At 38.5% G+C, this 104695-nt stretch overlaps 7 protein-coding genes across 12 annotated transcripts; 4 read left to right on the top strand and 3 right to left on the bottom strand.

Moving 5' to 3' along the window:
• The first annotated feature begins 827 nt into the window (after window positions 1-827).
• Window positions 828-21783, top strand: paqr7a (progestin and adipoQ receptor family member VII, a). 2 transcript variants are annotated; one of them, XM_057827769.1, is made up of 2 exons: window positions 828-945; window positions 10561-21783. In XM_057827769.1, the coding sequence occupies exon 2, from the start codon at window positions 10575-10577 to the stop codon at window positions 11625-11627; it is 1053 nt and encodes a 350-aa protein (XP_057683752.1). In that variant the 5' UTR covers window positions 828-945; window positions 10561-10574; the 3' UTR covers window positions 11628-21783. The 2 variants fall into 2 exon arrangements, with proteins under 2 accessions (XP_057683752.1, XP_057683751.1); XM_057827768.1 differs by having other exon boundaries at window positions 831-945; window positions 10564-21783.
• Window positions 21784-24686: 2903 nt separating this feature from the next.
• On the top strand, window positions 24687-31455 carry sh3bgrl3 (SH3 domain binding glutamate-rich protein like 3). The gene is made up of 3 exons (XM_057827771.1): window positions 24687-24850; window positions 30150-30317; window positions 30445-31455. Exons 1-3 carry the CDS (start codon window positions 24806-24808, stop codon window positions 30508-30510), a joined length of 279 nt encoding a protein of 92 aa, XP_057683754.1. The 5' UTR covers window positions 24687-24805; the 3' UTR covers window positions 30511-31455.
• A 216-nt stretch (window positions 31456-31671) lies between these two features.
• LOC130910443 (probable histone deacetylase 1-B) lies at window positions 31672-44630 on the top strand. Its single transcript, XM_057827767.1, has 12 exons — window positions 31672-31834; window positions 32222-32334; window positions 36248-36365; window positions 36441-36515; window positions 36586-36724; window positions 36789-36930; window positions 37003-37095; window positions 39197-39305; window positions 43596-43976; window positions 44040-44195; window positions 44253-44298; window positions 44373-44630. Exons 1-12 carry the CDS (start codon window positions 31786-31788, stop codon window positions 44398-44400), a joined length of 1449 nt encoding a protein of 482 aa, XP_057683750.1. The 5' UTR covers window positions 31672-31785; the 3' UTR covers window positions 44401-44630.
• A 346-nt stretch (window positions 44631-44976) lies between these two features.
• Window positions 44977-52843, bottom strand: eif3i (eukaryotic translation initiation factor 3, subunit I). Its single transcript, XM_057827770.1, has 11 exons — window positions 52700-52843; window positions 52366-52458; window positions 51509-51596; window positions 51361-51426; window positions 51145-51294; window positions 49628-49755; window positions 49431-49541; window positions 49153-49242; window positions 45423-45496; window positions 45269-45361; window positions 44977-45193 (listed from the first exon to the last, which is right to left on the bottom strand). Exons 1-11 carry the CDS (start codon window positions 52700-52702, stop codon window positions 45112-45114), a joined length of 978 nt encoding a protein of 325 aa, XP_057683753.1. The 5' UTR covers window positions 52703-52843; the 3' UTR covers window positions 44977-45111.
• Window positions 52844-54145: 1302 nt separating this feature from the next.
• On the top strand, window positions 54146-72959 carry ptpn2b (protein tyrosine phosphatase non-receptor type 2b). 2 transcript variants are annotated; one of them, XM_057827988.1, is made up of 10 exons: window positions 54313-54375; window positions 54927-55017; window positions 55088-55188; window positions 55280-55378; window positions 58467-58604; window positions 58702-58911; window positions 58985-59146; window positions 59217-59380; window positions 62665-62739; window positions 71431-72958. In XM_057827988.1, the coding sequence occupies exons 1-10, from the start codon at window positions 54319-54321 to the stop codon at window positions 71450-71452; spliced, it is 1119 nt and encodes a 372-aa protein (XP_057683971.1). In that variant the 5' UTR covers window positions 54313-54318; the 3' UTR covers window positions 71453-72958. The 2 variants fall into 2 exon arrangements, with proteins under 2 accessions (XP_057683970.1, XP_057683971.1); XM_057827987.1 differs by lacking the exon at window positions 62665-62739 and having other exon boundaries at window positions 54146-54375; window positions 71431-72959.
• A 2417-nt stretch (window positions 72960-75376) lies between these two features.
• Window positions 75377-89183, bottom strand: psmg2 (proteasome (prosome, macropain) assembly chaperone 2). Its single transcript, XM_057827989.1, has 7 exons — window positions 89002-89183; window positions 88200-88371; window positions 85909-85967; window positions 85712-85830; window positions 79577-79759; window positions 79388-79508; window positions 75377-76325 (listed from the first exon to the last, which is right to left on the bottom strand). Exons 1-7 carry the CDS (start codon window positions 89056-89058, stop codon window positions 76248-76250), a joined length of 789 nt encoding a protein of 262 aa, XP_057683972.1. The 5' UTR covers window positions 89059-89183; the 3' UTR covers window positions 75377-76247.
• A 2014-nt stretch (window positions 89184-91197) lies between these two features.
• Window positions 91198-104427, bottom strand: zgc:136493 (uncharacterized protein LOC692276 homolog). Of its 4 annotated transcripts, none has more exons than XM_057828095.1 (6): window positions 98608-98651; window positions 95461-95839; window positions 92883-93054; window positions 92643-92821; window positions 92465-92561; window positions 91198-92389 (listed from the first exon to the last, which is right to left on the bottom strand). In XM_057828095.1, the coding sequence occupies exons 1-6, from the start codon at window positions 98614-98616 to the stop codon at window positions 92236-92238; spliced, it is 990 nt and encodes a 329-aa protein (XP_057684078.1). In that variant the 5' UTR covers window positions 98617-98651; the 3' UTR covers window positions 91198-92235. The 4 variants fall into 4 exon arrangements, with proteins under 4 accessions (XP_057684078.1, XP_057684077.1, XP_057684080.1 ...); XM_057828094.1 differs by lacking the exon at window positions 98608-98651 and adding an exon at window positions 102930-104427 and having other exon boundaries at window positions 91199-92389; XM_057828097.1 differs by having other exon boundaries at window positions 91199-92389; window positions 98633-98651.
• Between the last annotated feature and the right edge of the window lie 268 nt (window positions 104428-104695).

Below are 104695 nucleotides of genomic sequence, written 5' to 3'. Positions count from 1 at the left end.
ATTTTTTTGAAGCAATTTATTTTTTGATTGAATAATAACGAGAAAAGTGTCCTAGCTAAAATGTGGCCCAAACACAAATAAAAATTACTTCAATCAAAAAGTTACTTCAATTAAAAAAAAAAAAAAAAAAAGATTAATCATAGAAAAATAGCTTTTACATGCATTTTTGGAGTTTTTGGAGTTTCAAATTTATTTTTGCATTCAAACACATTTTTTTAATTAAAGCGACTTTTGTAGTATATATATTTTGATTGAAGCAACTTTTTTTTTTATTGAAGCAACTTTTTTGATTGAATAATAAAGACGCAAATCTACCTCCATATGGCTCTGCCCAGGGGATACAATTTTTGACTGGGGTAACTACATTGGCACGCCACTGGCGGGCGTACCAAATTCAATGGATGACGATCTTGGTGAAAAGTATGGCCTAAACGGCGTAACCTGGTTTAGAATTCCCCTCACGAATGATGGGAAACAAAAAACGCTTATTGTCAACTTATTATTATAAATATTCTTGTAAGTTAATTTTATTGCTGACGCTGCGTTTTGGGGTCATCAACCTGTTGTACCCACCCTACCCCAAAAGTCAAACGCAATAGTTTTAAAAACAGACAAGTCAATATAGTGTCCTTTTCAAAAGTGATATCCCTCCTTTCAAAGTAAAAGCTCCAACAATAAAACCTAATTGTCCTCTTTCTTTGCATATGTGAATTGAATAGAAAATTAATGAATGATTTCCGGCCGTCCACGTGAGTTGTTCTGTTTTGTAAACATTGTGAAACTACTTTTATTTCTTCCGGGACCTTTTCCGCTTGATTTTCCGGTTCCCTTCTGTCGGATAATTTGACGCCACCCTCTTCATTCCGTTCTGTTGACTTGAGTTTTGTCATCTGGTCGAGGAAGACGACGGACCGCCGTCTTGTGGCGTAAAAGGCGGCCGACACGGTGAGAAAAAGCTTTTCAACGTTAAATAAACTCCGATGCAAAGCGTATTAAATCCCTCTGATAACAAAACAGGCGAAGAGAAACAACTTTTCTCAACTTTTTCGCCACTCGTGTAGGATTCACGGCGTCAGATAAGATAAGTACGGTTTTGTACTTTTTCATCGGAAAATTTAAAGTACAACTCGTCACGTTATTTCAACTTTCCTTTGAGTTAACACAATAAATTATGCAAAATGAAAGGCTATAGTTTGAATGAAGACTCAATTAAACTTGTCTTGAGGTTAGAGGGTGGAGTCAGGTTGGCGTCATATACCTGTAAATTCTCAAAGTTTATATTTTACAAATGACCAGAAACACTCTTTATGATCACTGATTGTCGTTATCAATTTCAAATTTATAACAAAGTAGAACAAATGAACTAGTAAAACTCAATTGTTCCTCTAGTTTTAACAAGCGATTTCCAAAGTGTGGTATCAGTACCACCTTTTGTACGTGAAAAATCGACTGTCACGGTCAGTGGTCACTACAATAGACATCTATTCAAATGGTGTCTTAAGCTTTAATCCATACCTGTCAACCCGAGGCCGTTGGCAATCTTACAAATAGTGACGTATGCCCTTACAAATTGGTGAGTAATCTTACAACTAGGGTTGTTCCGCTCATGTTTTTTTGCTCCCGATCCAATTCCGATCGTTTTAGTTTGAGTATCTGACGATCCCGATATTTCCCGATCCGATTGCTTTTTTTTGCTCCCGATTCAATTCCAATCATTCCCGATAATTTTTCCTGATCATATACGTTTTGGCAATGCATTAAGAAAAAAATGAATAAAACTCGGACGAATATATACATTCAACATACAGTACATAAGTACTGTATTTGTTTATTATGACAATAAATCCTCAAGATGGCATTTACATTATCAACATTCTTTCTGTGAGAGGGATCCACGGGATCCACAGATAGAAAGACTTGTAATTCTTAAAGGATGAATGTGACCTTGTATATTGTGACTAAATATTGCCATCTAGTGTATTTGTTGAGCTTTCAGTAAATGATACTGTAGCCATTTAACTTCTGCCCAAATGCATGATGGGAAGTGCAACCATGACTGTGCGTAGTGGTACCAATTGATATATCTTCTCTGCGTTGGGAAATAAAATACGGTGTTAAGAAAAAGATCAACTACTACCTTTCTTCCCCAGATTGCTTCCCACGATAATTCTAATTTATTCGAGAGAGGGATTGTAAGGCTTTAGCCAATTAAAGAAAAGCTTCAAAGGCTGCTAAAATTCTCTCTACTCATTTAACGTTGCCTTTTAACTCTATGTATACGTAAAACGGTGCCATTATAGATTGAACGCGACAATGCATGACTGGGTAATGCAGCGCATGCATTAATTGCGTTAAATATTTTAAAGTTGTTACCGCCGTTAACGCCATAAATTTGATAGCCCTAGTTTAAGCCAAAACTAAAGACTCTGGATGAGTGTAAGACATTTTGTCTGTAACGTTAAATACAATTAGAAAACGATTTAATTAAAAAATATACAGTATATATATTAAAAACAGACATGTCCGATATTTTTTTGCCGAGTCCGATATTTTGAAAATGACGCGATCGGACCCGATCGGGATCGATCGGGACATCTCTACTTACAACGTTTTATGTAGCGTGCAATATGAAACAAAAATAAAACTCAATTTTTAAAATAATATGAATTTATTGGTAATATTTTCACATATAACCTGGTGCAATCAATATCTTCAGCTACATCATGATTACTAAAATTTAACTGTGACTTTTGTTAAAATTGTATGTAGCACTTTTGGCAATTTCTATCATGTGTTTTGATGGCTGCACTTCATGGCACTTCAGCTCGCAATTCAGTTTGACTTGAAGGTAGTTCGTGAGTATGTCCAATTAAAAATTAAAAAGGTCAATCCATAAAATTCACTTACCGATGCAATCTTTGAGTCAGGGAACATTTCTTTTGCTAATTCTGAGAAGTGATCAGCAATAGTTGCAGGCAAATTGTGTTTGGCAACAAAATGGCAGAACAAAATCTCAGCTTTCGTCACAGCATCTGATGAGTTCGTGGTTTTGTTTTGTGGTAAAAAATGTTCATAAATAGGCTTGTAGCTTTTCATTCAGCAGACTGCATCTTTACGACCTTTTGGCTAGGTTCATACTACAGGTCTTAATGCACAAATCCGATTTTTTGTCATATCTGTTTTTTTTGCGTGCCCGTTCAGACTGCCTTTGTCCATTGAGACCATTCAAGTATTACGCATGCGCACTAATTCGCAGTTCGACACGCGCTGAGCAAGACATGCGCAGAAACATCAAAACAAATGACCAAACATGCTAGCTGTCATCCGTCATTCCAGGGATATCATATTTTGCTTTTTAAAAAGAGGACACAGATAACAGACATAAATAATCCCAGTTTAGGTTTAAATTCAAAGTATATGGATCGATAGCATGCACGCACTGTCCGTGCATGTCACACGCACATACGGGCTGTTTGCCCCGACTCTCGGCCGTGTAAGCAATGTTGAAATATCGCTTATATGGAGCAGACATAAAACCGATCATTCTCAGGCTTATCCTCAACCCATTTTTATTTTTTTATGACTGTTGTCAGGCTTATCCTCAACCCATTTTAATTTTGTTTATGACTGTTGTCAAGTCCGACCCTTCCTAAAAAGCCGTGTTCAAGGCAAGCTAGGCGCTAATGACGCACAGCTGCACCGCTGCCGTAGCGTCTCTCTCGCTTTTTGATGACGTAATTGCTGCATGAATTCCGATTTGAGAGACTGGACAGTACAGACCGCCGCAACAGTCTGGAAAAATGTGGCCCAGATCGGATTTGAACCACATACGAAAGTGACCCAGATCGGATTTGAAATGGTCCACTTCTATGCGACTTGTCACATTCAGACCGTCAAGTTAATGCGTCACTCGAGTCGGAAAAACACGAAAAAATCAGATTCGTGCATTAAAACCTGCAGTATGAACGTAGCCTTTGTCTCGATGTGCTTTCTGAGATCGTAGATTCCTGATGCCGAAACTTTATTGTTCAATCCACACGGCACGCAAAATGAATACTGTGGTCCTTTCAAAGATGCTTTAATCCATCCGGTCATATTCACCAGTTTTGTCTCTCTCATTCTGATAGATGGCGTCCATGGGCAACAGTTTTTCTTTTCTTAAGAGCTGGTTCATCCATATTTTTATCACGTTTAGTCACGAAATGATGGCGAAAGTGCATGTGCAGTCACGCGATCGGAAGAGGCAGACGCTAATATCAGCGTGCAATTCTCGCGAGCACACGGCTACAGATTCGGTGCGTTGTCTCGTTGCCGAAACGGTGACAAAATCTGAACGGAAAAAAAACAATGTAATGCACGAAAAACGTACAGATTGTGAATGTACAGCGTACACATTTAAAAATCAGTTCTCACTCTTACAAATTACGCCGAAACCGTACAACTTGACAGGTATGGGTATAATAAACTTAAGCCACAATATCACGGTATTGCAATTACAGCTCTAAAATGTGTTACTCTCAGATATCTGGGTTAAAAAAAAATTTTTTTTTAAACTTTTTCCTATTGAACAGGATTTTTATTTTTCAAAATATATTAGCAAATTGGAACATAAGTATAAAGTTAAGTTAAAATAATATATAGTTCCCTCCATAATTATTGGCACCCCTGAAAAAGATGTGTTTTTTAGCTTCTAATAATTTTTTTATTAATTCAAATAATATGGGACCTTAATGGAAAAAAAGGAGAAAAATCCAACCTTCAATACAAGTGCATTTATTCAGTGGGGAAAAATCCCACATAAAGAAATAATTATTTGACATCAAATAATGTGTGTCACAATTATTAGCACCCCTGGTGTTAATACTTTGTACAACCCCCTTGTGCCAACAAAACAAGGTCTGGGGACTGAGGTGTCCATGGGAGGAGCTTGAGTTTGTGTCTGGTGAACCATTTCTGTGTAGATTTGGCCATATGTTTAGGGTCATTGTCTTGCTGAAAGACCCATCTTCAGCTTTCGGGCAGAGGGCAACAGATTTTGATTTAAAATGTCCTGGTATTTCAAAGCATTCATGATGCCCTGCTCCCTAACAAGGTTCCCAGGGCCTTTGGAAGCAAAACAACCCCAAAGCATCACTGACCCACCCCCATACTTCACAGTGGGTATGAGGTGCTGTCTACACACCAACAAGCTGTTTGGGAGGCATGCACGGAGAAAATGTTTCCTCACTCACAATCATAAATGCAAACGTCTGGAGCCAAGCAGTATTGGGGATTCAACTGGGACCGTGTGCTTTGGTCAGATGAGACCAAGATTGAGCTTTTCGGCAACAAACACTCTAAGTGGATCTGGCGTGCCACGAAAGATGCACATGCTGAAAAGCACCTCATACCCACTGTGAAGTATGGGGGTGGGTCAGTGATGCTGTGGGGCTGTTTCGCTTCCAAAGGCCCTGGGAACCTTGTTAGGGTGCATGGCATCATGATTGCTTTGAAATACCAGGACATTTTAAATCAAAATCTGTTGCCCTCTGCCCGAAAGCCGAAGATGGGTCGTCACTGGGTCTTTCAGCAAGACAATGACCCTAAACATATGGCCAAATCTACACAGAAATCGTTCACCAGACACAAAATCAAGCTTCTCCCATGGCCATCTCAGTCCCCAGACCTTGTTTTGTTGGCAAAAGGGGGTTGATAAAGTATTAACACCAGGGGTGCTAATAATTGTGACACACATTATTTGATGTCAAATACTCATTTCTTTGTGTGGGATTTTTTCCCCCACTGAATAAATGCACTTGTATTGAAGGTTGGATTTTTCTCTTTTTTTTCCATTAAGGTCCCATATTATTTGAATAAATAAAAAAAATTAGAAGCTAAAAAACACATCTTAACCAGGGGTGCCAATAATTATGGAGGGCACTGTATATATTCTTAATAATATAAAGGTGAGCCTAAACCCACAGCCACAGCTCAACATTATTACCATCAGAACAAAAATAGTGGAATTATTTTTAGAGATGCACGATAATATCGGTCACCAATAATTATCGGCCGATAATGGCAATTATGACGTCACACAGATAATCCAGATAAAACGAAATTCAACGGATAAGGCAATCCGATAATTATATACTTGATTTAGCCTCCAAATGTGTGCAATCAACAGTTTTGTCAAATTCTGCTAGTTTTAAGGTGTTTTTGCAGTGTAGTAATGTGATATATGTTAGGAATGGCTTACTTTTAAAGGCATTTTTGTGCAACTTGGGTGTTTACTCTCTAAGTAATTGTTGCCAAAAGCTTACCATTACACAACGTCATTGCCATTGTTTAGTTGTTGTAATTTATTACTTGTTCACATATGATGTGGGGAAAATGGCACTAAATTACATTTTTGCACAGTAACATTTGATCTTTGTATACTTTAAAATTTTACATACATATTTGAATAGAATTATCGGCGTGACATTATCGGGTGGACGGGGCAGGAAATTATCGGTTATCGATATCGGTTGAAAAATGTATTATCGTGCATCACTAATTATTTTCCATAAAAAGCACGTGTGTATGACTCGTATCATGTTTACATTATACACACTCTCTTTCTCAACACACAGTTGCCAGAGAGAAAAAAACTCGTTTTACCACCACCACTAGACACACTAAACACGCTGGAGTTAACTCTCGTAGCTGGTGGGAAGTGTTCATGATGGTGTTTACTAACCTTTTATCTTGTATAAAAGCAAAATCATATTGGAGGTACTGCCTCCTCGGAAGCCACCCTCCGCAAACATGTTTTACACGTCGGTTGGCCCTCCCCCTCGTTCCAAGCGAATGTCAATAGCAAAGATGGCTGATCGCGACAAGTTGTTTATTTTGGTTATCAAAAGACATTTTGACTTCCAGCAAACCTGCCTTCTCGTCACCGATCAAGTTGTGGAAGCGTTCCAATGGTATTTTTTCCGATGGGAGGTTGTAAACTCTGACTTTCCAACTTCCTCAAATGTGGCATCAGTCATCGATCAAAATTTTAATCGTTTGACAGCCCTAATTTTTAATCGATTTAATCACAGCTTAAAAATTAATTAATCGTAATAATCTCTAAAACATGCCATATTTTTCTGTAAATTATTGTTGGAATGGAAAGATACGACACAAGACGGACATAAACATTCAACATACTGTACATAAGAACTGTATTTGTTTATTTGAACAATAAATCCACCAGATGGCATTAACATTATTTCTTTCTGTTAAAGGGATCCACGGATAGAAAGACTTGTAGTTCTTAAAAGATAAATTTGAGTACAAGTTATAGTAATTTATATTATTAATTTTATATTCTTGATAAGCTTTCTTCGGGTTAATCATATCACATCTAGTAGGGCTGGGCGATATGGCCTTAAACATGTATCACGATAAATTGAGCAGATTTATCTCGATAACGATAAATGACGATAAATTCGCCCAAGCGGACTGTTATATAATTTGAAAATCTGAATCAATGCATGAAATACAGATTAACTATTTCTTGTTGATTTATTTACCAGCATTCAATTTGATATACTGTATTTAACAATTGTACATGCAGTCTAAACATTAAGTTTATAAAAATGTATTGTAAGCAATAAGAATTCAAGTATGAACATTTATAACAGCGTGTATGACTTGAACAATGTACATTGTCAAAATCAATATGCCTGTGCAAACATGTAATTGTAACACAAATGACTTGCAGCTTGAACAGTACACTTCAAAAAGACAACTTATTGTTAATGGCTGCTGTGACATAATTATTAAATACAAGTGTTTACTTTATGGTTTAAGGGTTTTTTTCCCCCCAGTGCATTTTTTAATAAATGCACGTACAATAAAAATAGCTGTGGCCATTAAACGGCTATATTATAGATTTCACTGTTGGATTGTACTTTATGCTGAATGCTTTACCATCACAAAAGCTATCAGAGGAATCACACACAGGCAGATACAAAATAACGCCACATAGTAATTGCTAGATGCAGTCCGTGCCCAATCCACTCATTAAGTTCAGCCGTTTCGACAAGGTTAGAGCCGCTATCCGACTCCATAACGTTCATTTGTAGCGTTAGCCGCTAGCTAGCGTTAGCCTGGCTACCAGTAGAAAGCACTGAAAGCACCATCTCCGGAAATCGTGAGAACAAAGGAGGACAGCGGGTGAAAGCCCGTCTGGATGCCACCAAGAGTCTACTAAATGTCGGTTGAAAGTTTGGTGAACCTCCCTTAAGCCACACTCCATCACGTTTTGCTTGTAGCGTTAGCTGCTAGCGTTAGCTTACCGGACTTTTGTTTGATTGGCTTGCTGATGATCACGTGACTCTCTACGTAAGCACATTCACTGCTTTCTTAAAGGGGAATGCACATAGACGAACAACACAGAATCAAAGCGGGATGAAAATACTATATTTTCTTGTTTTATTAATTTACCGAATTTACCGACATGGTCAAAATTACGTCGGTCATCGTTAAGAATTTCGGTGACGGTAAATTTTCGGTTTACCGCCCTGCTCTAACATCTAGTAACTGTCAATGATATCGATGATGATGACAATAAATAAATGAGTTAAAACCCCTCTTATTTCGTTTCAATGAAACTTGTAAAATTTTCAATCAAAAAACTAATAGCTCGCCATTGTTGACGTCGCCGAACGTGACGACACATGGGCTCTCTACCGTTCTTCCACAGTGTCTTTAACTACGTATGCTAGTGATTGAAATACACCACAAGGTGTCAATGGCGAGTTTTAAATTAATTAGAGATCTAGCCAAGGCAAAGTCTAAGTTTTATGTGTATTTTGCATAGCTATTTTGATTTGGAATGCCAGTTCTCTTTGCATTGAGCGCTTTTCTTTTTGTGAACATAATTTTTTTGAGAGATAGGAATATTATTTTTGTTGCGCTTTCACTAAATGATACTGTAGCAACTTAACTGTTCCACCCAAATGTATGATGGGAAGTCAGGCAACCATGACTGTCAGTGGTGGCTGCAAATGGTATACAGTATGATCTGCGTCGTGTTCAATTAAGCTTGTTAAGAAAAAAATTGTTTCCTGTCATTCTTCCCCACGTCGTTCGCCACAATACTTGTTGTGAAAGAGTTGCCAAGGCAATGAACGCCTGTGTCCACTCGCAGTTCTCTGCCTTTTCGCTCTCAATGTGCTAAAACGGCGTCATTGTAAACTGTTTGAGGCAACGTATGAACAGGTCTTTCCGTGCATGCGTTACTTGCGTCAAATATTTTAACGTGATTAAAGAAATTGATTACCGCCCGTTAACGTGATAAATTTGACAGCACTAATATATATATATATATATATATATATTTTCTTTCACTTATATACTGTATTTTATAGAATTATTTATACTTATTAGTTGGGTTGTTCCGATCATGTTTTTTTGCTCCCGTTCCGATCGTTTTAGTTTGAGTATTTGCCGATCCCGATATTTCACGATCCGATTGCTTTTTTTTTGCTCCCGATTCAATTCCAATCATTCCCGATAATTTTTCCCGATCATATACATTTTGGCAATGCATTAAGAAAAAAATGAAAAAAAAAAAAACTCGGACGAATATATACATTTAATATACAGTACATAAGAACTGTATTTGTTTATTATGACAATAAATCCTCAAGATGGCATTTACATTGTTAACATTCTTTCTGTGAGAGGGATCCACGGATAGAAAGACTTGTAATTCTTAAAGGATAAATGTGACTTTGTATATTGTGACTAAACATTGCCATCTAGTGTATTTGTTGAGCTTTCAGTAAATGATACTGTAGCCATTTAACTGTTCTGCCCAAATGCGTGATGGGAAGTGCAACCATGACTGTGCGTAGTGACACCAATTGATATATCTTCTCTACCTTTCTTCCCCACATTGCTTCCCACGATATTATTAATTGTTGAAAGGGGGATTTTAAGGCTTTAGCCAATTAAATAAAGGCTCCAAAGACTACCTAAATTCACTCTACTCATTTTACACTGCCTTTTAGCTCTATATATAGGTAAAACGGAGCCTTTATAAATTGAACGCGACAATGCGTGAGTGGGTTGTGCAGCGCATGCGTTAATTGTATTAAATATTTTAACGTGATTAATTTTTTAAAAATTAATTACCGCAGTTAACGCGATAAATTTGACAGATGAGTGTAAGACATTTTGTCTGTAACGTGAAATACAATTAGAAAACGATTTAATTAAAATGTATGTATATATATATATATATGTTTAAAAAATGCATGTCCGATATTTTTTGGCCGATTCCGATACTTATAAAATGACGTGATCGGACCCGATCGATCGGCACCGATCGGGACGTCTTTACTTATTAGTATATATTTTTTTGAACAAACATTCATTTGCCTTCTCAGTCAAAAGAGATTGGACGTCTAGCACCGTCAGTGGCAGCCATTTTGGCCCTAATAGTGGTACCATTATATGCGAATGACGTTTTGACGTGGACTCCAAACAAGTGTCAAAAAGTACTGAAGATGTTTGACAAGAATATGGCTTACTTGTCAGCAGTTCCTGCCGCCATGACGACCATCGTGATGGAGCGAATCGGTCGCCTCTTCATCAGCTTGCAGCACATCAAGCAGGTCCTCCGTCTGCTGACCTCGGAGGCGTCTCCGTCCATGCCCGCCACCGTGCGCGACACCGAAGTGCCCCACTTCTTCCGCGAACGCTACGTCCGAGCCGGATACCGGCCGCTCCATCAGCGCTGGAGCTACTACTTCCTGTCTGCCTTCCGCCGCCACAACGAGACTGTCAACATCTGGACGCACTTGCTGGCGTTCTTGGTTCTGCTGGCCAAGATGAGTCACGTGGCGGAGACGGTGGATTTGATACGGGACCGGCACGCGTGGCCGCTACTCCTCCTCATGCTGTCGGCGCTCAACTACACGGCGTGGAGCGTGGTGGCTCACCTCCTGGGCAGCAAGTCGGAGATGACCCACTACACTTTGTTCTTCATGGACTACGTGGGCGTGGCGCAGTACCAGTACAGCAGCGCGTTGGTGCACTACTACTACTCGGCCGAGGAAGGCTTCTTCCGGCGCGTCGGCGCTGTTTTCATGCCCGTGGTGGCGTTGCTCAGCTGGCTTTCGTGTCTGGGCTGCTGCTACGGAAAGTACCGGAACCACACCTTACCGCCTTGGGTGCGCAAGGTAAGCCAGGTGACTCCATCCACCGTGGCCTACTTGTGGGACATTAGTCCCGTGGCCCACAGACTCCTATTCGGTGACCCCGACCCGGCCGCGGTGTACCACCTGGGCCATGTGGCCTTCTTCCTGGGCTGCGCCGTCTTCTTCGCCTTCCCCGTGCTGGAGCGCTGCTGGCCAGGAGGATGCGACTTCCTGGGTCAGGGCCACCAGCTGTTCCACGTTCTGCTCTCCTGCTGCACCATATGTCAGATCAACGCCTCGCTCCTGGACTACGGCGGGCGACGGCAGGTGTACGCGCGGCTCTACGACGGAGACGACGCGGCGCTCTTCGTCGCACTCTACGGGCTGACGCTGCTGATGTGCGTGCTCATCGCTGCCTTCATGCTGAGGAAGGCCAAAGAACTATTGGATCGCCAGTCCAAGTGAACTAACTAATCACATGCACCGACAGGCTTCTACTTCAAAATATTAGGTGCACCTTACGCTATCCAAAACGAGAGCTGTCAACACTGGTTACCATTGACGGCGCTTGGCGTCCAATCCATGTTGACTGGTAGGGGGCGACATAGATTGGGCATTTGACGTTAAGCACCGTCAACGTCGCCGAAATATGAACATTCACAACTAGTCCTCACAGTTAAAGGAAATTGGACATCTATTGTTAGCAATGGAAGCCAAATACTTAATTTCGGGTTTCTTTTATGTAATTTTAGGGTACTTACAGGTCACTTCCTGTACATTTTGAGGCATTCCAGATTCACTTGTATATTTTGGATCATTCTGTGTTGATTTTCAGGTAACTGCCAATTGAATTCGGGTCACTTCTGGTTGGTTTGGGGCATTTTTGGATCAATTCCTTGCTTACACATTGACTTCCATTGACGGTGCTAGGTGTTCAAGCTGTTTTGACTGGGAGAGGACGAATGAACGAATGTGACTGTGGACACAAACGTGAACCAAGTGCAGTAGTGTACGCATTTCATCACTGAAATCATAGTTTTTACAGCACCAGTCTCAAAATTCTGTAATGAGCGACAACGTGCCGGTCAGGGAAAACAACCCTGCGAGCCTAATTGGGCCCCCTGCGTTATGTTGAACACCACTGGTTCTTGTCGAAGAAAAACGATTTTTCCTGGACTCTGGTTTACAGAGTACACCTTTCCAGACGAACTCCCAAGTTGCCTCACAATTTGGTATTAGATGTAACTTGCACAAATGCGTACTGAAAGAAAATATTCGTTTGACTGGAGTAGAATTCAACCAAAAAATGCACAATGAAGTGGCACTGGAATTGTTGCATTTTTGGGATGAATCTCAATTAGCAAAAACCAAGAATAAACAATACAGTAATGACAAGAAAACTGAGAACAGGTTAGCGGTTAGCTAGGCTAGCAAGCGAACATCTCCATAATAATTTATTCACAACTTGTTTACTCAAATGTTTTATATCGGTCTAAATCACTTTTAAACTCTGCTAATTTTAGAAGTAGACGGCATGTCTCAAATGCCATTCTTATGCAATATTGTCAGTGTGAAAAAGCCCCAGATGCTCCACCTGAGTATAACTTGAACGCCTGAACTCTGATTTAACACTTGTGTGCATCTCTTGCATTGGATCTTAACAGGCGTAACAAATGTTGTGTTATGGTATTTCATAAACCTAAGTTCTCACAGGCAAAATTATTGCTAGAAAATAACACACAATCTACTTCACTAGAGCGACGGCTACATTGTGAATGAGCCGATTACGTGTACTCGTACAATAATAAGCACTTGAAGGAGATGATTAGCACGGGTGTGTTAATATTTTATGTGCGTGTCATGCGTTGAGATGAGGGAAGTTTTAATAGCACATATTTTAATATTTGAATACTTTTTTTTCATTTTTAAAGAAGGGATTTCACACGAGCCGTGTCTTATTGATGAATGGACTGTTCATGAATGTTAAGTCTTGTTTTTAGCTGTAAAACAGTGGTGAATGGACCCAAAAAGGTTGCGGCGATACTGTACTGATACATTTTTTGTTGTTGTTTTTTTTTAAAATAAAAATTTAGTTTCACCCCCCCATTTAACATAAAATTACTCCATACTCATTTGCCTGTTACCGTAATTTTCGGACTATGAGGCGCTACTTTTTTCCTTTTTTTAAAATTTTTTTATTTTTTAAAATTTATTTATTTTATTTCCCCTTCAGGCATGACAAATCCAAACAAACATACAGCATTTATATGTGTTTACAATTAATTCAACCCAAAAAGAAAAGGGCTAACGGGAGAAGCCGAAGCTTATTGAAACCTGTCCCCAGTATACCATAAAGGACGCAGAAAATATCAAATATCAATTTTTGTCATTCAGATTTCGTAATGATTACAAGTTTTTTTTTTTATTATAATAACCATCCTTCATTTTCCCAATGGTCCATAGTCGATCGAGGCAATGTACTTGCCTGATAACTTTCATTTTCTGGTCTTGTGTTTTGACGAAAATTCTGCAATCTGAGGTCCATGTACTCTCAATCTTTCCCGCTTTCTTCAGTTGACGTGCCTTTCTTGCTATTTCAGTGTTGCAGCGGGTTAGATTCTCATTGAAAAAGATGTTGGATCCTTTCAGGAGACGACCTTGTCTGAGAAGAGATATCTTATTCTTTCGATCAGTAAGCTTCATGAGTATTATTGGCGGTTTATTCCCTCGTGAAGCTAGCGGAAAGCATTGTTGAATGAATTGCTGTTCCACTCTTATCCCCAATTCTTGTATCAGTCACCTGCTTTTCCACCGTTGCGTAGTTTGGTTCATGGTCACCCTGAACAACTTGCGAGTATGCACGTGTTCTCAATTTGATGCCGGTGATCCAGTTTGATCCAGATCCTCTGCCAAAGCTTCCAGTTTTTTGATACGATCATCTCTCTCTTTCATCGTCTTCTTCAGTTTCTCGTTTTCAGCCCGCAGCAATTGGAATTCCTTCAAGACGTCTTGATTCTGCTTCAAGAGGTCCCGATTTTGGACCAAGAATTCAGCTATAATTTGCTCTAATTTATGCATAGAAGATTTTAAATCTTCCATGCCTTCAGTCTTGTTAGTCTTTTCTCCTCTTTTCGATGCATTAGGCATGCTGGCGCCTGAGTTATCAGAGACCGATAACGGAGCTCAGGAAAATGCGTCCTTCGCCTTCAAGTGTCTGTGGCTTCATTTTGAACCCCGCGGTTTATACTCCAGTGCGGCTTATTTGCTGATTTATTTGGGTTAATAGGTAACACTTTATTTGACAGCGGCGTTATAAGACTGTCATAATTATAACACTATTATGGGCATTACTGAATGTTTATGTCATTAAGTGTCATCTGGCAAATTATGTCACTAACCAAACCGGTAAGTCATTGTTATTTGAAATAACATCTGCCAAAGCAGTTCCTGGTGTGGGTCCGGGCCTGACCATTTTCAGTCACGAGAATGTTGTGTAACAGCCCAAACTATTTTCCATGAAACTCCTCCAGCTCTGTGTTTTTGACTTCACACCATCTAGAAAATACAGTGGAAAGCCTTCAAGGGTGGAGACAAGTTTTGTTGTTTTTCTTGAACTATGATAATGTCCGATTCCGGGCCCAATTGGACATGTTCCCCGTGTTTTTGCGTGCACTCGCAGCCAATAACGAGGCGCTCTGATCATGTCATTTTACGACAGGACAGCGAATGCACCACAAAATAAGCATTCTTTTAGCCTCTTTTATCGGCCGTTCTTAAGTTATACTTCACATGCGGCACACGGAGCCGATCGGGCAGCCTCTTGTTCCGTCTCCATGGCAGCCTTTTAAAGCCCGCGTTGCACCCAGCGTGGCCTCAGCGTGACATTTGCATGTTGATGCGAATGATGGGAATACGCACATCGTGTCCATGGGGCCTTTTGGAAAAGAAACTGTGTGGCATTGATTTTTAAGATGATAAAAACACAACTTTCTGACCAATTTATTGTCTTTTAATGCTAAAATCATCAGTTCAGATGTCATGATAGATTGAACACCCTTAACTCTTTATAGGGCAAGTTACTGTTTTTGGTCATCAAAAAAAAAAAATAACTTAAGACCTGGTGTCCAACACAGTATCTAGACATCACATTTGGGGTCATGTATTAGTGTTATTTTCGTCCACGATGACGATATTTCGTCAATGAACACGTTTTTCAATCGTTCGAATAATCGAGTAATTGGATTCAGAACATTTAATGTGTTGAATAAATTTTGGGAGATGTAAAACAAAGGCATTCTAAGATTGCACTTTCAAAAGAGCATTAAATGGGAAAACATGTTTTTTCAAACGAGATGCAGCACTTTCATTTCACAAGAGCAATAAATGCATTTAAAATGAATATGAAATGAATGAAAGTATAACAAAAGAACAATTGGCTAACTTGCATAGCAGATGTCTGATAGCTTAAATTCCGTAAAATACTTTTTTTTCAAAGTTCTTAAACTGTTCGAACATATTCCCACAAAAAACTGTAAAATATACTGTACTTAATTACGAATGCATAAACAATAGGGGTGTAACGGTACACAAAAATCTCGGTTCGGTAAGTACCTTGGTTTTGAGGTCACTGTTCGGTTCATTTTCGGTACAGTAAGAAAACAAAATGCAAAATATAAATGCTGGTTCTTTATTACACACCTTTGTGCTTTCAACAATAGGAACATTAGCCTATACAAAGCTAGAATTCTGCTCAAACAGTAGCGGGTAATTAAAGATAATCCAACAGCAGTTTGCCTTTCAGACCCCGCGTATTGATCAGCTTTCTTTCTGATAGAAAGAAGAAAAAAGAAGTCATGTGCTAAAGAGAAAAGCAAACCCAATGACAAAGATTTTAACATGTATTTTACAAATGAAATGCCTCAATGAATCATTTTTTTCCCCTTATGAACGGTTTTCAAAAGCTTTATTGGTGGATTTTCTCAAGTTAAAGCGCCACACAGAAATTAATAAATTTAGATGTGTAAGCAGAATCTGTAATATTATTTAATTACAGGTGTTTTAGCTCATTTCAATTTATTTAAATGGGCTAGATTTATTTTGTTATGTGTTTATATTTTACAAATGTGATGTAGTACTCATTTATATTGTATATTTTATGTTGTATAACTTTAGTTGTTATGTGAATATTAATTCCTACTTGTTTTGTTGTGGTAGGAGGGTTTTGTATTACACACGGGGCTGTGTTGATTATTATTATAGCAGAGAAGAAAGCAGTAAATCAACAAAGAAAAGTCAACTGTGCCCTGATCTGCCACTCAAGAGATTTGATGGACTCAAAAAGTGAGTTATGATTGCATATTAGTTTGAAAATCGACCTGATCCACCGTATTTTTACACGAGTGACCTCCGGTCTGCCCAATCCTAGCTAGCAGTATTGACGCAGGAGGGCCACGTTTTGCGTCAAATAATAAACTCTGCCGTTCTTTTCGCGTGCGTCAAGTTGAGCCGCTTCTGGGACGCGTCTAACACGCAGCCGCACTGCAACTGGTGTGCATTGGCTGATTGACTTTAACGTCCGCGTTTCACGGCGTTCTCGCGGCGGCCACGTTGTCGCGCCGTTGACATTTCTGGGTTATACTGTCCTTCCGTGTTGGTCCTCACTATAGTAGAGAAAACGGAGTAAATATAATCTACACTAAGAAACAGTAACCCGATCGACTCACAGCCTCGAAAAGTAAGGTTTACATTACGTCAGAAACTAGTTCGGTACGCCTCCGTTCCGAACCGAGCACCACGTACTGAAACTGTTCAATACCAATACATGTACCGTTACACCCTTAATAAACAATCATATTAGCTCAAACAAAAACTTCTGTTGGTCTTAACGGGGAGCAGGTGGGTCCAGCCATGTTTCATGAGTTATGTCATACTCACTGTTGCCAATAGAGGGCAGTGTATCCACCCAAATGAATAAAACAAAATGCAAACACTTTCAAAACAATCCATTACAACGCCATTCTAAACGAATCCTCGAAGCAGCAAAATTTGATCCGAAGCTTTCTTCCAATCGAATTACTCGAATTATTCGATTAATCGTTGGAGCACTATAGAGTAACTTATTCAATGAAGTTAACATTGTGAACTTGATTAAATGAATTGCTCAAGTTTTGGGGTCATTTAACTCACTGGCTGCGATTGATGGCAGTAGTGCCACTCGAACATGAGCATTGTTATTTGGATTATGATGTAAAAGTGTGTCTAATTTGCGTGATAATCTTAACCCATGACTAGGCAGGTAAATTTGTACAGGGTAAAATGTACCTCATTTCAATGTGACGGGACCACTCCCTCAAAACAGGCTCAAATGACGGTAGTCTCATCTTTATTTTAATTTTGTTTAAATTTATTTTAACAAAGGATTTCACAAAGACATCTGAGAATGGCTCCTTTTTTCAATTTATCAAATGACGTGGCCGCTTTGGACTCTCACCAAGCAACATTGCTAGCGTGTGAGTCACAAGGGACGAATGCTAGGAGACCCTCCCTGCCTGTCCTCGGAAATACGTCACCCCCAATTAAACTGGGAACTTAATGGCGCTGAACACATTGCGAAGCATTCAGCACGGCACATTGCGCATCTGACCCCAAACGACTGGACCGGACTAATTTGATATTAGCTTTCATAATAATGTGCCCACAAAGCTGCTTGTTATTATGACTGTATTATGGAATATTTGTGCAGATTGATTGTCTTGAAAAATGTAATTTATTCATTGTATGAATTCAAACATTATTCCATTTTTTAACTTTTTCAAACATCAGAAACTCTATGCCACCGGTGTCAAACTGGCGGTGAGGGGGCCAGGTAAGGCCATAGGCGGAGTTTGACTTTTGAGGAAGGGGGGCACAACATGTTGATGAACCCAAAATGCAGTGTTAGCAATAAAATTAACTTACAAGAAAATTTATAATAATAAGTTGACAATGAGCGTTTTTTCTTTTCCATCATTCTTGAGGGGAATTCTAAATCAGGCTGCTTAGGCAATACTTTTCGCCAAGATCGTCATCCACGCCGGTGTCGTGCCAATGTAGTTACCCCGGTCAAAAATTGTATCCCCTGGGCGGAGCCATATGGAGGTAGATTTGTGTCTTTATTATCCAGTCCCAAAAAAAGTTGCTTCAATAAAAATATATATTTTAATTTAAAAAATGTCGCTTCAATCAAAAGAAATGTGTTTGAATGCAAAAATAAATTTGAAACTAAGAAAAACGCATGTGAAAGCTATTTTTCTTTGATTTTTTTTTTTTTTTTTTTTGATTGAAGCAACTTTTTTGATTGAAGTAATGTTGATTTGTGTCTGGGAAACATTTTGGCTAGGATGTTTTTGTCTTTTTTATTAATTCAAAAGATAAGTTGTTTAAAAAAATATACATTTTTAAAAGGAAACATCCATCCAAAAAAATTCAATCATGGAAAACGTTTTTGAATGCAAAAAAATATTTGTGATTGAAAAAATTGCATTTGAACGCTTAATTTTGTGTGAAAAAGTTTTCTTTAATTGAAGAAATCCCTTTTGTGTTTGGGCCATTTTATGGGTAGGACATTTGTGTCTAAATCATTCAATCCCCAAAAAAGTTGCTTCAATCAGAAAAAAAAAAGTGTTTTCAATCCAAAAAAAAATATCATTTGAAAAATAAAATTGCCCTCCCCTATTTTTTTATTGTTTTGTTTGAAAATTATATGCAGGGCAAATGACTGTCTAAGGTGCTAGTCACATGATCTGTTCGAAAAATAATTTTGACCCATTATAAAAAAAAATATTTTTTTTCCATTTCATTTTTGTTGCAGTTTTATTGCTTTACAACTTTTATTTATATATGAAAGTCAATTTCATGCAATGACACTTTTTGGCCACGAGGGGGCGCCAGGCCCCCCTCCCCCCCTTAAAATCCGCTTATGGGTACGGCCTGTCAAATCATTTTGTGTTTCCCGGGGAAGTAAACAATGATCATTGCAGTGTTGTTTTTGGCAGTCTTAGTCTTTTGGACGAAAATACTTATTAGTCTTTCATATTTTAGTCATTTCAAAATGTGTTTGTCTTCGTTTAGCTTCAGTTTTTTTGTCTAGTTTTGTCGACAGTTACCCAAAATATTTTCATCTGTAAAATTCAACATTTTAGTCCAAGAATAAATAAAGGTTTCCAACGATTTCGAATGAACAGACGAATAGACAGACGAGCACATACTGTAGCATCTACAGGGAAGACAACGATAATACACACTAAGCAGGAAAATCAGTACTTTACTTTCATTTAAACTCATCTAGAAGCCACGAACTGTTTGTAAAAAAAAAAAAAAGTTGTCCGAGGACTTAAGAGAATGCTAACCATGTTTAAGTCAATGCTAATGCTAACGCGACAAGTTACATTTAGTGTGTGATAGGGTGTCCAAACGTCCTCTTTTGCCCGGACATATCCACTTTTTACATCCTGTCAGGGGCGTCCAGCAGGGTTTTTATAAATTCATGAAAATATCCGGTTATTTTTTTTCATGGGACCAATTAGCGTGTGTTGAAATTGACTGACATTTTGCACAGAATACTACGGTACTGTGCTGCTTGTGTGACGTGTTCCCAGAGATCCTGCCCAGTTGTTAAGACGTTTATTATGATCAATACGCATATAATCAAATGCTCATGTACTCAAAAGAGTAATTAAGTCGAAAATACATTTATTCTACTTTGGATACAAATGTGATCTGTAAAATCCTGTTTGGTGTCGCATCATTGTGCTGATGAAGATTGTAAACTGAAGGAATCTGACCCTCCAGCCAGACCGCCGGCATGCGCTGGGGCAGCCCCAACAACCCAGGCCGGCGGGATCACGATCTGGCCAGAAGGCCAAACTCTGTGCGTTCACCTTAGTCTTAACCCTTTGTACTGACTCCATTTTGAAAGGTTTAAAGAAGGCTCACCGAAAACATGTTGACAACTTATTCAGGTCGACAGCGATCAAAACGGCAAGGTGAAACCGAAACACTGGGGTGGGGAGGCAAGGTCACCCTATCACACGTCAACAAAAGGTTCCCAAGAAAAATGACCCCGATCAATTAAACATTCAGTCTTTTTAAGGCTCTCGCTGGGCAGGCGTAGGCAGGAAGAAGGGTGTGTTTGGCCGTTGTTTAAGATTATTGTCTGTTTGTGGATTGGACAGGAGGATTCGGGATTTACTGTTGTCAGGGCAACGAGGGTTGTGGATTTTGCCACCTTAGCGTCAAAGGGGCTTTTGGACTCGTTTGCAGTTGTGTTATCAGTCGGATATCGGGCGTTGGTTTTCCTTGTGTTGGGACGGGGCGTCCCGCCATTTGTTCTGGACTGTCCGAGAGAACTGATTGCAAGTCAATTGCATGACACACACATTGGGCTTCCTTGAAAAGAAGGCGTTGTATGTGTGTATCTTTTATGCCCTGTATTCTGCTTGTTTTCCCTAAACTATGATATAAATGCTATTTATTTTATATTGGGTGTGTTAGAGTAATGCAAGCAGTCAATCGGTAAATACGAGAAAAGATACTATTCCCTGATTGATTATATTAAGTGTGTTAGAATAATGCAAACAGACGGTGCCTACGAGAAAATGTACTATCTCCTTCAAAACTTTCATAAAGCAATGTTTGGTTTTTGCCTCGGCTACAAGTGCTCGCTAATAGTGTACCTTTCCGTAAGCTAAGCCACACTAGGCATTATGGGAATTGGATTTTTGAGCTGCTGGGTTTGGAAACATGCTGGTTGAATTGTTTGTCAATTTATTTCGGTTATTTTTATCTGGAACATTGAATGAAGATAATAATTGAGTGGGAATAACTATTTGTCAACGACAATTGTATTGATAATTTATAAAAATGTTTAATTGGCATATAGCCTACTGTGTGTGCGTGTGTTTGTATTGCCTGGACTACACTTCCATGGGTCTGCATTAATAGTGTTTTCTTCATTATTTTTGCTCTTTTATGTTAAAAAAAAAAAAAAAACAGAATAAAGGTGGAAATATTTCAATATTATCATATATATATATGGCGGAAAACACAGACAAGGCTGAAAAGGCAGTTTCTGCTCTTGCACCCCTCTTTAAGGTAAACTGTATTTTAAGCCAAAAGAACGGTTGTGTTTGATAGAACAATGTGTCTATATGCTGCCATAGCAGATTCATGGCGTAATAAGCCCCCGAACTATTTTTAATTTGTCCGTTTTACCCTGGAAACCCCCATTTACAGACGTCGCGTAACTGCTTTTGTTTCAACCCAGCCATAAAAAGAAGGTAAGTAATCGTAATTATTATTTGAAATGAATGTCATTTTTAGTTTAGAATCATTAATTGATGTCAAATATTTAGCTTAAAAAAATAAATACATAAAAAAACGACTTTAAAAATTATTCACTCGCATATTTTAAACTTTTTAACAAATTACATCACAATGAAAAAATTGGCGTCTGTAAAAAAGTCATGGATATCTACCTCATAACTATCGCTTGATTTTATTTTTTTCGTTACTGCTGCATTTTCCCCAATATTTTAGATGATAATCGATCCAAACAAAGAAAAATGGGGAATAAAAAAACGTTTAAAAGGGTACTGTAAATATATGAAAATGAAGATCTCCACCACTCCTTGATGTCTGCGATTTCTGCATCGCGACCAGGGGTGAAAGTGGGCAGGAACGGTCAGGAACGCAGTTCCGGTATAAGATTCAGCCCTGGAACGCTGTTCCGGTATACAGTGCTTTGATTCCGAAAATATGATGGCAACTGTCAAAACGCTATGTAAAAAGAAAAAAAAAATACAAAGCTGCCACACATGCATTTCATCTCCAAGAAGAAACCAATCTACCAACATCAGATTTACATACACAAGTGCTAACAACAAGCATAGTAAAGTGCTTGTGTAGCATAATCCGTTTCCACGTATTATGTATTTTATTCCACGGACGGCATGGAGCTTTCCCCAGCTGCTGTAGGTATCTGAGTCTGACGATGACAAGTCACGTCAATGTGCGAATGCAGGCAGCAAAGCAAATTGCCAGGACTCATTAATCCGTTCAGTTGGCTGACATACTGACATGTGATCACCAGAGATAGTTAGCTCTGATTGGTTCAAATGTGCATGTTTTCTGAAACAAAAAAAAAAAAAAAAAGGGCAATGCAACACAAAATGGATCAAATCTTAGCAAGGAAAGAGTTAAGGTGGCTTATTTATCATATTTAGTTTTATTTGCTCTGATGGATAGGTTCAGAGCATCTTAGCTGTCAATGTGCACTTTGGACTTATATTTTTTCAATTATATTAGGCTACTTATTCATTTCCTTATGATTTAAAAAAGTCAATGTTTGCCCGATCTTCAAAATATATTCCATTTCACTCTGCATAATATAAGTCATTTGTACTTATTTTTCTGAATGTATGTTACTTATATCTTTACTATTAAAAAACACAACTAAAAGTAAATTTTGACATTATCTTCAATTAAAAAAAAAAAATAAATGAAAAAAATTTCTGGCTCCGTGGCGACCTTCACGTCGGGGAGTTCAGGCAAGAAATTCTAACCACTTTCACCCCTGATCGCGACCCTTGTTATATGACCATGTTTCACCCTTAAAATTCCCCAAAAATCCGGCTGTGGCCATTCACAGCTGTGTCTTGACACTCGGTGATACATGCTACATGGAGTTTTGGATCAAAAGAGCGATAATATCTCGTACAAATCGTGGGGTCTTTAATTGTGCTCTCGCGTGCTCTCGCCTCCAGTTAGGGTTTTGCTGTTTAAAAAATGTTTTTTTTTCAAAATGCCCTCCTGTTCAAAATGTTTCTTCCCCCAGAAAATTGAGATTTTAAGCTTTCCAATGATGTATCACACATGCATATAGGAGAATTATGAAAATTGGCCAAATTGGGGTCTGAGAATGGAACTTCAAGTCACCCGAGTGTTTTCTGCTATATATATTTGTCATTCAAATTTTTTAATTTAAAAAAAAAAAAAAAAATTCTCCGATTTCTGGAGTCCTTGGTCTTTCTTTGAGAATTACAGTAACTTTATATGAATTATATTTTAGTGAGAACCATGAAATCAATGCTCCAGTATTGTTTTTCTTAACAATGACGATAATGAAAATATTTCATATATAACGTAATATTTTTCAGGACGACGACGTGACGAGCTAAGAACGTATGGAATCACATGAGTGCCAAAAAAAAAAAAAAAACGTGAGTAAATAAATAAAAGAGGAATAAATGAACAAATAAATGCAAATACAAAAGTATATTTTTTCATTGACACAAACAGAAATGAAACGGGGAAAAAAAGTCAGTCAATGACAACAACTGTCAATGCTTTTTCCGTTTGGGATTTTAAATGACAAAAAGCAAAAGTCAAGGACAAAATATGCTTTTATAGTTTCATTTATTTATTCATTCATTTTTTAAATTTGGGAACTCCTGTGATTCCATAAAACGTGGCTTAGGAAACTACAACGTCACAAGATAACGAGACGAAAACGCAACATAGTTTCTTTGACATGTTCACAATATGTGACATTTTCATATTGTACATGAAGTACGTCAGTAGCAGTGTTTGGGTCGTGTCACTAATGTGAGATTTGCAGTGCGTCTCCCTTCTCATCATGGTTTAGGATATGGTTCAAGCTATGCTGCTCTCCATCCTGCTTGTTTGGAAACACATGGTAAGAAATATTTTTCTATCTTGGAGAGAGAGAATATGCAATGTTGCTTTAGCTTTTAAAAGTCTGTGCTGAGTGATCACACACACTAGGGTGACCATAACTTTATTTCCCAAAAAGTGGACACTCGGCCCGGCCTATAGATAAATTCAACTTGAAGTTTACTCAAAGACGCCTTATCACTTTAATATATCTAAAAGTGTCCCTCCTCCATTTGAATAGGAAAATTCAGTTTTAGTTTTTCATTCAAACTCTTTTCTTTGATTGAAATTAGTTTTTTGATTGAACAATAAAGACACAAATCTACCTCCATATAATCATAATCTGCAACGTCGTCATTATGTGATCATTCCACAGAAGTTGTTCAAAAACTAATAGCTAAATATTTCATTAAGCGAGGAGGAGTTGGACTTTAAACACTTAATCGTGATTCGTCTGTGAAAATAGTTGATCGATTTGACATCGAATAATGGTGGCCGCCTTTGTTTCACTGCCATTTACGGCCTAAACTTCCAATCCATTTTGACTGGGAGGCCCTCAGCGATCAGCCACCCTCAGTCAAAATGGATTGGATGTCTAGCACCTTCAATAACAGCCAAATGGGTTCAATATTTACATGGATTGGCCCGCATAGTTATGGATATGGAGGATCAGGAGTGCAAAAATTAAATAAATAAACCCACAACTCAATTTACTAAACGAACTTAATTGGCATCCTAATTGCTATATTTCAAAATAAAAATGAACTCCATGAAAATGCTATCAAGTTGCTTTATTTTGAAAGTCAAACACGACGGATGCACTGGACTTTCTTCCGCATTTGGCTTGACGTGATCACGTGAGGGCACTGCAAGGCGAGCAGAATCGCACCAGGGAGCGGAAGAAAGAGGACAATTTAAAAAACCGAAAGAAAATGGGGATTAAAATCTACTACACCACCGTGACTGCATCTCGGACGGTGAGTGGCTTTGCAGAGCGTCGATAAAGCTAGGTTTTGTGTTTTTTCCCCTAGTATGCTAACTGCACCGAGCCTCTCCAGACACACCCAGCTTCCTCGCTAGCTTCCTGGCGGGCCCGCGGACGACAGTGTAGCAACAGTAGTTTTTGTTTGTTTCATTAACAATTAAACTTACTTATTGGTCATGGATAAAGACGAACTGTGTAACTGTAGTTTAGGTTTAAGCGCCAAAGTTTGTAATTGGTTGAGAAAACCTTTGAAAATTGTTTAGAGGCGGTCGTTCGTCACTTGAGTGACGGGCGTTGTTAAAGAGTGGAGGACAGGGTGAAATAACCACCGACCCAGCCAATCATTTCGTGCCTTATAACTCATTCACTACTTTCGACGGATATAGACGTCCAATCCATTTGACAGCTACGAGTGGCAAATTAACTTTGAATCAGCACATAATCGTTAATGGCTCTCAAAGAGATAATTAAACAGAATGTACAAATATAAATATAACAAACTATATCATTCAAAAATCGCATTTGCATGCTTACAGTAATTTTCGGACTATAAGCCGCCACCAACCAAATTTGGCACGAAAACAGCATTTGTTCATACGTAAGCCGCAGCTGTCCTCACGGTATCATGAGACATTTACACCAAAAGATATTCACCGGTAATGCTTTATTTGACAGAGGCATCATAAGACGGTCAGAAGACCAAATGAACCCCATGAAGTTTTGAACCAATTGGCTGCAAAGCTTCATTGCTTCAAGAAGCTTCATTTGGCCATCACTGCTTCCTTGGGGAAGACAGTCATCCTCTGCTGCCACCTGCTGTAAACACTGTTGTTGTCCAACATGCCTCTTAGCATGCATTGCGGTGCTACAGATGTAAATTACAATTGAAATTTATGTCTGGGCTAATTATTTCTTCAGTTACTCTTCTAGTTGTTTCATGAATTGCTAGGTATGGTATTTGGGAACACTTTATTTGACAGTGACGCCATAAAACTGTCATAAGATCATCATAATGATGACATAACACTGCCATGAGCATTAATGAATGCTTCTGACAGATGTCATTTTGTGTCATCCGGTTAATTATCTCACTTTTAAATGGATGTAAAAGATCCCAAACGGGAATAAATGAAGTTAGTGACATAATTTGCCGGATGACACTGAATGACATCTGTCATAAGGATTCAGTAATGCCCATGATAGTGTCATGTCCTAATTATGATGGTCTTATGACAGTCTTATGAAGCCATTGTCAAATAAAGTAGGGGTTTTTTGAAACCGATATCGATAACATCCTGCTCCTCAGGGCCGATACTGATACGATAACCCATAATATTTTAAAATGTATATGCACCCGAGTTTTAAAGCTCCTGTAAATCAAAAATACTCGTGGTGGATTCAGCATAGATTTCCCTTTGACCTAACCAGAATTTTCATGAGGACATAAACATTATTATGATGAACTAAAACAACAGTTTTGACTTCAAATAAAGTGCCCATACTTATTTTTTCAAATATAATATACAGTGATACCTCAGCTCACGAACATAATTGGTTCCCAGAAAGTGTGTGTGAGGCGAAAAGTTCGTCTTCCGAACATTTATTTCCCATAAGAAACCATTAAAATGAGAATAATCCGTTCCCAGGTCCCCATAAAACATAATTTTCTACTAAATAAGCCTTAAAACTACACAAAAATATACCTTATTTTATGTATAATAAATGTGCTATTGTATTATAATTAAAGAAATAAACTGCACTGTATAATAAAGTCGTTTTATTTACCTTTGTGATGGTAGTTGATGGCTTGATGGAATGGAGTGGGAGGAGGAGGGAGGGAGGGAGTTACTGTTTGGAAGGAGAGTGTTACCGGCAAAGTGCGCAGTTAGCGTAGACTCCACTGCTGTGCCCCCCACATGCTTTTGGTTGTTAATAAAAGTGCCCACAAAAAGCCATCCGACGCCTCTGGGTGTTTGTATGCACGCCGCCACCTTTCTGGAGAGGAAATCGGGCGTACCGAAGACAACCGACGACAACGAGCCAACGTGACTCGCCGAAAACAGGTGTTCGGCCATTCCTTACTACGCGGCGAAACGTCCTACACCATGCTCAGGGCGCTTGCGCATGCATTCACACGCATGCGCACATCGGTTAGAGGCGGCGATTACTCACTATTTCTGTTTTTATTTAGTTATTTAGAACCTTTTCACAGCCTCAAAGATACTTTTGGCATGTATTACCCTCTCATACTTTTAACCATTGTGTTTTTTTGTGTTAGCTTTGAAGCAGTTGACCACATTAGTCACGTAGCGTGTTTAAACCGTCCTTATTTGATATAACTACATTTAAGTATTTTCTGCAGGCATTTTTTTAGTACCTTATTCCTGTATGCATCTAAACAAAACAAGTTTAGAGCGCACGGTAGTACTTTAGGTGTCAAATTCGACTAATGTAGGACGTTTCGCCGATGTAGGATATTTTGGCAGAACACCGGTCCACTTCTCACGACGGTGGGAAGCTGAAAGCACCGCCAATTACCAGTCGAGGGCGAATTGGTAACATGAGTCACCTTTCATAAGGACTGTAGCTAACTCTTTTTCGGTCCCATAATAGCAAAAGTACACTCAATATGGTCCAAAATGTTTATAAAACACAAACCACGTCCGCTCTCAACGAAAGGGAGGGGACGAACTGGGACGCCGTGGGCGTGCGTCAGCTTCTCGTGGCGCTGTTCGACCGCGTGGTTTCGTTCGTCCGCCGAAAACTAGTTCGTCAGCAGAGACTATATGCTCGCGAATTTAATGTTCTTGAGGCGAAAAGTTCGTGAGCTTAAGCGTTCGTGAGCTGAGGTATCACTGTATATATATATAATATATCACAATCAGTCAATGTCATTGACTATGTGTTCCCGTGAATAATGAGCACTGAACTAAAACAAACATAAATCCAGCAGGCAATGATGTAGTTTTGGGTTATTTAAGGTCATTTTCCTGTTGATTTTCAGTTACTTCCTGTTGATTTTGGGGTATTTTACAGGTCACTTCCTGTTTATTTTGAGTTACAGAACAGGAAGTGACCTGGGAATCACCCAAATGAATAGGCAGGGACTCAAACTCCACAGGAATGACCTGTAAATGCCCTGAAAATCGGACAGAATGACTGTGAATGCTCTGGTTTCGAATGAACGAACGTTCCCAGTCTAAATGGATTCGGCGTTGTGCACCGTCAATGCAGCCTTAGAGTTAACTGAGACACTATTATGGTGGAAGATTTTGGTAGCAACTTGTTGGTTCCTTTTTAATTTATTTTTTTTTAGACATTGACACATTTTTAAAACGACATCTCGATTCTTGGCAGGAGCACATCGATAACCTTTTGTGATACAAAGTATCACGATATATTACCATTTCGATATTTTGTCACACCCCTACTAAACACGCTGGAGTTAACTCTCGTTGCTGGTGGGAAACATTCATGACAGTGTTTACTGACCTTTAATTTTGTATAAAGGCACAATCCACCGCAAACATGTTTTACATGTCTGTTGGCCCTCCTTCTCTAAGCAACTTGTAACTATTCTGTAGCCGAAGTATTCCCATTCCAGCGATTTCGTTTTCTCCGATGGGGGAAAAATTGATACGTTTCACCTCCAGCCATCGTGTAGCACAGCTGACCTGCAATTTTAGGACATAAAAAAATAGCTAATACCTTAGGGACGGTATTAGGGCTGCAGCTATCGGATATTTTAGTAATCAAGTAATCGACTGAAAATTCTATCGAGTAATCGGATAAAACAAATATATTTTTAGGTGAAGAGCAATTATAAATATACCTACATGAGGAGACAAGACATTTCATCTAATCTTGAACCATTTTCAGTCAATCAATGTCTTTATTTTTGGTGTATATTGTTGAAAACAGCCAACAATTGCATCTCAAATGTAACTAGAATAAAAAAAAAGACTAATTCACTGCTTTCACTCAAATTTTTTAAAAAACTTATTAAAAAAAAAAAAAATCTTACCTAAAAAATTGCCGTTACGCTTGATAACACACATCACTTAAAAGTTAGGATTTTTTCCCAAATGTTTCAATTGAATTTCTATTTGTGTCAAGCCATTTTTAAGTTCTAGTTAAATTTTAAGTTAGTCTAAACTGTAAGTCCTGATAGGATTTTGAGTTTTTGCAGTGTTCAAAATAAGTGTATGATACAGGCTGTATTGGAGCACATTAGGGACCAGTGCTACTTGGTGTTTTATCCAGCAATGACTACTGAGCTAAAATTGATAGTTAGCATTATTGAGTTTTTATTTTACACCCTCATCACTCCACAACGCTATGTTATGTTAAAGCCTGTATGTAAGACCCGTTAGCCACGCATCGAAAGTGGTCATAATGAATAGAAACCTAGCCCTCGCAGGGCTAACGTTACTTGAGCTAGTGACAGTAACGTTAATCTTATTTATTAGTGCTTAGCGCTCTTTATTAGCGCTTAGCGCTCTACTGCTTTAAGATGGCGGCTGTTTACTAACGCTGCCCAGACGCGGCCGAGTCTGTCATTTCGCATCTAGTTCAACATACATGTTATCTCTATGAGACTCACCAGACGCTACCTGCTACCAACGTAGCATCGTGCGGGCTAGTATTTAGCAACGTCGGAGTCGTTTGTAGCGGCTGTCTGCTGCAATAAGTTTTTTTTTTTTTTTTCTGCTTCTTCCTCTACGCACGTGACATCAGCGCGTTGTCCCGCATTAAAAGTAGTCCGAGCAAAACGTGATGCTTAGAGCTGTCAAAATAAACGATTACTCAAGGTGAATAAAATTACTCGGATCAGTTTTTAAACTCGAGTTACTCGAGTTGCTCGAGTATTCGTTTCAGCTCTAGACGGTATGACAGGAAATTTTTGCGGTTTGGAAACAGTGACATTTCCATACCACGGTATACCTTGAAACCAGTAATCAGCACGTCTAGTTGTAAGTTTATCAAAATGATGCTCTTATGAGGATATTAAAATGCACTTAGAGGTTAATTTTGAAAAATACCTAAATATTTAAACATGCATTTTTAACAATTGAACATAAATTTGAGAGGCACTACAAGGAGTTTGACACTTTTTTACTGGCGACTGCCACCTCCAATCTAAAGCGTAACTGCAGCCCCTGCGTTAAGCTCGTGCGTGGCATGCATGCTTGTATGAATAGTACTTGACATAAAATACACACCTGACATAAAATAATAACATAAAAAATGCATTGCTCATCATGTGGTCAACTTCCTGTTTTTTTGGGTAGATAAAGTCCCAACAGGCGGAAGTCATGCGCATCCTGGACAGCAAAAGCATCACGTACGAGCTGGTGGACATCTCGGTGGGAGGTGAGATGCGCGACGAGATGCGCAAAAAAGCGGGCAACCCGACAGCCGTCCCGCCGCAGCTCTTTAATGAGGACCAATACTGCGGGGTGAGAAAATCCAAAATCCGATCACAAAAGAAATTTCGTTTTAGACGAAGACTCAAATGTGATCGTGACATTCCTACATAATGCATTCAGTGTAGCATGGTTTTCCTCTAATTTCTCGTGTCTGCAGGATTACGAAATGTTCTCCGAGGCGGTGGAGGCGGACACGGTGGACCAGTTCCTGAAACTTGCGTGAATCATACGCCTCCACCACACTGAAGCCCCCCTCTGACACCGACTCTCATCAAATGCCATATTGAAGAATGCCAAATATCCTCATTATTTGTTTTTGTTTCAGCATAGGTGTCAACCAAACATGTCTTAAAATGAACCCACAAATTACCATCATCATTCAGATGTGGTCTTGGTCTTGAAGCCTTCATATCTGTACATTCCCACCTTGCACTTAATACAAATATGTTAATGATCCATGAGAGAAAAAATGTGAATAGGATAATTGGCAACCATTTTAGGTTCCATTACCACTTTGACTGAATTTGAGGATGCGTCCCCAATATTTCAAGCATCCTTGCTGTTCGTTTGTCTGTTAGACAGGCCAAAAATGTGAAGAAAAAAAAACGTTGTTACAGTTCTGAATGTCACAAGAAGTGTGTTAAATCCCATCTTATTTCCACTTTGTTGTATCGTCGATCGAAAAGGACCAAAAAGAGACCACTTGTAGTGTTTGACTATGTAGCTGGTCCTCAATGACCATTGTAGGATCTCATGCACTGAAACGGTAACACAGTATACTAGGCTGGTGTGTTTCAATGGACCTGTCATCGCATGGGGAAATACGAGGGCCTCATTCTTTTTTGCTCGCTTGTGCGTATTGACTTTCTGATGATAGGTAGATATACATTTCAACATGATTCTAAGTCGCACGATTTGGGATATGGCGCAAGGACGAGTCAATTGTTCACAATGTTTGTGCACTTGTTTTGTATCTACGTACGGTTGTTTGCGGACGTGCGTGCTATGTTCCGATCACATTCCATGTCTGAGTTCTTTGCTTTGTGTTTGGACCAATTCCCCTTGGCCAAAATGAGAACAAGTAGAAGAAAATAGGGAATACAATGCTGTTATCTTCCAAGAAGATTGTGATGTATGGGCTGCAAAAATAAAAATGAAGTTGAATCAAGTTCTTTTGATGTGTTTTTTTTTTCCCCTAGTTTTGCAATCTTTTTATGACCTTAAAGTCGTTGGAAGGAATTTAGTTTCCTTAGTTTGACTGTTATTGGTGTTATTTCTAAAGTTATGATATGGTCACTGTAAAAACAATTCGTTTTTAAAGAAACTGGGTCGTCAATGCTAGCCAATGAGTTCAATTGCTTCCGTTGTTGTGTTCACTGGCGCCTCCCAACCGGGCGGTGCTAGCAATCTCCGCCTTTGGCTCGGGACCACCCACACCAGCAAGCACGGGAACCGGTGCGAGCCCAAATAAAGAAGAAGTGGCTTAATTAAGTGGAAAATGGCGCTGACACAAGGAACAAAGAAGAAAGTTTGCTATTATTACGACGGTAAATACCAAAACTCCTGCATCTTCGCGTTTGTAAATGCCTTTCACGGAGGTTTTGGCGGGCTGTGGACGCTTGCAAACGTACGCGTTTACCTCCTCAAAGTGCGACGCCGGTCGGTCAAGCTAGCCGGCTTCGCAACCTGCGGCTAACTAGCGTGTGCTAAAATAGCATAGCTTCTCGTATGAATGCACATATTTTACGGCAAATTATAAACAGGAATTATAACTCATTAGAAGCGGTTGTTTGATATGTTCGAGGTGAATAATGTGAGTTTGACGAAAGTCCCACTTAAATCAATTGCTGCTTAAGCTCCTTGCTAATCAAGATTTTATTTGTGACTGTCCAAGTGCAAAAGTGGTCATTTTGGGGTCTATTTTTTGGTTTTAGGTGACGTTGGGAACTACTACTATGGCCAAGGCCACCCGATGAAGCCCCATAGAATCCGCATGACTCATAACCTGCTCCTCAACTATGGCCTATACAGAAAGATGGAGATTTACGTGAGTAACCTGAAATAATTAATGTCGTTGGAGTTTGTTTGGATCTTTGACATTTTTTTAAAAGTCCATTTTTATTTGAAAATTATAAATCTAAAAAAAAAAACATTTCTGAAGTTGTGTTCATATGAAACTGATTTTGAAAAAATATTTCTTCGGTTGAATACAAAATGAGATTGTCAAAATTAACTGGTTTGTTGAGGTAAAAGTTTCAAGTAAAAACAAAAACATTATCAAACTACAATAGATAATTTGATTAATGATTAAAATGGAACATTATATGTAAAATACCACAAGGGTTTTACCCCATTGGAGTTTTGTATCAGTTTATTGATTAATCCAATGTTGATTCAAATGTTCAAAATATATATATATATATATATATAGAAATGTGATTACCGTAATTTTCGGACGATAAGCTGCTACTTTTTTCCCCTCAATTTGAATCCTGCGACTTATAGACCAGGTATAGGTAACACTTTATTTGAAAAAGGTGTCATAAGACTGTCATAAGACCGTCATAGTTATGACATGACACTGTAATGGTTATGGGCATGAATGAATGCTTATGACAGATGTCCTTAAGTGTCATCCGGCAAATTTTGTCACAAACACCATTAAAGTCCAGGTTGGATCTTTTACATCCATTCAAAAGTGAGATCATTTGCTCGATGACACTAAATGACATCTATCATAAGCATTCGTTAATGCTCATGACAGTGTCATGTCATAATTATGATATAATTGCATCAAATATTTTAACATGATTAATTAAAAAAAATAATTACCGCCCGTTAACGCGATAATTTTGACGACCCTATTAATAAAGTTAACGATGATTGACAGACTTTAAGACTGATCTTGCCAGAGATGCGTAGAAGCTGAATTTTCAAAGTGCCGCATGCGTCAGTCATCGTTTAGCTTGTTAAACAGGTAATGTGCCAACTCATTGTGTGTAAGTGAGCAGCTTGAGCGGATTTGAGTGGACTCACTCAATGAAGCATTTTATAAAGACAAGCATTTTTCTACTCTATTGTTTAAAAGTAATTCGGTGGGACAGTAACATGTTTCAAATTTATCATAATTATTACATTTGAGGTGATTAAAAAACATTTATTAAAATATATACTGTATAAACAAATGTTTTTGTTTTTTTAATTATACTTAGGGAAAAAAAACATGTCTTATATGTATCTATTTCCAATGCTAAATCTGAATGAATGTATAAACCCTTAGATGCATAAGTGGGTCATAAATGACCCGGTGAGGTTGTTTTCTTTAAATATCTTCGGAGTGAAAAATTGTTATCAATTCAAATTCCAGGTATTCCTCAAAAAACAATTTTTTGATATAACGCCATTCAAATTTTTGATGAACTTTTTATACATTTGAAGAAATTGTCATTTTTGTATTACTACCCTAAGCTTCCACAAGTGGGTCAAAAATGACCCACATGCATTTTCTATGGAATCCAATGGGAATCTTTCATTATGAACTTTGGCTGTCAGGAATAGATTTACCGTGGACCACACAGATTAGGTATGTTAAAAGTAACATCCCTTAAGAAAATTATTTTACACAGCAAGAGCTGATACGTGTACTGTAAGTATTATGTCCATATAGTATTTTGTGTGTGTGTCTTTCATGACTCTTTATTATTATTTATCAACAAATTAAACTGCTTCATAACTAGCTAGCTAACTAAGGCTAGGTTCATACCGCAGGTCCTAATGCACAATTCCGATTTTTTGTCTTTTCCTTTTTTTTTTTTTTTTTTTTTGGCATACCCGTTCAGACTGCCTTTGTCCATGAGCCTGTTCAAGTATCACACATGCGCTCTAATTCGCAGTCCGAGATACGCTAAGCAAAGTCGCCCGCATGCGCAGGAGCATTGGAGCAGAGAGAAAACCGAGCATTGTCAGGCTTATTCTCAACCCATTTAATTTTTTTTATGACTGTTGTCAAGCCCGCTCCTTCCCCAAAAGCCGCGTTCAAGCTTGGCGCTAACGTTAATGCACAGCTGCACCGCTACTGTAGCACCCTGTCTCTCTCGCTCTTTGCTGATGTTAATTGCTGCATGAATTCCAATTTGGACAACTTGACAGTTCGGACTGCATCCACATTCTGGAAAATTTGGCCCAGATGGGATTGTAACCACATACGAAAGTGACCTGGATCGAATTTGAAAATGGTCCAGTTTTATGCAACTTTTCCCATTCATCGAGTCTGAAAAACACGAAAAAATCGGATTTGTGCTAAATTTACAGCTTAAATGGTCCTACAGATGTTGGATGATGGAGAGGCAGTGATGGGGTTGGACTCAAGTGTCCCAAATTTCTGATGATGAGGACCCAGACTATTGTCCAGGTGGCAGTGGCAGTTGTCCACCTGGAAATCCAACTGAACAGGATCAATTTGACTCAGAAGATTCCACTTATGTGTCCTCTGAAGAAGAAAGTGTCCAAATCATGGCCAACAGAATGAGTTGGTAGGGCTCTTACTAGAGAGAAATACCTCCCACCCAGGCAGAACACAGAGCCAAAATATCCTCAGAAATCGGTCAGTGACTCCACGAGGGCATACCACCGCTGTCTCACCAAAAAGATGCACGGGAGCTCTTCATCATTGATGATAAAATACAAGGAAGGATGAAGTCTGTTGCTATTCTGCTTTTTTTTCCCCCCAAAAAATGTTAATTGAACCATAAAGATATTTCAAGCATGAAATCAATCGGGGCATGTGGCCCTAAATATCATACTAATTAAAATACAAGTGCTTATTCTTCACCAAATTGGGATAGAAAAACATTGGTTCTAATATGGGTCATTTTTGACCCACTTATGGAAGAGTGAAGGGTCCTCTAACCTGTGCATCTAAGGGTTAAACACACTCATACACAAAAAAATGGGGGGCGGGGCACACTACTTTGCAGTTTTTAACTTATCGTGGCGGGTTCTGGTCCCCATTAACCGCGAAAAACGAGGGATCACTGTATTTTATTTTGTATTTTAACAGTATGCTACTTTTAAATTAAATATGTAAAATGTTAGGACATTTTATCTTAGGTGATGTTTATTGAAGTATGCATTTTTGAATGTATTTTCTTAGCATTTCACGGTAAAGATATCAAAATGGCACATATTTGTGTCATATTGTGTTAGCCCTTTTAATTTAATTCATTTAAGTTGTCTGAGAGTTTAACACAGATAAGTTTTTTTTGTGGCTATACTTAGTCTTCCCAGAGCAATTAGCCTCCAATAGGCAACTATAAAGAGCATCTAATAAACATTCTAAAGCTAATGCTAGGAGTTACATTTGTCGTCTGATGAGCACTCAGCACAGACCTTTTAAAGGCTAAAGCAGCCTTGCATATTCTTTCTTTCTGTGTTTCAAAACAAGCAAGATGGAGAGCAGCCTAGCTGAAGAGCTAGGTGAGGAGGGAGAGGGGCAGCACATCTCACGACACTAGTGACACTACCCCAAACACTGCTCCGATGCAAGCTGACGTACTCCATGTATAATATGAAAATGTCACGCGTTGTGAACATATGACTGAAACGATGTTGCATTTTTGTCTCGTTGTCGTCTCGTCAGACAAAAACTGGCATTCGTCTCGTTATGTTCCAGTCTTTGAAGCCACGTTTTTAGCTCATCATTGTCACGAAAAAAATTGTTCGTCGGCAAAATATTTTTGTTTTCGTCATTGTTGACGAAAACCACACTGGCGCTAATTAATTTGAAATTAAAATATCTTACATGTCTTTTAAAATAGAAATATTTGGCTAAATTTGGATCAATGATTTCTAAAATGTTAACAAATTAAATTTTCAAACAAATCTTAATTTTCGCACAAATTAATTTTGAAAAGTAGATTTGATTGAGCTCATACATATAACGTGACCTTTTATGTCTTCAGAGACCACACAAAGCCAGTGGCGAAGAGATGACCAAGTACCACAGTGACGACTACATCAAGTTCCTCAGGTCCATCCGACCGGACAACATGTCAGAATACAGCAAACAGATGCAAAGATGTCAGATTTTTATTTAATTTGATTCGATTAAATCCTATGTGCACATTAGAAATCACTTGCATTGTTCTTAAACAGTCAACGTGGGAGAAGACTGTCCCGTTTTTGACGGCCTTTTCGAGTTCTGCCAGCTGTCCACCGGCGGTTCAGTGGGTACGTTTATCCAACATCCCTTAATGAGCTTTTCGAGACTCTTTTTAATCTTGAAAAAAAATGGTTTTAGCTGGCGCCGTGAAGCTCAACAAGCAGCAGACCGACATCGCCGTCAACTGGGCGGGAGGACTCCACCATGCCAAAAAGTCGGAGGCGTCCGGTTTCTGCTATGTCAACGACATCGTTCTCGCCATCCTAGAGCTGCTCAAGTAAGCCTAGCTTATTACTACAATGCTTTTCTATGTCTGCTATCTCATTGCATTGCGGGTCCAGGTACCACCAGCGCGTGCTGTACATCGACATCGACATCCACCACGGCGACGGCGTGGAGGAGGCCTTCTACACCACCGACCGCGTCATGACCGTGTCCTTCCACAAGTATGGAGAGTACTTTCCCGGTACTGGAGATCTGAGAGTGAGTTCATTTGCAAATCTTGTCCTCTCTCTGCGACATTTCCCAAAACGGTAACGATGTTTTCATTTGTAGGACATCGGCGCAGGGAAAGGAAAGTACTATGCCGTCAACTATCCGCTGAGAGACGGGATCGATGATGAGTCTTATGAAGCCATCTTTAAACCTGTGAGTGCTTCTATTAAGACTTGTAAAAAATGTCCTATTTATTTAAAATGGGAAGACTGGCTGTGAATGCTCATGTTTGAGTGTCATTGATGACGCTTGACGTCCAATCTATTTTGACTGGGAGAAGGCCCCCTTTCAGAATGGATTGGACGTCTAGCGCCGTCAATGGCAGCCAGCGAGTAAAATGGCCTGCAAACGTAATCAATTTATTTACCGTAATCAAGTTAAAGTTAGAAATACTTAAAATAATAAGTTGCCTTATCCTTTCATACACGAATTATGATTTTTTTTTCATAATATTTCTATTACATTCATATAGGACAGTGGTGTCAAACTTGTTGCCCACGGGACAAAACTTTCTGGCCCCCATTTGGCATCCAGTTGTAGTATTTGTGTTGTCTGCATGTATTTTGTGATGAGCAATAAAAAAAAGTTCTGTATTATCTGCACTATAAGGCACACCTTCAATGAATGGCCTATTTCAAAACTGTTTTCCTATATAGGGAACCTTACTGCATTATAAGGTGCAGTAGTAATAGTCGTGGTTGGGGTTGTGTTATACATACACTAGATGGTGCTGCGTTAAAGGGACTGTCATGCCATGATTAATCAATATTGATCCATATTTAAGACTCATTGGATAAGGTGCACCATCTGCTTTTGAAAAAATTGAAGGCTTTTAGGTGCGACTTATAGTGTGGAGAATACTGTATATAATTATCAATAAATGCATTTAGTAAAATTAATTTAGTAAAATGAATAAATCAATGGCGTACCGCAAGTAACACGTCACTTTTGCTTATTAATATTCATGACGTTAGCAATTGTGGCTAGGCGGGCCAACCTCCTGTTTGTCCCCAATAGTAAATGAATGTAAATAGTGTACGAACAAGATGTTTACTGAGCTAACCCTACCAATTCTGTCCCAAAATGATGTCCCTGGTGCCAAATTCACTGGTAAAGATGTGGAAGAACGTACAAATGTTCAGTTAAAGAGAACACTTTTAATTTTTTTAACAATAACTAATCTAAATTCTATAATTTATTTACACTTTCACCTTACTAAAGTTTTTTTTACAACAGAAAAGGTAACAGTGGCAGCCAGTTACCATTTTCATTTTTTTTTTTCCAGGTCATTCATTGTCAGACTGAAGCAGCACGGCAAAACACCTCGCTAAAAAATAAAGTAAAAATATCAAAATGGCTTACTTCTTCGTCCTCTAAAGGACCATGGCCCCCAATAAAATGTTTACTGCATATTAAATGTGAATGGCTTCACCTTGCTGGCGTTAAACTGGTCTTTTGGAAGTCAACGCAAGTTGATCCATTTTTCACATTTTTTCCTCCGAGTTTTTGGTTTCGGGAAACATGTGAATAACACATCCTTCGTATGTCGTAATGTCTGGAGTCATTTCTACACATTCCATAGCAGCAGTGTTTGATAGGCTTGGTCTTTTTTGAAAGATTACCGGAGGAAACGAGCAGAAATAACATGGTTTGTATGCGAGGGCATGTCGATAATGTCCCACTTCAGTGTTACGATGGCGACATCACGGTCTAAAAATAGCATTCGTGCGTTACTCTATTGAAGGATCCATTTTACTAAAGTAATGAATAGTACTTTAAAAAATACCACAAATTAAAAAAAACCCCACTACGATAAAAAAATAAATAAAATGTAATAAAAGTAAAACTAATTATAATAAATAAAAAGGATGAAGAAATACATTTTATTTGTTTTATGCTTTTAATGTCTTGTGACCTCATTTAACTCCTGGCTGCCATTGGCAGCAATAGACATCCAATTCATTTTAACTGGGATGGACTGATCGCTTCCAGCCCCTCCCGGTTGAAATACATTGACATCTATTTCCGCCCTTAGGTGTTTTCAATATTAATATCCCTCTTTTACTAGCTACGACAAGACATACTCTGTGACCTGGGCTGTCAGTGAATGAGTTAGGCTCATGACTGTAGTGACCACTCACTCTGAAAGAGTTAAGGACTACTTCAAATCCTTAGTTACCAAGACTAATAAGTTTTATGTAACAGTATGTATAATATATGTGATGTAAAGAATTGCTTATTGTGTCTTCGTCAGATCATGGCCAAAGTCATGGAGATGTACCAGCCGAGTGCAGTGGTTCTGCAGTGTGGTGCCGATTCGCTGTCGGGAGACCGACTGGGCTGCTTCAACCTCACCATTAAAGGTACAAAGAAGCAAGAACTAGAAACCTTGTTATATTTTTGAGTTATGCTCTGAAAAATACAGTACTAAAAGTTTCTCCAGTCAACAAAATGGATCAAGTTACCCCTCACTTATTGCTTTTAATGGGGACCAGAAACGACTGTGTGAAGTGAAAAAAACCAAAGTAGTGTCACTCCCCCCCTATTTTAACACATTTATTTATATGGCGGAAAACACAGACTAGACTGAAAAAGCAGTTTCTGTCCTTGCACTCCTCTTTAAAAGCAACTTCTGTAATTTAAGCCAAAGGAACTGTTGTGTTTGATAGAACAATGTCTATATGCTGCCATAGCAGATTCATGGCGCATTAAGCCCCCAAACTATTTTTAATTTGTCCGTTTTACCCTGGAAACCCCCGTTTACAGACGACGTGCAACCGCTTTTGTTTCAACCCAGCCATAAAACGAAGGTAATTAATTATATTTATTATGAAAATGACTGTCATTTTTAGCGTAGAATCATTAATTGATGTCTAATATTTCGTTTAAAAAAAAAAAAACAAAAAAACTATTCACTGGCATATTTTAAACTTTTAAACAAATTACGTCACAATGACAAAAATGGTGTCTGTAAAAAAGTCATGGATATCTACCTCATAACTATCGCTTAATTGTATTTTTTTTCTTACTGTCGCATTTTCTCCGATATGTTAGATGATAATCGATCCAAACAAAGAAAAATTGAAAGAAAAAAAAAGTTTAAAAGGGTAAATATATGAAAAAGAAAATCTCGACCATTCCTTGATGTCTGCGATTTCTGCATCGCGACCCTTGTTACATTACCATGTTTCACCCATAAAATCCCCCCAAACTCCAGCTGTGGCCATTCACAGCTGTGTCTTGACACTCAGTGGTACATGCTACATGGAGTTTCTGGATCAAAACAAGTAAGTTCTCGATATCTCGCTAAAGTCATGGCATCTTTAATTCTGCTTTTTCATGCTCTCATCTCCAGATAGGGTTTTGCTGTTTACATTTTTTAAATGCCATCCTGTTCAAAATGTTTCTTCCCCCAGAAAATTTAGATTTTAAGCTTTTCCAATGATATATCACACATGCATATCGGATAACTTTGAAAGTTGACCGAATTGGGGGTCTCAGAGCGGAACTTGTCACCTGAGTGTTTTCCGCCGTATAAATGTATAATAAGTGTATATAAAACTTTATACATTAGGGGTGGGAACCTCTTGGTATCTGATAATAACGATCTCACGATATGGCGATACGATTATTGATACGTTGGTCATTCTACAAAACAACTACCCTAATTTTCGCACTATAAGGCGCACCTGACTATAAGCCGCAGCCCACCAAATTTGGCACAAAAACGGCATTTGTTCGTAGACAAGCCGCACTGGAATATAAGCCGCAGCTGTCCTCACTGTATCATGGGATATTTACGCCAAAAGATATTAACCGATACAACCTTATTTGACAGCGGCATCATACGACTGACTGTCATAAGACCAAATGAACCATCATTCAAATTTGAACCAATTAGTGCAAAGCTTTATTGCTTCAAGAAGCTTCATTTGACCATCACTGCTCCCCTGGGGGAGACAGTCAACTTCTGCTGCCACCTGCTGTTGACTGTTGTCATCCAACATGCCTCTTAGCATGCATTGCAGCGCTACAGATGTAAATAACAATCAAAAATGTTCTGTGCTAAATATTTCTTCAGTTACTGTTCCAATTGTTTCATCAATTGCTCGTTATGGTATTGGCTAACACTTTATTTGACAGTGGTGCCATAAGACTGTCATTACACAATCATAATTATGACATGTCTCTGTCCTGAGCATTCATGAATGCTTATAACAGATGTCATGAAGTATTATCCGGCAAATGATCTCACTTTTGAATGGATGCAAAAGATCCAAGATGGACAAAATTGAGTTAGTGACATAATTTGCCAAATGACACTTAATGACATAAGCATTCAGTAACGTCCATGATAGTGTCATGTCATAATTTTGATGATCTTATGACTGTCTTATGACACTGCTGCCAAATAAAGTGTTACCTAAAAAAAAAAACAAATAAGCCGCACTGGACTATAAGCCACAGTTATCAAAATGAAGGAAAAAAGTAGTGGCTTATAGTCCGAAAATTACGGTAATAAAGAGAAAAACAAGCTATCTTCATCCTTCTGCTGTCAGTTTATCACTAGTAGACGTCCAATCCAATTTAGTTGGGAGGGTGGCAGCGTATGAACCCCTCCCACTTCAAACCGGCCCCTCCCACTTTTCAGTCATTACCTGCGTTAAGTCACAGAACAGGAATTGACCCTGGAATGAATAAGCAGTGACTCAAACACAACAGGAAGCGACCTTTAAATGCCCTGAAAATCGGAAAGAGTGACTGCATATGCTTTGGTTTCGAACGAACCAACGAATGTTAATTCACTCTTCCTGGTCTTAATGGATTAAGCGTCGTGCGCCGTCAATGGCAGCCATAGCGTTAAAGAGCATATGACACGAGAAAAAAAGTCTTAAATGGCATTATTATGTGAATTAGAATCATATTTTGAGACGATTCGACTATATACAACAATTTAGCTAAGCACAGATGACGAGAAATTAGCCTTTTAATCTGCCGGTTAGCCACCCCTACCATTATAGGGTTTTAGCGTCCCCAACAGGTGGATGACGTCAGCGGTAGACTGGGCTCATCGGTTTTACTGTTCAGCCCATTGAGGGAGAATTATTCAGAACGAGGAAAACGCGACGAAGAGAGCCGCAAAATGTCATTATTTCAGTCTCTCTATTCCAATATTTTTACAGGATATTCTTTTTATCCAAGTATTTTCCCCCAATAGCTATATAAATGGCTTGAGAAGGACCAGTCAGCCCGTCGAGGGGGAACTATTCACAACGAGGAAAACGCGACAAAGAGAGCGGCAAAATGTCATTGTTTCTGTCTCTTCAATATTTTTACAGGATATTCTTTTTATCCAAGTATTTTCCCCAATTGCTAAATAAATGGCATGGTCATGACAAATAACAGTCTTGTGCTGAATCGAATATGAAATAATAAAAATGCACTTATTCAGGACGACATGGCAAAATTACTCCATAATGGTCAAAACTGTCGACTTCACCTTTACTGTCGCACCTCCCGAACGATATTTTATGAAACCTAAAATCGGACATATGTCCTTTCCCTTCCCCGGCTTCAGAGAATGTAAACAAACCGAAGGCGTGACAGCTAGCCGACATGCTAACCCGAACCGAGTAATGTTTCAAAGTCTTCGAAGCGGAAAATCACACATAACTATCCTGGATTATTTGACATGACGACCCGGTTGTCGATTGTCTTCGCGGATCGGCAAACCGCCCGGTGGAGAGCAATTTACAGTTCGTTCCCCGGAGGAGGGTGGCTGGAGTTGTTGTGCAGCTAACGTGCTGCTGCTAATGAGCATTAGGAGAGCTTTTTACATGCCTATCAATGATCAAACGTAAGTAGTCCTTCATTTAAAGGAAGTTTGTAGTGTTTACTTTGTAATCGCTGTATTTGTATTTGACATAATACAAAACAAGATGTTTACTCACTTCCTCGTAAGTCCAATGGTCCAACAGTAAATATCCATGGTGAATGGGAACCTTTTGAAACTCCAAAAAGGCGCATACGCCTCTCCCTCATCGAGAATGATTTTTCTGCAGCCGTTTGGCTGGCGTGATGCGAAAAATAAACGTATTAATCCGCAAAATCAGCTGAATCCTTCGTCCTCATACACAATACACTGTAGCGTGAAGAGGACGTCTTCTACCGTACACGTCACAGCGCCCTCCTCCTCAATGCAAGACCGAAGCCGGAAGTCACTCATTTTCATGGCGCGGGATTCAAAAAACTAAATAAAAATAGCGATCGCTTCCACACACATCCAAGCGGCCCATATCATTCAGGGGCATAAAATACCGCGTGTATTATGAAATAAACATGCTTTTTCGTGTCACAGGCACTTTAACTGAAACACTATTATGGTGGAAGATTTGAAACCTTTTTAAAACGATATTTCAATTCTTGGCATAAGCAAATCAATAACCTCTTGGGGTGCAACGAATCACCATTTGGATATTTTGACACAACCCTACTATAAATGTTTTTAGAAAGTCATAGTTTGAAATGTAAATGAGGGCTAAATGGGCATCTAGTAACATAAAATAGTATTTATTCACTTGTTTACCATATTCTTGCTCTGACTCATGTTGTACTGTGAAGATTTACAAAAAAATTTCTTTCATCATTCGAAGGTCACGCTAAGTGCGTAGAGTACATGAAGAGCTTCAACCTGCCGCTGCTGATGCTCGGTGGCGGCGGCTACACCATCCGCAACGTGGCGCGCTGCTGGACCTTCGAGACGGCGGTGGCGCTGGACTGCTCCATCCCCAACGAGCTGCCCTACAACGACTACTTCGAGTACTTCGGTCCGGACTTCAAGCTGCACATCAGCCCGTCCAACATGACCAACCAGAACACTGACGAGTACCTGGAGAAGATCAAGCAGCGCCTATTCGAGAACCTGCGGATGCTGCCGCACGCGCCCGGCGTTCAGATGCAAGCCATTCCAGAAGACGCGCCGCACCCGGACAGCGGCGATGAAGACGACGAGGACCCTAACAAGCGCATTTCCAGTGAGTGTGATGCTTTCTAACGTATTTTTTAGTGGAAATATGTCATTTTTGTTTGCGCTTCAGTCCGCGCGCACGACAAGAGGATAGCATGCGACGAGGAGTTCTCCGACTCGGAGGACGAAGCCGAAGGACAGGGTGGCGGTCGGCGGAACGCGGCCAATCACAAGAAGGCCAAGAGGGTGAAGAAGGAGGAAGAGCGTGACGGGGATGAAAAGAAAGGTTGGTCCTTTTTTTTTTGTTTTTATGGAAGAAATTATTTTTTCCCCTGTTTTGCAGACGTGAAAGATGAAGAAAAGGAAGAGGAAAAAATGGATACTTCAGTGTAAGAATTTGACTCACAAAAAAAGTTATATTGACGTAGCGACATTTAACCTAGTTTTTGTTTTGACTTTTTAGAGCAAAAGAAGAGGTGAAGACTACTTGAATCCAGTCATCATGCTTTATCCAAGGTGAAGAAACATCGACCCTGATCAGTATTGACTTTTTGATGTTAGGCGTCCAATCCCATTCATCCTGCTGTGAATCTAAATGTTTTATCCTTGGTAGTCCAAGGTGAAGAAACATCGACCCTGATCAGTATTGACTTTTTGATGTTAGGCGTCCAATCCCATTCATCCTGCTGTGAATCTAAATGTTTTATCCTTGGTAGACGTCCGATCTATTTGATCTGGGAGGGTTGGCAGCGAATGAACGAGTAATGTTCATTCGCTGCCAACCCTTCCAGTTCCAGTTCGTTTATAGCGTCCTACCTGCAATAATGTCCAGACTGAATGCACGCCGTATTTCCTAAGTTATTTTTTTTAAGCATCCTATATTTGTTTCATTGTGCTCAAGTATGAAGCCCTTTTTTTTTATATATATATAAGAGGCACGTTGGCTTATTTTGTGGTTGTGTACAAAGGTGATGTGATATTGCTTCCAGAACTTTTTGACTTTGTAATTAAACCCCTCCAGAAAAACCACATTGGGTTCATTTTGAACAAATCACACATGCGCAAAATGAAGATGAAGCTGTTTAGTTGCGTGTGGTCAAAACGTTGCCGAACACGGCAGAAATGTTTTTAAAAACAATCCGAGAGCACCTTCGCTGGGAGATTTGGATGAGTCTCAAAATGGCCGCCGGTGTGCTTGCTTTTTACACCTCCAGCTCAAAGTCAAAGTACTGTGGGTCAAAGTAGTGAATTCTCACGTAGCCGTCCTCTCCTCCGCTGCTGTAACTAGAACACGCAAAGAAAAACGCACAAATGAGTACAAACCGTGCACTAAATAGTCCTTGTGAATGGTTTCTTTACCTCTTGCCGTCCGGGTGGAACGACACGCAGTTGATAGGTCCGAAATGTCCCTTGACTCTGCCAAACTCCTCTTCGTAAGCAGCGTGGAAGAATCTAAGAAGCAAGTGCGTTCAGTTAAAAATAAAAACAGTAAGCAATGATTTTGTCATCTCACCTGGCCTCGAACTTTCCGATCCTGGTGGATGTTGTGGTCACCTCCATGGCTTCTTGACCGCCGCCCATTACCACCTGTCATGATTAAATCTTACTGTGAGTGAGACATGCATTTATTTTGATAAAGTAATCGCTGAGTTTTATGTTTAATTACAGGAAACGGAATATTTACAGTATATACTGTATACATAGCGGAAAACACAGGCAAGGCTGAAAAAGCAGTTTTTGCTCTTGCACTCCTCTTTAAAATAAACTGCTGTATTTTAAGCCAAAAGAACTTTTGTGTTTGATAGAATATGTCTATATGCTGCCATAGCAGTTTCATGCCGCATAAGCCCCTGAACTATTTTAAATTTACCCTGGAGACCCCTGTTTACAGACACCGCGCAACCACTTTTCTTTCAACCCAGCCATACAAACAAGGTAATTGATGATCATTTTTAGCTTAGAATCATTAATTGATGTCTAATATTTAGTTAAAAAAAGTGTGAGGCTAAGCTCAGGTACTTTTTTTTGTGTTTCTTATCCTATTACTCGATTATTCAAACTAAATAGTTCAGTGTTTTTCAACCGGTGTGCCATGAGAGGTCGTCAGGTGTGCCGCGAGAAGTTCTCCAATATCGCGTTTGTTGTTGTTTTTTTTACGTCATTGGGCGGAGTTTGTCACAGTCAATCCTTAAATGGTGTTCCTCCCGACATCCACCACGCGGTGGTGCTGCTTTATTTACATTGAATATGTTGTTCTTCTGTTGCTGCTTACTTTTATGTTGGAGTTCTGCGAACACCTGTGTGCGAACCGCTGAGCTCCCGGGTGACGAGTGTTCAAGATGGATTTATTATTATATTTTTGAGAATAAATGTGCATAAGTGGAAGCTTCTCCCCTTTTTGTTACTTTTATGCACGCATCCTACTTACCACGCGTTACAAGTTGCAGTAGGAAAGGAGTAGGTAGAAGCTTGCGGTCGTGTGCAAATGAGCAATGCATTTCTCGTGTCGCATTCAAGAACTGCTCAGATTTTAGCCATCAGCTACCTTGCTCTCCGCAAAAATGTGGACCCCAGCACGTCTACTGTACAGCATTTGATTAGAGTCGTCAAGTGTCAATATACACGGAAGTGTCCTTTCCATTTCATCCATATTTGAGAGTCAATCCTCCCCCTGTGTTTTATTCCAACACATTGTTGATGACAGCAACGTAGCTGATGGCTAAAAATCCGAACAGTTCTTGAACGTGATACGAGCAGTTGCATTTGCTCTCGTTTCAAACCAAGTCGATTGACTATTTTGTTTGCCTCCATGAAAACACAGAGAAAAAAAGGCACCTTTTTTGAGAAACACTACAAAGGTAAATGAGAAAGCCCTCAAAGCCAGTTACCTTGATGCTAAACCTGTTGCTGAATCCAAAAAGAAGCAATACTACCTGCCTGCAAAACCATTGTCAGTGAGATGCTTGCGACTAGACATTTCTAAGGCCCCCGTCTGACAATTCTGAGCTTTTCAAGCTTAACTGCTACAAAAAATAAAAACAGAGACTAAGAGCTGTTGACGAAGATTCCTGCAAGGATATCGGCTTTGTGTTCATCCATACAGGCTCAAGTTTCACACTGAGAAAGTATAAATGTATACTTACTCAATATTTATATTGAGAAATTATTTCATAATTAAATATACTGTACAGAAAGTAATTTTGGAACATTTTTGGTTTGTGGTGTGCCGCGAGATTTTTTCAAATGTAAAAACGTGCCGCGACACAGAAAAGGTTGAAAAACACTGAACTAGTTCATCGATTATCGACTACTAAAATAATCTATAACTGCAGCCCTAGTTTGTTTAAAAAGTTTGTGAGAGCAGGAAAAGAAGTTTGTTTCTTTGTGTAGTTATTACTTAGTATTTGGGGCTGAAAGCACAAATAGGGGGAAAGGAGGAGTGAGTAAAAAATAAATTTTGCACTCAACTTCCAGGTTAGTAATAGTGGTTAGTTTTGTTCAACTTATATATTTAAATGTTTTTTTATTATTCATTTCATTTCAGGGAGTTGCATTCATTTTTACAAGTTCATCAGCTTTCAACTGTTTACAAGTAACAAAACAAAAATGCCTGGAAGGGAGTGGGACAAAAAAAACCTATTAAATCGCTACCCCGAATTCGCATTTATATTGTACATAAAAAGATATTTTCCTTCAACCTATATTTGCTCTAAGTACCCTTGTTACATGGTAAACTCCCCCCCCCCCCCCCAACAAAAGTAAAGGAACAATACCAGCAATAGTAAAACGTCAGGCACAGGGTCATTTTTTCTCTGTGGCGGAAAAGACAGACAAGGCTGAAAAAGCAGTTTCTGCTCTTACGCCCCTCTTTAAAATAAACTGCTGTATTTTAAGCCAAAAGAACTGTTGTGTTTTGATAGAACAATATATCTGTATGCTGCCATAGCAGTTTCATGCCGCATTAAACCCCTGAACTATTTTTAATTTGTCCGTTTTACCCTGGAGACCCACGTTTACAGACACTGCAACCGCTTTTGTTTCAACCCAGCCATAAAAAAATTATAGTATCTAAAATGTATCATTTTTAGCTTAGAATTGAGATAGAAATAAAAAAATAGAATTGATGTCTAATATTTAGTTAAAAAAAAAAAAACGACTTCATAAATTTATTTAAACGCAAATTTTAAACTTTACGTCACAATGAAAATAATAGTGTCTGTAAATAGGTCACGGATATCTACCTCATAACTCGCTTAATTGTATTTTTTTTTTTTTGTTACTGTCATTTTCCCCAATATTTTAGATAATAATTCAGCCATCCAAACAAAGAAAAATTGGAAAAAAACTACGTTTCAAAGGGGAAATATTTGAAAAAGAAAATCTCAACCACTCCTTCATGTCTGCGATTTCTGCATTGCGACCCATGTTATATTACCGTGTTTCACCCATAAAATCCCCAAAAAGTCCGGCTGTGGACGTTCACAGCTGTGTTTTGACACTTGGTGAGACATGCTACATGGAGTTTTTGGATCAAAACAAGTATGTGACAATATCTCGTTAAAATCATGGTGTCTTTAATTATGCTCTCTCATGCCCTCACCTTAAGTTAGGGTTTAGGGGTTAATTTATTTCCCTCCTGTTCAAAATTTTTCTTCCCCCAGAAAAAAAAAAAAATCAATTCAGACTCTAAACATTCTTTAAAATATATTTTTAGTTGACTAATTGGTTCATATATAAAATTTTAAAAAATTTCTGGGTATATTACAGGATACGTATCGTATTTTCGTTTTATTAATAGAAATTCAAAAATTAAAAGAATTTACAGGTTATACATATTGCTTTATATACATGTTGTTAGTGAACTGTGAAAAAAAAAAACATGGGTTTCCTGGTTTTGTTAAACATAGCTAAAAAGGAGATAATTTTTGTCTTTTTTTAAAACCTAAAATATATGCTAAATCTGTTAAAAAATTTGATAGTAATGGACATCCAATTAAGTTAATTATTACTCAATTTATTTACTCCCTGAAGGGAAAAGCCGAAAGGAAAAGACTGTTTAATTTACTTAAAATAAATTCAGAATAGAAAACCTTTGTCATTGTACAAAGTATGAGATTAAAAAAAAGATATTTACGTTTGTGTCAATGTTGCGATGTCTAAACTAAATTGACGATCAAAATAGTTGATACTTGATAATCTGTAACTTCTCGATTCGTCGCGGCAGCCCTACAAGGCACACTCACATGGTCCATAATCGGCGAAATAGAGGCTGAATTGACAGGTCGCTCTGTCCTGAAGGTCTTGATGTGGTCCAAGGAAGACGAGTCAAAGAGCTGAGGAGCATCAAAAGTGACAAATGTCAAAATACACAAACAACGTTAAGCATTGCTCTTATTGCAATGCTACCAAAAGTAGGCAAAATCATGTTTAATGGTAGTCATAGCTCAAAAGACCTTAATGTCGGGACACTCATAAGTCAAGGCACCACTGTCTAAGTGTACGTACGATGACAGTTGGTTACCTTGGCAGTGTTGTCTTTGGATGCAGTGATGACCATGGTCAGGTCCACCGACGTCTGAATGTCATTGATCTGCTTGTTGTGCTCCTTAATAGTTTTCAGGACATCCCCCGACTTGAAGATGACAAAGAAACCCTTATTTCTGCGCGCGTGCTAATAACTTATGGCACGTGTCAAAGTTAACATAGATAGCCACCCACCTTGGCGCCGAACTGGTTGATCTCGCCGTTCTCGTGGCCGGCGATGACAAACTCGCCCAGCGGCCCCCACACAGCACTGGTGATCTTGTGGTCGTTGCACGGTATGGTCAGGTATGGCTGGTTGTCATCTAATCAAAATAAGCGCAAAATCTAAAATTAGGCAATAATAAGAGTGTTTTTACCCATTGGGAAAATGTTCCCCTACAATGGTGCATAGACATCATCACTACTGACGTGTCACTTTGTCATTCTTTGCGCGATGCCTTATCAGAGGGGGCCGAGCTTCATTTAGTAATAGCCGGAAACTGCACACGCTCATGTCGGATTTAAGCTTGGATTTACTTACGATTGGATTTAACTACGAAAGTTGTACAGGAAGGATGTTCTCAGGAGTGATTTGTTCGAATATTCCATTTTAACCAAGAATCGAGACTGTGTTACCTCCATATCTATAAAGAATTCAGGTATTTAAGCATTTATTCACAATAATTTTCGCCACAAAAGCTCTGTTTTCGCCACAAAAGCGCCACTAGCCTCATTCGCTAACATAATAGCATTTTACAATTTTCAATATACGTAAAATAAACGCTAACTGCACGGTTTCTTTGCTTTTAACTAAGAATCAAAACTGTTTTACGTCCATAGCTATGAAGAATTCGGGGATTTAAGCATTTATTCACAAGAATGTTCGCCAGAAAAGCTCCTTTTATGACAGGTGGCTGCTAGCCTCATTCGCTAACATAATAGCATTGTACTTCGTCAATATACGTTAAATAAATGCTAAACTCACGGTTTCTTTGCTTTTAACCAAGACTCGAGACTGTTTTACGTCCATATCTAAGAAGAATTTGTGGATTTAAGCATTTAATCACAACAATTTTCGCCAGAAAAGCTCTGTTTACATATGCCGGCCGCTAGCCTCATTCGCTAACAATGTATAGTGGTATAATGATAATAAAGGGATCTTCTATTCTATAATAAATTGTGATTGTATAAAGAATTTATTTATTTATTTACATATTATTTATAATTGATTCTGCATGTTTTCCTCAAGTATTAAGTTTATAATGTTAAATTGATTTATTAGCTGTTGAAAACTTGCAGTAAAAAAAAAAAAAAAAAAATTAAGTTGCTATTATCGTCCAAAACTTATGTTAAATATTGCTATTGATCATGAAAATATAGGTGATTATCTCTGCATTTGGTGATTTTTGTGCATCTAGTATAAAATCTGAAACTTTTATAGCCATTTTAAGTTGTGTTATACTTATTTAGAAACAATCGGGATTTTATAAGGGAACAACTTTGACTTTTTTTATGCCGCTGCTCACGGAGATTCATATATGGCTAAGGTAGGTGCTTGTTTTGGTTTTAGGTCGGTAGCAGCTTTGGTTTTGTAAATATTTGAATTTGAAGTTTTTGAAAATAAGCCCCCTACGAATCGGCCCCATTTCCCGTGTCATGTCAATAGGTTATGAAGTCTATGAATGGCGGTTAAAATGTAACTAGTTAATTACCAATTTGCTGTGGATCCCGTAGGTCAAAGAAGTTGAGGAAGCACTGGTAGCCCATCTGTTTGTCGGTGGAGAACATAATGATATTGCCGCTGAAGTCGAAGCCGCACGTCCTGACCGCCGAGTTTGTGTTGACCAGGGCCAGCTGTTTACCTGTGAATCACATTCACGTCAACCCTCTTCAGAGCAAGTGACGTTTCAGTACGATACAAAACTTACCTGTCTCGCAGTCCCACAGCCTACAGCTGTTGTCTGCCGAACCGGTCAATACGTTCTTGGTGTCCCCTGAGGAATGGTGCGTGAAGGAAGCTTCTACCAGGGAGTGAATTATTTTCAAAGAACAGTATATTTGGAATTTCAAGGATACAGTCGCAGTCGACACACCACACTGCTCCTGTGTGTCCATTGTAGGTGCCCAGACGCTCGCCGTTGACGGAGTACCACACATTTGCAACCTAAAGAAAAGAATACATTTAAGCAAACAAATGGGCATGATACAAGTATCAGCGCTAGTAATGTAAAAATGGTTAATAGGTCTTTTTTTTTTTTTTTTAAAGGGGCGACATGTTTATGGAGCTAATGAGTGACACTGTGGAAGTACATCAACGCTGCCCAGTGACGTCACCACATTACGTCGTCAACAACAATGACGACCTACTAGTTAAACTTATTTTTCAAATTTTATGAAAACAAAAATATTAAGAGGGGTTTGAGTATCAAATTATTATAACTCATACTACATACTATACAAACCATTCTGTTCGTGGTTCCTTTTAAAGGGACATCAACACAACTAAACAGACAAACTGGGACGAACAGAAAACTTTTTTTTTTTTTTAAATATATTTAAATTTAAGAACAATACATGATTAAAGATAGTTTTCCAGGACAATTAAATCAAAAAATATTTTGTAATCTTTTTTCTACTTATATTAGTTATTTTGTAGACTGAATTTGTATTAAACACATTAGAGACCTCAAAATTACATGACAACCTATTACCAGAAGTAAATTAAACTTTAAGAATAGAATTTAGGAGTCTGTACCTTTGAATTTATCATAGACGACAATACACACAAAAATAAGTATTTGTCCAACTTGAGTGTAAACACAGCTTAATTTAAACTGGGGACACAAATAGCACCCTATAAAAAATAACTAATATGAAAGAACGGATGGGAATTTTGACAGATTATTAATGTGTTTTATGGTTGGGAAACTCACTGTGTCCTTAGCCACGGAGAAGATGAGGTCTCCTTCTCTGTTGTACTTGAGCTGAGTGATGGACCTTTCGTGGCCCTGAAGTAGAATAGGTTTCTGTAGAGGAAAAAAAACACACGTTCCAGTGTTCATAAACATTGATAAAATCGATTTTAGCGTGATATTTTCCGACTTCGGGTCTTTGTTGATTCTTCTTCTATTGCTTACTAACGAGCCATTATCATACCAGCTGCCGCGAAACTGGAGCTAAAGTTAGCCGCGCTCAAGATTGCAGTCAAGCTAAGCCTTTCAGGATAGACCTGAGTTTAATATCGTCAAGCAAATAACATTTACTAACCATATTTGCCAACCGAGTGTTAAAACTCGGTTTACGACAGGAAAAAAGATCAAATAAAAAGCCGGAAAATTGAGACTCGTGTTTCTGTCGGCGAAGCCGTGGCGGAAAAGGAAGTGACGTATATACGGCGTATGGAGAAATACGGGAGTGCGCCCTCTACCTTATTGGAGTATAATGGAATCTCATATAAAATATATTATTTTTCTTGACCGTGTAGATTTAAAAACTCATTTAAATTTTTCAAAGGTGGAAATTAGCCATTGGCTATAATCTTGCATATTTATATGTATATGTTCATTAATATGTGATGTCCCTATCTTCCAAATAAATAAACTTAAACTCAAAATGTTTAAAAAAAAAAAAAGAAAGATTGACTTAAAAAAAAAATCATTTAAACAGACATTGTACATTGTATGGTGTACATTATTTTTTTCTAATTACTTACAATACTTATGATAGAAATTACAAATTTTGATTATTTATTAGCAAGATAAAATAGGCCTCTAAATCTATTTTATATCATTTATAATGATGATATATAAAATCAATATCAGGACCTTAAAAAAATAAACTCAAAACTCAAAATGTTTAATAAAAATGTGAAAGATGGAATAAAACTAAAAAATCCACACAAACATAGATTTGAAAAACACATATAAAAATATAATATCAAGAATAATATAATATATGTATAATATACTATTATAATGTAATAAAATGTAATATACAATATATATATATATATATATATATATATATATATATATATATATATATATATATATATATATATATATATATAAATTTTAACATTAAATCTTTAATTGGAAGTCATTATATAACATTATTCTAAAACATAACATTTATAATAAATATACGGATGACTTCGGCGTCTCGCGTTCCTATTTAACATTTATATGATATAAATATTTATCTTGGTAAAATGAGTTTTCATAAATTTGATTGAACTAAATACAGGATTAAAATGTTTAGTGTAATCACATACTATAATACATGGTGAAACATTGATAATTTGGAGAGTTGCACAACAGCATAATAATGATTACACAATTCATTTTCATCAAACTGTTGCCAAATATATTTTTACAATACCCCCCCCCCCCCCCCCCCCAAAAAAAAAAAACGCAGTGCAGTTAATGTGATTGACATGATTTTACCTTTCAAACACGTCACTTAATTTTCTCTTTGACCGGAAATGGACGGATTAGTTCCTTGAAAGATGCTAATTTAATTTAATTTAATTTCATATTTTTTTAAAATTAGTATTATCAATATTTTAATATGTAATTGTAGTATTTTTGAAAGGTCATTATTACTGCATTATATGACTGTTATTATGGAAATTTCGCCTGAATTTGAAGATCTGTCAAATTTGACAGGCGCCGGAGGACCCCTTGGTCTGCGCATGCGCACATTCTCGAACGTCATCAAGCAAAAAGTGACGACGAATAAAGAAAGCTTACCAGTGGGGAAGTCGTAATTCCCTCCCGCACACAAACAAAAGCTCTTTGTTTCTTTTTGAAAACACCGCCCGGCAGTCTGAAGTCATGAGTTAGATACTCCAAACAGATACTTACGCTGGCATTGCCTCGTTGAAAATGGAGCGGGAGTTTGAGGACATTGAATCGGAGGGCCGGTGGCACAAATTGTACATGGTAAGTGTAGTTAGCCGAATTAGCATCTTGCTAACGTCAGAGAGTTCAGTCGATTGTTTTTAAACGTCAAGGCGAAACGTTCTATTTAAAGCATTTTGTTTGTAATCAATCCAAATGACAACAAAGATAATAAAATTCATGAAGCCTGTTAGTTTTGCTGCTTGACATAATTTATGATTCATAGTTTGAGAATGCACTTAAATTCAAACCGGGCAAAAGGTAGGTAGAACTTTTTGAACTGAAGTATATCAAGGCAGGAAAGGAGTAAGGACACAAGAATAGTAATATGTAGAAATGGAAACAAGGATGGAGGATTGGAAGGCAGATGTTATGATATAAAGGATGAAGAAACAGCCGCTGTTTAAATCCCCGACACAGCTACAAACCCTACATTCTATAGTAAAACTTTCTTTGTAAGCCAACACTTGCACTAGAATCTAACCTGAACTTTTTTGCAATTACCATCATCTCATTGTTTTCTATACTGACACAACCTTCATGTTATGCAATGTTTTGTGATTACACCCACAATTTTTACTGTCATTCTCCAGGAAATCCGAAGTCAGTCCCATGAGCACTCATATAAAGTGGCTAAGTATCCTGAAAACCGTTGCCGCAACAGATACAGAGACGTCAGCCCGTGTAGGTGTACTCGCTTGCCTCAAAACCAAAGAGATTTCTGACATTAACTCGCTCTCTTCGTCTCCCACAGATGACCACAGTCGGGTGAAGCTCAAAAACGCTGACAACGACTACATCAACGCCAGCCTGGTGGTGATGGAAGAAGCGCAGAGACGTTACATATTGACTCAGGCGTGTTCAACAGGAGCTATTATGTAATTTGGGAACTTTTAGTTCCTAAGACACTTAAGTAACTAACATATTTGTGTTTGGGTGTCCGCAGGGTCCCCTCAGGAACACATGCGGCCACTTCTGGCTTATGATCTGGGAGCAAAAGACCAAAGCCATTGTCATGCTCAACAGAGTCATTGAGAAGGGCTCGGTAAGCCTTTCATTTTAACAAGTACTGTAATTTTCGGACTATAAACAGCTACTTTGTTCCCTCATTTTGAATCGTGCGGTTTATAGTCCAGTGCAGCTTATTTGTTGATTTATTTGGGTTAACTCATTCACTCCCAGCCATTTTCACCGGAGTAAGGCCCTTCGCTCCCGGCCGTTTTACTGGATTTTGACTGATTTTGCAAGGCCCACAGAAAATTCTGTGCTATTGCTATATAAACATGGAACCCACCAAAAGAAAGATTAGACTCTCTTCTTTCAGCAGAAAAAAAGTTCATATCTTTTTCCATTCTTTAGAAATCAGCATTAGAAAATAGCTTAGTTTGAGCAATTTTCCAGTTTCTGATTAAAAAACGGAGAAATTGAGCGTTTTGTGAAAGCATACATTTCAAACATAACTTTAACACAGCTATTTTTTGCTTTAGTTACATCCCAAACATCTGAATGTTTTCCTTTTACAAAATAAGATGAAGACAAATCGAGCTTTTGATGGCAAAGTAACAATTTATTTACACATAACTAACTGAAAGATGACGCTGTTCTGGCTGCGACAGCCGGTTAAACTTTTCCCTCATCGCCGTCTGTCTCATAAAGATGAATTTTTTTTAGTCTCTGCGGGCTCTGCTCGCGAGCAGCACGGACTCAAAGGCATCGTCCGCTGCACTAGTGGTCCCGGTCGTTCTGCTCAGTCGTCCAGCGCCTGGCATCCCGGGCGTCCTACCGGTTGTTCTGCTCGGTCGTCCGCCGCCTGGCATCCATTCGGTCGTCTTCCGCTGGCGCCCGGCCGTGCGGCTCGGCCATTTGTTGCCGTTGAATTGGGTTGCGGTTCATACCAAATACGCTACTGCCCTCCGGTGGCCAGTTTTTATTGGTTTAAAATGGATTTTCAGCTTTGTGCTTTGGAGCTAAATTGAATCACGACCCAGAAATGTATTTTTTGAAGAAAAAAAAAAAAACGTAAAAGACGTGTCTTTGGGACACTGAAACAAAAATAGAACGTAGTTATACGTTTTTGGGAGAAAATGAGTTAATAGGTAACACTTTATTTGACAGCGGCATCATAAAACCGTCATAATTATGACTATCATGTGCATTACTGAATACTTATGACAGATGTCATTTAGTGTCATCCGGAATGATGTCACTAACTTCCTTAATGTCCAGCTCCGATTTTTTACATCCATTCAGAGGTGAGATAATTTGCAGGAATACTCTAAAAGACATGTTATATGCAATGCTCGTGACAGTGTCATGTCTAATTATGATTGTCTTATGACACTCTTAGTGGCATTGAAACCAGAGCATTCACTGCCAGTCTTTTGTGGGCATTTAGGGTCCGTGTGCCTTTTGGCCATTTGTTTTTCCTTCTAATTCACGTGTGGAGTCCCTCAAGGGTCAATTCTTGGACCACTCTTATTTAACATCTATATGCTTCCGTTAGCTCAGATAATGGAACAGTATGACATCTCCTATCACGCCTATGCAGATGACACACAACTGTACATTTCTGTGTCCCCACATGATTATAGTCCCTTAGTCTCCCTGAGTAAATGCATTAATCAAATCAATGAATGGATGCGCCAGAATTTTCTCCAGTTAAATGTGGAGAAGACAGAGGTGATCAGTTTTGGGCCAAAAAAGGAAAGGTCAAAGATAAGCAGCCAACTTAGCACAATGTCACTTACAGCTACAAATCAAGTCAGAAACCTTGGCGTAATTATTGACTCAGACCTAAAATTTGATAGCCATCTAAAGTCCGTCACTAAATCCGCTTATTACCACCTAAAAAATATAACCAGAACTAAGGGGCTTCTGACTCAACAAGACATGGAAAAACTTACGCATGCATTCATTTTCAGCAGATTGGACTACTGCAACGGTATATTTACAGGTCTTGATAAAAAATCAGTCAGGAAGCTGCAGCTAGTACAGAATGCTGCAGCCAGAGTCCTCACAAATACAAGGAAGCTGGACCACATTACACCGGTTTTGAAATCGCTACACTGGCTTCCAGTGAGTCAAAGGATAGACTATAAAATACTACTGCTCGTCTACAAAACACTTAATGGCCTTGGACCAAAATACATGCTTGACTTGTTAGATTCCTATGAGACATCTAGACCCCTAAGGTCGTCTGGAACGGGTCTTCTGCATGTTCCAAGAACAAGAACCAAGCAGGGTGAGGCAGCATTTAGTTATTATGCTCCTCACCTCTGGAACAAGTTACCTGAACGTCTGAAGTATGCTCAAACTGTTAGCTCCTTTAAATCAGGGCTAAAAACGCTTTTGTTTAGCACTGCTTATCCATAACTGTCTATATATTTCAATCTACCTGCCTTCTATTCCTCTTGTGCTTATCTCCATTGCTGATTTCAATGATTATTATTAGTAGTAGTTTTTGCTTTATTTTTATTTTTGTTTTATTTTTATTTATTTATTTTTATTCTGTGAGTAAATGCGATCTTTTGTCTTGGTTTTTACGTTGTGTTGATTTAAATGTGATTTTTATGGTTTTCATGTGATGTAAAGCACTTTGAATTGCCTTGTGTTGAATTGTGCTATATAAATAAATTTGCCTTGCCTTGCCTTGCCTAATTTTGGAAAACAAAAAACTGAAAATGAGCCCAGTTCTGTTAATTGTTTTTATGTGTGTTAACAAAAAACAAGAAATGACTCATCTCCCAGTTCACGATTAAAAACTGGTAATTCAATAACGGAAAACGAGCCTTAATCCGTTTTTCCAATGTCAGTTTATTGAGCTGAAGTTAAAAAACAAAATACTGCAGAAAGATGAAAATAGCTCGTTTTTCCTGTTTATTAGTTGTTTTGTAGAATGATTCATACCCAGAGTTTGTACTAACCTATGCAGGATTTTCACCACTGCTTTATAAGCCTGGCGGGCCACCAGGCTTTTCTTGATAAACCAAAAAGCTGGCTCGTCGGGTTCTCAGAAAAAGATATCAATAATTTCAACACAACTGCTGCCTTAGTATGGTCCACAAAAAAAACATTCAACCTCTACTTTCTGAGATGATCGTACGTTAGTTTCTAATCATCTTGTTCTCCTTCAGGAAAAGTGTGCTCAGTACTGGCCAATGGCAGAGGAGCGTGAAATGACGTTTAAAGACACGCGCTTCCTAGTCACGCTGCTGTCAGAAGACGTCAAGTCTTACTACACCACCAGAGTGCTGGAGCTGCTGAACATTAGTGTCAGTGTTAATCATGAAGGATACAGCTGATCTTAATATTTATGACCCCTTTAATAGAAAGTAACTTCAAATGCCATTTTAAAATGTGGTTTCACAGACAGGGGAGAAGAGGGAAATCCACCACTTTCACTACACGTCATGGCCAGATTTTGGCGTGCCAGAATCGCCGGCGTCCTTCCTCAACTTCCTGTTGAAGGTTCGCGAGTCGGGGGCCCTGGGCGCCGATCACGGGCCCACCGTGGTGCATTGCAGTGCCGGTATAGGCCGCTCGGGGACCTTCTCGCTGGTGGACACTTGTCTAGTGTTGGTGAGAGATTTTATCTGCTGACTGTAGATAGCTTCCCATGGAATGACATCCTTTGTTTTTTTATGTCTGGCAGATGGACAGACAAAAAGAAGCATTACCGTTGGACATTCGCGGGATCCTGCTGGACATGCGTAAGTTCCGCATGGGTCTCATCCAGACGCCTGACCAACTACGCTTCTCCTTCATGGCTGTCCTCGAGGGAGCCAAGTGCATCATGGGAGACTCATCTGTGCAGGTAATGAGCATGTAATGTCTATTATTGGAAGCGCAAACGACAGAAGTGATGTGTACTTCCCGACTCGTAGAATCATTGGCGGGAATTGTCCGGGGAGGACAAGACCCCGACCGATAATTCGCCAGAAAGATGTAACGGCGGTCAACGGGCGGAACCGCCCGGCGACGTAGGCGACTGCAGACGTGACGTCGAGAGGCCGAGTCAGTCGCCGGAACAAGAAAACAACACCACACAGTCAGTATTCATCACCAGACGTTGTATGTTTATTTTTAGGACATCTATCATCGCGATTAAACAAAAAACAATAGATTTTTTGTTGGTGGCAGTTTTAAAACAGCTGACAAGTTAGAGAGGAGCTATTTATAAAGAACGTCATGACATGAAGACGTGTCCGACCCCTCGAGCACTTTTATTTTAAACTACTGACTAATTCCTTCTAAGAAATATACAACATGAGCGGAATGTTTTCTTTGTATTCCACAGCGTTGTTTAATCACAGCATTTTGAGATAGACACACTTATTTTCGGCCGTTTCCAGCTCAAGAAAAGCCTGAGACCATGGAAATGTATTATGTGAGCCTTTCACTAATTGGGTTCAAGTTGAATGGGTTTACAGTAGGCATGTGCCGGTATGAGATTTTGACAGTATAATAACCTTAAGCAAAAATACCGCGCTTTCACGGTATTGCAATTATAGCTTTAAAATGTGTTATTTTGAGATGTACGGGTTTTAAAAAATCCATAGAAAATTCACATTTTTGCAAATTGGAACATCGACATGAACATAATTTTGAATAAATAATATAACAAAAAATAACTGAAATATTCTAAATAAAATTGAAATAAATAGAACTTATAGACTAAACCCACAGCCACAGCTCAAGTTGCTAAACAATAGAACAGAAATATTTTCTATGAAAAAGTAATAACACTTTTAAATAAAATATATGTATATCAGGCACTTCACTGACTTAATTACCTGCGACATCATAAAAAAAATCTTAAATAGCATTATTATGTGAATTAGAATCATATTTTGAGACGATTCGACTATATACAACAATTTGGCAAAGCGCAGATGAAGAGAAATTAGTCTTTTAATGTGCCGTTTAGCCCTGCCTGTCATTATAGCGCCCCAGCGTCCCTAGCTGGGAGATGATGTTGGCAGGGTCACGATTTCATTTGATTTAGAATTCAGCCCATTGAGGGGGATTTATTCAGAACGAGGAAAATGCGACGAAGAGAGCAGGAAAATGTCATTGTTTCAATCCCTCCAATATTTTTACAGGATATAGAAGTATTTTTCCCCAATTGCTAAATATATGGTATAGTCATGACAAATAACAATCTTGTGCTAAATGGAATAAGAAATATTCAAAATGCATTTATTCAGTACGACATGGCAAAGTTATTCCATAATGGTCAAAACTATCGACTTCTTGCACCTCCCGAATGATATTTTATGCCACCAGAGTTAGTCCAGCTTTTGTCATTTCCCTGCCCCGGCTTCAGAGAGCGTAAGCAAACCAGGAAGCGCGACAGCTAGGTGACATGCTAACCCAAACCAAGCAGTGTTTCTAAGTCTTATTCTCGCCTTTCTAAGTAAAAAATTATACAAAACTACCCCGGATTATGTCACACGGCGGCAGGGTTGTCGATTGTCTTCACTGATCAGCAATTCTGCCGGCAGTGAGCAAGTTAAAGCTCGTCGTTCCACTGCTGCGGGCAGGAGAGCTCGTTTGCTGGGGAAGCAGCTGGAGAATGACCGGCGGACAAACTGGCCGACGTCGGAGGAGCACGTACCTGCTAGAGCCCAACCCGAGGATAGTGGTCTATTGCCGGGCACACAAAGAGGGCAAAGGGGGGTGGAAGTCTGGACGATATGGAGTACCGCACGAGCAAAAGTGGGGTGTGCGACAAGCCGCTGGTCGTCGGCTGAGTGGCATTCTTGGTGGACAAGGAGCATTGTCAGCCACAAAATGCAAGCCAGCTCTGTATTAAAACGTGTGCCATGATCTCAGTATTTGGCATAATACAAAACACGATGTTGACTCACTTCCTCGTAAGTCCAATGGTCCCACAGTTGTCGGACCTGTTTTGGCCAATCTCGTGGTGGGGGTATTTGAAACCCAAAAAGGCTTGCACGCCTCTCCCTGGTGCAGCAACAAAACCCTGCAGCACATTTGGCTGACGTGATGCGAAAAATAAACGAATTAATCCGCAAAATCAGCTAAATCCACAGTCCATCTGCATGCTATAAAGCAATCCTGTATTGTGAGATGCTGACCAGGGTGATTTCACATTCGCATTCCTCGTCAAAACAGGAAGTTATAAATTTTCATGGCGGGGATTCCAAAAAATTGGATAAATAACACGATCGCTTCCACACACATCCAAGCAGTCCATTTCATCCGGAAGCATAAAATACTGCGTGAAATAAGAAATAAACATGCTTTTTGCTGTCATAGGCACTTTAAAGCTCTGTCTCAACATTTTTAGAGACTTGGTCATTGTCTACAAATTTCTCTCATAGTCCAAGTTATGATGCAGGAATGTATGTTCACGTTTTCTGGGTTAATATACCACTACTACTATTCGTATTAAATAGTTTAATAATAATGGAGAGCGAGTGTGTCGTCAGAGAGAAAATAAACCACAGGCTGTATCATTAAACTGTTGTTTTGAGCAGATGTTTACAATGGCGAAAGAATTAAAAGTTGCCAACATTCCTGGATTGTGAGGGACAACCCGCAATATTGGAAGTTCCCGATTGGTTCGCTCGGCAGTGCCAATACCAATCGGAACTTATTATGGGTTGTCCCGCACAACCCGGGACTGTTGGCAAGTACCCTAGCTCGGAAGACTTCAGAAAAGTTGGCTAATGGTACAGAGGAACCTGGTTAGCTTTATAGGCATGCTAAATAGCCACATTATTTGCCTTGTTAACAAGCTAGTTACTTGACGTCATAGTATTTGTTTTACTGTCACTAAACATGCTGGAGAGAGGTCTCGTGCTGGTGGGAAATGTAAATGGCAGCGTTTACTTACCTTAAATTTTGTATAAAGAGACTGATGATGGTCACGTAAATGTGAAATCAAGTTTGAGGTGTTGCCCACCCTTGCAGCCGCAGCTGTCTGCTTCTTTTCGGTAACCAAAATAATCCCACACAAGTGATTTTGATTTTTTGACGGGAAAAAGGTCACCACCTTCAGCCATTGTGTCAACTCTAGTCTATAGCACAGAGTAGCGTCACTGACGGACATAGCAACAACCAGAGGGGCAGGGGTGAGCGCTCCCGCTCCGTTTCTCGCTGTATTTTTGAGACAAAAAAAATAGCTAATACCGTACTACGGTATGATTGAAAATTTTAGTGGGTAAACCTTGAAACCGGTAACCGGCACATGCCTAGTTTACAGTAAGTTTTTTAAATTTCATTTTTGCTATTCTTTTGATTTTGTATTTGATTTTTTTTTTTACTTATCCACCTCTGATTTCTATATTATTTCTTCTTGTTTAGCAAACGACGCAGGGACAACAGTTTCTCCATTTCCCAAAGCCAAAAGGCCAACGACGCAGACAGGAAGCGGAAAAGGTGACCAATTCACACTGGAGCACAAATGCAGAATCTTTTTTTGTGTTTTTAGCTTAAGCCACAGGTCTGAAACTCACGGCCCAGGGGCCACATCATGCGTGCCCCACTTAAATGAATCGTGCGTCAGCTTAGTTTCAAAATTCAAATCAGAAAATATTGACAGTTTCCCCCCATTAATTAAAGGGTAAGTTCAGAATTTTTTTTAATGATGTTTAATCTTCAAGTTAGTGGGGGTTTAATTAGTCGGTGGAGTTGAATTCAACAAATTCTGTGCAGTTTGTTAGTTATTTGTTGGTTTCAGGGCTCCAGAGTGGCTAAGCTAATGGTGCCTGCTTAGCATATCAATAAAAAACAACATATGCACGCATGAAAATCACCGATGACCCATGCAATCAATAGTGTTGGCTATGTTTTCAGGATAAAGTTATTAAAACTTAACATTGCATGTCAATACTAAAATGTGTTACTTTGAGATATCTGGGTAAAAAAATATATCAATTGAACAGGATTTTTTATTTTTCAAAACATTAGCAAATTGGAACATGAGTATAACGTTAAGTTTAAATAAATTTAAAAAAAAAAAAATATATATATATATATATATATATATATATATATATATATATATATGTATATTCTAAGTAAAATTAAAATAAATGCCTTAAATAAATAAACCTTTAGGTGAGCCTAAACCAGGGGTGTGCAAACTATTCCACAAAGGGCTGCAGTTGGTGCGGGTTTTTGTTGCAACCCATTAAGAGGACACCTTTTCACCAATCTGCTGTTTTACAAGTGCAATCAGTCGATTGCATTCAGGTGCTTCGGATTTCTGCTGAAACCGCATTGGTTAAACTATCTGTGCTGGGTCAGTTGGAACAAAGACCAGGACCCACTACGGCCCTCGAGGACCGGTTTGCTCACCCCTGGCCTAAACCCACAGCCACGTCTCAACATTATTACCATCAGAGCAAAAACAATTTGAATCATTTTCCATAAAAAAGCAAGGGTGTATGACTCGTATCATGTTTACATTATACACACACTTTCTTTCTCAACACAGACAGTTGCCAGAGAGAATACCACACGTTTTACCACTGCTAGACACACTAAACATGCTGGAGTTAACTCTCGTAGCTGGTAGTAAGCATTCATGACAGTGTTTACTAACCTTAAATTTTGTATAAATGCGAAATCATATTGGAGGTATTGCCTCCTGGGCAGCCACCCTACGCAAACATGATTTAGATGTCGGTTGGCCCTCCTCCTCTAAGCCGCGGCCATCCGTAACTTTTTTGTAGCAGAAGTATACCCATACCAGCGATTTCGTTTTCTTCGATGAAGGGAAAAAAGTTCAGGAGTTTCACCTCCTCCAGCCATCGTGTAGCACAGCTGACTCACTGACACTGAGCAACAACCAGTGGGGGAGGGTTGAGTCTTGCAGCTGCAAGCGAAGGCTTTCTCCATGCATTTTGGAACATTAATTTGAAACCGGTAGTCGGCACATGTCTAAGTATGAACAGCTACATTTGAGTAGTATAACATCGGTTTTGTCACGGAAGGCTGAGCACTCTCTTTTGTGGTTTGCATTATGCATCTGAAAAAATAGTCCTGCTTTAGAATGAAATGAATCACGGCAGTTTGGTGTGACATTGTTTGGACGCATGGGTATTTCGGACAATGATTTGCATTTTGAATTTATTTGACAATGTTAGATCTGGTAATATCATTTTTTATTGAGTATGCTAAGCAGGCACTACTGACTCGCGCTAGCTTAGCCACTCCGGAGCCCTGAAACTAACAAAGAATTTACAAACAGCACGGAATTTCTTAAAATGAACTCCACTGACGAATTAAACCCCCGCTAACTCAAAGATTAAGCCTGAACTTCCCCTTTAACATTCAAAATAAGAAAACTTAGTTTGAAAAGAATATTTACAGTTTTTTTCCCCTGTATTTTTTCTTGGATAAATTAATAAGGAAAACATTTTCGGACCATAAGCCGCTACTTTTTCCCCTCATTTTGAATTCTGCATGTCCGGTGCAGCTTATTTGCTGATTTATTCAGATTAATAGGAATCACTTTATTTGACAGCAGCGTCATAAGACTGTCAAAACACTGTCAAAAGTATGACATGACATTGTCATAGGCATTAATGAATGCGTATGACAGATGTAATTGAGTGTCATCCAGCAAATTTTGTCACCACCATTTATGTCCAACTCGGATCTTTTACATCCATTCAAGAGTGAGATAATTTGCCAGATGACACCAAGGCTAGGTTCATACCGCAGGTCTTTATGCAAAAATCTGAATTTTTTGTGTTTTTCTGAGTCTGGCATTAAATTGACGGTCTGAACGGGACTTGTCGCATAAAAGTGGACCATTTCAAATCCGATCTAGGTCACTTTCAGATGTGGTTAAAATCCGATTTGGGCCATTTTTTTCCAGAATCTGACTGCGGTCTGAAATATCAAGTCCCCCAAATCGGAATTCATTAAGCAATTCGGTCAGCAAAGAGCGAGAGAGACAGAGCGCTACGTTTGCGATGGAGCTGTGCTTTAGTGTTAGCGCCTAGCTTGCACGCATCTTTTAGGGAAGAGGCGAGCTTGACAACAGTCATCAAAAAATAAAACGGGAGGGGGAGGGGTAAGCCTGAGAATGCTCGGTTTTCTTTCTGTGCTTCAAATGAGCAATAGGCCGTGTGAGGCTCAGCTCAGATATTTTATTTTTTTATGTTCCTTATCCGATTACTCGATTATTCGAACTACATAGTTCATCGATTAATCGACTACTAAAATAATCGACAGCTTCAGCCCTATTTCGAACGAACGAATGTTCCCAGTCTAAATGGATTGGGCGTCGAGCACAGTCAATGCAGCCTTAGAGTTACACTATTATGGTGGAAGATTTTGGTAGCAACTTGTTGTTTTGTTTTGTTTTTTTAACATTAACACCTTTTTAAAACGATATCTCGATTCTTGGCAGGAGCATATTGATAACCTTTTGGGATACAAAGTATCACGATATATCACCATTTCGATATTTTGTCACACCCCCTATTCAATAACGCTCATGACAGTGTGTCACATATCTTTTGGTGTATCCAATAATACACTGAGGACAGCTGCGGCTTACAGTCTGGTGCGGTTTATCTATGAACAAATGTCGTTTTCGTGTCAAATTTGGTCGGTGGCGGCTTGTAGTCAGGTGAGCCTTATCGTCCAAAAATTACGGTAAATACAGTCAATTCTAAATTTATGAAACTATTTTCGATTAAGATGATTGAAAAAGAGGATTTGCGCAATTTCAAAGTCTCAAAAATCAGGGGTGCCCAAGTCCGGTCCTCGAGAGCCCCTATCCAGCTTGTTTAACATGTCCCCCTCCTCCAACACACCTGAATCAGATAATCAGGATCGTTATCAGGCTCCTGCAGAGCTCGCTGATGATTTGATTCAAGTGTGTCAAAGGAGGGAGACATGGAAAACAAGCTGGATAGGGGCTGTCGAAGATCGGACTTGGTCCACATTGCTTTAAACCAGGGGTCCTACACTACTGCCCGCGGGCCGGACACAGCCCGCAGCCACATTTGGTCCGGCCCCCTGAATTAAAAAAAATAATAATAATTTTTTTTTTAAAGTTATCGCGTTAACGGGCAGTAATTAATTTTTTTCATTAATCACGTTAAAATATTTGACGCAATTAACGCACATGCCCCGCTCAAACAGATTAAAATGACAGCAGAGTGTCATGTCCACTTGTTACTTGTGTTTTTGTCTCCCTCTGCTGGCGCTTGGGTGCGACTGATTTTTTTGATTGAAAATTTTACAAATTTTATTAAAACGAAAACATTAAGAGGGGTTTTAATATAAAATTTCTATAACTTGTTCAAAAATTTATCTTTTAAGAAATACAAGTCTTTCTATCCATGGATCGCTTTAACAGAATGTTAATGCTATCTTGTTGATTTATTTTTATAATAAACAAATACAGTACTTATGTACAGTATGTTGAATGTATATATCCATCTTGTGTCTTATCTTTCCATTCCAACAATAATTTACAGAAAAATAAGGCATATTTTAGAGATGTTTGAATTGCGATTAATTACGATTATTTTCAAGCTGTGATTAACTCGATTAAAAATTTTAATCGTTTGACAGCCCTAATTATATTATATTATATTATATTATATTATTTTTATTTTATTTACTTTGGTTCCGTGAAGAGTCCAGAAAGGGTTGTTTGATTGTGGCTTTCTGAAAAACAATACATTTTTACATTTAGGCACTCCTGCAATCGTCACACTTTTTCTGTTACAAACTGACCCCGGCCCCTCATCAGAAAAGGGAAGGTTATGTGGCCCTCACAGGAAAAAGTTTGGGGACCCCTGCTTCAAACGATTCGTGACTATAAAAATAGTTGTCGATTCATTTGCTAGTTTAGTCCATTGGCAAACAAACATAAATATGTTTTGGCCCCTAACAAAGATGAGTTTGTCCCTTGTCTTAAGCTATTTGAGCATTTATTCAACATCTTTGATATCCATCTTAAGTTGCAAACACTGATGATCTTTGTCCTTACGAGACTCTTGAGGTGGATATTAAGGATAATGAATAAATTCTCCAAAGGGCTTACAGTGACACACGTTCGCCCCCCCCCCCCCCCCCCCCCCCAAATGTTCTCTTTTCGACCAGTTTGGGCTGCATTTGCTGCTCGTGACCCGACGCCGACAGTTATGACACGTTTACAAATAGCTCCTGATATCGTACGTCCCCTGCCTGTGTTGTGTGTTTCTTGTTTCCCTTCCTTCTGCTCTGCTTTTGTTTTGATGAGTTGCCATGCAAGTGTTTGGAGTGGTTTTGAATGCGTAAATGTCTGTTTTGCACGTTGGCAGCAGGTGTTGTTTTTGAAAGCTTTAGTCTTTCGGACAAAATACTTTGTCGTATATTAGTCATTTTGGAATGTGTTAGTCGATGAATATTCAAAGTTTAATTGATTTAGTAACTCAGTTACCTCAATGTAAGAGTAATTAGTTACTTGGAAAAGTAACAAGCGTTACTTTTTTAATGTTTTACACATTATTATTTGATCCTTTCTATAACGTCTTTCACAACCGTTAAAGTTGTTAAAATTGCTCCCATTATTCAATTGGTTCCCTTCCGTCTACTTTCGACATGTGAAAGCTTTAAAACTGTATCATAATTTTTAGATAGATTCAAGTCAAGATTTTGTTGATATTGGAGTATTTTAGATAAAAAGTTACTTAGGTTTGCTCTGCAATTCTGTCAGATAATGCTCAATTTCTCCCAAAAAATGATTGCAATTACAAATGCTTTGTTAGTAATATCTTCATTTATTTTGCTTGCAATGAAAAAACACAAAAGGGAATGGATTAAAAAAAAAAAAAAAAAATCATTATCATTTTACACATAACTCCAAAAAATGGGCCAGACAAAAGTATTGGCACCATTTGAAAAATCACGTGATGCTTCTCTAGTTTGGGTAATTAACAGCACCTGTTACTTACCTGTGGCACATAACAGATGGTGGCATAACTAAATCACACTTGCAGCCAGTTAAAATGGATTAATGTTGACGCAACCTCTGTCCCGTGTCCTTGTGTGTGCCACATTGAGCATGGAGAAAAGAAAGAACTGTCTGAGGACTTGAGAAGCAAAATTGTGAGGAAGCATGGGCAATCTCAATCTTGCTACAAGTCCTTCTCCACAGACCTGTATGTTCCTGTGTCTACCGTGCGCAGTGTCATCAATAAGCCCATGGCAATGTGGTTAACCTCCCTAGATGTGGACGGAAAAGAAAATTAAACAAAAGATTTCAATGAAAGATTGTGCGGATGGTGGATAAAGAACCTCGACGAACATCGAATCAAGTTCAAGCTGTCCTGCAGTCTGAGGGTACCACAGTGTAAACCCGTACTATCCGTCGGCATCTGGAAAAAAAGGGACTCTATGGTACGATACCCAGGAAGACCCCACTTCCGACCCAGAGACATAATAAAGCCAGGCTGGAGTTTGCCAAAATTTACCCGAGAAAGCCAAAAATGTTTTTGGGAGAATGTTCTCTGGTCAGATGAGACAAAAGTAGACATTTTTGGGAAAAGACATCAACATAGTTTACAGGGAAAAAAAACGAGGCTTTCACAGAATAGAACACAGTCCCCACCGTCAAACATGGCGGAGGTTCCCTGATGTTTTGGGGTTGCTTTGCTGCCTCTGGCACTGGACTTGCTTGACTGTGTGCATGGCATTATGAAGTCTGAAGACTACCAACAAATTTTGCAGCATAATGTAGGGCCCAGTGTGAGAAAGCTGTGTATCCTTCAGAGGTCATGGGTCTTCCATCAGGACAATGACCCAAAACACACTTCAAAAACACTAGAAAATGGTTTTAGAGAAAGCACTGGAGACTTCTAAAGTGGCCAGCAATGAGTCCAGGAAGCCCATAGAACACCTGTGGTGAGATCTGAAAATGGCAGTTTGGAGAAGGCACCCTTGAAATCTCAGAGACTTGGAGCAGTTGGCAAAAGAAGAATGGTCTAAAATTCCAGCAGAGCATTGTAAGAAACTCATTACTGGATACAGGAAGCGGTTGTTCGCAGTTATTTTGTCTAAAGGTTGTCCTACCAAGTATTAGGCTGAGGGTGAAAATACTTTTGTCCGGCCCATTTTTGGAGTTTATGTAAAATGATAATGATTTAATTTTATTTTTATTCTCTTTTGTGTTTTTTCATTGCAAGCAAAATAAATGAAAATATTACGACCAAAGCATTTGTAATTGCAATCATTTTCTGGGAGAAATTGAGCATTATCTAACAGAATTGCAGGGGTCCGAATACTTTTGGCCAGCAGTGTACTGCTTCAAGATGGCGGCTGTTTACTAACGCCGGTGAGTCACTCATTTCGCATCTAGTTCTCTATACATGTGCTAACGCAGCTGAGTCTATCATTTTTCATGTAGTTCTATATACAGTGCTGCTCAAAAGTTTGTGAACCCCCTCAACATTTTGGAATTTTCTATTATTTCAACCTGATTTCCTAATCAATCAATTCAGTAGTTTTTTTTTTTGTTTTTTTAACAGTTGTGTTGTCGAGACTAAATTAAAAAGAGTTTTCATCAACTGATGTAGGTGCAAAATTGAACTGTTTGGTCACAACCAAAACCGCCATGTCTGGCGAAAAGTCAACACTGCATACCACCAAAAGAACCTTCTCCCAACAGTGAAGCATGGAGGTGGGAATGTCAAGATCTGGGCTTGCTTTTCATCCTCAGGACCTGGACAACTCCACATAGTCCAGGGAATCATGAATTCTGAGGAATATTGTCAAATCCTAGAACATAACCTGACGCCATCTGTTTTGAAGTTAAAGCTTGGCAGAAGGTGGATCATGCAACATGATAATGATCCAAAGCATTCCAGCAATACAACCAAGGAATGGCTGAAAAAGAAGAAGATTCGTGTTCTGGACTGGCCCAGTCAAAGTCCTGACCTAAATCCCATTGAAATGCTGTGGCGGGACCTGAAGCGAGCAGTTCATGCCAGACGCCCATCAAACCTCTCTCAACTGACTGCGTTCTGCAAGGAAGAATGGGCAAAAATCCCCCAAAGTAGATGTGAGAGGCTGATTAGTCACTACAGAAACCGTTTGGTTGAGGTAATCTCTGCAAAAGGAGGCGCAATATCCTATTAACTGAAGGGGTTCACATACTTTTGCACACATGATATCTGAGTTTTTCTTAAATCAACCACTTTTGTTAAATAAAGAATGACAATATAACTATTTCTTTTGTTTCAGTCCATTATTTGGAATGTCAGTATTGTGGATTTGGGTATAACTTAACATTTAATAAGGTTATTTTAGTTTTTTTTTACAAAAAATCTGACCATCGCTGTGGGGTTCACAAACTTTCGAGCAGCACTGTACATGTAATATTTACCGTAGCATCATGTGGGCGTAGTTTGTAGGCTGTCGGCTGCAGTCAGGTTTTATTGGAGCCACATAGCATCACGTTTGCAACGACGTCACACACAGGATGGAAGGGAGTTCCATCCTCCCCACTCCCGCTCTGCTCTCTCCGTTTCTCTCAGACAACACGCGCGTCATTCAACCAAATTGCAGTAACGTACTAACGCAGTAACTGTAACGGCGTAGCAAAGATGATAAAAGTAATTAATTTGATTACGACCGGAAAAAATAACGCCATCTTAAACAACACTGCTCCCCAATACGTTATTAAAATTATATCAATAATTTTTTAAAATTCAACGTATTTTCCTGTAGACATGAAAAATGTGGGGGGAAAACATCTACATAAAAAAATCCCCATTTAAAATTGGTTTTCCCTGGATCGGTCACATGGAAAAACATTTTTCACCTACACTCCTGAAAGGGGGCGGGAAACGGCTTTTTCCATAGAAAAAAATAACATTATCGTTTTCCCCACATTTTTTGTTACGTCTACTTTTTCCACTGGGTGGGTCGGCAAGTCACAAGAACAACACTCTCCTTTCATCTACCAATTGGAATGCATGAGAAAAATGACACAAGTTGCCAAGGGGGTGCACTGCGGTTATCTCCAGCCACGCTTTACGCATTGATTGCTATTCATCGTGGTCCAGACGTCAAAAATATATTTAATTTTCTCGCTATTTACTTTTTATCTCCTAACAGAGCAAAGACTATCGACTCCTGACTACGCTCCGACGCCGCGTCCGATGACGACGACAGAAAAGCTGGCAGGGAAAAGACCGACCTAACTGTACTTCTTCTTCGCCAGGATCTCTTGTTCCTCTTCAAAGTGTTTACAGAACCCACTCAAAAAAAAAAAAGAAGAACCAAAACACACCAGCATTTCTCAAAACCTTATCAATATCCGCAGCTTTTGTCATACACACGTTTATACCGACTGAAATAGGGACTATGCATTATTCAAGTTCTGATTTCTAGATGTGTATTTTTTGGGGGGAGAGAAGACCTTTTTTGATAAATGTTTTATTTTTTTATAAGGAAAAAAGTACTTGAAGCAGTAAAGGCATGTACATAGTTTTTTTGTTTTTAAGAAAGTTAAATATATAAAGACATTGTTACATGTTTGAACAGACAATTTGATGGAAAAAAGAGACAATGAATTTTCCCTCCGTTATCTTATAATAAAACTGATAATTTACAGAATGGATGGACCTCTTATTTAGCTAATTTAACGGCGATAGACGTCCAATCCATTTTGACTGGGACGAAATGGATTGGACGTCTAGCCCGCAAATGGCAGCCAATGAGTTGAGCAGTGTCGACTCAAGCTATGAAGCTAGTATGAAGCTTTACATTCGAGTATTCGAGTACCGTAATTTCCCGAATATAAGGCGCACCCGTGTATAACGACCACCCCAAATTTACTTGTAAAATCTAGGGAAAATTATTGTACCCGTGTATAACGCGCACCCTAATTCTAGCACCAATAAATAGAATACAAGAAAACAGAGCTCGTGTACAGATACAGAAATGTCATTTTACTGACTGGTGAGAAACAGCACAAGCATAGCACATTGGTAGTTCAAAACATTACCGTAAACTGACAATATGTACGGTAATAATATGATCTGATAACTTCAATTTACCAGAATCCAGGAGAAAACAAAACAGATGTGACTTTTCTATTAAAGGCTGCTGTATAACTTGCTCATTTCATCATGATGAATAAATGTTTCCTCCATGGATTGATACTGTAAAATGAAAGTGAGAACGGAAGTCTGAAATCCGAGAGAGCTAATCACTGTAGACACGACAGTAACAATAGGAACTATTGTTATTTGGGTTTGAGTTTCCCGAGGGACAGATATGGTTGACGGACACAGGAAGTCTGTGATGTGTTACGTTTGTTATGGTCCAAGTTGCGGAGTTGCAATAAACGTAGACTCAAATGAGTTCAAAAAACTAAATTCTGTGCTTTATGAAGAGTGAAAAAAGCACAATTTAACACAGACGAAATCATTCGACCGATCAGTGTGAAGTATTACCGAAACAAAATGGTGACGTCACGTACCGTAATGGTCGGCAACGGATTGCCGCATACGTTTCTTCAACACAACATGGCTTTGTCAATAAAAAAAAATCTGTTTATATATATATTTCTGTCTCCATCCCTGTACCCGTGTATAATGCGCACTATGATTTTACAAGTTGATTATGGGGAAAAAAGTGCGTGTTATATTCGGAAAATTACATTTAATTTAGTATTAAAGAAATTGTTTTTTTTTGCTTGTTTTAAACGAGCTACAGTGGTATGAAAAAGTATGTAAACCTTTTGGAATTTCTTACATTTCTGCATAAAATCAAATGCGATCTGATCTTTGTCAAAATCACACAGATGAAAAAAACTCTGCTTTAACTAAAAACACCCAAACATTTATAGGTTTTCATATTTTAATGATGATAGTATGTAAACAATGACAGAAGGGGGAAAAACGCGTAAAACATGGCGCCCGGTCAAAACGTACTAAATATACTGTAGATTTTTAAATCGATGGCAATAATATATGTGTTTCTAACAACATATTTTAATAAAAGAGAACAATTGTGACGACAAGTCTTTGAGCTAAAATGATAACACAAGAAATCCTTTGTCACGATTACTTTGCATGATTCTATCCCTATTATTCAACTATTCTATCATTATTCTAAAATTATAACAAAAATTAGTCTGTTATACACACAGGCAGATAACTCTACTAGCATTGGCTTATAGCAAAAATTCCAAGGTGAATTTCAGATAAATTCCGAATGGTAAAGCATAAAAGTATTCATGTTAACTTCTAATTTTTTAATTTAAATGGCTTTTATTGGATTATGGAGCACTGCACGCAATCACCCAGAAATATTGAAGATACACTCAATCTGGTATTTTGTGACATCACTTTAGGTAAGGTTTGTTGAGACCACTGCACATATGTGGACAGCACATTTCAGGTCGTGTAGGCCAAATCCAGAGGCAGGTAATAATGCGTTTCATTTACTTGAGTAACTTTTTGAGGAAAAAATCACTGTACGGACAGTAGTTTGAACACGCTATACTTGAGTGGATTTGTAAAGAAGAAATGCTACTCTTACTCCGCTACTTAGAGCTATACTACTGGAGTCGTTACATTTTTCCTCTTTATTCTACATATTAGATTTGACTTTTTTTTTTTTGCCTGATATGCCCATAGTGGCGCTACCAGTTTCAACAATAAGATGTCACAATAATTACACTCCCTTATACCAATCGGGCATAACAGTAAAGTCACGTGACCAGACACAAGCTTGCAGTTGGAAGTCCTACAATACTTGAGTAAATGTTTAGATGACTACTTTTAATTGAGCAATATGACACAGTTTTTACACGCGTGAGCAAATCTCATTTAATGCTTTTTTAAATGCCACTTTAAACCAATTTACAGCCCATGCCCAACTGCAGATAGTTCCACACACACAAATTGTGAGTTGTCCAATAAAGACTTTTTAACCGATAACCAATATCCCGATATTGTCCAACTCCAAATATCCGATACAGATATCAAACTTGTTTAGGGCTGCCTCTATCGATTATTTTAGTAGTCGATTAATCGATGAACTACTTAGTTCGAATAATCGAGTAATCGGATAAGGAACATAAACAATTAAAATACCTGAGCTGAGCCTCAAACGGTATGAAAAATTAATAAATAAGGCTCTAAGTAGAACAAAAGAACAATTGGCTAACTTACATAGCAAATGTCTGCTAGCTTGAATGCTATAAAATGCCTTTTTTTTTTTTTTTTTTTAACAATGTTCTTCACAAGTTTTTCAGGCAATAAACTAAATTACAAATGCATTAAAAACATTAACTCAAACAAAACTTAGCTTACGTTGGTCTTAACAGGGAGCAGCTGGATTCAGCCATGTGAAATAAGGCAGATCAGAGGGCAGTGTATCCACCCTAATGAATAAAAAGAAATGCAAACACTTTCAAAATTAACCATTACAATGCCACTTTAATTAAATGAATACTCGAAGCCACAAAATTTAATTCGAACATTTTTTTCTAATCGAATACTCGAGTTAATCGATTAATCGTTGCAACACTAAACTTGATACCAATATATGCGGTTGTGGACTTTACATTTTATGGCTAACTGTATTGTTATGCCCCACTGGATACTTAAATAATGATAAATGTAACAACCTCAAGGTTTTCCAATAAACATTATTATCATCAACCCTTTATTTCCAAATGCATCACATTTGATACACCTAAAATTTCATGATTTTGAGAGTAATTCAGAATTTTGACACTTCTTTTTGGGGGAAAAAATGGATGCAAGTCAACACATGCATCTGTAAGTTCCATGAGAAAAAAAAAACAGGATTCAGCTAGGGTTATAGATATTAGAGCGCTTATTACACATATTCATTTTGACATTTCTTTTTACAATTTTGAAAAAAAGGTTTCATTAGGACCTTATTTTTCAAATTTTGGGATTCTCAGATAATTGCTTCATGTTGCAGGTCTTTAAGGGTTAAACATTATAAGGAAACCTGAAATTATGGAAAAAGCCCCTATATTGCACCATGATATTTATTGTTGAAATCAAACTAGTGCAAACATCAGGTTTTTTTGGATCAAGTGCAAGTACAGAGTACCAATAATACACTGCCATGTCACATATGGCTCACACAGTGCTCCTGGCTCCCAAAAACAACAAAAGCTTCAGTACAGTCAATAGGCATAGACTTCATAATGTATTGACAGGACACGGGGCCGATAAATAGGGGGCCTGCATTGTTGGTGAGGCCGTCAAAGCTGACCGATTGGAATCACAGACAAAGAGCTTTTTTTCACAACTCTGATTTTCTGAAGTTTATTGTGCATTAATCTAATTAACATATATTTGTTCCATGTTTTGATGCATTTTTATGCATTATAAAAGACATGTCTGAATTTTGTGGGGCCTGGAATGTATTGGGGCGAGAGGTTAGAGGTACCACTGTATATAGTTTGCTTTTTAAGGCCTGAATTTCGACAAAATCAATTTAATGACTTGCACAAACCCTGTAACTTCTCTTAGTAAAATATTTGGCTAATCCACCCACCTCTGACCATGACGCAGGTGGACGCCAGCCTTTATGGGGTCCGTGACTTTTGAATTTTTCAAAAATAGTCACTTGCCCCGTAAAGGGTTGAACATTTGTAACTACCTAAAAATAAAGCACTAGTTTCTAAAACGTGCACGCTCTCAAACGTGCTTCCTTTACAATTAAGCTATTCTAAGCGTGAGACGTGAGGGGGCCGTTGAACATATTTGTTTCAGAGTCGAGTTACGGACACGGCGTGGGCGGGACTGCTGGGAAACACAGCGTGGCAGCGGGCCAAGCGCTTTCAGTTAGTCAGGGACCGAGTCGAGCAAGAAAAACGTTCACTTTGGCTCTTGGTGGATTTTTATTGACATAAAAAACAAAGTTACAAAAAGAGTGATTCAGAAGATGGCAGGAGGGATGCCGCTTCCAAACAGTAGACGCCAGGAAGTTGGTATCTTCCATTTGGCCTCTCGGTTCTGAAAGAAAGGATAAAAAAGTGGCTGTTAACTCATTTACTCCCGTTGACGGAAATCGCTGCCAGCCCCTTACAGTTTAATTGTATTGCACATTTATCGCCATCAATGGCAGGACCGAGTTTAACGCTTTTGTGCACCAACTGTTTTTTTTCTCAACTATTTTTATCACATTCATATACTGTAAAGCAGGGGCCTCCAACTTGAGGCCAACAGGACAATATTTGTTTATTTATTTATTTTTAATGCCCTTCACGAAACATGTTGCCCACATGTTTCGTGAAGGGCATTAAAAATAAATAATTTGAAATAAAATGAATTAAGTCAATGTTCCATTTTGGGGGGAGAAATATGATTAAATAGTAATAAATATGAATGAAAAAAAATCATGAGTAATACAAAACAACTCTAAAATACATATTTTTTAAAAACTCCCAAAAATTAAAACCAATTCTATATTACATTGAAAAATAAGGACATAAATTCAAACAAGTGTGGGTGGCCTGTGTGTATTTTGCTTTGGGAATTTTATTTTTATCTTTAATAAATCTCTTGTACCCTCACATAGCTCAACTCTGACGTTTGGGATGTAACAAAATATCAAAATGGTGATATATCGTGATACTTTGTATCCTTAAAGGTTATCGATATGCTCCTGCCAAGAATCGATATATCGTTTTACAAAGGTGTCAATAAGTTGCAACCAAAATCTTCCACTAGAATAGTGTCAATGCCATTGAAGGCGCTAGAGGCCCAGTCCATTTAGACCTAGAGGGCCTAATGAACAATTGTTCATTCGAAACCAGAGCATTCAGAGCCAGTCTTCCCGATTTTGGGAGCATTTACGGGTCACTTTCTGTTTATTTTAGGGTTTTTACAGGTCACTTCCTGTTGAGTTTGAGTCACTGCCTATTCATTTAGGGAGATTCACAGGTCACTTCCAGCTCTGTAACACAAAATCAACAGGAATTGACCCAGAAATGCCTCAAAATCAACAGCGAATGACCTGACATGCTACAAAATTAAATACATTGGTTGCCATTGACTGCCATAATCGTCCAATCCATTTGTTCATTCGCTGCCACCCTCCCAGTTCAAATGAATTGGACGTCTACTAGTGATAAACTCAATTCAGAGAAGAAGAATGAGCTTGTTTTTCTTTTTTATGACTTGTATAGTAAAATATTGTAGAATTATTCCCTGACCCATGTTTGTTTCATCGCCATATTGTGAGATTGTTATCGTTAGCCTTGTATCGCAAACCGTATTCGTAAGGTACCCAGAGGTTCCCACTCCTAATAGATGTCCAATCCATTTTAACTGGGAGAGTCAGGAAGCGATCGTACTGAATCAACGCCGTATGAACTGGGAGGTCTGGTATTGAGTGTTCATGTTTCACTGCAATTAACGGCACTAGACGTCCAATCCTGTAACATGTGAATGTTCGCTCATTCACCCCTCCCAGTCAATTTGGACTTGATGTCGATTGCCGTCAACGGGAGCGCAATGAAAAAAAAAACATCTATTCCTAAAAAAAAAATTTAAAAAAAAGTTTTTTTAATTAAAAAAAAAAAAAAAACACGAATGAAATAAAAATGACTAAGCAGCTGATATGCTTCAATTTTCAAGCACGTGAGTGTGTTACACTCAATAAATGCAGTGCGTAATTTCTGCCATCTAGTGGAAGAGTAATTGTTCTCCCTGCCACACCAACATACAGTGGTATGAAAAAGTATCTGACCCTTTTGGAATTTCTCCCATTTCTGCTTAAATTCACCATTAAATGTGATCTGATTTTTGTCAGAATCACACAGATGAAAATACAGTGTCTGCTTTAACTAAAACCACCCAAATACTTATAGGTTTTCATATTTTAATGAGGATTGCATGCAAACAATGACAGAAGGGGGAAAAATAAGTCAGTGAACCCATTACCTAAGGAGACTTAAAGAGCAATTGAAACTATTTCTTACAAAACATTTTAAGCCAGGTGTGTGCCCAATCACTGATGAGTGGTTTAAAGCTGCCCTGCCCACTATAAAACACACACCTGGTAAGAAATGTCTTGATGAGAAGTATTGTCTGATGTGCATCATGGCTCGGTAAAAAAAGCTGTCTGAAGACCTGCGATCAAGGATTGTTGACTTGTATAAAGCTAGTAAAGGGTGCAAAACTATCTCCAAAAGTCTGGCTGTTCATCAATCAACAGTCAGAAAAGTTGCCAACAAATGGAGAGAGTTTGGCACTGTTGCTTCTCTCCCAAGGAGTGGCCATCCACCAAAGATGATGCCAAGAGTTCAGTGCAGAATGCTTAGAGAGTTAAAAAAGAACTCTAGAGTGTTGAGCTAAAGATTTACAGAAATCACTGGCACAGTCCAATATCTCTGCACACATGAACTATATATAAACTATGGCCAAGAATGGTGTAAATAGGACGACTCCACGGAGGAAGCTGCTGCTCTCTAAAAAAAACATTGTTGCTCGTTTGTTTGCAAAAAGGCACTTGGACACTCTACAGAAGTTTTGGCAAAATATTGTGTGGACTGATCAAAACAAAGTTGAATTTTTTGGAAGCAACACACAACGTCATGTGTGGAAGAAAAAAGGAACAGCTCACCAACATCAACACCTCATCCCTACCGTGAAGCATGGTGGAGGGAGCATCATGATTTGGGGCTGTTTTTGCTACCTCAGGGCCTGGAAAACTTGCAGTCATTAATGGAAGAATGACTTCAAAAGTTTATCCGGATGTTTTGCAGAAAAACCTGAGGCTAAAATATTAAATATGAAGGTTCACTTATTTTTCCCCCTTCCATCATTGTTCGCATGCTTTCCTCATTAAAATATGAAAACCTATAAATGTTTGGGTGGTTTTACTTAAAGCAGACGCTGTTTTTTCATCTGTGTGATTTTGACAAAGATCAGATCACATTTTATGGCTATTTTATGCAGAAATGCGAGAAATTCCATAGGGTTCAGATACTTTTTCATACCATTGGAGATAAAAAAAAAAAACATGATACTTCAATTAAATAACCAGGATATTTTGGCAATAACTGACTTACAGTGTTGTCCAGCAGGTGGAGCCAATCATCCAAGTGACTGACCAGCGCCAAGGCGTCCGGCACGTTATCGCCCTCCGAGCAGAATGCGAGCAGCACTGCCAGCGGCACATCCTCGTCGCAACTTCAACAGCCCCGCAATTTTAATGCCCGTGTTCCTTTTGAATACCATCTGCGAAAATTAACCCCTACCTGTCCATGTAGAGGCTTTTAGTGATACCTCCACCAGGGACGTAGAGTCTCGGCTCTTGTGTGCCACGTTCTAAACGTCCGGGGCAAACAGGCACCCTTTCCATTTCCTTCCAGCCCAGCTCCTTGAAGGCATCGCCACAGATTTTCAGGAGGCTTGGCGTCACCAAGTACCTTAACGGAGTGCTAAAAAGACATGTGCACACATCATAAATCTTGTACTTTTACCAGAGGTGGGTAAAGTAGCCACAAAAAATTACTCAAGTAAAAGTAGCGTTACTTCAAAATAATTTTACTGAAGTAAAAGTAAAAGTATTCATCCAAAAAATTTACTCAAGTACAAGCAAAAACGTATTTGGTGAAAAGAATAATCAAGTACAGTAATGAGTAACATTTTAAGTGACTGCTTATTTTTGATTTTTTTTTTTAACAATGTTTTTTTTTTTCTCGGCACAGTTATCTATATGAACAGTTATTATTATACTGCACTATAACCTATTACATCACCACATTATGCCAAAGAAATAAGAAAAAAAATAAATCATTGAATTCCGGTGAGAAAAAAAAAATCTACAGAAATGAGGCATCGTTTGTCCAAAGAGCATGAGTGCCCTCTAGTGGAGAAAACATTTCCATCCATTATATACTCCATTATAAAATTAAAAAGATAATATTTCTGGTTTTCTGTGGGCAATCGGTGCCAAAGAAAACTGGGAGAAAGGTTCAAATCTGAGCTTTCGAGTCATGCTGACGGCAGCGCTCTATGTTAAATACTTAAATGATTACGCTTTAAATAAACCACGTGATTGAACAGGCTGACGCGATCAAAGCTTAAGTAAGCTTGAGTATTGATTGGTATAATCATGTGATTATTGTTGCGATGTCTCATTAGTGAAACTGGTAGAGTCAATGTTGGCATCTCTGGCAAAAAAGTAAAATCTTATTTGTAGAATAAAGACGGAAAATGTAACGACTTGTGTAGCCAAAAGTAGCAGACAATGTTTCTTCCTCACAAATCTACTCAGTGTTGATTAAAATATTTAGTCAAACAAACATTTTTTTCATGACGCTGATGTCACAACGATGATCTAAAAACGTGTCTTGGGAGACTGAAACACAACGAGATGGATGCCAGTTGTCGTCAGACGAGATGAGAATGAGATGAAAATTCACCATAGTTTCTGTCATAAGTTCACAATGTGTTATATTTTCTTATCGTTGGTGTAGTTTGCACGCATCTTATCAGTGTTTGGCGGTGTCACATATGTGATGTGCTGTGCCTCCCCCTAACCCACACTCACTGGCCAGTAAGTAAGCGTATGCCCATTCCAGGCTCTTTTTGTGAAACAAATGTGTCAGGTGCTGCTTGGTAAGTTTTCTTTTCTTTTCTTGGGCTCTTTTTGTGAAACAAATGTGTCAGGTGCTGCTTGGTAAGTTTTCTTTTCTTTTCTTGGCTATGCCACATTGCTTTAGCCTTTATAGGTCTGTGCTGAGTGATCATCACACACCAAACTAACTTGTAGCGTGAGCATAGCATTCGCATTCGCATTAGCATCAGCATTTAGCGCAGTGATTTGGTGTCTTCTTAAACTCTTGGAATACTTTTTACATACAGTTCATGGCGTCCAGATGAGTTTAATTAATAGTGTACCCCACGAATGCTATTTTTAGAACGCAAGGCTGCTTGACGTCACCATCATAAACCGAAAGGGAGTCAACATGGAAGCGCGCTCGCATACAACCCAGGCTAGAACTGCTTGTTTTCTGCCGGTGATCTTTCAAAAAAGAACAACCCAATTAAACACTGCTGCTATGGAACTTGTAGAAACGACTCGAGACATTACGACCGTCCACATATGAAGGATGTTTTCTTCATATGTTTCCCGGAGCCAAAAACCACAAAAAATGTGGACAATGGATCAACTTTTGCAGACGTCCAAAAGACAAGTTTAACGCCAGCAAGGTGAAGCCATTCACCTTCATATGCAGTTAACATTTTGTTGGGGGCCATGGTCCTACAGATGACAATCCTGATCAGCCTATATATATATTTTTTTTTTTAGCGTAGCGTTTGTGCGTTGACTCACATATCAATCGTGATATTTATGAACAATCTTGTTTTTTGTTGTTGTTGAGAACTGGTAATTAGGAATTTGTGTGTGTGTGAGTGTGTAGATAAATATATTATATGGCCTCCTACCTAGTTACTTGTAGGTGATACTGCTGCTTTGACTGACATTTACATATCACAACGGTCATGTAGGCCTATTTTTCTAAAATACGGATATTCAAATAAATTTGCCATGTTTGGCCATGGTCTTTTGTAGTAAGCCTGTTCATGCCTACAGTTAGGCTCTAGACTTAACAGCTTTACCTTTTCTGTTGTAAAGAAATAACCTTTGTAAGAGGAAAGTGTAAATAAATTAATAGAATTAATATTTGTTTTTAATAAAAATATTAAAAGTGTTCCTTGGCTGTCACTGAGTAGCATTTGCGATCGCTACACAAAAAACCCCAATATAAATTACCCCAAGAACGTTCAGAGACATAAGACAACCAGAGGATATAAAATATAAGAAAGAAGGGGCATCTGGTGGTAAAGGATAGCTTGTTGAAAGAGGAGAATGTCATCGTCAGTGGCGTTAGGCAATGCACACAAGAAAAAGGTGTCGATAAAGAAGCTACCTCTGAATCAGGTCGGCTCTTTTTCCCGTCTTTTTCAGCCCTTGACACTCAAGTCATCTCTCTAACCAAACATTTGTATGTTCTTCCACATCTTTGCCAGTGAATTTGGCACCAGGGACATCATTTTTGGACAGAATTGGTAGGTTTAGCTCAGTAAACATCTCGTTTGTACACTATTTCCATGCATCTAGCATGGGGGACAAACGCGAGTTTGACCTCCCTAGCAACAGTTGCTAACGTCATAAATATTAATGAGCAAAGGTGATGTGTTACATGCGGTACACTATTGCGAATAATGTGCTGTTTTCCTGCTGCGTGTGTATGATCATCATGGAGATGTTGATATCCTTGTAGACTCTACAATTACCGTATTGGCCTGAATATATGACTGCCCTGATTATTTATATGACCCCCTCTTTCTCAAGACTTAAGTTTGAAATAAGACTTTTTAAACACCAAATTGATTTTTATACAGAAAATAATTACAGTACATCTGAAACGAATGATTATAACAATATATTTGAGGAAAAAAAGCATGTTATTTTGCCTCATTCAAATCTTAATATCTGAACATTTAAATATGTAAACTAAAATGCAATCACATTCGTAAATGAATGGCTTCTGGTTTTTGAAATGTAAATAAACCAATCTATTGTGATTAGACAACAAAATTGCAATAACTGCATTAACCATCAAAGCGAAGTCTAACTGTAATGGTAGTCTTGAAAATAATCTGAGTAAGGAAAAACATTGCAATAAAATACAGTGATACCTCAGCTCACGAACATAATTGGTTCCCAGAAAGTGTGTGTGAGGCGAAAAGTTCGTCTTCCGAATATTTATTTCCCATAAGAAACCATTAAAATGAGAATAATCCGTTCCCAGGTCCCCATAAAACATAATTTTCTACTAAATAAGCCTTAAAACTACACAAAAATATACCTTATTTTATGTATAATAAATGTGCTATTGTATTATAATTAAAGAAATAAACTGTACTGTATAATAAAGTCGTTTTATTTACCTTTGTGATGGTAGTTGATGGCTTGATGGAATGGAGTGGGAGGAGGAGGGAGGGAGTTACTGTTTGGAAGGAGAGTGTTACCGGCAAAGTGCGCAGTTAGCGTAGACTCCACTGCTGTGCCCCCCACATGCTTTTGGTTGTTAATAAAAGTGCCCACAAAAAGCCATCCGACGCCTCTGGGTGTTTGTATGCACGCCGCCACCTTTCTGGAGAGGAAATCGGGCGAACCGAAGACAACCGACGACAACAAGCCAACGTGACTCGCCGGTCCACTTCTCACGACGGTGGGAAGCTGAAAGCACCGCCAATTACCAGTCGAGGGCGAATTGGTAACACGAGTCACCTTCCATAAGGACTGTAGGTAACTCTTTTTCGGTCCCATAATAGCAAAAGTACACTCAATATGGTCCAAAATGTCTATCAAACACAAACCACGTCCGCACTCAACAAAAGGGAGGGGACGAACTGGGACGCCGTGAGCGTGCGTCAGCTTATTGTGGCGCTGTTCGACCGCGTGGTTTGGTTCGTCCGCCGAAAAGTAGTTCGTCAGCAGAGACTATATGCTCGCGAATTTAATGTTCTTGAGGCGAAAAGTTTGGGAGCTTAAGCGTTCGTGTGCTGAGGTATCACTGTACTGCAAACTGGTTAAACTTGAGAGTAGCTGAGATCTGTCATGACAGAACATCGCTTCAATGATATCTGGCGCCATCTAGAGTCGTGAATGGGTATAATGTCTGGACCGCGAATATAAGACGACCCCCACTTTTTCAGTCTTATTTCAATGCAAAAAACACTGTCTTATATTCGGGCCAATACGGTATGTGCTTGTCTGTCAATGGTCATTCGAAATTGTTGGAAACCTTTTATTTATTTATTCTAGGGCTGCAGCTATCGAATATTTTAGTAATCGAGTAATCGACTGAAGATTCTATCGATTAATCGAGTAATCGGATAAAACAAATATATTTTTAGGTGAAGAGCAATTATAAATATACATGAGAAAACAAGACATTTCATCTAATCTTGAACCATTTTCAGTCAATCAATGTCTTTATTTTCGATCTATATTGTAGCTAGAATTAAAAAAAAAAAAAAAAAAGACTAATTCACTGCTTTCACTCAAAAAGCTTTTAGATCTTATTTAAAAAAAAAATATATATATATATATATATATATATATATATATATATATATCTTACCTAAAAATGCCGTTACGCTTGATAACACACATCACTTAAAAGTTAGGATTTTTTCCCACGTGTTTCAATTTAATTTCTCTTTGTGTCAAGCCATTTTTAAGTTCTAGTTAAGTTTTAAGTTAGTCTAAACTGTAAGTCCTGATAGGATTTTGAGTTTTTGCAGTGTTTAAAATAAATGTATGATACAGGCTGTACTGGAGCACATTAGGGACCAGTGCTACTTGGTGTTTTATCCAGCAATGACTACTGAGCTAAAATTGATAGTTAGCATGATTAAGTTTTTATTTTACACCCTCATCACTCCACAATGCTATGTTATGTTAAAGCCTGTATGTAAGACACGTTAGCCACGCAACGACAGTGGTCATAATTAATTGAAACCTAGTCCTCCGCAGGGCTAACTTTACGTGAGCTAGTAGCGACAGTAACGTTAATCTTATATATTAGCGCTTAGCGCTCTTTATTAGCGCTTAGCGCTGTACTGCTTTAAGATGGCGGCTGTTTGATAACGCTGCCCAGACGCGGCCGAGTCTGTCAATGCGCATCTAGTTCAACATACATGTGATCTTTATGAGACGCATCAGACGCTAGCTGTTACCAACTTAGCATCGTGCGGGCTAGTATTTGGCAACGTCGGCGTCGTTTGTGGCGGCTGTCAGCTGCAGTAAGTTTTTTTTTTTCCCTTCTTCCTCTCCGCACGTGACAGCGCGTTGTCCCGCATTAAAAGTAGTCCGAGCAAAACGTGATGCTTAGAGCTGTCAAAATAAACGATTACTCGAGGTGAATAAAATTACTCGGATCAGTTTTTAAACTCGAGTTACTCGAGTTGCTCGAGTACTCGTTTCAGCTCTAATTTATTCATAGACTAAAACGTTTGAAGTTTATAGACGAAAACAGTTTGAGAATTGTCGAATAAAACTAGATGAAATTTGTCTGAGTTTTTGTTGACTAAAACTAGACGAATACCAACACATCTTGAAATAACTAAAACATGACTAAGACTAATAAGTATTTTCGTCCAAAAGACTAAGACGAAAATTAAAAGGGCTGCCAAAAACAGCACTGAATCTACTCAAGTAAAAGGTATGGCTTAGATAACAACTCTTAGAAGTACATTTTTCTAAAAATAAGTTACTCAAGTAAATGTAACGGAGTAAATGTAACGCGTTACTACCCACCTTGGACTTTTACAAGCAATGTTTCAGGTAATTCTGGCAAAAAAAATATTACCCTTGCATTTGCTGGTCATCTCTGTGATAGGCATGGCTGCTGGAGAGGACCAGTGTCCGGGAGAAGCCGTTGCTTTTGATCCAGGATAGCAGCAGCTGACGGAACCGTTTGGATTTGGTCTGTGAGTCGGGAAGGAAAAAAATCATGTTAGAAAAAATATCAAATTTGTGCATCGAAATGCAATATTGGTCATGTACCTTTACAACTGGTGCTCTAATCTGAAGTACTACAATCTTGAGCTCAGGTGCTGCATAGACTGGTGACAAGGGAGGAAAACACACCTTTATTATTAGTGATGTCCTGATCCAATACTCAGTATTGGTATTGGCACCTGATATTGCTACTTTTGGAGTATCAGACAGTATCGGATTTAGTCACAAGATCAGACCTGATTCATCAAACTTTTTGGCTGCAGTACATCAAACCGCTGTGACGGACTACTCTTTTAGAAAGTAATGAAATTTAAACAGAGGTTTTCCTGAGGTGACAGCAGGGATCACTTTAGAACAGGGGTGCCCAAGTCCGGTCGTCGAGAGCCCCTATCCAGCTTGTTTTCCATGTCTCCCTCCTTTAACACACCTGAATCTAATGATCAGCTCATCAGCAAGCGCTGCAGGAGCCTGAGAATTATCCGGATTATTAGATTCAGGTGTGTTGGAGGAGGGCAACATGGAAAACAAGCTGGATCGGGGTTGTCGAGGACTGGACTCGGGCACCCCGCTTCAGAACAAAAAACATGTCATTTACTGGTTACATTATTTGTGCTATTTTTTACTGGTCTAAAAAACATCAATATCAGATCGGTATCAACAAAAAATATCTCGAAAAAAATCCGATTCGAAAGTATACAAAAAATCTGCATTGGTACAACCCTATTATCGTTGTCTGATTTTATTTGTCCACCTTACTTTTTAAAGCAGTGAGCATAGCATTCGCATTAGCATCAGCATTTAGTGCAGTGACTCGGTGAGTGTCTTCTTAAACTCTTGGAATACTTTTTACATAGAGTGGGGCAAATAAGTATTTAGTCCACCACCAATTGTGCAAGTTCTCCTACTTGAAAAGATTAGAGAGGCCTGTAATTTTCAACATGGGTAAACCTCAACAATGAGAGACAGAATGTGGGGAAAAAAAATAGAGAATAACATTGTTTGATTTTTAAAGAATTTACTTCCAAATTAGAGTGGAAAATAAGTATTTGGTCACCTACAAACAAGCAAGATTTCTGGCTGTCAAAGAGGTCTAACTTCTCTAACGAGGCTCCACTCGTTACCTGTATTAATGGCACCTGTTTTAACTCATTATCGGTATAAAAGACACCTGTCCACAACCTCAGTCAGTCACACTCCTGCTGAAGCCAGTACACGTCCAGGCCCGTATGCGGTTCGGTAGAAAGCATTTGGATGATCCAGAAGAGGACTGGGAGAATGTGTTATGGTCAGATAAAACCAAAATATACTTTTTGGATAGAAACACAGGTTCTCGTGTTTGGAGGAGAAAGAATACTGAATTTCATCCGGAGAACACCATACGCACTGTGAAGCATGGGGGTGGAAACATCATGCTTTGGGGCTGTTTTTCCGCAAAGGGACCAGGATGACTGATCTGTGTAATGGAAAGAATGAATGGGGCCATTTATCGAGAGATTTTGAGTGAAAATCTCCTTCCATCAGCAAGGCCATTGAAGATGAGACGTGGCTGGGTCTTTTAGCATGACAATGATCCAAACACACAGCCAGGGCAAATAAGGAGTGGCTTTGTAAGAAGCATTTCAAGGTCCTGGAGTGGCCTAGCCAGTCTCCAGATCTCAACCCTATAGAAAATCTGTGGAGGGAGTTGAAAGTCCGTGTTGCTCAACGACAGCCCCAAAACACCACTGCTTTAGAGGAGATCTGCATGGAGGAATGGGCCAAAATACCAGCAACAGTGTGTGAAAAGCTTGTGAAGAGTTACAGAAAATGTTTGGCCTCCGTTATTGCCAACAAAGGGTACATAACAAAGTATTGAGATGAACTTTTGGTATTGACTAAATACTTATTTTCCACCATGATTTGCAAATAAATTCTTTAAAAATCAAACAATGTGATTTTCTGTGTTTTTTTTTCCCCCCACATTTTGTCTCTCATGGTTGAGGTTTACCCATGTTGACAATTACAGGCCTCTCCAATATTTTCAAGTGGGAGAACTTTTAGTGGTTGACTAAATACTTATTTGCCCTACTATACTGTTCTTGGAGAGCAAAATCAATTAAGATATTACTCAAAGCATTTGTAATTGCAATCATTTTCTGGGAGAAATTGAGCATTATCCGACAGATTTGCAGAGGTGCCAATACTTTTGGCCTTCACTGTCCATTGAACAAAATTAACCACCTTTTCCATCCTGGAATTTTAGTGCAAAATTTCTGTCAAGTTATCACACTGCCTGAATTGTTATGTACAGTTCATTTATCATCGATTTTGGAGATTTTAGGTATTGTTGGTTGCACCTTCTGCTGCTGTGTGCAGCTCCCCTGCGTCATCCTGGCTTGTGGCGTACGGGTTGTTGCCTGCCATGGGGATGAGGCAGTCGGTGTGCAGGTAGCCCACCCTGGGAAGGTTGAGCGTTGAAATGAGTAGGTCCACTGCCAGCTGACCGACATTGCCCACCGCCACAGCTGGCTGACATCGTAGAAGAGGAACATTCGCGTTATTTGCAGATGGAGTGAGTCAATCTCATTATTCGTGTTATACAGAGTGTTCCAAAATGGTTGACCCCATTCTAAATGCCCATATCTCGGAAACTACTTGATGTATCTTAATGAAACCAAATACACTTTATGTTGAAGGACATAAGTTTCATTGGTTAAATTTACAAAGAAAAGTACAAATATTGGTTGGTTCTATGAGATTTTCATAAATGTTCAATTGTTCACTGCCTGCAAAATGCCTTATTAAAAAGGCTTTTTACTTAGAAGTGAACGGCATTTTTTAACCTCAAAAGATAGAAATGTCAAACGTTACACACAAAAACGTGAAACGTTTCTACACAAACTGTGAAAATTTGAGGTCATCCCAACGAAAATTGTCAAAATGATTGGCCTACGAAATGGGGTCAAACGTTTTGGAACACCCTGTTTGTCGGTTAAAAATAATCAGCGTAAGTAGTTTTACTTCATTTTGGTCTGGAAATATGGAATTGCTTTACATAAAAATAAGTTGAATTCATTTTTCTTCTATTCAGTATGACAACAGACGTTCATATTGCTTGTTTTGCTATGTAATTAGCATGTTGACGTGACTCGAACTTACCATTATAAGCGTCAAATCCTTAAACGCAGGCGTGGTGTTTTGTGAAGCGATAAACATGTTTTGTGTGCGTGTTTTGGTTATGTTATTTACAATTTTAATTTAAAAATAGCTAAGCATTCAAAAGTGTGCCTTCAGTTTTCATGTCAGGCGCTTTGGGGTCCTTCCAACCCGGCGTCGATGACTCATTCTCATTGGTGGCCATCGTTGTGCCTGACCTGAATGTGTGACATATATGAGTTTCAAGACAATCTTACGTGGTATATCGTAAAATTACGGAGTGCCAGGATAGAAAAAATAAAAAAAATTCTAGCTAATCTGTACCCACAGTTTACTCATCTGTACCCACAGATTACTAAACTGTACCCACAGATTAGTAAACTGTACCCACATATTACTAAACTGTACACACAGTTTAGCAATCTGTACCCACATATTACTAAACTGTACCCACAGTTTACTAAACTGTACCCACAGATTACTAAACTGTACCCAAAGTTTACTAATCTGTACCCACAGTTTACTAAACTGTACCCATAGTTTACTAATCTGTACCCACAGATTACTAAACTGTGCCCACAGTTTAGCAACGACCCGGAAACAGTAGTCACCAATGTTTGGCGGGGACTCCGAGTCCAAACGCCGAGGGACCGACCGAGCAACCGACTGCACCATTTGCCCTCGGCGAACAAAGGGGTTTTAAAAGGTAACTATTGCACGTTTTCTTTGGTAGGCGTCTTTCAGGTGTCATCCATCAATATGGCATGTTGTGGTAAATGGTGTTATACTTATATAGCGCTTTTCCACCTTTCAAGGCGCTCAAAGCGCTTTGTTTGCACATTTTCTGTGCTGCTGTCGTGTCCGTGCGAGCTTAATTCAAGTAGTGTTCATTTGTCAGTTAGCTATTTTTAGTAGCCACATTAGCAATAGTTACCTTTTAAAACCCCTTTGTTCGCCGAGGGCAAAAGGTGCAGGTGCTTGCTTGGTCGGTCCCTCGGCGTTTGGACTCGGAGTCCCCGCCAAACATTGGTGACTACTGTTTCCGGGTCGTTGCTAAACTGTGGGTACAGATTAGTAATCTGTGGGTACAGATTAGTAAACTGTGGGTACAGTTTAGTAATCTGTGGGTACAGATTAGTAAACTGTAGGTAAAGTTTAGTAAACTGTGGGTACAGTTTAGTAATCTGTGGGTACAGATTACTAAACTGTGGGTACAGTTTAGTAATCTGTGGGTACAGACTGCTAAACTGTGGGTACAGTTTATTAATCTGTGGGTACAGATTAGTAAACTGTGGGTACAGTTTAGTAAACTGTGGGTATATATTAGTAATCTATGGGTACAGATTAGCTATGATTTTTTTATTTTTTCTACCCTGGCACCTGGGGGGATCCGTATAAAATAGAACACTTTTTGATATTTAAAGTGATTCCAATTTTTAACGGATTATAATATTTCTATACACACACACACACACACACATATATATATATATATATGTTTTTTTTTTTTTTTTTTTTTTTGAAAGGAATGTAAATATTTTTAACAGGCTCCAGGCCCTTCACTGGCTTCCAGTCGAGTTTAGAATTAAATTTAAAATCCTCCTTCTTACATTTAAGACCGTTAATGGGTTAGGGCCATCTTACCTCACCGATGCTCTGGTTCCATACTGCCCCAACAGAACACTCCGCTCTCAGAATGCAGGTCTACTGGTAGTTCCCAGGGTTTCTAAAAGTACCGTTGGAGCTAGAGCCTTTAGCCACCAAGCCCGTTTTATGGAATCAGCTTCCAGCTAATATTAAAGAAGCCGAGACAGTCTGCACATTTAAGATTAGATTAAAAACGTTCCTATTCAACAAAGCTTATAGTCAGGCTAGTTGAAGTCAGAGGAGACTCAAAGTTTAGTCTAAACTGCACTAGAAGCTATAAAGCTGGGGGAAGTACAGCCACTGAGTTCTATCTCCTTTTTCTCACTTGCCGACATGGAGGGTCTAAGGATGGGGGATACCCAGGACTTGAGTTTATTTATTCATCTTTGTTGCGTCATTTGCTGTTTCTGATTGTGTATCATATTGCCTCTGCAAAGCCCTTTGAGACATCATTGTTGTGATCTAGGGCTATACAAATAAAACTGAATTGAATTGAATTGAACAGGCACATGTTAGTATGCTGCAGTTTTACAAAGATGTTCTGTCAAGAGATGTCAGTAAAACATTGGTCTTATTAATAGCCACACTAACCATGTATGGTCTGTATTAGAGGAGTGTATGAAATGATGTATGATGTGGTTTATTAAATCTAATGTAACTTAATGATTACTGTAATTTTCGGACTATAAGCAGCTACCCCCCCCCCCCCCTCAATTTGAAACCCGCCGCTTCTAGTCCAGAACGGCTTATTTGTTGATTTATTTGGGTTAACGCGTAATACTTTGACGGCGGCGTAATAAGACTGCCATAAAACCGTTATAATTATGAAATGACAGTATCTTGAGCATTCATGAATGCTTATGACAGATGTCATTAAGTATCATCCGGCAAATAATGTCACTAACTCCTTTTATGTCCTGCTCGGATCTTTTACATCTTTCAAAAATGACAAAAATGCCGGATGACACAAAATGACATATGTCATATGCATTCATTAATGCTCATGGCAGTGTTATATCATAACTAGGATGGTCTTATGACAGTTTTATGGCACCACAATAAAGTTAAAGAAAACCAGAGCTAGCGATTAATGAAACAACTGGACGAGTAACTGAAGAAATTATTAGCACAGAACATGAATTTTGATTGTTATTTACATTTGTAACGCTGCAATGCATTCTCGGAGGCATGTTGGACAACAACAGTGTTGACAACAGGTGGCAGCAGAGGTTGACTGTCTTCCCCAAGGGAGCAGTGATGGCCAAATGAAGCATTGCAGCCAATTGGTTCAAAGCTTCATTGTGGTTCATTTGGTCTTATGACAGTCTTATTATGCCGCTGTCAAATAAAGTGTCACTGGTTAATATCTTTTGTTGCAAATATCCCATGATACAATGAGGACAGTGGCAGCTTATAGCCCAGTGCGGCTTACCAAATAACAAATGCTATTTTCGTGTCAAATTTGGTGGGGGGAGGCCCTACAGTCCAAAAATTACGGTAAGTATGGTATGCAATATGACATAACCATTTTAATTTTCTATTTAAATGCCCACAACGGGAAACTGCAATCAAAATATTTATGATTATTAATCAACATTTTAGTTCATCAGGCATTTTTTCTCCTTTAATGGCTGCCAGGGCGTTGTCAACCATCTTTTGCACCATCCTCCTTATGGTGGTGATGGTGCTGGTGCCAAAATGAGGGGTAATGAGCACATTGGGAAGACCGAGGAGAGGATGATCCCTGTGTAGAATGCACAAAATTATTGCATGTAAGGCACTTAAATGTGACATGCTGCGGTTAAGAGAGACGGACAACCTTGGCAAAGGTTCAGGATAAGTCACGTCCAATGCAGCGGCCCGTATGGTCCTGGCCTGCAGAGCCTCAACCAATGCGTCCTGGTCCACGACTGGACCTGAACAAACACGACGGATATTGGCTCTTCAATGTAATGTTTTTATTATAAAAATGGCGATTGGCAAATGGCAGTTTCTACCTCTGCTGATGTTGACCAGCGTGCCGCTGGGCTTCATGAGGGCCAGCTCCTTGGCACTGATGAGGCCGGTGGTCTCAGGCGTCAGGCACACGGATAGTACCACAAAATCGGATTGGCCCAGCAAGTCGGCTAGGTTCTCGCAATAAGTAGCGCCCAGTGTCTGCTCGTCCTCAATACTCCTGCGCATATAAATAAATGTAACTTTTTCTTTAAACACAAAACACACTTCGTATTTCTTACCTTCTGCTTCTGTTATAATACAGAATCCTCATGTCAAATCCTTTAGCCCGTTGAGCGATTTTGTACCCGATCTTTCCCATTCCGACAATCCCCAGAGAGGACCCTGAGACCTCGACGCCCCCTAGCCACTGCGGCAAGACGGTGGTCTTGGGGTCCATCATGAGTTGGTGACCTATAAAGACACTTGCATCAGTGCACATACTATAGGGTGGATGCCTGAAGGGCTAGCATTGAATGATCATATTTCAGTGCCATTGACAACGATAGAGGTCCAATCCTTTTCTTTAAAATGGATTGGACGTCTCTTGCCATGTATGCCAGCTAATGAGTTAATGCTAGGGATGTAGCGATTTATCAATCTGTCTCGATACATGATGGAACACAAGTGTATCGAATTGAATCCTGACACTTTTTATAGAGTGGTATGAAATAGTATCTGAACCTTTTGGAATTTGTCACATTTCTGCATAAAATCACCATCAAATGTGATCTGATCTTTGTCAAAATCACACAGATGAAAAAACAGTGTCTGCTTTAACTAAAACCACCCAAACCTTTATAGGTTTTCATATTTGAATGAGGATAGTATGCAAACAATGACAGAAGGGGGAAGAATAAGTAAGTGAACCATCACATTTAATATTTTGTGCCCCCCGCCCCTTTGGCAGCACTAACTTCAACCAGACGCTTCCTGTAGCTGCAGATCAGATCAGGACTAATCTTGGCCCATTAATTTCGACAAAACTGGTGTTGTTCAGTCAGATTCCTGGGATCTCTGGCATGAATCGCTGTCTTTAGGTCATGCCACAGCACCTCAATGGGGTTCAAGTCTGGACTTTGACTTGGCCACCCCAGAACGTGTATTTTGTTCTTCTGAAACCATTCTGAAGTTGATTTACTTATGTGTTTTGGTTGATTGTCTTGTTGCAGCATCCATCCTCTTTTTAGCTTCAACTGTCTGACAGACGGCCTCAGGTTTTCCTGCAAAACATCCTGATAAACTTTTGAATTCATTCTTCCATTAATGATTGCAAGTTGTCCAGGCCCTGAGGTAGCGAAACAGCCCCAGATCATGATGCTCCCTCCACCATGCTTCACAGTGGGGATGAAGTGTTCATGTTGGTGAGCTGTTCCATTTTTCCTCCATACATGATGTTGTGTGTTACTCCCAAACAATTCAACTTTGGTTTCATCACGCCACAAAATATTTTGCCAAACCCTCTGTGGAGTGTCCAAGTTTCTTTTTGCGATCATTAAACAAGCAACAATGGGGTTTTTTTAGACAGCAGTGGCTTCCTCTGTGGAGTCCTTCCATGAACACCATTCTTGGCCATAGTTTTACTTATAGTTGATGTGTGCACAGAGATATTAGACTGTGCCAATGATTTCTGTAAGTCTTGAGCAGACACTCTTGGGTTCTTTTTTTTTTTTTTTTTTTTTTTACCTCTCTGAGTATTCTGCGCTGAGCTCTTGGCGTCATCTTTGGTGGATGGCCACATCTTGGGAGAGAAGCAACAGTGCCAAACTCTCTCCATTTATAGACAACTTCTCTGACTGTCGATTGATGAAGATCCAGACTTTTAGAGATGGTTTTGTATCCTTTGCCAGCTTTTTACAAATCAACAATCCTTGATCACAGGTCTTCAGACAGCTTTTTTGACCGAGCAGTTCTTCAGACAGCTCTTTTGACCGAGCCATTATGCACATCAGATAAAGCTTATCATCAAGACAATTATTACCAGGTGTGTGTTTTATAGTGGGCAGGGCAGCTTTAAACCACTCATCAGTGATTGGGCACACACCTGACCTAAATTGTTTGGTAAAAATTGGTTTCAATTGCTCTTTAAGTCTCCTTAGGCAGAGGGTTCACTTACTTATTTTTCCCCTTCTGTCATTGTTTGCATGCTATCCTCATTAAAATACGAAAACCTATAAATGTTTCGGTGATTTTAGTTAAAGCAGACACTGTTTTTTCATCTGTGTGATTTTGACAAAGATCAGATCACATTTGATGCTGTTCAGGTACTTTTTCATACCACTGTATTGGCAAATATTATGTCGTTGTTCCAAGAACTGACATATTGTATTGTCAGGAGATTGGTGATTTACACCTTAACGATACATTGATCTAGATTGATACACGAAACACAAAACATGGCTTGATATTGTCATCTTTTAGATAAGCCGTTTTGTTAAAAACAATGGTTTTCATTGAATCAATTGTCAAAAGTGTCAAATTTGCTTTGAATTTTTTATTTCTTTCGGTGAAATGTAACGTATTGTGTTAAATGTGTACTCCATAATATGCTCAGTCAATCGGAGACCCCTAAATTAAATGAAAATGGATCTGTGGTAGAAATTTTAATATCGGCAAATAAATACTGTATAGTTTCCGAACAATGGCTATTATATTGTTATGAAATTGGTGATTTACAACCCTATTTAACTTATTCACTGCCAACCCAGGTTAACGACAATAGACGTTCAATCCATTTGACTGGGAGGGGCGCCCCTCCCAGTCAAATGGATTGAATGTCTACGTCGTCATTGACAGCCAAAGAGTTCAATGAATTATCACCTTCAACAATGTTGCGTGCTGACGCGAGAAGGAGCGCCATGGCCATATCCGCCGTGGAATCACTGACCACCCCTGGCGTGTTGGCCACTCTCACCCCCAAGCGGGTGATGTTGGGTAAATCCAGGTGGTCGTATCCCGCCCCTCCGCTGGCGACCACCTTGAGCGCCGGGAGAGACTTGAGCAGTGCCGGCGTGGCCTTCGGGCGCTGTATCCAACTGAACAGGACCTGGATTTTGGGGCCGTAAAGACCCGGGTCCTTCAGAAAGTCACGGTGGTTGACGATTTGGAAGTGTTGCCTCAGTATATCTATGGCCTGCTCCAGGATGCCCTGCTCACCCACCTCGGAGATCAGAGCCCACGGTTTGTCGCCGTCCATTGCCTGCACATGTAAAGAAGAACATTGAGAAATGTAATTTGATTTAGTTAAATAAAATCAGATGATTGATTTGGTAAAGGACTGCAGCTAATATGTAAAAATGGAAATATGGAAAGTTGCATTTTCATACCAATCACAATTTTCCAACATCAAATTTAGTATGTAAACAGCGACTGAGTCTGACGAGTAAAATAAAGGCTGAAATTTAACAAGAAAATACAGCATAATATTCGTTAAAATATGACTTTCATTTTTTTTTTTTTTAATCAAAAAAAAAAACAAAAACGTATATGTATTTTGAATTAAACAAATATAATATAACTAAACTAGGGCTGTCAAAATTATCGCGTTAACGGGCGTTAATTAATTTTTTAAATTAATCACGTTAAAATATTTGATGCATTTAACACATGCCCCTCTCAAACAGATTAAAATGACAGCAAAGTGTCATTTTCACTTGTTACTTGTATTTTTTGGTGTTTTGCCGCCCTCTACTGGCGCTTGGGTGCGACTGATTTTATGGGTTTCAGCACCATAATTATTATTGACATCAACAATGGCGAGCTACTAGTTTATTTTTTGTTTGAAAATTTTACAAACTTTATTAAAACGAAAACATTAAGAGGGGTTTTAATATAAAATTTCTATAACTTGTAATAACATTCATCTTTTAAGAACTACAAGTCTTTCTATCCATGGATCGCTTTAACAGAATGTTAATAATGTTAATGCCATCTTATTGATTTATTGTTATGATAAACAAATACAGTACTTATATACATTATTTTGAATGTATATATCCGTCTTGTGTCTTATCTTTTCATTCCAACAATAATGAAAAATATGGCATATTTTATAGATGGTTTGAATTACGATTAATTACGATTGATTAATTTTTAAGCTGTGATTAACGCGATTTAAAAATTTTAATCGTTTGACAGCCCTAAAATAAACAAACAATTTCAATTTACACAAATTTTATTGAATAAATATAAATATATTCCTGAAACTTCAATTTCTGGAGAAATTACGACAAGGCTTTGCTGTGGTAGATACAGATCTATCATGTCACTTCCTGTTGATTTGGGGACATTTCGGAGACACGTCCTGTTTTATGGCTGTCAATGGGTGCAAGTTTGAATGTCAATGGGCTGTAATAGTGAGTTTTAGGTCAAAATTACAACCACACACGTTTTTCTGCTGTTGAAAATGAATGGGAAATTTGGACATACATGGCCGTCAATGGCATGGACGTGCATGGCTGTCTATGGCATCGACTTACTTGCGTGCCAGTTGAATTTCAGTAGGCTGTCATGGTAAATGGTCAAAAATCACAAAGACTAATATTTTCCTGCCATTGAAAATGAATGGGAAATTTGGACTTGCATGGCATCAGTGGCATCCCATTAAAAATGAATGGGCAAGTTTTGGGTAAATTTTGGGGGAACCATAGGTTTTTGCCAAATTCTGTATAGAACTTTTACACTCCTTACCGTCCTGGAATTTTTGATGTGTGAATTTTGTGATTTGGTCAAAAATGGTAAAAAAATTTTTTTTAAAAAACTTTGTTTATGGGCGAACGAAATATTTTGGGGAGTCATTCGAAAAACTTTACTGTATTACGCAAAAATTTAGCTGGGCCCAGAACCAAAAGTGTTTGGCATTTTTTTTGCCATATGGCAAAATGGATTTTGACATGTGGCATTTTTTTGGTATGTGGCAAAATGAATTTTGGTTTGTCGCATTCTTTTGGGGTGGGAAGGCCATGCACGTCCACGCCATTGACGGCTATGCACGTCCAAAATTTCCATTCATTTTAAATGGCAGAAAAACATGTGAGGCTGTGATTTTTGACCATACACTTAGCATTACAGCGCATTGACATTCAACCGGCAACGGCTATGCACGTCCACATTTTCCAAAATCCAAATCCATTTTGCTGCATACCCAAAACAATGCCACATGTCAAAATCCATTTTCTCACATGGCAAAAAAATGCCACATGGCAAAGAAAAAATGCCACATGGCAAAATCCATTTTGCCACATGGCAAAATCAATTTTGCCACATCGCCTAAAAAAATGCCACATGGCAAAGAAAAAAATGCCACGTGGCAATCCATTTTGCCACATGGCAAATACCACTTTTGGTTCTCGCTGTCTCTCCGAAAATGTCGGTTATTTCGTCATTAGAAAAGTGCCAATTGGTCAAACGGTTCGAGTTGTGCAGCGCGCCGAATAAATCTAAATCTAATCCAATCAATTTTGTTTTAAAAAGATTATTTCTTTGAAATTCAATATACACTCATTTTATATTATATTCAAAAACAAAATACAACGTTTTAACATTGATCAAGGAAATAAACAACGTGTACATACTCATTTGATATTATGAATAACTTTAATTTCCTATTAAAAAATGGAAAACAAAACAAATATTTCATTATATAGCTTCAACAATGTCGTTTTGATTCAACTTTTATGTGAAGTATTGGGCATAATTCACAATAATATAATCTAAAATGTGCATCTACAATTACTCAAAATGTACTCTGAATGTCACATTGCTTTTCATATCTGGTCGACACAAAATAATCATTTTAGATGTACTAGTTCAACAGCAGAGGGCATACAAAAACAACATCCAGGGGAGCACGACATTCTAAATCAATCCAGAGCCCTCAAGGTCACGACAAATATATTTTACATCATATTAGGAATATTATGCGCTTCTAAATATGTATTTGTAGTGTTAAACCCTGCATAGGTCAACCATTTGCATCTTTACTGTACTGTACTTGACGGTATCGCTCTGCCTCCTCTTGAACCCGGAAATAGAAGCGAATTTACGGCATTTCAAAGTAAGAGTGAGTGACCAGGATTTTAAAATTGGGAGTTTGAAAGGCGGATTTCTTAAGGGGGAAAAAAGACACTGTATGTTTTACCTGCACCCCTTGGCGTCAATCATCAAACACTTTAAGACTCATCTAAACTCAATACTTGCACATATTATAAATATTACATCAAACTAACAAAAAAGATTAAATTTGATATTTAAAATGCCACATACCAGCACCTCACTATACCAAGGGTGCAAAATTTCGTATTGCAGCAGTGAAATGTAGATATGAAGGGCCAGGAGTGCAAAAAAAAAAATCAATAAATAAATCCACAATTAAATAGATCATTTAATGTGTCATTAAAATGCTTCCATTTCAATATTTATTTATTTATTTCAAAGTTTATTTCAACATTTATTTCAATTTTTATGCATTTCAATTTTTCTATATATATTTAAATTTTTTCTTCACTTTTTATTTATTCCAATTTCAAGGGAAACAAGAGTGCAAGAATGAAATAAATAAAAGTGAACTATAGGTTGAAATTAATTAATAAATAATGAAATTAATCAATAGAAATTGAAATGAAATATAGATATTGAAATAAATCAATAAATGTTGAAATCAATAAATATATATTGGGATAAATAAATCTTGAAATGAATAAAAATGGTAATAAATATTGAAATAATTAAATAAAAATTTAAATAAGTAAATAAAAAGTGGAAAAAATAAATATTGAAATAAATAAATAAATATGAATTGAAATAAATAAATGAAATGAGAAAAAAATAATAAAAATGGAAAATAAATAAATTGGAAAAAAATACAAATTGAAATAAATAAATATACATTGAAATAAACAAATAAATATTGAAATAAATAAATATACATTGAAATAAACAAATAAATATTGAAATACATAAATAAATGCTGAAATAAATATTGAAATAAATAAATATTGCAAGGGAAGCATTTTAAATTACACATTTAATAATTTATTTGTAGGTTTGTTTGTTTTTTTTTTCCACTCCTGGTCTATGGCACTCGAAATCTGTGCGACAACCCTGATACGGAATGAATGTGAATGATCTTTTTTTTTTTTTTTTTAAACACATGCCAGCATTTGTGGTAGAACCTGTTTGGTTTTAGTACTGGTCTTGTTGGTGCAGAAACAAGCATATACTGCAATTTTGTGGCACTGGAACAGAGAGGGAGTGTGTGTGTGATTACATTTTAACAATCGTCACAAAGATCTTGCTAAAGCAAACTTCGCAAGGGTGTTATATATGCAATTCTGGTCGTTAACCTTCTCTCATTAAATATTCAAAAGCTGAAAATAGATGAAGTTAAATTGTAATAAAATGTCGAGACACTTGAATACTTTTCCCCATAGTTCTAATATTTTGATTAAGGGTTTTAATCTGTCCGGATTTTATCTGTTTTATTTGTTGTAATGACTTCTAACATGATGCATTGTTTATTCTTCTTCGTTTTGTTATGTAGCGCTTTCCTGACTTTTATTTATTATGTACTTATGTGCTTGCTTTGCCATAAAACACTTGGAAATTGCCATTTAAATTATGCAAGTTTGATCCCTTAAAATTTTACTGACAAGAGATTGACGTCTGTTAAAAAAACAAAAACAAAAAACAAAACATATATATATATATATATTTATATATATATATATATATATATATATATATATATATATATATATATATATATATATATATATATATATATATATATATATATAGTTGTATAGAGATCATTTTGTTTACACTTATAGATTGAAGTTTTCTTTTATCATAGACAATTGTTTTAGGTAGTCTTAATTAACTGTCATGTTTCGTTGAACACTTTCGCCTTCATCATCATTACTTTTTGTGTTAAAGCAGACACTGTATTTTAATCTGTGTGATTTTATCACACAGATTTATCACACAGATTAAAATACAGTGTCTGCTTTAACTAAAACCACCCAAACATTTATAGGTTTTCATGTTTTAATGAGTATCGCATGCAAACAATGACAGAAGGAGGAAAAATAGGTAAGTGAGCCCTCTGCCTCAGAAGAGTTAAAGAGCAATCGATTTTTACCAAGCAATTCAAGTCAGACGTGTGCCCAATCACTGATGAGTTGTTTAAGGTTGCCCTGCCCACTATAAAACACACACACATCTGATAAGAATTGTCTTGATGAGAAGCGTTGTCTGATGTGCATCATGGCTCGGTTAAAAGAGCAGTCTGAAGACCTGTGATCAAGGTTTGTTGATTTATATAAAGCTGGGAAAGGATACAAAACCATCTCTAAAAGTCTGGATGTTCATCAATCGACAGTCAGAGAAGTTGTCTACAAATGGAGAGAATTTGGCACTGTTGCTTCTCTCCCAAGATGTGGCCGTCCACCAAAGATGACACCAAGAGTTCAGCGCAGAATACTCAGATCGGTAAAAAAGAACCCTAGAGTGTCAGCTTAAGACTTACAGTCCAGTATCTATGTGCACACTAGTATATGTAAAACTCTGGCCAAGAATGGTGTTCATGGAGGACTAAAAAAGCATTGTTGCTCGTTTAATGCTCGCAAAACGGCACTTGGACACTCCACAGAAGTTTTGGCAAAATATTTTGTGGACTGATGAAACCAAAGTTGAATTGTTTGGGAGTAACACACGACGTCATGCGTAGCGTAAAAATCGAACGGCTCACCAAACATCAACACTTCATCCCCACCATGAAGCATGACGGAGAGAACATCATGATTTGGGGCTGTTTTGCTGCCTCAGGGCCTGGACAACTTGAAATCAGTAATGGTAGAATGAATTCAAAAGTTTATCAGGATGTTTTGCAGGAAAACCCACGACCGTCTGTCTGACAGTTGAAGCTAAAAAGAGGATAGATGCTGCAACAAGACAATGATCCAAAACACAGAAGTAAATCAACTTCAGAATGGTTTCAGAAGAAGAAAACACACGTTCTGGAGTAGCCAAGTCAAATCCAGACTTGAATCCATTGAGATGCTGTGGGATGACCTAAAGACAGCGATTCATGCCAATAATACCAGGAATCTGACTGAACTTCAGCAGTTTTGTAGAGAAGAATTACCAAGATTAGTCCTGATCAATGTGCCAGACTGATCTGCAGCTACAGGAAGTTATTGCTGCCAAAGGGGAGGCCACAAAATATCAAATGTGATGGTTCACATATTTATTTTTCTCCCTTCTGTCATTGTTTGCATACTATCCTCATTAAAATATGAAAACTTATAAATGTTTGGCTGGTTTTAGTTACAGCAGACACTGTTTTTCCGTCTGTGTGATTTTGACAAAGATCAAATCACATTTGACGGTGATTCTATGCAGAAATGTGAGAAATTCAAAAAGGTTCAGATACTTTTTCAAACCACTTTATCAGCCAATCTAGTTGCCCCCTGTTCAGGCCAACATTAGGCTTTAAGTTTTTGTTTGAGCTAATGTTTGTTTATGCATTTGTAATTTAGTTTAGAGGCATATTTGACTTTTTTTGTAGAAATATGTGTTTGTCTGGTTGAAGTTATTGTCGCAAAAGGGGGGGGGCACAAAAAATTAAATGAAATGGTTCACTTACTTATTTTTCCTCCTTTTGTCACTGATTGTTTGTATACTATCCTCATTAAAATATGAAAACATATAAATGTTCGGGTGGTTTTAGTTAAAGCAGACACTTTTTTTCATTTGTGTGATTTTGACAAAGATCGGATCACATCTGATGGTGATTTTATGCAGAAATGTGAGAAATTCCAAAAGGTTCAGATACTTTTTCATACCACTGTATATAATTTCCATTTATACTCCGTTGGACTAAATTGAGACGACTTCTAAGGAGCAGACCCAAAAATAATCATTGGGTGGCAATTCCGTTAAAACCCAAAGTTGCACATTTACAGGTGAAAGCAAACAAAATGATCCCCTCGTTCAAGTTAGTAGACTTTGACCACAAGTTCAGACATCTAGCGTGAGTTTGGTATGTGAGAATATTCTGAGTAATTTCATTTTGACATGATTGGAGATCATAAAATCACGTCAATTAATTTAAATGCCTTGTCTTGTCTTTTTTTTTTTTTTTTTTTTTTTTGTAAATACATTGCAATTGTTGTTTTGTGCCATTCTGATAACATATGCATATTAACTCACTTTCTACATATTGACTGAATTCAAATAATTTATTTATTTATTTATTTATTTTTAAACTTGCTGTAGTCGTACAATACCTTATGGTGTTGATGCCTGCCGTTTACTTGAAGAGTCCACGACGCTTTCACAGGTCTCCACAATCTTCTATAACTTCGGACAAAATGACTCAGCATGGCTGCCGCAGGTAATTTATAACTAATTAAATTTGTTCTTGTTAGTGGATCCTAGTGTAGCTGTAATCTGTTCAACTCAAAAGAATACAGAGCCTCCAACATATTTTAAAACACTCCCTAATTAAAGCATAGAACGACTTTGCCTTTGTGTAGAACACAAAAAATGAGCTTAAGGTGTCTAAAATATAATGCGGTACCTACAGGAAAGTTAATCATTAGAAAGTGAAAATAAAATAATAAAAGTAAAGAATCTTAATCAAATACATCTGGGACTATGTGGTGTACTTAAAATATGTCACGTACTCACATGTTTTAGTTTTTACCTAATGCTTGTCGAGACGTCTGAGGCACGGTAATCTCTCTAACATTTAAATACTTTCTCAAATTCAAAAAGACCGGAAAACATTCACCCCGACGAAACACAGCATCGTCAGCTGGGGTGAGTATAAAACCGTGGGGACAGTCGTGACGGCTGTCCCTTGGCGATGAACCATTATTTTGTGAGCACCTGTTCTCACACAGCCACCAGCTCACGGCTCGTGCGGTACCGCGGTCACAGCCCTGAGGGAATAGGTGGGGTCTGGAATCAAACCTTTGATCCTCCAACCATTGGCGATCCCTTCTCCCACCCGCGCAACCGGTGGTCCGTGTGCCGGTGCGATGGCTCCGCTTGTCACACCCAGTCCCAGCCCTGCTAGCGTTCAGGGCGAATGTCCTCCCATCCTGTCAACATACACATCTGGTGTTTCAGGGGATCGATAAACAGAAATAAGGATAAACTTAAGAATAGACAATTTGTCATACTTACTTATCATAACTGGGCCTATTTGTAACCTTACCACCTGAAACGTCCCAACCGCACCAGTCTCAAAACTCCAACATGTGATGTGGCAGATTATTATCCTTAAACCTTGAAATCTTTTGGGAAACAATGTGGTCAGGGAAAACTTTAGATCGTTGTAATGGCCTCTGCGTGCTCCTAAAATATGTCGTGCTATTAAAGCTAAGTGAGATTATGAATAGTATTATGTTTATAATAATTTACTGTTTGTTGGGCCTAAGAACTGTATGTTTAGAGTTGAACAGACTGTACAGGTCAATAAAAATTTACAGTTGTCCGCATCCATATTAACTTTCAGTAATAATGTTGGTGTTATCTTGGCCCACTTAACCCCCTCTAGCCATGCCCACAATTGCAATTGTAAGCATGGCTATATCACTCATAGCTACTACTCAAAGTGCATTATGAATACCCAGTACATGTTATCATTCCCAAGTTACATCAGCTTGTGTGATACCCCAATTATCTAGACCAAATCAAAAACTATCCCCTATGGTGGTCTAAATGCCATCATTTGAGATTCTAACTCCTTTTTTTTTTTTTTTTTTTTTTTTTTTTTTTTTTTTACCAATAAGCTTAATAATATTGATCGTCAACAACCCTAGTCACAAGGAATCATTTTGTCAAAGGATGGGAGTTGTACATTCATTTCTACGGTGTGTGGTTGTCTACTACTACACGTTTAAACTGTTCAATGGTTCCCATTGCAACAATCAACACAAAAACATTTATATGTCTTATTATTTCCAGTTTACAAACCCCTCATGTCCAATTCAGATCCCAAACAAAGCCACTCAGCAATAATTAAAATATTTATGTCTTGGAAAGT

The sequence above is a fragment of the Corythoichthys intestinalis genome, chromosome 22 (assembly GCF_030265065.1).
Source record: "Corythoichthys intestinalis isolate RoL2023-P3 chromosome 22, ASM3026506v1, whole genome shotgun sequence".
NCBI lineage: Eukaryota > Metazoa > Chordata > Actinopteri > Syngnathiformes > Syngnathidae > Corythoichthys > Corythoichthys intestinalis.
The sequence above is the reverse complement of the archived record's forward strand: the minus strand, read 5'-3'. Positions and strand labels throughout refer to the sequence as shown.

Bases quoted from the DNA above. Each gene is read 5' to 3' on its own strand.
- sh3bgrl3 (XM_057827771.1), top strand. From the start codon at position 24,806: ATGGGGATTAAAATCTACTACACCACCGTGACTGCATCTCGGACG. The intron at 24,851-30,149 runs GTGAGTGGCTTT...TTTTTTGGGTAG, and splicing joins CCGTGACTGCATCTCGGACG to ATAAAGTCCCAACAGGCGGA. The intron at 30,318-30,444 runs GTGAGAAAATCC...TCGTGTCTGCAG, and splicing joins ATGAGGACCAATACTGCGGG to GATTACGAAATGTTCTCCGA.
- zgc:136493 (XM_057828094.1), bottom strand. From the start codon at position 103,025: ATGCTGAGTCATTTTGTCCGAAGTTATAGAAGATTGTGGAGACCTGTG. The intron at 95,840-102,929 runs GTATTGTACGAC...TTACATGTGCAG, and splicing joins GCAGGCATCAACACCATAAG to GCAATGGACGGCGACAAACC. The intron at 92,562-92,642 runs GTAGAAACTGCC...GTGTTTGTTCAG, and splicing joins GCTGGTCAACATCAGCAGAG to GTCCAGTCGTGGACCAGGAC.
- LOC130910443 (XM_057827767.1), top strand. From the start codon at position 31,786: ATGGCGCTGACACAAGGAACAAAGAAGAAAGTTTGCTATTATTACGAC. The intron at 32,335-36,247 runs GTGAGTAACCTG...TTATGTCTTCAG, and splicing joins ACAGAAAGATGGAGATTTAC to AGACCACACAAAGCCAGTGG. The intron at 36,366-36,440 runs GTCAGATTTTTA...GTTCTTAAACAG, and splicing joins CAGCAAACAGATGCAAAGAT to TCAACGTGGGAGAAGACTGT.
- psmg2 (XM_057827989.1), bottom strand. From the start codon at position 89,058: ATGTTTATCGCTTCACAAAACACCACGCCTGCGTTTAAGGATTTGACG. The intron at 85,968-88,199 runs GTGCAACCAACA...CCTTGTCACCAG, and splicing joins GCTGCACACAGCAGCAGAAG to TCTATGCAGCACCTGAGCTC. The intron at 85,831-85,908 runs GTACATGACCAA...CCCGACTCACAG, and splicing joins TTAGAGCACCAGTTGTAAAG to ACCAAATCCAAACGGTTCCG.
- ptpn2b (XM_057827988.1), top strand. From the start codon at position 54,319: ATGGAGCGGGAGTTTGAGGACATTGAATCGGAGGGCCGGTGGCACAAA. The intron at 55,189-55,279 runs GCGTGTTCAACA...GGGTGTCCGCAG, and splicing joins GACGTTACATATTGACTCAG to GGTCCCCTCAGGAACACATG. The intron at 62,740-71,430 runs GTGACCAATTCA...ATCTCCTAACAG, and splicing joins GCAGACAGGAAGCGGAAAAG to AGCAAAGACTATCGACTCCT.
- eif3i (XM_057827770.1), bottom strand. The intron at 51,295-51,360 runs GTAAGTTTTGTA...TGTGATTCACAG, and splicing joins GCTGTGGGACTGCGAGACAG to GTAAACAGCTGGCCCTGGTC. The intron at 45,497-49,152 runs GTGAGTGTGCCT...TAATCATGACAG, and splicing joins TTTCGCCGATTATGGACCAT to GTGGTAATGGGCGGCGGTCA.
- paqr7a (XM_057827769.1), top strand. From the start codon at position 10,575: ATGACGACCATCGTGATGGAGCGAATCGGTCGCCTCTTCATCAGCTTG.